The sequence below is a fragment of the Musa acuminata genome, chromosome BXJ1-4, assembly GCF_036884655.1.
Source record: "Musa acuminata AAA Group cultivar baxijiao chromosome BXJ1-4, Cavendish_Baxijiao_AAA, whole genome shotgun sequence".
NCBI classification, from domain to species: Eukaryota; Viridiplantae; Streptophyta; class Magnoliopsida; order Zingiberales; family Musaceae; genus Musa; species Musa acuminata.
This window is the reverse complement of record NC_088330.1, coordinates 34416666-34555000: the sequence shown is the minus strand read 5'-3', so window position 1 is coordinate 34555000 and position 138335 is coordinate 34416666. Positions and strand designations below refer to the sequence as shown.

General features: G+C 38.3%; 14 protein-coding genes and 3 long non-coding RNA genes across 26 annotated transcripts in view; 8 read left to right on the top strand and 9 right to left on the bottom strand.

Annotated features, from left to right (window-relative positions):
- Positions 1–9383, bottom strand: part of LOC108953444 (uncharacterized) — an 11323-nt gene extending 1940 nt beyond the window's left edge. Inside the window, exons 1-3 of one of the 2 annotated variants that reach the window (XR_001979179.2) lie at positions 8334–9383; positions 823–1261; positions 1–96 (exon numbers count right to left, since the gene is read on the bottom strand). The exon at positions 1–96 is cut by the window's left edge and continues 6 nt beyond it. This is a non-coding gene — a long non-coding RNA (uncharacterized LOC108953444). The remainder of the gene's footprint in view (positions 97–822; positions 1262–8333) is intronic. The other variant, XR_001979178.2, reaches the window with a different exon arrangement.
- A 926-nt stretch (positions 9384–10309) lies between these two features.
- LOC135657359 (sugar transporter ERD6-like 4) lies at positions 10310–16846 on the top strand. Its single transcript, XM_065175949.1, has 17 exons — positions 10310–10785; positions 10908–10997; positions 11094–11153; positions 11256–11321; positions 11411–11476; positions 11593–11668; positions 11858–11922; positions 12009–12101; positions 12269–12349; positions 12436–12520; positions 12912–12958; positions 13060–13122; positions 13211–13270; positions 13476–13541; positions 13624–13683; positions 16176–16290; positions 16389–16846. Exons 1-17 carry the CDS (start codon positions 10498–10500, stop codon positions 16499–16501), a joined length of 1494 nt encoding a protein of 497 aa, XP_065032021.1. The 5' UTR covers positions 10310–10497; the 3' UTR covers positions 16502–16846.
- A 1238-nt stretch (positions 16847–18084) lies between these two features.
- Positions 18085–23258, bottom strand: LOC135657345 (peptide deformylase 1B, chloroplastic-like). Its single transcript, XM_065175948.1, has 7 exons — positions 22999–23258; positions 22770–22908; positions 21378–21570; positions 20367–20477; positions 19249–19311; positions 18431–18552; positions 18085–18348 (listed from the first exon to the last, which is right to left on the bottom strand). The coding sequence occupies exons 1-6, from the start codon at positions 23219–23221 to the stop codon at positions 18442–18444; spliced, it is 840 nt and encodes a 279-aa protein (XP_065032020.1). The 5' UTR covers positions 23222–23258; the 3' UTR covers positions 18085–18348; positions 18431–18441.
- An 833-nt stretch (positions 23259–24091) lies between these two features.
- LOC135672548 (transcription factor bHLH168-like) lies at positions 24092–25943 on the bottom strand. Of its 2 annotated transcripts, none has more exons than XM_065181042.1 (3): positions 25742–25943; positions 25004–25309; positions 24092–24348 (listed from the first exon to the last, which is right to left on the bottom strand). In XM_065181042.1, exons 1-3 carry the CDS (start codon positions 25853–25855, stop codon positions 24271–24273), a joined length of 498 nt encoding a protein of 165 aa, XP_065037114.1. In that variant the 5' UTR covers positions 25856–25943; the 3' UTR covers positions 24092–24270. The 2 variants fall into 2 exon arrangements, with proteins under 2 accessions (XP_065037114.1, XP_065037113.1); XM_065181041.1 differs by having other exon boundaries at positions 25004–25312; positions 25742–25926.
- Positions 25944–42956: 17013 nt separating this feature from the next.
- LOC135657329 (3-ketoacyl-CoA synthase 20-like) lies at positions 42957–45810 on the bottom strand. Its single transcript, XM_065175947.1, has 2 exons — positions 44975–45810; positions 42957–43932 (listed from the first exon to the last, which is right to left on the bottom strand). Exons 1-2 carry the CDS (start codon positions 45716–45718, stop codon positions 43153–43155), a joined length of 1524 nt encoding a protein of 507 aa, XP_065032019.1. The 5' UTR covers positions 45719–45810; the 3' UTR covers positions 42957–43152.
- Positions 45811–50754: 4944 nt separating this feature from the next.
- LOC103975267 (histone H2A variant 1) lies at positions 50755–52028 on the top strand. 3 transcript variants are annotated; one of them, XM_009390194.3, is made up of 3 exons: positions 50755–50856; positions 51034–51150; positions 51541–52028. In XM_009390194.3, the coding sequence occupies exons 2-3, from the start codon at positions 51043–51045 to the stop codon at positions 51835–51837; spliced, it is 405 nt and encodes a 134-aa protein (XP_009388469.1). In that variant the 5' UTR covers positions 50755–50856; positions 51034–51042; the 3' UTR covers positions 51838–52028. The 3 variants fall into 3 exon arrangements, with proteins under 3 accessions (XP_009388469.1, XP_009388476.1, XP_009388461.1); XM_009390201.3 differs by having other exon boundaries at positions 50759–50856; positions 51031–51150; XM_009390186.3 differs by having other exon boundaries at positions 50806–50856; positions 50955–51150.
- Positions 52029–52676: 648 nt separating this feature from the next.
- On the top strand, positions 52677–56555 carry LOC135657303 (uncharacterized). Of its 2 annotated transcripts, none has more exons than XM_065175946.1 (3): positions 52677–52746; positions 52975–53206; positions 56049–56555. In XM_065175946.1, the coding sequence occupies exons 2-3, from the start codon at positions 53015–53017 to the stop codon at positions 56406–56408; spliced, it is 552 nt and encodes a 183-aa protein (XP_065032018.1). In that variant the 5' UTR covers positions 52677–52746; positions 52975–53014; the 3' UTR covers positions 56409–56555. The 2 variants fall into 2 exon arrangements, with proteins under 2 accessions (XP_065032018.1, XP_065032017.1); XM_065175945.1 differs by having other exon boundaries at positions 52677–52845.
- Positions 56556–58247: 1692 nt separating this feature from the next.
- On the top strand, positions 58248–61426 carry LOC135657287 (calmodulin-like protein 8). Its single transcript, XM_065175943.1, has 4 exons — positions 58248–58449; positions 60350–60507; positions 60600–60680; positions 61051–61426. The coding sequence occupies exons 1-4, from the start codon at positions 58377–58379 to the stop codon at positions 61183–61185; spliced, it is 447 nt and encodes a 148-aa protein (XP_065032015.1). The 5' UTR covers positions 58248–58376; the 3' UTR covers positions 61186–61426.
- A 1337-nt stretch (positions 61427–62763) lies between these two features.
- On the bottom strand, positions 62764–64296 carry LOC135657276 (uncharacterized). Its single transcript, XR_010504740.1, has 2 exons — positions 63831–64296; positions 62764–63124 (listed from the first exon to the last, which is right to left on the bottom strand). It is a non-coding gene; the product is annotated as an uncharacterized LOC135657276 (long non-coding RNA).
- A 3385-nt stretch (positions 64297–67681) lies between these two features.
- On the bottom strand, positions 67682–69271 carry LOC135586153 (uncharacterized). The gene is made up of 3 exons (XR_010513006.1): positions 69033–69271; positions 68541–68859; positions 67682–68174 (listed from the first exon to the last, which is right to left on the bottom strand). It is a non-coding gene; the product is annotated as an uncharacterized LOC135586153 (long non-coding RNA).
- A 2756-nt stretch (positions 69272–72027) lies between these two features.
- Positions 72028–76236, top strand: LOC135581870 (leucine-rich repeat extensin-like protein 5). The gene is made up of 2 exons (XM_065175940.1): positions 72028–72466; positions 75180–76236. The coding sequence occupies exons 1-2, from the start codon at positions 72124–72126 to the stop codon at positions 75821–75823; spliced, it is 987 nt and encodes a 328-aa protein (XP_065032012.1). The 5' UTR covers positions 72028–72123; the 3' UTR covers positions 75824–76236.
- A 1415-nt stretch (positions 76237–77651) lies between these two features.
- On the top strand, positions 77652–95544 carry LOC103975337 (protein ROOT HAIR DEFECTIVE 3 homolog 2-like). 3 transcript variants are annotated; one of them, XM_009390273.3, is made up of 22 exons: positions 77652–77936; positions 79063–79129; positions 79195–79297; positions 81215–81285; positions 81433–81496; positions 82276–82341; positions 82443–82490; positions 82591–82653; positions 82723–82779; positions 82910–83068; positions 83157–83225; positions 83307–83398; positions 83997–84075; positions 85723–85888; positions 92178–92302; positions 92415–92677; positions 92751–92847; positions 92975–93133; positions 93219–93323; positions 94464–94558; positions 94677–94773; positions 95189–95544. In XM_009390273.3, the coding sequence occupies exons 1-22, from the start codon at positions 77789–77791 to the stop codon at positions 95351–95353; spliced, it is 2358 nt and encodes a 785-aa protein (XP_009388548.3). In that variant the 5' UTR covers positions 77652–77788; the 3' UTR covers positions 95354–95544. The 3 variants fall into 3 exon arrangements, with proteins under 3 accessions (XP_009388548.3, XP_065032007.1, XP_065032008.1); XM_065175936.1 differs by lacking the exon at positions 77652–77936 and having other exon boundaries at positions 81215–81289; XM_065175935.1 differs by lacking the exons at positions 81215–81285; positions 81433–81496.
- A 552-nt stretch (positions 95545–96096) lies between these two features.
- On the bottom strand, positions 96097–104115 carry LOC135657212 (protein NETWORKED 1A-like). Of its 2 annotated transcripts, none has more exons than XM_065175933.1 (8): positions 103946–104115; positions 103722–103852; positions 102859–102923; positions 102529–102770; positions 100426–102314; positions 98219–100195; positions 96757–97875; positions 96097–96377 (listed from the first exon to the last, which is right to left on the bottom strand). In XM_065175933.1, exons 4-7 carry the CDS (start codon positions 102626–102628, stop codon positions 96763–96765), a joined length of 5079 nt encoding a protein of 1692 aa, XP_065032005.1. In that variant the 5' UTR covers positions 102629–102770; positions 102859–102923; positions 103722–103852; positions 103946–104115; the 3' UTR covers positions 96097–96377; positions 96757–96762. The 2 variants fall into 2 exon arrangements, with proteins under 2 accessions (XP_065032005.1, XP_065032004.1); XM_065175932.1 differs by having other exon boundaries at positions 103722–103847.
- A 4363-nt stretch (positions 104116–108478) lies between these two features.
- LOC135657196 (uncharacterized) lies at positions 108479–112453 on the bottom strand. Its single transcript, XM_065175931.1, has 3 exons — positions 112227–112453; positions 111336–111493; positions 108479–109089 (listed from the first exon to the last, which is right to left on the bottom strand). Exons 2-3 carry the CDS (start codon positions 111478–111480, stop codon positions 108686–108688), a joined length of 549 nt encoding a protein of 182 aa, XP_065032003.1. The 5' UTR covers positions 111481–111493; positions 112227–112453; the 3' UTR covers positions 108479–108685.
- Positions 112454–120944: 8491 nt separating this feature from the next.
- LOC103975382 (ABC transporter G family member 22-like) lies at positions 120945–125167 on the top strand. 2 transcript variants are annotated; one of them, XM_065175929.1, is made up of 11 exons: positions 120945–121112; positions 121696–122094; positions 122181–122251; positions 122334–122569; positions 122669–122824; positions 122888–123071; positions 123375–123683; positions 123767–124054; positions 124205–124489; positions 124590–124697; positions 124783–125167. In XM_065175929.1, exons 1-11 carry the CDS (start codon positions 121016–121018, stop codon positions 124996–124998), a joined length of 2349 nt encoding a protein of 782 aa, XP_065032001.1. In that variant the 5' UTR covers positions 120945–121015; the 3' UTR covers positions 124999–125167. The 2 variants fall into 2 exon arrangements, with proteins under 2 accessions (XP_065032001.1, XP_065032002.1); XM_065175930.1 differs by lacking the exon at positions 120945–121112 and adding an exon at positions 121227–121615.
- Positions 125168–125794: 627 nt separating this feature from the next.
- LOC135657155 (uncharacterized) lies at positions 125795–128659 on the top strand. Its single transcript, XM_065175928.1, has one exon. The coding sequence runs from the start codon at positions 125929–125931 to the stop codon at positions 128557–128559; it is 2631 nt and encodes an 876-aa protein (XP_065032000.1). The 5' UTR covers positions 125795–125928; the 3' UTR covers positions 128560–128659.
- A 2393-nt stretch (positions 128660–131052) lies between these two features.
- On the bottom strand, positions 131053–134657 carry LOC135581861 (subtilisin-like protease SBT3.18). The gene is made up of 10 exons (XM_065181039.1): positions 134446–134657; positions 134262–134353; positions 134060–134157; positions 133823–133978; positions 133082–133752; positions 132757–132824; positions 132405–132644; positions 132214–132328; positions 131877–132090; positions 131053–131807 (listed from the first exon to the last, which is right to left on the bottom strand). The coding sequence occupies exons 1-10, from the start codon at positions 134524–134526 to the stop codon at positions 131191–131193; spliced, it is 2352 nt and encodes a 783-aa protein (XP_065037111.1). The 5' UTR covers positions 134527–134657; the 3' UTR covers positions 131053–131190.
- Positions 134658–138335: the final 3678 nt, after the last annotated feature.

Here is a 138335-nt window from a genome sequence, read left to right as displayed (position 1 = left end):
TTTTATCTCTAATCCTTGTGCCCTATGTCATGGCTACCTTTTTGTACTGCTACACTTGAGATCATCACCATCAGCCAGGGTGGAGAATTTTATAATCTATAACATTAAAATTGTACTCTCTGTGGCCTTGAGTTGCTTCTAAATGGTAAAAGTGAATTTAACACAAATATAAGAAATGTAGAGAGTACCACAATCAATAAGGTGAAACCTGTAAAATATTACACAACCACTTGGTTTCAGGTGACAGAAAGAGGTTATGCTTATTGTTCTTATCATATGCAGAGCATGACTTGAGAATATGATTCTCTGCTAATGTATGGATAATTTTGTCACACAAAACTGCTGAAGGATACAGGGAGATATCTTCATGGGAGTCTATCATACTTTGTTTGACCACAGCAAGTTGAGATTTTGGCTATGCACAAGCAGCCTAGACAAGAATGCATATCCTTGATGATGTCCTAAAATATTGCTTTTTATGTTTCATATAGTAGCAGTGGGTAGTATTTGTACATAAAAAGTGTATAGATGATAGCAACTCGTTTCATTTGACATGATTGTTTCACATTCTTTTTCTAATTTCTTCCTAAAAATTCACACACAATTTCTTATATGGCACTTATTGAGAATGCTAGTTCACAATTAGATACCGAAAATAATAAAACCTTTATTCCATAATCCAACATGCATCAGAAAATTAATTGTGCAATTGTAACAGTGTAGTTAAATTACAAAAAAGATATGCCTCAAATCCATAACAACACTGGATTCACTAACACAACCTTGCAACATATAATTATCAAGAACAAGGTCTGTGAGTACCTGAAAAGGGATCAAATCTGTTTCTGGCCTCATCCATCGCAGGTTGATAATGTACCAATTTATGAATCTTATCTTAAGCTCATTACTGGCAGAGATTGCATAATTGAATAAAATTGTGGAGTTCCTGGAAACCAATACGACTTAACAATTGGAATCATTAGTGGAATCATCAATATCTCATGCTTATCTTTGGATGCTGAGTACTTGTAGCTTCATTTCCCACCTCTGGACAGACCTATCACTCAACTTTTAGATGGATCTATTTGCCTATAAACTAAATTAGAAAAAAAGGCAATCAAGAACTTGTAGCAATTGATTTAAACTTGAGTGTAGCCAGTATTTTCCACTCCATGCTGGCACATCATCATATGCTCTTGAAATGACTTTTGGATAGTGAAACAGCATGAAGAACTTGAACCAGCAAGTAAAGCCCACAAATCTGAAAAGACAATAAATAGCAGCCAAATGAATCAAAAGTTGATAATCAAATGAACTGTTCCATGTTTCTCTCATAGCATTACCCAGTTTGAATTTCCTTGCAAGTAAAATATGGGAGTGAAAAAAGAAAGAAGCCTAATGCAGAAAGGATCACCTCATTTTGCCAAGTTTTTACCATGGACATTTAGAATTGCAAAGCAGTCTGATTCAAGGAAATCTAGAAGAAGAAATAAAAAAGAAAACACACAATCTACATAGAGGCAATTACACCAATCTGAAACACCTAGGAACAAAGTAATCACAGGCAACCTCTGAATCCAATTTTATCCTAATTAGAGAAATTCTAATTGGGAGAATTCCCATGGAGTCAACAACAGGTAGAGAAGCACTGAGGTTGTCTAGATGTTCATGTGTAGACAGAATGGAACCAAATCCATTATATGTCCATCTGGAGATATATATAAGAAACTCACATGGGGTGTTTTGAAAGTCATTCTAGTTAAGCCAAAGCAAACATCAAGAAGCTAAAATGAAAAGAAAGGGAAGAAACACCCACTCTAATCCATTGCAGGCCACCCACTTAACATAGATTAGAAGTCTCATTAATCAAATTTGGGATGGATATCTTTAGAAATATATAATATAGGTACTTCAATTGGGGTTGAAATAAATTTAGTTACTTGGGTAATTAATCGGATTCATAAACAAATAGTCTACCTATTATCATTACTAGATGGCAACAAGTTAGGGTTTTTTAAGTATCTGAATCAGTCTGATCCACTTAAGTAATATTAGGATACTCATTAATCAGGCTGGGACTAGAAATAATACAAGCAGAAAAATAGATGCAAGTTAAGATTCTTGATGGATGGGTTTGAGAACGCATCAGGTGAAATCAACAGGAACTCTACTTGCTGCCATTTTGACAATTCTCCTTCCACATCCCACATTCTTGAGATCATTTGTTATGATCCAACTAAGCCTTACATGGCCTTAAATAAGCTCAAGAATTACATGGCCTTAAATAAGCTCAAAATAATAAGAGTAAACCCATCTAACCCTATAAACCAACTCAATTGTCCAATGTAGCAATAAATTAGGATGACAAAGATGAAATAAAACAGACATGGTATTGTTTGAAATGAAATAGATATATGGTACTGTCTATATTTTCTAAAAGTTACATATAAATACAAGCAGAATGCATGTTAGATATATGACTCCAGTGGATTCATGTCTTATCAAGTTAAGTAGAGTGTAGATAGTCCTTCCTACGTAGACCCTTTAATCAAAGATTTGCTTTGAAACTACTTTTCATGCTTGAGGCAACAAATCTATTTGTCTAATAATTTGAATAAAAAAAATTTTAACCTTCTAGCTCATAATTTTTAAAACCACGTTATCAATCTCATCTAATCACCATCACTTGACATAATTGTTAAGAGTTATTAGTCCAATTAGATAAGGAGTAGAAATCAAACTGTATAAGAGCAAGCCTAGCTTATTTTATATACCAATCCAATTTAGCATCATCTTCATATGTGAGACTAAAAAATTTAAGTCTGCAAATAAGTCAAATTATTCATAAGCAGTCCAATGTTTGGCTCACTAAAGGTTTACTGGACTAGTTTATTAATGATAATGAATCAAGTTTGAGTTTAGGTTAATTTTTTATTTTTCAAATGAGTCAAGCTTGAACATGATAAAACTTGACTCGTCAAAACGAGCTAACTCATTGATAATAAACTTGCATACAAGTTCATTTGTATAGTAGAAACTCGTTTACAAGTTCACAAATAATTGATATATCCATATAATTACTATTTAATTATTATAAATCAATGATAATACATGTATTTAGAAATGCATAATTATTAATTTAACCACAAATTTTCAAATGAATTATATTTTTTTCTTGCATAGATCAATTAAGGTTGAATTGGAGCTTTACTAATTTCATGTATGGGCTTGAATTCGAGCTCAACCTGCTCAGCAAGATAAACAAACTACTGAGTTATTGAGTTTGAATTAAGAATGAACTAGCAAAATACGAGATGAAACTAATGTCAAGTCAAGTTTGAACAATCTAAAATATATTAAGATCAGTATAAGCAGAGCCAAACTCAGCTTGACTCGGCCCATTTGCAACCTTAATAAGGCATCATATTTACTGCTCTACATACTAAGGTATCATTTGGATGTTGCATAAGCCAAATAATATACATAGACTTCAGACTTCGACAAAAAGTTGATACAGTAATGAATCATTCTGAATTATGGTATTTCAAGGATTTCAAACCTTGCAGTAATGCTTTGCACACATCAACATATCTTCAATTCAAGAAGAGGTGATTCTGAGAGGGCTAAGAGGAATATTTAGACTTTTCAAATGGTTGCACAGTACTGCTGCAAAGTGCCTTTAGTTCAGAAGTTTCCAACAAAAAATAAATAAATAAGATGATGCTGATGCTATTGCCAGTTGCTTTGGACCTGGAGATTCTTTTTGTCTTGCGAGTATCAGAATCTAGAATTGCCTAGGGACTTCATGCCATCTGAAACAGTAAAGCATCATATCTTGGCTAACTTTCTTTCCCTACTTTTGTCATGCATCTAGAGAATTGAAGGCTGATCTAAAGTATTCTTGTAGAAGTCTTGAAAGTCAATCACTTAAGTAAATAAGATACCAACTGATGAGAATATTATCTAGTGAATTCTCTGTGATTATGGACATTAGGTAAGATATAGATTCTTGCTATTAGCTGGAATCTGTATCTAAGAACCACATTGTTGCAGTACAGATTCTTAAAAATCTTGTCAGTCTTTTGGTCAGCAGAGAAGCAATTCTTAGCTGAGGCCAATCTCCTGAGGATCTTAACATTTCACATCTATCAGGAAAGTATCTTTCATTTTTGTCCACAATCCTGGTAAGATTCTGTTGGATCAGAGTTCTGTTCCAGTCACCTGGTGACAGTGGAAGCTGAAAATTGATATGCTTGACTGTTGCATTTCAAAGTCTCAGGACAAGAATCACAGCTTTCAAGTTTACAATATTGATAGAAAGTCCCATTTTTTATCCAAATTAGTCTTCTTCCTATACGGACTAAAGACTTCATGTTGTCTTTCAAAAGGAACTTCTCAATGATTTACCTCTGTGAAAGGTTATTTAATATGTTCTAATGAGAATTGAACTTTTGTTTTTTACATGCCTATCCACTTTCTTACAGAAAACACAGTACATTGCTGATCGAGTTCTATCTTTGAAGCCTCTTGATATGTACTTGGCATTCTAAAGGAGACTCTCATACTTGTGATATTGATATATTGTTTCTGTATTATGACAAATCCTCTGAGTCTGAAAGGAAGATAATTATGCAAAATTTTATGTGATAAGCCCAATGATGTATGTGATACACTTTAACAATGACACTTCAAATACTTGACTAACTGCCCCCTGATCATCCAGAACTATATCAATCACTAGGCAATGATCAAGAAAATATAAAGATCATTCTTTGCTAATCCTTTTGCTACAATCAAGTACTCGGGTTGATACAGCTGATCAAATAATGACTAAAAGTAATTTGGCTTGGAAGATCGGACAACATTACACTCAACCAACATTAAACTCTGTATCATATGATCTAATATCACAGTGACTGAAAGGTAACTTTCTAATTAAATACTTGATGATAACAAGTCAAAAGGAAAAAGAAAGAGCAGAGATAACTTCACTTCCAGTACAACCGGCATGCCAGATACCCGTGGGAACATCTTACACTTCCTGTCCTACTGGGTCTTTGACCTCTTGAACCATGGAAGAGCTGCTCTGTTCCATCTTAAGCAATTGCAAACATGCAACAGAACACCAACTTGCAGTGGTCAAGAATCAAAAACTTTCTATCTGTCAAATGTTGATGTCCCCCAATGGCAACTTACTGGAAAGAGGAATCTGGAAATGCAACATCTATCAAAAGATAATATTACATTTTGCAAAAATTTGCATTAATTATCTCAACCTCAAATTCATCTTTGAGCTCTTTTCTTACCAATTCTTTACTTGCCATTGTTTAGAGGAAAATATTGCAGCTAAATTAGCCATTCATTTGATTATATGCATCAACTTAGGAGGGGTGGATTATGTGCATGGTTCATTAAATGTTGGTGAATAATGAATGCACTCTCCTCATCTTTCCGGACCATATTTGGAGAGATAATAAAATAACTAAGAATTATGGTTTTACTGTTGTTGTTGTTGTTGAATAAAATAACTAAGAATTAATAGTAGAAGAGTATCACAGTAAAAGATTGCAAGTCATATTGCCCTATCCTTACATCAACTGAAGAGGCTTTTCCCATAAAAGGAACTGCTAACTAGGTATTATTCACTTCCTATGGTAGTGGAAAGTTCAATTTATCAGCAGAATCTTGTGATCCCATGAAAGTTCATAATCCAAATCCGTTTAAATTATTAGTTAACTAATCACCACACAGTTTGCCCCCTCCTAGTATGGGAAACAAACAAGAAGCAGGAGGTTATGACATCAACAAAACCAGAATGAATTTTCTGTTGCCATGATTGGTACCATGTATTAAGAAAAGATGTTAGTTGGTGTGTTGTTTATTATAATATTTTATTAGTTACATGTACTTGATATCACTTCTTTCTCTGCTTGCACATCCATGTAAACCTGGAGCTTGGCAGTATGAAGATGGTTCCATGTACAATACTGAAAGATATATTTGAACATGTCTATAGAGAGGGATAACATGATCTGCTACTCCTCCCCAACACAATCTTTGTATTCTATCCCACATTACAATAAATGCAGTGATCATACATCCTTATTCTTTTTCTTAATCATTTCGGGAGCATTATTCTCCAACTGACTCCACCACAAAACTCTTCTACCCTTACACCCTCCTTAGTTATAAATAGCACCCAGGAGCAACTTCCTTCCCACATCACCTGCACAAACTTGTGGTAGTGAGCTTAGAGCAAAACAAGACTCCTTTCCCTCCCAACACCAATTGAAGTTAATCATATTCTTCTTGTTTCAGTAGTCTATAGAGCACATATCCCAAGAAATGACAACCAGTTCAGTGAGCTCATCCTGGACTGCGAAGCAGAACAAGATGTTTGAGAATGCCCTTGCAGTGTATGATAAGGACACACCAGAACGCTGGCACAATGTTGCTCGTGCCGTGGGAGGAAAGACCGTTGAGGAAGTGAAGCGCCACTATGAGCTGCTCGTTGCGGACATCAGGCGCATTGAGAAGGGCCACATGCCTTATGCCAGCTACCTGTCATCTGGCCGCAGGGGTATCCTATCTCTCTTGCCTATCATTCATTGCTCCTCTCTGCATTATTGCCCTTCTCTTATGCTTACATACTTGATCTTGAACTGTCTTCCATTGCACCTAATTCGAGCTACTGGATTCCCAAGCTACAGGGTAATCTAGGCTTCAATAGAAAGGCCTTTTAAGATCTATTTTGCTGTTGAAACTTACGTAGTTCATGTAGTGCTGTTGTCGTGCTTCAAAAGCAATAGGAGTATTTTGTTATCTCTCTCTTCTTTTTCATATGCTTTGTTGATAGTGGATATGTTTGCATGAAATCATTAGATATAAAACCTGACAGTTCTGTGAACCTTCTTTTTTGTTTTGGCAGGTTGAAGTATCTGCAGCTTGAAGTCAATAAGGCATGCAAGAATGAACTCTCCTTTTGCAGATCCACCGAGAAGAAACCAATACTCTAAAGGCTCTAAGATAATCAGGCTATCACTGATCTTTAGCATCCTCAATTCTCTATATCTTCTTAGTCATCATGCCTTTCTCCTTTCATTGGATCATCAGCTGTAAGTAAATGTTTAAATAGAAGACTTGTTTGCAACTAGCTGCCTAGTCTTGTACCCGGTGTACTCATTCCCTAACATGCCTCCAGAGTTATGTTGTCTTCTTTTGAGAAAAGGAGCAAAAACTGTTATATGCATCCACCTATCAGGACTCGTCGCGAATATTAAAGCTCTTAATTTTGTGGCTTGTGCATCACTTTTACACATTATTTAGTTCACATACCAATGGCTAATCTTTTAGACAGATTAATGTCAAGATACCAAATTTTGTTATCACTGACATAAGGATATTGAGATGGATGTGTATGGTTACTAGAATAGATAGTATAAGAAACATTTACATCTCTAGGCATAGTTTTGGTGATTCAGTCAAAAGATAAAAATTGAGAAAATTGTTTATAATTTAATATGTATGCACAATAAAAATGTGATAAGTCAATTAGGATTAGCGGTGCAAGAAGACATAGAGGAAGAAGAGAGAGCAAGACTAGAAAATTTTGTTGGTGAAAATTAGAAGAAATCTGATTGCTCTTATTTTAGATAGTGATGTTGCCCTTAACAGAGCTTAATGGAGGGAAAAGATCTGCATAGGAACTCCAAAGAGTAAGGATATTATTGTTTCTTCCTCTTGATTTTGTTGTCTTAATATCACGATACACTTATGCCATAGATACTGAATAGCATCATGGGAGGATAAAAGGAAAATTTGTGTCAATTTATCTTGCTCAGAAAATATAGGAGGAATTGGATCTCGTCAAAAAATTTGTTTTTGATTTTCCACCACGTTATGACACCTCAGGTTGTAATGCAGATGAACATGTGATGATCCAATACATGTGGATATGATCAGAAATGATTTTGCAATGGATGTGCAATAATCCAAAGCTAAAGATGATCAAGTTTTCTATAGCTTGGGACTCATAGGATGATAGACAATAAACCAATAGCGTCACTGGATAAATTTTCTTCCACCAAGTGCCAACGAGTTTGAACATGAAAGTATGAAGTCCGATGGCAAAAGATCGAACAGCTTATAGGCTAATCTAGTACTCGCAAGAAATTCTCTAGATAATAAGCAGATACATTTGACATGAGATGAAACACAAATTCGATAGAAGGAAGAACAAAGCGCAGACAGCAGCTCAACTCATTCCATAGAAGAAAGAAGATTAAACAGCGATTTCAAATAAGCCAGCTTCAGAAAGAAGAGGAACGAAGTACCATTAGGCATCCTGCAGTTCATCCAAGTCCGGGAAGATGTGGCTACTGCAATGTGCCTATTCTCGAAGCAGGCACATTGGGTGGTCTTGCTGCTTGGGTGCCGGACGAAGCCGTGGTTGCTGTGCCCTTGTACTCGACAAGGCGCCACATAGACCAGCACCCAACGGATCGATAGGATCTCCAACGATCACCGGTCTGCTGCATCTGTGACGGCTACGGGACCACGACGTAAGACATCTGCGTTCCGGTCGCCGACGAGCAGCACCTCCGATGACATTGATGATGATGGTGATGTTATCATTTTGGAAAATGAGACCAATAAGGACCACAATAATAATAATAATAATAATAATAATAAAAAAGTGCGTGAATTCTCTTTCCCTTATTACTATTTAGAATCTTATTTTAAAAAATTATAATATTTCTAAATATTCTTTTAGGAATAGACGTAAATGTCCTCACATTACTTCCTTTTTTCTCTACTCTTAATCGCGAGCGGCGAGGGATTACTCTTCTTCTTCCTCTCGTTTCAACTTATAGATCGATCTACCAGTCAACTGTGAGCTCACTGCAAGTAACGTCTTTCCATAGACGCCGACCTCTTCCTCTTCTCTCTCTTCGCTTTCAACAAAAATAGAGTCCGTGCTTACACCGAAATATGGCATTGTCTTGTTGAACACAGTCAAGACTGGAATCCAACAAAACCGAGTCTTGTGTTCTTACTCCTAAAAATGGGATCTTTATTACTTCCAAAGCATAACTCGTCCACCAGCCTTCTCCTCTTTCTCTTGCTATTTCATTTCCTTTCCCTCTTCAACTCCTCGGACGCCCAACAGTTGGTCCCCTCCCAATCCAAGACGCTCCTCCCCCTCCTCGAGTATCCGTCGGCCCTAGTCCTGCACCACCGCTTTGTTCTCCCTGCCCCCTTCCCTCTCCCTCTCTATCGCTTGTCGCATCGTCGATCGCATCATCATCGGAGACCGCCCCGCCTCCCCTGGTGCTCGTCCGGCTTGTCCCCGGCCTTCTCCTCGGACTCCCTTTTTACCACCATTTCGCGACTTCTGAGCCTGACCGTCTCCCTCTTCACCCTCGGCCTCCATGGCCCGCACCCTGTGAAGGTGGATCACTTCCCCTCGCTCAGAACTCCCAAATAAATAAATAAATATTACATTTATAAAAAAAAATAATTTTATTTATAAAATGTTAAATATAATTTTTAAGAATAAAATATATAATTCATTTAAGAACATTAAAACATGTGTCAAAGAGATGGGAGATACTATAATTAAAAAATGTGACCTGTCGAAATTATAATTTAAAGATGTGAGATAATTATAATTAGTTATATGAGTTTAATAAAAATTATAAATAAAGATATATATTTTTTATGAATCTTTCTTACAATTATAAATATAAATAAATAATAAATAATTGTCGACACAAATTCAATCCTAATATCTAAAATTATAGGATAGAGTGGGTTTTATTTTTCTTGTCTGACTTTATTTTCTCTCCAAAATTATAGGAGACACCTCTCTGTAGTAAATTATATAGTAAATATAATTATAGTAAATTAGATACTATATAGTAAATGAAACTGCACATGCTTGTGCATTTAATTCCTTCAAATAAATAAATAAATAATAAATCTCATAAAAATATATATTTATAAAAAAAAATTAATTATAATTTTTAAAAGATAAAATATAAAATATATTTAAGAAAGTATAAACATGTGCAGATGGTAGATACTATGATTAAAGGATGTAACCAATGAATATTATAATTAAAGATAATATTATAATTATAATTAGTGATATGGGTTTAATAAAATTATAAATAAAGATATAATTTTTTTTATGAATCTTTCTTAATATTATAAATATAAATAATTAATAAATAATTACCGACCTAAATCCAATCCCAATATCTAAATTATAAGATACCGCAGGTTCGGTTTTTCTTGTCTGATTTCTCTTCTCTATCAAATCTGACACATCTCTTCTCCCACTTGTCCTTCCTCCCTTTTCTCTCTATCTCCAACTCTTCTCTGTCGTCCTCGCTCGCTCGCTTTCCGTTTGTCGGCCTCTTCTTCTCCCTCTTAGGCAGTCATAGGAAACCAGAGGGAGGAAGAGAGAGAGGACGAGAAGAAGAGGCTCGCAAGATGAGCTTTAGAGGGGAGGAGAGCGGGAGCGAGGATGGGCGAGGGGACCTCAGGAAGCCGTTCCTGCACACGGGGAGCTGGTACCGGATGGGCATGGGCATGGGCATGGGGTCGCGGCAATCCAGCCTCTTGGCCTCCTCCGCCTCCGTCATCCGCGACTCCTCTATCTCCGCCGTCCTCTGCACGCTCATCGTCGCCCTCGGCCCAATCCAATTCGGCTTCACCGGTGGATTCTCCTCCCCCACCCAAGACGACATCATAGCCGACCTCGGCCTTTCCCTGTCCGAGGTTCGATAAGCCCACGCCTCCTTGATCTAACCCCCATTCCTCCTACTTGTTCTTCGAGTTCTTCTTTGGTGCGACGATTGTTGGAACACTTGACGTGATGACGATTTGAGTTGGTGGCGCAGTTCTCGATCTTTGGCTCTCTGTCCAACGTCGGAGCCATGGTGGGCGCCATCGCCAGCGGCCAACTTGCGGAGTACATCGGGCGCAAAGGGGTGAGTCAGATCTGACCTTTTTGTTGTTCCCTTGTTGCTGATCGCATCAAGACTCGATCTTGATGTGTGTTTGGCCCTGATGCTTGGTCTTCACAGTCGCTGATGATCGCTTCCATTCCTAACATCATTGGCTGGCTGGCGATTTCCTTTGCCAAAGTGAGTTCTTTTGGGTTTCATCTCCAAGCTTTTCCTCCTATCCCGAGAATTTTCTTGTTGTTTTCCTCCCTAATTTTCCGTCTTTGGATTGTGTTCTTGAAGGACTCTTCATTCTTGTATATGGGTCGGTTGTTGGAAGGATTCGGCGTCGGAGTGATCTCCTATACAGTTTGTTACCATCCTTATGCAAGAATTTGATGCAATTCATTACAAGTTTATGTGCTTGGGCTCTTTCTATTAATTAGTGTCTTCATCAGGTGCCTGTCTATATAGCAGAGATAGCTCCACAGAACTTGAGGGGGGCACTTGGCTCTGTGAATCAGGTTAAATCGTGTTTCTGAGCTTCTCATCCTTCCTGGTTGCAGATCACACCCCTTGAAATAAGCTTCTTTTTGCGTCATATTAACGTCATCTGATTCTGGCTTCCTTGTTGGTGTAGCTTTCTGTGACTATCGGCATTTTGCTAGCTTATCTGTTGGGCATGTTTGTTCCGTGGAGACTTCTTGCAGTAATTGGTAACAGTCTTGAGTTTCTTGACCTGAAAATCTTGTTTTTCATGCTGTATTTTTTCTTTAATTTGTTGTTATTTGCTTCACATTTACCTTCTTTTCTGTAATGCAATGTCATCAAATGGCATATTCTATGAGTTCTACAGATCCTGGATTTTAGTGAAAAATCACTTTAATGTGCCATATTTTTTCTAGGAATCTTGCCATGCACAATCCTCATACCTGGTCTGTTCTTTATCCCGGAATCTCCGAGGTGGCTGGTAAGGTTCATAAGATACTTGGCCAATCAAACAATAAGCCAAACTTGTATATTGAGATTTGTTTTCCTTTTTTCCCTTTTATGCAGGCAAAAATGGGCATGATGGAAGATTTTGAAGCTTCCCTACAAGTTCTGAGAGGATTTGATGCTGACATCACTGTAGAAGTGAATGAAATCAAGGTATGGGCTTCTACAGCTCCCATCTTTTGCAGTGCAAAAAATTTGATAAATGCAAATATGTTGCTCTGTTTGATCTTTTTCTCAGAGTAAAAGTTTGAGATCATCTGAAATTGAAGAGGGTCTCTGTTTCATGTTGCCACACATGAAGTCTTCTTTGTCTTTTGCAGAGATCAGTGGCATCATCCACCAGAAGGACTGCAATCCGATTCTCACAACTGAGACAAAGAAGATACAAACTTCCTCTTATGGTGAAGTAGTATAAAGAAAGTTGGTCTTTCTTCTGTCAGAAAAGCAGCCACACTATTCTCATCTGAATTATATGTAATACCCACAGATAGGCATTGGTCTACTTGTACTACAGCAGCTAAGTGGAATCAATGGCATCCTTTTTTATGCCAGCAACATTTTCAAAACTGCTGGTAAATTTTTGAACAATTGAAATTTTGAAATGGTTTCATTCCTTATAACCGTGTTGTGATTTTGTGTTCTCCTTTTATCATGCTATGCTTGTTGATTTGCCTTCCACCACACTTTAGTTGTGATATATTGTTGAACAATTGTACTTTTCTATAACAGTAGATTTTCTACTTTTAACTTCCAAAATTCCAATTAGACCTACTGGTCTATTCAACTTTGGACCATAATTTGTCACATCTGTTTTGCAAGAGTTCTTAATGTGCATATATGGTTATTTATGAATGTAGATCGATACATGTTTATGTCATATGCACCTAACTGTACGCCTTAGCCACTGTCGAATATGATAAAGATGCTCAAATTTGATTTTTTTGTTTTTCCAATCTTAAACAGGGCTTACCAATGGTAACCTGGCCACTTGTGGTCTTGGAGCAATTCAGGTAGTCATCTTGATTCTTGTTTCAAAATGTTATTTTTGTCTTTCTAAAATTTCATTTGGTCAATCCTCTCCTTACACTAAATTTCATCAAATGTCATTCAGGTTGTTGCTACTGGAGTTACCACTTGGTTACTGGATAGAGCTGGTCGAAGAATTCTTCTTATAGTGAGCTTTAGCAATATTGTTTTCCTTCTTCACTCTGGTATTTCATAATAATTAGCAAATAAATTTAAAAAATGATCCTTGATTGCAGATCTCCGCTGCAGGAATGACTTTAAGTCTTCTGCTAGTTTCAGTTGCATTTTTTCTGGAGGTCAGTCTGGCAGTAGTCTGTTTCCTAGGCTTTTACAACATGATTACTATCCTATGACACACCTTATTACAGTTTGCACTGATGAAAAAAATTATCATCGTCCTTTTTAATATGATCACCAGTTCTTTATTGCCACTTATGAAGGCCTTTTCACTGCTCAAAATTGTTTAATGATTTGTACTATTTTGCAATTTACTGGAGACAGGGTGTCTTTCCTGAAGAATCTCATTCTTATTATATAATGAGCATACTCTCATTGGTTGGACTTGTGGTATGTAATGTCAATCATGAACTTGCAGTTCTGTAGGAGTATCCATTCTCTTCAAAGCATTAAGCTTTTTATGTTCCTTTAGGCTTTTGTCATTGCCTTCTCTTTTGGGTTGGGAGCAATTCCATGGATCATTATGTCCGAGGTACGTAAAAGTTTATTGTACTTATTTTAATTCAGCAAAAGATTGGTGCAAGTTTCAAATGTCCCTGATGAGTAGATAAGGGACAATTCTTCTTAGTGGTCTTATATGGAAGTGCATTTAGAAAAAGCCTATTAACATCATTCGTGATCATTCATCAATCATTGAAGAAAAGTGAAAAGAAGCAAATGGCAATCTAACATATTTGTAACTTTGGATATACAAGGATACTTTAGTGATGACCATTAGTTTACATCTTCATCCTATGATATCTTTTAGTAAGCAAAGCTAAGTTGTAAAAAGAACGCCGGTAGTTCTCGGGTTTTGAACACTGTTTTTCCAATGTAGTTGGCAAATCCTTCCTGTATATATGTGTATATTATTCATTGTTCTTATGTTCATGTTGGAGATCCATTTGGTTGAACGGTTATTAGTTTCGTGCAACTTGGTTATTTTAGCAAAAAAGGTTCCTGCTTCTGTAAAGGTAGATATCTTGTGAGTTCAGAGTTAGAATTTTGTTTGTGCAAGAGTCCCATGATTTTTTTCCTCTCAAAATTAGCCAATCATAAACAAAAGAATTTTAGTCCAGTAAGTCTAGCGCCAAATTAATGAAAAATTATTGCTTGTCTAAGCTCGGACTTCCCTTCTCATGAGATTTACAAATATCTTACTCTTGTAGAAGGCTAAGCTCGGATCAATGGATAAAAACAAGCAAAGTTTAGTCCAATTTAGTTACTTTTCTGCTACTGTATAGGATAACAGATAAGTGATTCTGAACAAACTGATGGCTAAGGAAATTTAGAGATTCCTCTTCCTTGAAACATGGAGAACAATAATGTGAAGTATTTGGTAGCAAGAAGACACATAATTTTGACTTGTGGATTTGATTAAAAAAAGAAAATTACAAATAATAAACTAAATTCAGCAATGATTTTATTTAATAATAACTGCACTATTCAGAATACTACATAAATGTAAGAATTGAAATATCAAACAAACATCTTGATTTGATTAAATAGCTATTCATCCCATTCACCAGCTGAATAAATAATTGAGAGGTGATAGAACCTAGAAGCAAACTTTTAGCTGGCATAATAAAAAATTAGGAACATGGAACCAATATGGATTACAATCACAAGAGGCATGTGATTGTTGTAATGAAGAGTAAAGATAAAAATAAAAGGAGTGAGGAAGATTATAAGTAGCGGATAATGCAGAAATAATTTAGCAGCCAATTCTTGCTCAAAGTCTTAGAAGTCCCTTATTCTCACAAAGTAATTTGTTGATATTGTTTCCCAAAACATGCGTTGCTTTTCCCTTTTTGTTGCTTTTTCTGGTTCAAGTTGGAAATGAATCTATAGAGAAACTCCAACAATAAGAATTAGAATTTTGTTTGTGCAAGAGGCCCATGATTTTTTTCCTCTCGAAATTAGGCAATCATAAACAAAAGAATTTTAGTCCAATAAGTATGGGACTAGCCTTATATTAAGCATCGATTAAGTTTTTTGATAGTGTCTTTACCAAAACACAGAATATGTTCTGATTTTCAGGGGTTTTGCCCTGTAGTGTTCAAGCTTAGGCCATGACAAATATGACATCAAAAGCAATAACTGACATTGTGTATGGGCCAATTAGGAGCTACTATGCATTATGACTAACCTTCGATCTAGCATAGATAGGCCTCATCAATGGTAGCAGCAATTTGGTGGGCGATGGCATCTCTAGGACCCCACATTACTAAGTGCTCAGAATTTTGTTGATCCAGTGACACTAGTGGGCCTGCTGAAGATTTCAAGTATTTGATGAAAATTTTGATACCCAAGAATAGTCCCATATTGAGCACAGGATAAGTTTCTTGATAGTATATAAATCATTACCAAGATCCAGAGCCTTTTTTAAAGGCTTGACCCATGTGGTTTTTGCGCTCAGGTCATAAAAATGGAAAATCAGTAAAAGCTAAAATAACAAGCTATAATAGAATTATTGTTCAGAGGCCTCTTGTGAAAATTGACATATTCTGTTGGTAATCCAATTGCCAGCCTTTGATGTGAACTGAGTAATATTTTACATTTTCAAGGAAGCTCAAACCAAACTACAGCCCTACTGAGTTTTGGCTGATTATAGTAAAAAAAAATAACAAATGGTATTGGTAATCTAATTGCCAGCCTTTCTTGAGAAAGATTTTATATTATATGTCTAATCAAGACCCTACTAGGTTGTCGGCAGAGTGATGAGTAAACCTGATACTGTTTTTGCCATTAACAAATCAACTTCTGATATCAATTCCATTTATGTGCAGTTTACTCTTTAATATCTATGAAAATATTATGTTCACTTTTTGGCTCTCACAACCCTCCACTGTTACATCTACTGAAAAATTTCATATCCTTGCTCCAAACTGTGCTATCTATATGGAATTGTTGGATTGGTGAGCCTAGTTGACATTTTTAAGTATTCATCTTCTTAAAGCTCATATATTTGATGATGTAATACAGATACTTCCCGTCAATATTAAGAGCCTTGCTGGTAGTGTAGCAACACTTGCCAACTGGTTGACGTCATTTGCAATAACAATGACCGCAAACTTACTTTTGAACTGGAGCACTGGAGGTTGAAATGTCTCTCAATATACTAATGTAGTCATCTATTATATTTTATGTATGTACCTATCCGTTGTTGCCTCTAATACAATTCTTTATCTTCACCAGGTACCTTTGCCATCTACACAGTAGTCAGTGTTTTAACACTTTTGTTTGTCATAACATGGGTGCCCGAGACCAAGGGAAGAACTCTTGAGGAAATACAGTGGTCTTTCCGATGAGGTCTCTAATATTTATCTTATGTGGCATACTATGGTAGAGAAAACAACATACTGTCCATTCATCAGCATTGCTGGGAAAAATTTTTAGCATGTTCAGCTGAGAGCAAGATCTGCTTGGAGAGATTCAAGCCCCCAGAAATTGGTTATTGAGGCATTTAGCAGTACAATTTTTCTCTGTAATGTTATACATATTATAAGCTGTTTGTTGTTCAGCAAGTTCACAAGTCAATTCAACAGTAATAGGACTTTTGTTTGCAATGTGACTGCATTGCACCAGAATTTAAATTATTCTTTTCCATATGGAAAGACATTATATTTGAATAATGAAAAGTCTGAACTTGATCATTTCCGGTTAGTAAAATCCAGTTTCAGTCAGCAGAACGACGAAAATATTATTTTGCTTGAGTGCAGATAGTAATTCGTCTGACGAAAAAATAGTGGAATGAAGAGATCACCAAGAAAAGGATTAATGGTTGAAATTTTTGTTTGTTTTTTATTATGTTGGTAGCTGATTCAAGTTGTGGTTGCCCTAAAATATGCCAAAAGGTTTATTGTTGCTGTATGACATCTATGTTCTGAGAATACTTCTGCCTTTTCTTCAAATGCATTTTGTCAACCATTAAATGACTCATGTCTATGAGCAGGACCTGCACACCTTGACTTATTCTGAGTTGCAGTATGTGACAGTTACTGCTGCCTAGTTGACATATTGCTGAAGATTTTGTACTCAAGTGAAGTAATTATGGCCTAATTTTCATTAGCAAATGATGTAGGATTGACATTAGGCAGTGTTTGTTGCCATGCACAGCCTCCAATGTTTCTATTAGGAGAGGTGATGGTGTCGAAACTGTTGGCAATTCCAGGTCACTTATATGATCATACACATTTTGAGTTGAATCAGATGGTAACATCACAACATTGGGTAGCCTCAACAAGTTACTCTTTTGCTTAAAAGATTTTCATGTCATTTTTCCTATTTAAGGGAATTTTGTACAGATATTGTTGTTCCCTGCAGTGGTGTTGTGCTCCACATTCTTGTATTGATGTGTGGATTACAGGCTGTGCTAAGGTAGGTTCCCTGTTAATGGATTATATACAGACCACTAGATCAAATTATGCACTGATTTAAATATTTGAAAGCATTCTTATGCTGGTAATCCACTTTGGCAGAAAAGCTGCATCAGTGAATATATTACATAGCTTGCATGAATTCATTATTAGACAATTTTCCTAATTTGATATAAAATTTAAGATTATTGCTAAAATTGAACAGTAGCAGTTTGACAAAAACTATCATGTCAATTTCAGGACATTAATCCACACAACAAAGTTGGAAACCATCAAGCTCAATATCTCATTTGGTCTCTTTCACATCCAATATCTCATTTCTCTTGTTTTAATTGTATCCTTCACTCATGAAGAGAAAGTTTTACCCAAGTATGAAAGCACCATGCTTGTCAATTCATATGCTAAAGCTAAATCTCAATAAATTGTTCATCATAAGCAGCATGCCAAGCTCAACCATTAAGTTTTGAAGCAACTTTTAGCTATTTGCTATCTTTAAGCATCCAGGAATGATAACATTGAAGTAACAACCAATTTACTTGCAAAATCTTTCAAATACAGGAAGAGGAGACAGAGACCATAAGTATCTCAAAAGAAAACAAATCTTGTGTAATCACAGCTATAATCAACAGACCTGATTATGTTAAAGCATCTGCCAAATGAAGTATATATTTCATATATGTGGCATCATACTGAAATCTCTTTGCACTGTTGAGTAGGCTACATACTAGAAGATATAAATACTCTTCGCCATGGCTATAGGCTCCAATCAGAAATAATTCCTGCACATAAATAAGTTGAGCTGTACTGGTATCACCAAGGTTAATAGGAGCAATTATGACAGGTACAAGCAGTAAAACGAACCATTTGGTTGGTCATCTTCCAGCGAAACCAGCAATCTCATTTCTTCTCTGAGTTCTCTCATACTTATCAATGCTTTCAGGACTTGGAAGCCCAGTTCTGCTTTCATACTTTTGTTCTAAAGCCTATTATGAATGCAATGAAGCTTGTAAACAACATTACAGAGATAAATCTCCCAAAACAAGAAAATGATTACCAAAACATGTCCATCATTTGCATCTAAAACTACATTTCATGTTCTGATCACATGCATCGATGCAAATGTGTACAGCGTATCTAGGAGTGATGATTTATAGTTAAAACAGTTACTTTTACTATAATTGCTAGTTTAAATATGGCCTCGTATATATATGAATATAAAATGAAGTGCATCAGAAACTAAATCATATACATAATATAGCTATCAGGTTTAATCCTTTTTATGTGATAATAGCCACCAAAGTTAAAGATTATTTTAAGTGCAACTCCAGTCTTTATGATGTTAATAAATTCCAAAAAGCCACTCTCTTGTCCTAAGACTAATCGCTATAAATCCAAAAAAAATCTGGAACAACGAAAATATATATAAATATTAATCTCCTGCAAGTCAAAATCAAACACCAAAATGCTACCAAATCAAAAATTTTGCAAAATTCCTTTTGAAGAAAAAACTATCTAAGAATCTATGAGGCTTTTGCAATGAGTCATGCCATTATAAAAATGTATGCTGTGATCAGAATAGGTGAAACATGACCAGTACCAGTGAATGAACCCAACTAGAGACCCATAATTATAACATTAACTGGTGCACATCATTTTCAAGATAAATATTCACCACTAACCTTCAACTCCGAACGGATACTTTCAAGAACATCTTCAGTCATCCGATCAAAGAAAAGAATTCCCTAAAAATATGAAAACCAGTATACATTATATAATCTAACAAAGAAGTAACAAACAAGCCAATGCAACAATTTGGATAAATGATCAAAATTACTGAAATTATTGTAGGTCGGAGACATTTGACCTTCTGATCATATTGATAGAGAGGAAAAAAAAAAACAAACAAATAACTAAATAAAATTTCTTCTGGTTGGTGAAAAAAAATCAGGCAGATGCTATGAAGCAGATATTTTTTGCCAAAGGTAGGAAAACAAAAAATTCCCATGTCCGCCAAAGATCATGCTAGACATTTCTGATGGTGCAATTCACAAAGGATTCAGGTATTCATTTTGATATTTTACGTAGCTAAAAGGCAACCATTGGAGGAAATCAGGAGATGCTCCATAGTGCTAAACCTAGTTGAAAATCAGAGGCGATAAGAAAAAAAGGTAACGTCAAGATATGGACTAGTTGTTGACAGAGTATAGTCGTTAGGAGGAAAGGTTAAAGAAATAGAACACTTGAAGCACAATATATGATTTAGTTGACAGCAAATTAATCATGGACAACAGATAGTAACTATAAAGTATAGACAATTTGATTTTACCATTTGAACCATCAGTAAGGATAAAAGCGATTATTGATACAATATCATTCATTATTTATTATTATTTTATTCAATGACACCAAACGAGACAGGTCAATATACCGCATGGTATATTGGTACCAAATCAGTTTATTCGTTACCAAAACTGGTACTGGACTGAGATTTAAATCCTTGAACTCTAGTGAAATTTTACAAATAAAACCTTGAGTAGTAGTGTATGGGGATTTTATTATTAGCAATATGTTTTGCTCTAAACTCTTGAAAATCAGGTTGTAGCTAACTATCCTTGACTCCATGGTAATATAACATTCTACATCCTTTAGTTAGTTTATGATAGATGAAAGTTTGTCTGAAGAAGCATCAATTCTAAATATTGATACTAATTGTATTCTTTCACTACATCATTCATCAGGAAACAGAATACAATAGCAGAGGTTTAATATGAGTAGGAATTTTGATCGAGTGAAAAACCTGCAAATGATCAAACTCATGCTGGAAAATTCGAGCAGGAAGTCCAGAAAGGGTAACTCTAAACCTTGCACCTGTTATATTTCGAGCATCAATCTTGATAGATGCTGGTCTCTGTAAGGACAAAAGAGTCAAAAGTTACCTTAAGCGGTAATACCCAGCTAATTAAAGGTACACTAAAATATAAGGCAACAAGTAATTCCATGAATATGCATATTAAGATGTACTGTTTAAATTGATAATGTCAGACAGGTTTCCAACACTGTCATTTGAGTTGCCACATTAGCGAGTAATGTGTCATAGGTGAACCACAAATACATACAGAATTAGTATTTAAACGCAATATAGGAAAGGAAAAACCTATTATGGTTATTTCTAAGTCCATCTCAGTATATCTCCAGCCACTTTTGAAAATAACCAAATTGTTACTCATTTATCTTGAAGTGCACAGTGACAATTTTGAGAACATATGACATGGTAAAATGTTGAATCATATCTCCCACTTCTTTCATTGTACCCTCAATTTTTCTAATTTTTCTTTGTGACCATTTAAGTCCTTTACAAATAAAAACCTTTTCAATTTCTAGTAGTCCTTGAAACAATTTCTAGTAGTTCCAAATGCAAGATTTTAGACACCTAAACACTTTGTAACTTTAAATTCATCAGCATTCTTCAACAAAACTATGATATTCTGCTCTTTGATGATATCCAGATAAGTGCCTACATAAAAATGTTAACTAGTTCATTTGATAGTAGTCAGAATTCCAAAAAGATTTGCAGAAGTATAAAATAAGTAACTACAATCTAATTATAATTTCTTTTAGTATTGTGATCTCAATGAAAGGAAAAGATCAATATAGCCAATCCCAAATAATTGGATAATTATGGCTGTTGTTGTTAATATTGTCGTTCTTGTTGTAACTATATTTCATTTGGCATTGTCATTCTACTGTTCTGGGCTCAACAAGCTAATTAAATGGTTTGTCAACCAACACTGGAGCTAAAATAAATTACCTCTACATCTGCATATATTCCTGGAAAGGATAAGCAGCCCTCATTGAAAAATAAAGTGCGTGTTGAGGCTTTATATATTTTTGGGTTCACAAGAACAATTTCCTCTCCTTCACCTCGTTCACCAGCAGGATTAAATACCATAAGTTGTACATTTACTCCAACTTGGGGTGCTGAGAGGCCAATGCCATCAGTTCTGCTCAGAAGTAGTAGAAATATTTCTCAAACTAAATCTCCAAAAGGCAATTGTGAACAGAGAATAAGCATATATTACAATGAGATCACCTGAAATTTCATACACGTTTATAGAATCCAGGATAGGATTATAAGGCACAACCTTATCTGAAGAATGTAAATAAGACACCAAGAGCAGACCGTGCTTGATCAAACTATCCAGCATCATGCACAAACTCTAAAGTACATTCTATAAAAAAAAATTTCTTATGTGTTAAAATGGTCTACCTATAGCAAGTAAGTGTACAGGCAAATTTAGAAAAAGAGGAACCTATATTCTGTCTTCCACTAGAAACACAAGTGACAGGATGATCAACTGTAAAGAATAACTAACAATCTGCTTGTGAGAGAAGCAAACAGATGTATAGCTTTACCAGTTTCTAATTTCTTAAAAAATATTAACGAGATCCGGCCCAAGACAGGATATACTTTGAAGTGAATTTAGTGTACCTCCACAAAAACAGGATATCATTGTTACCTAAATAAGTGAATGGTCAATGGGCACTCCATCCACAAGAGTAATCTATTCTACTTGGAATATAAAAGGTAGCAGTGTTAAAATAAAATAGTCTAACTTGAGTAGCCAAAAACAGTGTTTCCAATACATATCCACATAAATTGAACTTGAATTTACAAAGAATTGGTTAGGAAAGCATTCTCCATAGCTAAGACTTCAAGTTCCATCACCAAAATGTGTCTGTCTTAGATTGAAACTTTGAAACATGGATTACATGTTAATTTGCAAGAAAGTGTGGAATTGCCATGTTATGGCCAACTACCTTTAGGCATCCAGTATTTAAGAGCGTTCCACATAGATAGCTAAAGAGTCAAAGCACACTGGTGATATTGTTGATCAATCTACTAAGAAGAATATAATCTACACCACTAAGTATATGATGAATACGACACTCCTATGACCTATCAGAATTTTCATCAATTCAAAGAGGAAAAAGTCCTCCGAGAGAGACTAAGAGAGAAGAAAAAGAAAGAAAGCGCGACTAAATTCTCACTAAATTAGTTAAATAAAAAATAATGCCCCCAACCATGTTCAGAAAGCAATCCAAGCATCTATGTTTAAAGCGCGGGAGACAAGCTAAACTCATCATCCCAAAAAAAATGATCTTTCAAGCATTAAGCCAAACCATGAAAAGCCTGACGTACTTGTACATGACATCGAACATCTCCTTCGCCAATTTCTTTAAATTCTCATCGAACGTGCTGATGCGCTTATTCCTAGCCCTCAAAATCGGGTCAGGATACTCCACAATTTTCAACGGTGCCTCAAAGCACAAGTCATCGGCTACGAGACGAATCCCACTTCTCATCAAGCTCGTTAAGGGAACAGAAAAATGAAATACTTGACATCAAGAAAGAAGCAAGAAAAACTTACGGGAAGCGAAGTCGTCAACTTGAGAGGCGAACCCGCGCCGGGCTCGCGCGGAGACGTCCATGGCAGTGGCATCGCGAGCTACGGTTAGGGTTTTGGATGAGAAGCTGAGAAGGGATCGCCCGGAGAAGGGGAACGGGTACCGGACGGTGGCGGCGCGGCGTGACAGCAGAGGGATGAGGGCAGCGTAGGAGATGAGCGGCGAGGCCGAGAGCCGCGCTGCCATTTGGCTTCCCTAACGCTCCTTTGTTTCTATGGCTTTTATTATTATTACATTATATATATATAATGATATTACAATAACTAATATTAATATCATATAAATTGAATAATTCGAATTATTTTTATCGACAACCCTAATGAGTAGTGATTGACTTTTGCATGACGTCATTAAGATTGCAAGGGCAAATGTGAAAATTTGAAACTCCGAAAGAACAAACATGTAAAAATGCCTTCTCAATATCTCGTGCTGCCGGTCGAGTGCGGTTTGGTCCGAGTCGAACCGGGATTGGCCCTTCCGGTTCATCCTGGTGGTCTTTATTTATTTCTCCTTTTCTTTTGGTTTTTCATTTTATTCGACATAATTTCTTGTCCTTATAATTCCTTGATAGTCTCCCTTAGTAGATATTTACATTACAAGAAGATTGAATTATAGTAAGACGGAGTCAAAGTCCATAGTATTGTCATAGATCGGACTCCATTATTCTTTTCAATATTGTGTGATACATTTATAATTTATATCGGAATCTTCATCTTATATATTAGAATTGACCCTTTTTTTTATCTATTGGCATCATCACTGTAAATATTAGTGATATGATAATAATTGTTGTACAAAAAGGAAAAATAATTTTGAAGTTTCCCTTGTATTATTTCTATGAAACCTTTAGAAATATCAATTTTATATCTCTGGATTTAAGAGTTCTCAGAGTGTACTTTTTTTTCTCTTACCATATATATGAAATCTTAAAAAAAAAACACAATTAAAAGCATTCTTTTGAAACAAATATAAATTATATGTTCATCAAGCAAACTCAGCAACCATTTTTTCTGAACAATTATTAGCAATAGGAAATGTTCAGAAAATACAAGTAAATTCCAACAACATCATATAATATTGAATATAAAGGTGCATTACAAAGGACAGAAATCAAACATCACACTCTTAATATTTTTCTTTTTTCTTTTGTTTTTTTGGTTTCATGTGGAACTGAATTAAGTTACATTTGACTAAGATTCCAGTGTTTCATTTCCTGGAACAAATTTCCAATGGAATTAAGCTTCCTTCCTCACTAATTCTCTCAATCTGTGCTCCACCCTTGATGGATCTAAACCAATTCTTGGATAAATGGCCTGCAGATATAAAGTAAAAATATATCAGATGTTGTATAGAACTTTATCTAAGAAATTTATTGTTAGTAGGAATAAAAGGACAATTCCCTAAGTTTCTCCATTAAAATATTGTCTAATTAATGTTTAGTGAAGCAGGTGAATAAAATTTGATTTGAAATGAGTCGAAAATGAAAGAAAAATATAACGTCGAAAAAGTTAATGACCTAAGTTAAGTCAAATCAAATGAATAAACCATCCCATAGTATTCGAAATATGTAAACAAGTATGACAAGAACAAGAGAAAATATTTTGATGAAAAGAGCCCGACATATAATATATTTAACTTAAACTACTATAATGAAATTATAATATAAAATATTCAACACAACTGAAAAAGAAAGTGATATAAGTGAGGGAGCACACCATATAATCAATCACAGAGACAAAGAAGTTGAAAGAGGTCAATCAAAAAGGTAAATTAGATGGTGATGACGAACTCGAGTTGTAGGAAACTCGAATGGATTCAGCTAACTCCTTTAATTGATGGTATGCTCGCTAGAATTTACAGAGAAACATATGTATTGTGTGTGTGTGTGTGTGTGTGTGATGCTATGCTCGTGTCAAAAGACGTGAAGAGTTAGTGAAGAAAGTTGAGGAGCAAGAGATCGATGATTACTTGACAATGAACTGTGTGGAAGATCTTGTCGCCAACAATGTTGGAACTGGCACTGGTGACATCCGCACCTTCTTCCAGGAGGACGATGATGACCGGATGAAGCATGGACCTTGTTCTCAGCCCACACACCAAGTTCACCACCAGGTTAGACCCCAGGTGTGTCACAGTAACCAGGGGCTCCCCGAACCCTATCAGGACACCACTCGTCTTCTCTTTCTTCTGCTTCAATCGTTCCACTCTCTCCTTCAGCTCGTTCACGTAGTGGGTTGCTTGCTCCAGCAGATCTTGCTGAGTCATGGTGGCTCGCTGCTACATCAGAGATGGGAAGGGAGGAGTAAGTGGTAGGTCTTCATGAGCGTATGATGAACAAGGACAATGCTGCCACGGGGATGACAGTCGAAGCAAATTGCTGTACCAGTCGTGTTGATGACTCCTGGTGCAGTACCAACAGAGGGAGAGCCGAAAGCTTCCTCGTTGGCGGCGGCAATGGAGCATAGCCAAATCTTTAAGTGCAGGTTGTGAGTTTCATGTGCCAAACCTAATCCAGTGTAAGCTTTTGGGATTGGAGATAACACTATCAAATCGTTTGTGGTGGTATGTGGATCTCCGAGTTTGCACAGACCAAAGACAAGAATTAAAGCGTGAAACTGGTCCGGCCGAGTTCTTCCATCTTCCCCGGGCAGTTTTGGACAGGGCAGAGGAAGGTTTGAGTAGATTAGCAGCCGTTTTTATACGTACCTTGGACTTGGGGATGAGGGAAGTGAGCTGGACGCAGAGGTTCTTCATGTGGATTCTCCTGTTCTTCTCCACCGTCTTCCTCTCAAGCTTGTCAGCTCCACCACCACCCTTCATCTCTCTCTTTCTCTATGAAGCTGTTCAAAAGGAAGAAGAGGAGAGAGAGGCACAACCAGCCAGCAGTGAAGGGTTTCTAAGGATGGTGTGGTCCGTGGGACGATGAGCGTCCCCTCTATAAACGAGGAAGGGGAGGAGGCGGTGGACCCCTGTTGTCTCCAAGCTGACGCGTATCGTCTATAGTATTCTACCGTCCTAAGTGAACGAGGTAGCAGCATTAGCAATACGTCCATGGACCATGCACCAATCACGTCCTGCTCGGTCTCCTTCACAAAACACCAAACAGAATACCCTCACAGCGCGCGAGTGGAGCCCAGCGTGCCGAGTCACGCGTGGGGGGTCTTGAGCAGCGAAAAATCCTGAATCCCGCATCGGTTTAACATGGGATCCGAGGGCGCCGACCTGTTCCCATCATCAAAGAATCATATCGGTCGTTAGCACTACTCAATAATAGTGCTACTTGATGATGAGCCGTGGGCGAGATCTAACCCTACACGTCTCAATATCCCTATCCCTATCTATCCTCAGTGCCATGCACCACACAAGCTTACGATCGAATACCATCGACCACTGAGTGCACTCGATCTCCTCTTCTCCTTCCAAACTCATTTACATCATTATATAATTTGAAACTATCATTTGATGACTTAATCGAGTCGGTAACAAAGAGTTATCGAAGAATAAGCATTTATCGTATCGATCTTAATAATTCTCAACAATCACTTTCTAACAAAATATAATAAGAAAAATAATAAAAATAAAACAAAATATTTTGCACACAATAGGAGAACGATGCAATCAACAAATGGAAGAATAAGTGTTTGTCGTATCGATCGTAATAATTCTCAACGATCACTTTCTAACAAAATATAATAAGAAAATAATAAAAATAAAATAAAATGTTTTGCACACAATAGGAGGACGTAATCAAGAAGTCGTCAGCAAACACACATGAAGCGGGTGTTTTGACCGACTAGGTCACAACGAAACATCTAACATGTTGTGGATTGAACTTGATGTTACGTGATCAGCTTAAGATCTAAATTGTGATAGAGTTTTTTTTGCCATGGCACTCATCTTTGATTTCTTTGTACCGAGCGAGAGTCAGAAAGAAGGAAAAACTCCAATCCACCTACGATCCTTTCAATCTTGAAATGGTAACGTAAAAGGAAAACTGAAAAGAGGAGTCACATCCAAAGTCCAAAGTCCAAAGTCAAAGTAGGAAGTGATTGATGTCGATACATTAACCAAATCATAGTACATTAATTATTTATTTGAAGAAGGTTTTTAGGATTGCATAAATCTATAAATATTTTAAATATTTAAATGTAAGACATGATTGATTTATCGATATTGACATTTTATTGATAAAATATCACTACTATTGATTTTTTGTCGGATGTGAGAGCTTTTTTTTTTTCTTTCACATTCATGAAAATGACCTTAGAGTTTTTGTTAATTGACTTTGGGATCCAATCGAAATATGCCTAAACCAATTCTTTTGGGATAAATTGAGTAAATCTAGATTAACAAAATTTTACCTAATTAAGTTATTCCTCTCAAAATTAAAGTAGGTTATACTAGATCACATAAATATATTTAAAAAAAATCAATTTTTATAATTAATTATCATAATTTTAAAAACATAAAAAAATAACACTAATCATCTTAGAATTACCACATAATTATAGTATGGTTTATAAAAACATAAATTTTGATAATTAATTACCATAAATCTTAAAAAATAAAAATATTAATATTAATCATCTTAAAATCATGTCATAATTATTCTATGAAAGTTTGAGTTAGTTTACTGAAAGCAAAGATAGTTACACTCGAAATTAAACTAAGTTACACTCAAAATTCTAAAAAATTAAAAATTAGTATTAATCATATTATCGTCGTTACCAAGTAATTTTGGATTGATTTTGTTGAAGTTGGCCTAGTTATACTACATTAGTTCCTATCAAAAAAAAAATGTAAATTTAGATGATAATTAAATTACATAAAATCCTTAAAAATATAGAAAATATAGTACTAATCATCTTAATGTTATAGTCAGTTAGGTAATTTTATAGAAATTCGAGCTAAATTATACTCAAAATTGAACTAAGTTACACTCAATCATTGAACCTATAAAAAAAAAAAATCAAAGATAAATCAGTTTCTATGAAAGCTAAGGAGGGTTTGTCAATCTTCACTGCGAAAGCAACATCAAGGAGACATCAACGAGAAAGAACCTTCGTCGAGGAGACATCAACGAGAAAGAGCCTAATGATTCCACAAGTAAAACATTGCCATAAAGGAGATGACGTCTGCATCAAGGAAAGTTGACATGATATCATCACCCAACCTTCGTCACACTTATATTAGATTTATACTAAGTCGTAGTGTAACCCAAATTACTTAATGCGATAATTTTAATTAAATTAGTTTAAAATCGATTCAATTTCAAATGATTCAAATATCATTGGTTCAAAAATTCCTTTGCCATTTATAAAAAAAATAATAATCTCAGTGAACACGAAAAGCGGAGCATCATCATCCGATAAAAACCCAATAGCGAATGATTTTTTTTTGATAAAATGACCTTTGCTAATGCAAGAGTGGGTTGATCGTTTCTTCATCCAATCATTATCCTCCTATGAGTAGAACAAATATTCTAATAATTAGTCAAAAAAAAAAAAAAACAGGCATCGACGTGACCTCATCCATCACAACAGGAAGTGATATGTGGGGGTGTGTAAACTATGAATAAGATTGTATTTTTCGAAGACAAGAATTGAAAGTTGTGTTCCTCGGTATGACATATAAGGAGCATGACAAAGAAGCATCGCGAACCATATGATATTTCGATTGCTTGGTCAAATAATTCATATGTGGTTGGGGAGTGATATCCGATGCGTGGAGGAAACAAAGCCATTCACTTAAAGTCATGATCATTCCGATGAATTCGATTGATGCTGACAAAAGATACCATCGTCCTCCAACCTAAAGACTTGACGACCTGTCCGTGATTTGGAAGGTTTTGTGACCAAACCAAGTGAGAAAGGCATTTCGAACACCAATTTCTGTGAGCCAAAACAAAAACACATCATCATGGATTACTTTGGATTCAAGTTTTTGTTATTGGTATGGGATATGAGAATGTTAAAATGTTTCATCAAACTTTATGATACGGATAATTAGTTCTGTGTTTAGAGTTGAGAGGTCGAAAGATTCGAGTATTATATTATATGAGGTTTTTGTTGGGATATTAAAACTAACTAAAAATATAATAATATATTAAAAAATATATAGTTATGAATTTGTATATATTTTTTTTCTTTTATATTGTTCTCTATGAATTATCGAAGCTATTACATTATTGTTCATCATTGGAAGTTAGAAATGACTTAAGGAGATTGATAAGGAGTAGATAAGCTTATTTTAATTGGCCATGAATTTTGGACCATTAGTTTGGACTCCATTGGTATCTATCAATTGAGGTTAATTAATATATTTGGGCTCAAAAGATAAAAATAATAATAAAAAATGCATCTTAGTATTTTTATTCCTCCGTGAATCGAAAGAGACGCAAAGCAGAACTCTGACTGAGCTGCTGACTGCTCTCGCCATGCACTTAGTCATCAGCCACCGACGGACCAAGCGGGAGTCGCCGGCGGACTTGCTGTTCCGCGCGATTGAATGCATTGCGGCCTCGCTCTCGTCAAACTTTCTTTGGTCGCGTCTGCGAGATGATAAAGCGGCTGCGACCGCCTGCTTGGAATGGAGAAAAAACTGAGTCCAACACTGCTCCGACGTAAGGCGGAAGCCGCGGTCGGCACCTACGAGCCCTGCGTTCGGGTCAAACCAGCGTTCTACGGTCCTCGCCTCATGGCTCAATCCACGTGTTGGTCGCTTCCGTGGGCTCTTTGAGACCCGCGCGAACGTAGGTCGAGTATGCTGTCTGCTATCTGTCGTAAACAGATGATCCTGTTCTCATGTCCACTGTACTATATATATATATATATATATATATATATATATATATATATATATATATATATATATATATATATATATATATATATATATATATATATATATATATATATATATATATATATATATATATATATATATATATATATATATATATATATATATATATATATATATATATATATATTTATATTTATATTTATATTTATTCGAATCATATGTATATTTAACTATACATTTAAAAAAATAAAACAATTCTAACTCCTAGTATTCTTCAATATTATTTCAGTATTCACAACAACATACATTATTTTGATATTAACTATATTAGTGTAGGGTTAACTGTTATAATTTTTTAAATATAGCATATAGAATCATGACTCATAATAAATTATTAATATAATGACATATAAAATTTAAATTAAAAAAAAATCTATTTTAATCTCTATGGTTTTGGTTATGGACCATTTAAGTCTGGTTTTGTTTGCGTCTAAAATAACTCATATATTTTTAAAAACATTGTATACAATTCTATTCTGTCTGAGTTGACAAACGTTAGAATATGCTTACAATGACATGATGACTCATAATAAATTATTAATATAATAATATATATATAATTTAAGTTAAAAAATATCTATGTTATCGAGGAAGAGGATATGATGGAGGCTATAACGGTAGATGAAGACAAAGAGCCAGAGGTAAGAGAGATCGGAGGCGAAGATAGGGGAGAGCCGAACTACCACATTGTAGGCGCAATGGATGGATGTGCAAAAGAGGATAAAGTGAGAGGCGATGCGAACAAGATGCCCAAGAGGAGGAAGAGATACCAATAGACTATTGTATGCATGGCGTTGGACTGGTCTACACATATCCACTTGAAACAGGATTGGAAGCTCTTAAACTTGTCATCAATGTGGGAGAGACTGTATGTGTACAATGCCCTGCTAGGTAGTAATGACTCGGTATTACTGTTGGTGGTCGCTTCCACGACAATATCTCCTCTCGCTATTAATGGTGATCTAAATTTTTTAATTTAAATTACACCTAATATTATGCTAATGGTTTATTATGAGTCATCGTACTACGTAAACAAACTCTAACATTTGTTAACCCAAACTTGATAATAGAGGGTTATATGCTATGTTTTTAAAAATATAAAAGTTATTTTAGACACGAGTAAAACTACAATAGCTTAAATGATTCATGATCAAAACCACAATGACTAAAATGAATATTTAAAAAAAAACTTAAATTATATATATTATTATATTAATAATTTATTATGAGTCAGCATGCCACATAGGCATAGTCTAACGTCTATTAACTCAGACATGATGTGAGGAGCTTATATATTATGTTTTTGACTTTAACCACATACAAATTCTTAAGTTTTAAAGTAACAAATAAATAAATATTATGTATTTATTTTCAAAAATAAAAATAAAAAGATTTCTATATAAAATTATTAAAAATTTTATAAAACCTAGAGTAAGTGATAAAAGCATATGATGTTTAGGATGATGAAGGCTTCATAGGTGATATGAATATTTATAGCATACATCTTCGTAGAATATCTAATATTTACTTTTTTAAAAAAAATTGGGTATGTGCAAAAAAGAGCACTCTTCCTATTTAACTATTTGAAATATTTATCATTTATATCATCTTTTCTCTCACAAAACAATCGACTTATTAAACTCAGACGTCAAAGTTGAACATATTTGAACCCTACAATTATCTTTCGGACTCAATAAAGATGTCGACTCCTAAATGAATATCGTAAAAAATCTAAATTAACATGTAGGGTCATGACAAATGATATTAAAGTAATTTAAAGCATGTAAATAAAGACACCAAGAGCAGACCTTATAAGATTACAAGGCACCAACCTTATCTGAAATGAAATTTCATACACGTTTTTTTTTATATCTTATATCTCTTGATTTAAGAGGTCTCAAAGTGTACTTTTTTTTCTCTTACCATATATATGATATCTTAAAAAAAACAATTAAAAACTTTCTTTTGAAACGAATATATATTATATGTTCATCAACCAAACTCAACAACCTTTTTTTTTCTGAACAATTATTAGTAAGGAAATGTTCAGAAAATACAAATAAAATCCAACAACATCATATTATATTGAGTATAAAGGTGCATTACAAAGGACAGAAATCAAACATCCTACTCTTAACATTTTTCTTTCTTCTTTTGTTTTTTTGGTTTCATGTGGAGCTGAATTAAGTTACATTTGACTAAGATTCCAGTGTTTCATTTCATGGAACAAATTTCCCATGGAATTAAGCTTCCCTCCTCACTAATTCTTTCAATCTTGCTCCACTCTTGATGGATCTAAACCAATTCTTGGATAAATGGCCTGCAGATATAAAGTAAAAATATATGAGATGTTGTATAGAACTTTGTCTAAGAAATTTATGATAGAAATAATAGAAGATAAGAACAATAATTGAAGAAGCTTTATTGTAGAAATGAAATAGCTTTAGCTTAAATCTATTAAGCTGTTCCCTCTCCTATTTATAGGAATTAGGAGGAAGGATTTCCCTAACAGAATAGAGGATTTTCCTCAACAGAATGAGAAATTTCCTCATATAGTTAGGAAAATCTTATCTTCTAGCATGCCCCCGCACGATGGTGCTCCTGACAAGGATACCAATCTTGTATCGATGCAAAGAATTGTTTACAAGCGAGAGGCTTCATGAGTAAGATAAGTGTAGATCGCTGCTGCTGCTGCTGCGATTGCTGTTGCTGTGATGGCACAGGCGTTCCCTTCATTCTCCTTAAGTCTGCCGAATGTTGACAGATCAGCGAAGACTACCGTGGTGAGGAAGATGAGGATTGACCACGGAGCCTCTTAGGAATGCAACGGCGTTGGTCGCTGGCCGAAGGGTGAAGCTTCACTTTTCTCAGCGACGTTGGTCGCTGGCCGAAGGCAAGAGCGAAGCTTCGCTTTTCTCAACGACGTTGGTCGTGGTTGCGATTACGACGGCTGCGATGATAGAGAAGAAATCTACAACAATATTGCAGTGATGCTACTACAGCAAAGGAGGAAACTGCAACAAAGGAGGAAGCTATAGCAGAAGAGGAAGCTGTAGTAGAAGAGGAAGGAAAATAGCTACAACGAGGAAGAAAGGTGGGGCAGTGCTGATGAGCAGCACTAGAGATGCCGTAGCGGAAGGGAACGAACGTTGGCGCAAAGTGGCAACACCAATGATGAATTGGCAGCGAGAAGAGAGCTTGCTCTAGGCAAGCGGCTTTGATACCATGATAGAAATAATAGAAGATAAGAACGATAATTGAAGAAGCTTTATTGTAGAAATGAAATAGCTTTATTAAGCTGTTCCCTCTCCTATTTATAGGAATTAGGAGGAAGGATTTCCCTAACAGAATAGAGGATTTTCCTCAACAGAATGAGAAATTTCCTCATATAGTTAGGAAAATCTTATCTTCTATCAATTTATTATTGTTAGTAAGAATAAAAGGACAATTCCCTAAGTTTCTCCATTAAAATATTATCGAATTAATGTTTAGTGAAGGAGGTAAATATCTCCACATTATTTGGTCACACTTGATGAATAGAACTTACATGATCCAATTCATTGCAACACTTTATTGCTTGAGCCTTAACATATAATTACTTATATTATATTAAATGTATCAGAGAACAGCTGTTTGATGATTATATACAATAAGCTAAGGATGCAATGTAATATATATTAATTATGTAAAATTTGATGGAGATTTGGTATGAGAGTCAGATAATAAAATTTGATTTGAAACAAAATAAAAGAAAAATATTACGTCGAAAAAGCTAATGACCTAAGTTAAGTCAAATCAAATGAATAAATCATCCCATAGTAATCGAAAGATGTAAACAAGTTCGACAAAAATAAGAGAAAATATTTTGATGAAAAGAGCCTGGCATATAATATATTTGACTTAAACAACTATGATGAAATTCTAATATAAAAAATTCAACACAGCTGAAAAAGAAAGTGATACAAGTGAGGGAGCACATCATGTAATCAATCACAGATACAAAGAAGTAGAAAGAGGTCACTCAAAAAGGTCAATTAGATGGTGATGATGAACTCGAGTAGTAGGAAACTCAAATGGATTCAGCTGACCCCTTTAATTGATGGTATGCTTGCTAGAATTCACAGAGAAACATATGTATTGTGTGTGTGCGTGTGTGTGTGTGTGTGTATGTGATGGTATGCTCATATCAAAAGACTTAAAAGAGTTAGTGAAGAAAGTTGAAGAGCAAGAGATTGATGATTACTTGGCAATGAAATGTGTGGAAGATCTTGTCGCCAACAATGTTGGAACTGGCACTGGTGACATCCGCACCTTCTTCCAGGAGGACGATGATGACCGGATGAAGCATGGACCTTGTTCTCAGCCCACACACCAAGTTCACCACCAGGTTAGACCCCAGGTGTGTCACAGTAACCAGGGGCTCCCCGAACCCTATCAGGACACCACTCGTCTTCTCTTTCTTCTGCTTCAATCGTTCCACTCTCTCCTTCAGCTCGTTCACGTAGTGGGTTGCTTGCTCCAGCAGATCTTGCTGAGTCATGGTGGCTCGCTGCTACATCAGAGATGGGAAGGGAGGAGTAAGTGGTAGGTCTTCATGAGTGTATGATGAACAAGGACAATGCTGCCACGGGGATGACAGCCGAAGCAAATTGCTGTACCAGTTGTGTTGATTACTCCTGGTGCAGTACCAACAGAGGGAGAGCCGAAAGCTTCCTCGTTGGCGGTGGCAATGGAGCATAGCCAAATCTTTAAGTGCAGGTTGTGAGTTTCATGTGCCAAACCTAATCCAGTGTAAGCTTTTGGGATTGGAGATAACACTATCAAATTGTTTGTGGTGGTATGTGGATCTCCGAGTTTTCACAGATCAAAGACAAGAATTAAAGCGTGAAACTGGTCCGGCCGAGTTCTTCCATCTTCCCCGGGCAGTTTTGGACAGGGCAGCGGAAGGTTTGAGTAGATTAGCAGCCGTTTGTATACGTACCTTGGACTTGGGGATGAGGGAAGTGAGCTGGACGCAGAGGTTCTTCATGTGGATTCTCCTGTTCTTCTCCACCGTCTTCCTCTCAAGCTTGTCAGCTCCACCACCACCCTTCATCTCTCTCTTTCTCTATGAAGCTGTTCAAAGGGAAGAAGAGGAGAGAGAGAGGCACAACCAGCCAGCAGTGAAGGGTTTCTAAGGATGGTGTGGTCCGTGCGAAGATGAGCGTCTCCTCTATAAACGAGGAAGAGGAGGAGGCGGTGGACCCCTGTTATAGCGCGAAAGCGGAGCCCAGCGTGCCGAGTCACGCGTGGGTGGTCTTGAGCAGTGAAAAATCCTGAATCCCGCGTCGGTTTAACACGGGATCCGAGGGCGCCGACCTGTTCCCATCATCAAAGAATCATATCGGTCGTTAGCACTACTCAATAATAGTGCTACCTGATGATGAGCCGTGGGCGAGATCTAACCCTACACGCCTCAATATCCCTATCCCTATCTATCCTCAGTGCCATGCACCACACAAGCTTACGATCGAATACCATCGACCACTGAGTGCACTCGATCTCCTCTTCTCCTTCCAAACTCATTTACATCATGGTATAATTTGAAACTATCATTCGATTCGATGACTTAATCAAGTCGGTAACAAAGAGTCATCGAAGAATAAGCATTTATCGTATCGATCATAATAATTCTCAATGATCACTTTCTAACAAAATAAAACTAGAAAAATAAAAATAAAATGTTTTGCACATAATAAGAGGATGTAATAAGTCATCGGGAAACACGCATGAAGTGGGTGTTTTGACGAATTAGGTCACAACTGAATATTTAACATACGTGATCGACGGACACATAATTTAAGATTGAAATTGTGATAGAGTTTTTGTCATGGCACTCATCTTTGATTTCTTTGCGACGAACAAGAGGAGTCACATCCAATCCACCTATGTCCTTTCAATTTTGAAATGGTAACGTAAAGAAAAGACTGATAAGAGGAATCACAACCATAGTCCAAAGTCCAAAGATAAAGTAGGAAGTGATTGATGTTGATACATTTACCAAATCATAGTACGTTAATTATTTATTTGAATAAGATTTTTAGGATTGTATAAATCTATAAATACTTTAAAGATTTAAATGTAAGACATGATTGGTTTATCGATATGGATATTTTATCGATAAAATATTTTTACTATTGACTTTTAATCCGACTCGGAAGCTTTTTTTTTTTTTTTCTTTCACATCGATGAAAATGATCTTAGATTTTTTATTAAATGACTTTGGGATTCAATCGAAATGCATAAACTAATTCTTTTGGGATAAATTGATTCGATCTAGTTTAACAAAATTTTACCTAATTAAGTTACTCCTCTCAAAATTAAAGTAGGTTATACTGGATCACATAATATATTAAAAAACTTTAATTTGATATTTAATTATCATAATTAAAAGAATATATATATATATATATATATATATATATATATATATATATATATATATATATATATATATATATATATATATATATATATATATATATATATAAACTAATACTAATCATCTTAGAATTAAGACATAAATAAGTGAAAGTTTGGGTTGGTTTAATGAAAGTTGACCAAGTCACACTCGATTATAGTATGGTTTATAAAAACATAAATTTTGATAATTAATTATAATAAATCTTAAAAAATTAAAAAAATATTAATATTAATCATCTTAAAACCATGTTATAATTGTCATATGAAAGTTTGAGTTAGATTAATAAAAGCAAAGTTAGTTACACTCGAAATTAAACTAAGTTATATTCGAGCGTAATACCTATCCGAAAAAAATATATATTTTAATAATTAAATTTTATAAAATTCTCAAAAATTAAAAATTAGTATTAATCATATTATCGTCATTACCAAGTAATTTCATTAAATCCTTCAAAAATTAAAAAAATATAGTACTAATCATCTTAATGTTATGGTTAGTTAGGTAGTTTCATAAAAATTTTAGCTAAAATATACTCAAAATTGAACTAAGAGACACTCAATGATTGAACCTATAAAAAAAAAAAACAAAAAATCAAAGCTATACTGAGAAATCAAAGATAAATCAGTTTCTATGAAAGCTAAGGAGGGTTTGTCAATCTTCACTCCGAAAGCAAAGGAGACATCAACGAGAAAGAACCTTCATCGAGGAGACATCAACAAGAAAGAGCCTAATGATTCCCCAAGTAAAACATTGCCATAAAGGAGATGACGTCTGCATCAAGGAAATTTGACATGATATCGTCATCCAACCTTCGTCACACTTATATTAGATTTATACTATGTCGTAGTGTAACCTAAATTATTTAATGAGATAATTTTAATTAAATTAGTTTAAAATCAATTCAATTTCAAATGATTCAAATATCATTGGTTCATAAGTTTATTTGTCATTTATAAAAAAAATTAATAATCTCAGTGAACACGAAAAGCGGAGCATCATCATCCGATAAAAAACCAATAACGAATTATTATTTTTCGATAAAATAACCTTTGCTAATGCAAGAGTGGGTTGATCGTTTCTTCATCTAATCATTATCCTCCTATGAGTAGAACAAATATTCTAATAATTAGTCAAAAAAAAAAAAACAGGCATCGACGTGACCTCATCCATCACAACAGGAAGTGATATGCGGGGGTGTGTAAACTATGAATAAGATTGTATTTTTCGAAGACAAGAATTGAAAGTTGTGTTCCTCGGTATGACATATAAGGAGCATGACAAAGAAGCATCGTGAACTATATGATATCTCGATTGCTTGGTCAAATAATTCATATGGGGATGGGGATGGGGATGGGGAGTGATATCCGTGGGAGGAAACAAAGCCATTCACTTAAAGTCATGATCATTCCAAAGAATTCGATTGATGCTGACAAAAGATACCTTCGTCCTCCAACCTAAAGACTTGACGACGTGTCCGTGATTTGGAAGGTTTTGTGACCAAACCAAGTGACAAAGGCATTTCAAACACCAATTTCTGTGAGCCAAAAAAAAAAACACTTCAACATGGATTACTTTGGATTTTCATTTCGGGTTCAGGTCCACATCAATCATATCTCTCTCTCTCTCTCTCTCTTTTTATATATATATATATATATATATATATATATATATATATATATATATATATATATATATATATATATATTATCGTGTGTAATATGAAAATATTATGAGAAAAAAAAGAAGCTGAGAACTACAAATGAGTATTCAAGTTTTTGTTATTGGTATGGGATATGAGAATGTTAAAATGTTTCATCAAACTTTATGATACGGATAATTAGTTCTGTGTTTAGAGTTGAGAGGTCGAAAGATTCGAGTATTATATTATATGAGGTTTTTGTTGGGATATTAAAACTAACTAAAAATAGATTAATAATTAAAAAATATATATATAGTTTTGAATTTGTATATATATTTTTTCTTTTCTATTGTTCTCTATGAATTATTGAAGCTATGACATTATTGTTCATCATTGGAAGTTAGAAATATCTTAAGGAGATTGATAAGGCGTAGATAAGCTTATTATAATTGGCCATGAATTTTGAACCATTAGTTTGGACTCCATTGGTATCTATCAATTGAGGTTAATTAATATATTTGGGCTCAAAAGATAAAAATAATAATTAAAAATGCATCTTAGTATTTTTATTCCTCCGTGAATCGAAAGAGACGCAAAGCAGAACTCTGACTGAGTTGCTGACTGCTCTCGCCATGCACTTAGTCATCAGCCACCGACGGACCAAGCGGGAGTCGCCGGCGGACTTGCTGTTCCGCGCGATTGCATGCATTGCGGCCTCGCTCTCGTCAAACTTTCTTTGGTCGCGTCTTCGAGATGATAAAGCGGCTGCGACCGCCTGCTTGGAATGGAGAAGTTTAGTCCAACACTGCTCCGACGTAAGGCGGAAGCCGCGTTCGGCACCTACGAGCCCTGCGTTCGGGTCAAACCAGCGTTCTACGGTCCTCGCCTCATGGCTCAATCCACGTGTTGGTCGCTTCCGTGGGCTATTTGAGACCCGCGCGAACGTAGGTCGAGTATGCTGTCTGAATCTGTCGTAAATATTTTGATATTAAGTAGGGTTAACCCTTATATTTTTTTTAAATATAGCATATAAATTCATCCCATCAAATTTGAGTTAATAGACGTTGAAGTCGATTTCCGTAACATACTGACTCATAATAAACTATTAATATAATGATATATATCATTTAAGTTTAAAAAAAAAGTTTATTTTAACTTATATGATTTTGCTCATCAACCACTTAACCCTTATAGTTTTGTTTATATCTAAAATATCTCATATATTTTTTAAAACATTGTATACAAGCCCCTCATATCAAGTATGAGTTGATAGCCATTAGTGACACATTAACTCATAATAAATTATTAATATAATAATATATATAATTTAAATTAAAAATATATATATATGTTGTCGAAGAAGATGAAGCGACGGAGGCCATAACTATAGATAAAGACAGAGAGTCGGAGGTGGGAGAGATTGAAGGCGAGGGTAGGGGAGAGCTGGACCATCACATTGTAGGCGCAATGGGTGGGTGTGTAGGAGAGGACGAAGTGGGAGACAATGGGGACAAGCTGCCCAAGAGAAAGAAGAGAGACCAGGAGACCATTGTATGTCTAGCATCGTACTGGTCGACACACATCCACTTGAGGCAGTAGCGACTCGATGTTACTGTCAGTGGTCGCTTCTATTGAATCTCAGATTTTGATAATGAAACTAATTAATAAGTGTTTATGATTTAATCTACGTTTTGAGTGACGCAGGATGCTTCGATCAGGAAAAGACAATTAAAGCAGGAAGAATCATGTTGTGCCAGAGGAAAACATGTCAGAAGATTGGACGTCGAGCCGAAGGTTCGGTCGATGTATCGACAGAAGGCTTCGGGCCATGGATTCAGGTTTCGGACCAAGAAGAGCGGATATTGCACCGAGACTATCAGAGTTACGGAGTCAACTGGCCGATTGGGTAATAGGCTGCAAGAGAGGACGATGCGCTGAAGAATCAGACGAAGCGTCAAGGGACCAATGATATGTTGGACAATATGATTAATGCTTTGTATTAATTGTCTATATTGAAGTGTGTTTTACATATGCAGGATTAACTACGATAGCAAGGCATGAAGCAAAATGAAGTCCCAGAGTCAAAGACGCGATTTCGTTGGGAGTTCAAGATGTCGTCGGAAGTCCGGGCGTTCGTCGGAAGTTCTGTCAGAACCAACCGAGAAGTCTCGGAGCTTGCTAGAGAAGCTCGTCGGAACTCTACAAAAAGGTCGTCATGAAGTCCAGGAGCTTATCGGGAGTCCATCGGAATATTACCGAGAGATCGTCGGAAGTTTGCCGGAAGATCGCCGGAAGCTCGTCGGAAGAAACCGGAGTTATCTTACTTAGATTATGTCTTAGAAATCATAGTTAGTACATAATTAGAGTTATGATTCGGAGGTAATCCCATCAACTTTGTTAGGGTCCAACTGGGCCTAAAGTTGGACTAGTTTGGGCCGGATTCAAGGCCCAACCAGGGTGCTGAAACCCTGGCTGGTGGTGGTACCGCCCAGGCTGGGCGGTGGTACCGCCGGCAGCATTATCTTGCTTAGATTATGTCTTAGAAATCATAGTTAGCACATAATTAGAGTTATGATTGGGAGGTAATCTCATCAACTTTGTTAGGGGCCAACTAGGGCCAAAGTTGGACTAGTTTAGGTCGGATTCAAGGCCCAACCAAGGTGTTGAAACCCTGGCCAGTGGTGGTACCGCCCAGGCTGGGTGGTGGTACCACCGGCAACAGTGCTGCTAACGGTGGTAACGCCCCTGTTCGGCGATGGTACCACCTAGTATCGGATCTTGCGATGGTAGCACCGCCCAGGAACGACGATGGTACCGCCAATACCTAGGAAACCTGGGATGAGACCTTTTCAGGCTCCAAGTTTGAATCAACTTGAAGCCTATAAATACCTCTCTCATCCCTGGTTAATATACACAAGTATTGAGAGTAAAAAAGGATAGAAATACTGCTGCAATCTTGTGTGAGCTCCTCTCAAAGTTCTAAGTATTAGAATAGTTTAAGAGAGAAGTGAGTGCTTGTAAGGGTTCTCCTAAACCTGGGAAAAGGAGAAGAGGGGTGTAAAAGGTGGTTGGTCTTTGCCTATTGAAGGAAGACTGATAGTGGATGCCGGTGGCCTTGACGGAAGAGGAATCGGCGAAGTGGATGTAGACCATGACGACCGAACCACTCTAAAATCTTGTTTGCATTTCTTTGAGCAATTTACTTTAACTACAAAACTCCTTACTTGCTCTTTATATCCACTACTCTCTTAAGTATGCTTTCAAAGTATTACCTTTACGAAACAGTTTTACGTCGGAATCGGTTTTATCGAAACGAATCATTTTTTAAGATGTGATTTTACCGTTGCACTAATTCACCCCCCCTCTCAATGCCGACCCCGTTCCTAATAGCTTCCACGACGATGTCTCCTACTGTTATTAATGGTGGTCTTAATTTTTTTATTTAAATTATATATGTTATTATGCTAATGGTTTATTGTGAGTCATTGTACCACATAAGTAAACTCTAACGTTTATTAACTCAAACTTGATATGAGAGGCTTATATGTTATGTTTTTAAAAATATATTAGTTATTTTAGATACGAGCAAAACTATATAAGGGCTTAAGTAGTTCATAACCAAAACCATAATCATGAAAATGAATCATTTTTTAAAAAACTTAAATTACATATTATATTCTAACATCTATTTAACTCGGACTTGACGTAAGAGGTTTATATGTTATGTTTTTAAAAATATATTATTTTAGATATGAGTAAACCATAAAAATAGTGATTCATGATCAAAATCATATAAGCTAAAATTAACTTTAATCCTAGTGTAAATACAAATTCTTGAGTTTTAAAGTAAGAAATAAATATTATGTATTTATTTTTAAAAATAAAATAAAAAGATTTGTATATAAAATTGTTAAAAACTCTATAAAACGTAGCGTAAGTGATAAAAGCTTCTGATGTTTAGGCTGATGGAGGCTTTATAGGAGATATGAATATTTATAGCATACATCTTCTTCGTAGAATATCTAATATTTAGTTTTTTTAAAAATAAATATTTGGGTATGTGCAAAAAAATGTCATTCTTCCTATTTAACTATTTGAAATATTTATCATTTATTTCATCATATTTTCTCTCACAAAACAATCAACTACAATTATCTTTGGACCTCAATAAAGATGTCGACTCCTAAATGAATATCGCAAAAAACCTAAGTTAATATGTTGGGTCATGACAAATGATATTAAAGTAATTTTAATGCTAAGTATCACTAGAGGCCCAAAATGAAAACAAAATACACTAATCAATGTGGCTAGAAAGTACGTTAAGACAAAACCGATGGTTAGTGTAGATCTCATATATATCATATTATAATTTGATTCTAAGTTATGCTTAGCTCTCGATGAGCACGTAAGTCTAAAATAAAGAATCTTATAATATATGAGGAGGTTTAAGTTGACTTATAAAACTAGATTTACTATTAAATTGAGATTAAACATTAATATCCTAAGTTTGACTACACTCCAACAAGCGAGCAAACCGTCCATCACATGCTTTACTGTTCGTTGATTTGACTCGAGACTTGATCGAACTACCTCGAAGTCAAATTGGTCAAAATAACGGAGTTAAAGATCAACATCGTAAGGTTACAAGTGTCTAGTCAAGTCAAATAGATCGAGTCTAATATATGCTACATTGAAGTGATGTCAAGTCTAATAAATAGTGATGATTTATAATTGAGTCTTGTCTAGTAACATATGTTGGGAATTCTATAGATATAGTTCACATGTCCAATAGTGATTTCAACAACATAATTGTCATGGTGGTGCCACAGATGCTGGTAAAAACACGCTATTTCATGATAATAAGGGCAATTATGACGTTATTTTAATATAAATTAAGATTAATCGGAGGGTAAATGATCGGTGTATAACAGGATTCAGAATAATAATTACTCAGATTAATCATAATAATAATAATAATTGATTTTGATGATTAATGCTAATGCAACTTTCACCCATCTACTAAGCATAATTAAGTAAATGTGTGTAGCAGTTGTTGCATGCAGATGTAGATTAAGGTGTTGCGTCCGCAACAACATGGCAAACATGCTTCTTCTTCTTCTTCCGTGTCTCTTCGTCTGAGCAGCTGACCATCTAGGATAGGATAGGCGTGACCTTGGGGACGTGTACCGGGAACTTGTGGATCTCGTCCGTCCATGGGTTCTTGTGGACGTCAAGGACGGTGTTGAGAGCTCGCCAGACGGCGCTGTTGCACTTGAACCCCGACCCGAAGGCGATCTGCCACACCCGGTCGCCTCGCCGGATGCGGCCTTTGGCCTCGATGTAGGAGAGCTCGTACCAGAGGGAGCTGCTGGAGGTGTTGCCGAAGCGGTGGAGCGTCATGCGGGACGGCTCCATGTGCCAGGGCGTGAGCTCGAGGTGCTTCTCGAGCTCGTCCAGAACGGCGCGGCCGCCGGCGTGGATGCAGAAGTGCTCGAAGGCCAGCTTGAAGTCGGGGATGTAGCTCCGGATCTTGAGCTTGAGCACCTTGCGCAGGAGCATGGCGGCGAGGAAGAGGAGCTGCTCCGACATGGGGAGGACCAGCGGGCCCAGCGTGGAGATGTTGGCCTTGAGCGCGTTCCCCGCCACCACCATCAGCTCCTTCGACAGCGCCACCCCCACCTTCCCCTCCGCGTCCTCCTCCTGCATCACGCACGAGTGGCTGCAGTCCTCGGCGCCTCGGTGGGTGCGCATGGTGTGAACCAGCTGGTACTTGGACCGCCGCCTGTCGGACCGCCGGTTCGATAGCAGGACGGCTGCGCCGCCGAGGCGGAACAGGCTGTTGCTCACCAGCATCGACCGGTTGTTTCCCAAGTAGGCGTTCAGCGTCATGTTCTCGGTGCTCACCACCATCGCGTAGCTGTTCGGGTGCACCTGCCCATTTACTTCCCATGTAATTACCAATATTTACATCCGATTAAATTAATAATCTATCATCGTCGACAACATTTTACGCAAGCCGACAAAAGCTGCCACTCGAGCCGGGGAACACGTGGGCGTTCCCGGCGAGTCAGGCGCCGCAGCTACAGCGACTCCAATCGTACGAGGTGGAACCCTTACCCGCTCCGTACCCGTGGTCCCCGCCCCACTCCCGGATGATCACAACCGTCAAACCTGCCGTTCCCGTATCCATCTCATGATTCATGCTGGTAGTGTGTGTTATCGAGGGAACTCCGGGGTCCGGCATCAGACCGGAGACTGGCATCTCTGTAAACCCATTAACCACTGCCCATCATTCACTACCGCCCACCCACCTCCATTTACTGCCTCGTCGCCTGTTTACCCGCTGCTCTTGTGCTGGTCCATGGACGTATATTGATGCATTCGGATACACCAACTGATACGAGGATGGATGGAGAAAGTACAATAAATTTTGGTGGAAGTAATACGAGTGCGACGAGTATTGGGACCATATGACTCGATATATACTTCACGTTTATACGCATCCATTATGGCATGGTTAGAGAAGCATCATCAATGGATAGTCTAGGTTATACAGTAGAGTACGAGATCCGACAAAGGCGAAGCAAAAGGAGTTAGTGGAGGAGTTATGGTGCGTGCAGTTCCAGGACGAGCAGAAATCACATGCATGGCACTGATGATGATGATGATGAACAGTAGTAGTCAGTGAAGTGCTGATGATGGCAGGGCCATCTGCCGTGGTGGACGTGAGAAATGGGGTGGGGATATGTGTGCATTAACTTCTTGCTCTCGGCCATGGCCTAGGTTATCATGTGCAGATGCTACGGAGCTGAGGTGCTGCCCAGATAGCCATGGCCACCTAGTTTAACCATGTCCAAGGCTTCTCTCACGGTCAGGTTTTGCCGCTGAAAGCAACTGAGGTGGTCTGAACTCTTGGATCGGAAGTGATGGTAACGATAAGCAGAAAAGGGGGGAAGAAGAGGAAGTGGGATACCTGAAGGAGATTCTTGACTAGGTCTATGGAAATGAGGCCGGCGCTGCAGCCCATACCGCCGAGGTTGTAGCTCATGACATCCTTCCTTAGCTTGTACCGGTTCACGATCATGGAGGTGTAAGAGGGGGTGGGGTTGTAGAGGCTGCAGTTCACCACCAGGATGCTGATGTCGGCTGCCGCCACCCCTGTCTTCTGGAACAGCTCGTCGGTTGCCCCGAACATGACGGTCTCCGCCTCCTCACGGGCGGTTCGGTGGCTCATGTTGATGGGGGTGCACAGCAGCGACCTGGGGAAGTAGGACGAGTCCCCGATGCCGCACCGCTCCAGCATCTTGTGCTGGAAGGCCACGGTCTCGTCGGTGAACGTCCCGGCTTTCTTGAAATGCTCCATGATCTCACCGCGGGTGGCCATGTGAGCCTGGGTCGGCTTGTAGCAGGAGAAGTCCACCAAATAGACCGGGCGGGGGCGGCTCATGGCATACAAGGTGGCCACCGCCATGAGGAGGGTCGATGTGGTGACCACCGCCGACAGGTTAACCCATGGCTGGTTCGGAAGCTCACGCAGGTCGGCGAGGGTCAGCGTTGATAGGCGAGGGAAGAGTAGCACCAGCAGCGGGCCGAGGCAGAGATAAAGAGCGTTCGAGATGACATGGTGGTAGAGGAGCTTCATGTAGTTAGGCTTCAGTAGCTTCAGAAGGTAACTCGGAAGCCTGTTGTCAACCGAAGGTGCAACCTTCTCAGCCATGGCTGCCAAGAGATGAATGAACACTTCGAACTAGATAACTCAAAGAGACTAAATAGATTATATAAATATATATATTTAGAGAGAGAGAGAGAGAGAGAGAGAGAGAGAGAGAGAAAGAGAGAGAGAGATATCGGACTATGCACATGTTTGCAGGCCATGTATTTATAGGGGAGGAAGAGGGAGGAATTTGAACGCAGAAACACAGTGGTGCGAAACCACTCAAAGATTAATCTGCATGCATTTGATGCACAAGACAAGTCGCTAACGGACCATCGTCGCCGAGTTCACTTTCAAGCTTTATCCCATATTCTTAGCATTCAAATGTGGCTCGCAAGTCCATCCTCGGAGGACTGAGAGTACAGCGACATCCTGTTATTAGGTTTGGTGTTATGTCTGCGTAGTCGATTAGGAAAACCCAGTTAATGTGATCGACTCGTTTGCTAATGTAGAGATCTCTCGCTCCCGGCATCCTCGATCCTCGACCTTGCCATCGAGTATGTTATACAGATCCTGTGCTTGTTCCTAAATAGCAAAACGGACGACTTGTGCAGCTACTAAATCAAAGAGAAAAGACCGCAGAATCAATCTGTATACATGGTTTCATATCGCTCCAGTGAGTGGATGAAAGTAGATACTGCAGTAAACGAAATGTCTCGGATTTGGTATCTCGATGAGGAGGAGTTGAGGGGCCTCGGAGGAGTTAATAGAACGCGGCAAACATGTATCATGGAGCCTTGGCAAACACATCTAATGTCGTGAGTTATGCTCTCATTTACTCCATTGCGTGTTAGGTTCATGAAGTGTCACTAGCGGCCACTGAGAAGGGAGTTAATGGAGCAAGCCATCACTGTGGATCATTCCCAACATGCGCGTAGGGCAGCCGGGCCACCGAGGATGACAACGCTTGGCTTCGTCCGCCATCAGCGTCGGTTGGTTGAGACGATGAGGATGCTGGACCATTGAAGTAGAGGCGGTGCTTCACAATCCCTAGCAGTTCACACATGGAGAAGGACGATTTGGCCAAAGGAAAACCATGAAAGGCAAGAAGATTAAGGCCAAAGAATTCAGGATGCTTAGCAAAGACTTGCAATCAATTGGATTCAAGAGATCCTCAACAAACAGTTCTATTTCCATGTCAACCATTAATGATGGGTTGATCAAGTGGATCACGAGGACGACAATTAGTGCAAATCGCCACGCAAAGCTTTAATATACATGCTGTGATAACAGTGTACTATTCTCAGCATATATATGCATCCAATTAATTAACATGTATGGTGATGAAAGGGTTGTCTCAGTTTGGTTTCATGCTTTGATTACCCAAGAATGGAACTCGCCGTCATCAAATGTGAGAGTACAAGTTAGGCCAGCTAATTAAAGTAATTCCGATTTAATATATAGTGTATATATAAATATATATATATATATATATATATATATATATATATTTATTTATATATGTATGTATGTATGAGATGAACTGAGTTGATGAGTGAGCTTGGATTAGGTTGGAACAAATCTTGAGAAGATGGCAATCCTGATTACATGAATAATTATGATCAGATAAATAATGGAGAAGAGGAATGACATAAATGCTTCATATTTAGCTGGAATTGACCTGGCCTAATCTTGATTGCAGCTGTGGAGAAGAGAGATGGTATGTGTCCTCGAGAGGTGGGGGCGACATGTCCTTGCAAACCACAGTTAGAATCCAATGTTGGATGAATAATTCTATGGGCCCTTAAGGTTTTTTAACCCTATCTTGGGATGTTTATGTACAACACTATCTTTGTGAAGTACCAATATATAGATGCTACATTCTCATGTTTTTCGAGAATGTCAAAATATTTGGGCCACATTTCGATACAAGTATGTAGAGAAACAGCGGTGACATGATAGTAAGGTTTTCTTTGGCATATATAACTATGTTCAGGTTCATATACAGTAAGTACCCTATGTAAGGATGGATAAATATTTTTATGAGTTTTATTTGTGTTCAGATTATAATTAGAGGAATCCTAATTAGATTAAAGCTCCTTAGTGAATTAAGATTTATATGTACGAATATATTATGAGTTTCAAGATTTCGGTGGGTGAGAGAGGCATAGAGGAAGATACTTTGAGTGCTCGTAAAGATTTCTTTCTAGAGTTTTTAGAGAGAGTTAACAAAAGAGTCATTCAAGGTTTAGGTGAGAGGATGCGTAAAAAAATTTACTCGAGTAAGGATAACTCAAGTGCCTTGTAATTGATATCTGTAGATGTAGTGGGAGTTATGGAGCCACATTAAATCATGCGTCGACCTTGTCACGAATTATGTTTTATTAAATGGTATCGAAAAATTTATTCTCGATTTAATATTAGTCGGTGCAAAATATATTTGAGAATTAAAATATCATTGAAAATATATAGAATTTGATATTTATGTTTTTATTATGAATTATTTTTGTAATTTATTTGTTCATAAGCTAAGTTAACTTTATTTGAAGGAAAATAATGACATAGAAAGCAATCTTTAGTTAAGATATTAGCTATCTTAATTGATACTGATCTTCGTTACTTATCTTTTAAAAAAAAAAAGAAAAAAAGAAAAACTAAGAGTGTGAACTTATCTTTTCATAAGCTATTGTAATTATAGGTAATTATAGTTATTTCTCTATTTTATGCTCATTGTTTTTGGATTTTTTGAATTAATTTTTTTGGTATGAAGGTCTCTTTCCACCCCATAAAGAGAACAAATAACAATTTAGTACTAGTTTTGATGTGATCATTTCTTTGAGCCAATGATGCAGTGTTTAGGTTTGGCAGTGCAGCTCACCACTAAGCGCATAAGTCAATATTCGATGACATGGTGTGAATGGCGTCTGTGATCATTTAGGTTTTCAGCTACACCAATTGGTTGTGAGCTGAGTTTAGTTGAGCAGGCTTTAATGGTGGTGCTGCCGAGGGCACCTTTCTCTCCTTTTTACAGGTAGGACAAAGGCTCCAACTCCACCATCTTCAATTGCCTGTCTCCGGGTCAAATGGGGTAGGCATTCTCATCTCATGCTGGCCCTATGAAAGCAGGGATACCAGGTTAGAATGGACATTAAATGCCAAGCTGATGGGGTGGGTGGGAGGTGGTGATTGATGATGGATCTGCTTCTTCATTCTGATGCAAGCAATGTTGACTGCAGTGATGCTACTGCTCGAAGAGGGTCCGGTTCTTCTGATTGTGGCATCATGGCTTTGCAGATGGAGCCCATGCTGGGCTGCTTTAATGATCGTGGTTAGCATCCTCGACTCAGACGTGTATCTGTGTGGAGGATCAAACCAGATTTTTTGTTCCTCAAGCCGAAGCTTGTTGTGATCGATCATACTTGGCATCAGCAGGAAAAGAAAGAAGATATGTATCATATTTTTCTCTTTCTTTTCTTTTTTATTTTGAAGCTCAAACAAGATTTCTTCCTCGAGAGAAAAAAGGAACAAGAGATGTATCCCCAGACAAAACTTTCTTGGTTATAATCCGCGTGCATCAGCTCGAGAAGAAGAAGTCTCTTCTTCTTCCTTAAACAAAAAACCTTGTTGCCGACGAGGAACAAAGATTTCTTCGTAAGAAGAGAGGAAGGCACATGTGTTCCTCAAACAAAATCTTCCTCTCTGGAGCTGAAAATAAATATGTTAGCTCACATGTCAGTCGACAAATTGGTATCCTCACCTTCTGAATCATTAATGAGATACTGAATGAATACTCCTCTCACAAAGATATGGGTGTCATTCTGGGGATACAACATCACATGATATACGGAGCTCACGCCCTGAGGGTTCACATGCACAAGTAAATGTCCCTTGATGGGCATTCAAGGACACCCATGAATACCCATCCTCTCACCAACCTTAAGTGAGTGTAGGTGTGGAGGTGCACCCCATTCCATGCGTTGCATGCTTGAATGACAAGTTCACAAGGATACAAGGTCTGCGAAAGAGAGAGAGAGAGAGAGAGAGAGAGAGCATGATAGTTTGCTTGGAGACTTGCAGGTCTTGTTGTCTCCATCTTCCTCTTTGCTGGTGGCAGGATGCAGAGGGGGGACATGCAAGACAAATGCATGAGGAAGCTCACAGTGGATCGATTCATCACCATGGCAGCATAAGCTTCTTTGCTTCTCTTTCCGAAGCAAGCAATGTGCAGTTCCATCAATCATAGGACAGTAGCAGCTGAAGCATTCATCTCATCCGGGTGTATTGCCTCCATGTTGAGAGGAACATATCAATCATTCTGGCTTCGACCATGCATGTTGCTAATAAATTTTATGAGGTACATAACGTATTTGTCTCCCAGTAAATATAAGTTATTGTGTTTGGTGGAAACTATCGGCATGAATTTATGGCAGATCGAAATCATAGTAAACTCTTCCCCTTCCCAGATGATATATTTTTTTACTTATTTTTTCAAATTAAAAAAAAATTTACGTGAATTCGAACATGAGGCCTATTGCTTATACAAAAATACATTAATCGACTCGGATATCTCAATGGAGATTATTATTTTTAATATGTAACGAGTCAAATCATCCATTCTACAGTGAAAATTAATCACACAATATTTTTTATTTTAAATAAATAAATAACCGAGATGAAAAATACGAATCGGACGATAATATATGACAACCCGACGAAATATTCAAACCATGTATGGTTGAGTATATGAATCGTTTTTGGTAATTGAGCTTTATACAAGACAATATTTTGATCCTAAATTAAGGAAAAATAGTATATTTATGCATGAATTTTCATTTGCATTTTTGAATGGCCTAATGGAATCAAATAGACTTATGTGAATCGGCTTTAATGGGCTGGGCTTGTGGGAAGACTGACTATAGGCCCAATGGGCCGTTCAATCCTGGGGGCTAAAATAGGTAATTGTCAACCTATTGGGGTTAGATGTGTAACTTCAACGTTTTACACGTGAAGTCATTGAACAGATGATTGAGGGTAGTTTTGGAATAAAGCGAAACGTTTGAAATTTCCATTTCCGCCCGCCTTTGGAGCCAAACTGAACGCCCCCAAAATTTGCCGCCTATCCATTTATAGACATTTCGTCTCCGCTCCGCTCCCGCTCTCCTCGCCCTCCATCCGCCGAAACATCTCTTGAAGCCGAAGAGGTACTCCGTTTCTCCCTCTTCTATCTCGTCGTCTTCTGATTCTTCATTTCAAGTCACCTACTCGGCTTTGGTCTCATGTTCTTCCATGCTCGATTTAGGGTTTTCGCGGGGAAAAAAAGGCTTCTTTTTTTCGTCTAGGGATTTTCGGTTCCTCATCGAAGGCTTATTGTTTAGTAGGATCGAAGAATGGCAGGGAAAGGTGGGAAGGGGCTTCTGGCTGCGAAGACGACGGCGGCGAACAAAGACAAGGACAAGAAGAAGCCCGTTTCCCGGTCTTCCAGAGCTGGACTTCAGGTCGGCCCTGTTCTTCTTGTCTCCTTTTGACTTTGGAGAACCGAGGAAGTAATGGTTTTCTTGGGATCTCCATATTGGGTTTGATCAGGAATTCCTGTTTTATCAAGTTTACGTGCATCGATCATTCTTTATCTTTTGTCTGACCTAAATCCTTTTCCAAGTTTTGGTTTTTGGTGTTCTGTAGTAGTAGTGTTCAGGTCAACAGTGCAATGCTTCGAGTGTGTGATCTAGCATGGACTGTTGACTTCTATTTCAATATACATGGTGTAGAATCCAATGTTACATGTAACATTGTTCTTCACTTCTTCCAACACAAGGAAAACAAACATTTCTCTCTTTAAGTTTCTCATATTTTGTTGGTCGTGTGGTGGATATCATCTGTGCATGCAGTTTCCTGTTGGTCGGATCCACCGCCAGCTGAAAACAAGGATTTCTGCAAACGGGCGAGTTGGAGCCACCGCCGCAGTGTACTCCGCAGCCATACTGGAGTACCTGACAGCAGAGGTGCTGGAACTTGCCGGAAACGCAAGCAAGGATCTCAAGGTGAAGCGTATCACCCCCCGCCACCTTCAGCTGGCCATCCGAGGGGATGAGGAGCTCGACACCCTCATCAAGGGCACCATTGCTGGTGGTGGTGTCATCCCCCACATCCACAAGTCCCTTATTAACAAATCCACCAAAGAATGAACTTTCTGTGCTTTAATTTGACATAGGTCTTGATGTTGTAGTTAGTGATGATGTTGTAGTTCTCAGCTTGTATGTGACTCTCTCTCTCTCTCTCTTCTTGCATTTGGTGTTTGTAATGTTTGCTGCAGCATTTCTTGTTTTGTTGATGTAAGACTGGCACTAAGTTTGTGACATCTTTTAATCTAATCTAACTTTGCTAATGATTGTGGTTATAACATCAGTTGTAATTCTTCTCATAGCTCTTTATAATTCATTTATCCTTGCTTGAGATGAAACAGGAGTTTCTCATGATTCTTTTGTTTTTGTCAGTAATTACCATATTATTGGATGTTAATTCTTAATAGCCAAGTCTTGATATGAAATCCAATCTTCATCATTTATTTATTTTTGTTAAAAAATATTCAGATATCATAGTTGAATTTTTTTTTTTTGCTTTATAATTTTAGAGAACTATTTGAATTAGGGTTTTTTTAATCAAAATTTACTTCATATTTGATCAGATATGGATATGGATAGTATATACATATATATATATGTATATATATATGTATATATATCTTGAATAGTGTAGATTATATATAGCATACTAAACAGTCCCAACAAAATCGTACCCAAAAAAAACCCCAAAGCCGTCGCGCTTAAGCCAAATTGCCGTCTTGCCACGCTGGCTCAGACAATGTTTGCTTGCCGTTTGATAGGAGGAAGGACAGGGGCCCAGAACACCCGCTTGTGGGTCCCAAACGTCTCCAATCACACGGCGGGTACTCGGGTAGAATTCTTGGTGGTTATGATGTTTGAGTGTGCATATATGTATGGATCATGATAACTCGTATCCGTTTTTGGGCACACTTCCAAGAATTGGAGATTCCTCTGGTCTTCCCACCCTCTCGCCTCACGATTTCTAATCGAGTAGGATCGATAAGATGCGTTCCTCTCTTCTCACGATTCGGAGCTCCTCGTTCTGTTTCTTCGATTAATCGATTCCATTTTTCGGCGTTTGATTTATTGGTTTGTTCTTCGATCTCGATCTCACAATCTAGGGTTTCCAAGATCTCTCTTTTTTTTTTTTTCCTTCTTGATGAATGCTTATTCGTTTTTGGGGTCGTAGTTTGATGCTGGATTTGTTTTGTTCGATAGATTGGAGAGGTGGGGAGATACTTGGACCGCGGAAGAGGAGATGGGGGCGCTGTTGTCGAGGTTCTGGTTCATGTTGTTCCCTGCGAGTGAGTACAAGATCGTGGTCGTCGGGTTGGACAATGCCGGCAAGACGACGACGCTGTACAAGTTGCATCTGGGGGAGGTCGTGAACACGAGTCCTACCATCGGGAGCAACGTGGAGGAGGTCGTCTATAAGAACATACGGTTTGAGGTCAGCGACAATTATGTCCTTTTTGATTCCTCATTTCCAATTGCTTGTTGATTATATTCTATCAAGCATTCCATTGCCATTCGACGATCATCATCTTATTTAATTTCTAATTTCTCAAGAACTTTAATTGTAACTAGCGGTTGGTTTTGGCTGTCTGGAGAACGGTCGGAGATAATGTTAAAAGACGATAAATTTCATGTGGAAACACTCCTTTAACCTTTGAGCTGGATAACCTTTCATTCACATACAACTGGTCTTGTTATTTTTTCTATTATATGACATACGGTTGGTGATGTAAATTTGTCTGAGGTCAAAATTTATATATGTTCGATAACCTTTATTTTCTGTAGTTCTAAAGCGAAAATTTGATGGTTGATTCTTGTACCATCGGCTTTATAATTGGAGAAACCTACAACATGCGGAGTCGAAGTTAATGTGGATAATGTGGACAATGTTATGAACCAGTGAGCTCCACAACGGGTGCTAATAAATTAGGGTTTGTGGATGTGTTGATGATCATGTGATTTTAAGATTGGTCTGTTTATTAGTAATGATAACAGAACAAGAGTAATATGGGTGTGGGATGAATAGGAGAGGAAACGATTACTTTTTATAACAAAGAGAAGCTGATAGCCGAACACATGCGGTGGTAAAAAATTGGAGTTAACCTAGATGGAAGTAATCTCCTTTGGTTGATGCTTTTATAGTCAGATTGAGATACATAGTAGAAAAGTTAGTTGATTATAATGCAGTGTAGGAATATAAATCTTCTTGCAACTTGTTGGCTTCCTATGGAAAATGAAACTATAGTTCATGAATTTATGATCTTCAACTTACCAAAAAAAAAAATTTATGATCTTCAAGAATTTGGTTTATAGTTGAAAAAAGTGCTCTCTTTGGATTTAGAGTAAGTCATGTAGGTAAGATTCTGATGTAAATGAAGGTGATTTGTCAAACAGTTTTAGTGATCTCAGTAAATGTACAAGTGTAGTTCAAATTGAAATATGGATCTATGTTTCCGATTCTACTCATCCCATATCTGGTGCTTGATCTCCTTTTCTTTTTGCTTCACACTTTCTTCCATTGTTTAAGATTTTGATGTTTGTTTCCCCTATAGACTTTGTAGTAAGTAAGAGTTCTTGTGATGATCTATTGGCATTGCCTCCAAAAAGGAGCACTTGAAATCACTTGAAGTAATTACTGATATACAATCCATGTTTTACTTTAGAAATATCACATTTTGTCCATTTCAGTCCCCAGCAGTCCATGGAATGCTGGTCCATGTTTTTTTACAATTAGTCCCTAAATATGTGGCTTGTTGCCTCCAAGAAGTAAAGTTGTTTTGGGATGTCGGTGATAGCATACTATCAACTTTATAACTTGTATCGTATGTATAACCAATTTGAAATATAATACTTTTTCTTAATTGCATTTATCATGCTGTATTTGCTGAACATTGTTTGAAAAGTGAAGCTTTAAATTTGAAGCTTTTATTTTCTTTGCAAAGTTAGGTTAAATGTACCATCATTGGATTTTTTTTTTGTGAATTGAAAATTGATATGAGGTAAGTTATAGAGAGCCAGTGTGATGTACCTGTAATAGCCAGAAAAATACTTACCAATTGGTGATCCTGTATCAAGGTTTTTAAGTTCGTTCTGTAAAAGGCGAATGAAGTTAATTCTGTGAGGTAGCTGTGGATACAATTCGTATGCAGGATTGTTCTGTCACATATTAAGAAACATAAAAAATCAAAGCATTAACTTGCAAAGTTTTTTCTTAACTAGTGGAATTAATGCGCTTAAAGCAATAGCTTTAATTATTCAAAATGGTAACAAGTCCCATATGAATGAAGAGCTTTTGTCTTTCTTTTCTTCTTCTGAAGGGTTTTCTTACTTCTATTTTAAAAGGCTATAGCTAGATACATGAGATGAATCTACGTATTCATCTGGTAAGAAGTGTGGAGAAATCTTTTTTCTTGGCTGGTGGAATGATAGGACATGAACTTATACTGCAGGTAGTTCATTTATATTTATTTCTAGCAACCTTAGAAATGTCCATAAAGAAATGTTCAGCATTTCAGTGGCTATTTAGTCACATTATATGATTAATCATGTGAACTTATACATGCACTATTAGGATTACAGCTTCTTGTTTAAGACTAAGCTTGAAGGTGATAACTGTGTACAATCAAATGTTCTGTAACTGATTATGGTAACTACTTGGCATCGAGACGGTGCTTTGTTTATTGTACTCGAAGTGTCTTGGCAATAATATGATATTACACTTTGCATCTGTTTGCAGACAACTTGGTGACTTAAAAAGAGATGCATTTATGCTTTGAGAAACAAATAGAAGGCTCCTGAAATGTAACTTAAAAGTATATATGCTGGATTCACCAAAAGTGACATTTTAGTTGACTTTTCCTAGATTCTGTGTTCACAAAACCTTGTCCAGTAGGTCTCTGTTTTCTGGTTATAACTTATCATCTTTTCGGCAAATGGAAAAACTAAATAACTATTAAAAGTCCTTCTACTTGAGTTCATATATCTGAATAGGATGGAGAGAACATATATGCCCATATTCTTTTTATATTCTTGTTGTTCCACAAAATTGAACAGTATTTTATCCATGTCTCAATAAATTTCACTATTTTTATTAGAATATTGATGTCTACTAAGCTTATTGGCCTAAGTTATGCATTTTCCCTATGTTCGTTTAGTGAGCAATGTCTATGACTGGATTTCCTTCATTTTGTGGTGCAAGAACTGGTCATAGATCCTTGGCTTATTGGGCTAGCTTAAAACTGCATTCCATGTCTAATACTGTCATTCCTAGTAAGCAGGTGTGGGATCTAGGGGGACAAGAAAGGCTGAGAACCTCATGGGCAACATATTATCGAGGGAGTCATGCTCTTATTGCTGTAATCGACAGTACTGACCGAGCTCGGATCAACATTATGAAGGATGAGCTTTTTCGACTTCTTCAGCATGGGGACCTCGAGCATACCGTGGTACTCGTATTTGCCAATAAGCAGGATCTCAAGGATGCCATGTCCCCGGCCGAGATAACTGATGCTCTCTCCCTCCACAGCATCAAGAATCATGACTGGCACATCCAGGCTTGCTGTGCCATTACCGGTGAAGGATTGTATGATGGCTTGGGGTGGATAGCCGAGCGAGTTGCAGGCAAGCCAATGACCTGAAACAGACTGTGGTTGTGCGTCGTCTTTGTGTTCCCGTCACACGGCCGACTTGTCATTTAAGGTTTTGGAAATATGTTTATTTGTGTGTACTTCATGGATGCATCATTTATATTCCAAGCAATATGGATTCTTTTCTTTTTTCCCGCAGCACTATTTATTCTGCAGATTGAAGTTGCAACTGTTTAGAATTTAATGCCAATGTAAACATTCCTCATTACATCTCAAAATTAGGCATGCATCCATGAATTTTTCTATTTCATCATTTTATGTGGATGGCAGATGACATGAACTGCCATTGTTGTACGTAGTATTTAAAACATCTGTGGGCACAGGGAGACTCCTTTAACATCAATTTAAATGGAGAGAGATGAAGGGATTCCTAATTAGGACACAGAGAAATTAGCTGATGAAAAATGCAGTTAGTAGGAAGCTTATTTGTGATATTCTGATTCTAGGTTGGAATTTTTGGATCTAATTAATAGTAGTATCATTAGAATATCCGGATAGATGGTTGACTACCATAATTAAAAATATTTGATATTTTTCGCTCAAATTAATTAATGATTAGACTCTTTATTAGTGGCTAAATTATGTTTTTCCTTTTGGTGGTCAAGAGAGAGATATGTGGAGGATAAAGGGATATTTATGCCATAAATATAACAATAATAAAGAAAATACAAAGACCAAAAAAATTATTATTATTATTTTGCATGAAAAGTGGGGAAAATTGATAGAAAGATAAAAAAAAGTATTTTCCTACGCGCACTTTGGGATCAAACAACGGAGAGTAAGGCACGCGTCGCGACTCGGGCGGTCGTGCCGAGTCACAATACGCGTTTCCCGCGCCGGTCAAACAACCGCGTGAGGTGGAAAAAGAAACGCCGAACCGCGTCGCACGTGCCACGGCGTCGGCAGTCGCCGTTTCTCTAATGCCATCGTGACATCGGATCATTTGGTCCCGCATGTCGCCGTCCAATCCCAGCACAGGTAATCTTCGAGAGGTGATTAGATGAGAGGAAACTGACCCGTACGTGGCGGTCAACGTCTTCGCGTGCAGGCTAAGCAAAAGCCGTGGAGGCTGCGGTGGACTTCCGTCCAAACAAAACGAAATACAAATAATATTAATAATTTAAAGTAAAAAATATATATTTATTTGTTCTATGATCGCATAATGTGTGGGATCAGTGGATTACTGCACGCACGCACGCACGCACGCACATGAGAGCAGCAGCAGCAGAGTTGTCCATGAGCTTCTCTCATTCGAGTCTGAGGGCCGCCGCCACCATCGACACCACCACCACCACCCCAACCCCATGGGGCTGCACCACCTGATCCCACCTCTCCAGCTGTCCATAGCTGGAAGAGAACAATAAGAAATGGGAGATTGAGTACTCGATGATCCTGCCCGACTCTGCTGACTTTGGTGCACTCATTTTGATTACAAAGATCTCATCTTTCCGCAGTTACAATCCATAGGTGGACATCCTGCAACTGTGGATTTGCTATGAAGCACTAGAGGAAGAGGATGAAGAAGATAATCTTTGGGTAATTAGAATGGCCAATCGAGCATACTTAATCAGTAGCCAAAATTTGTACATACATCCCTCCAAAACCATGGCTTTTGTATTTCTTTCAGCAAATTTCCAGAACTCATAAAAATGAGATTGGAACACTAAGAAATAATGCTTAAGATTAAGGGTGAATATGCCAGTTTAACTGCTTTTTTGGGCTTTGGATTGCTACAATATAGTACTGTCAAATGTGCATTTGACCAGCCTTTTTGGCCGGTCAAAGCTATTATTATTATTATTATGCAGGCAAAGGATTCATGCCTACAAGAGGCTTTGGGCATGCCTTCCAGCTTCAGAATACCACACAGGATCTTCCTTCCTTCCTTGCTTCCCCACTCCTTGTCCCTCTTTCCTTGCTCCTTCCCTCCTGTTTGCTTCTTAAGGCTGTGAAGCTATCATGAACCGGTTGTCAGCTGATCAGATATCTGAGTTCCAAGAGGCCTTCTGCCTCTTCGACAAGGATGGAGATGGTTTGTTCTTCTTCTGCCAGCCTCTCTTTGCCCGCCCTTCTTTTTTTCCTGCTTATGCTTCTGTGTCGTTGGTTTTATGAGCTTCTTCTGTATGGTTTGTGAGTCCATGTGAGTTGGTTCTGATATGGGATTGGGATTTTTTTCTCGAGTGGGCATATGGTTGCCTTTGCTTCACCTTTTTTTTCTTCCTCTCTGTTGGTTTATCAGATTTTTATCTAGTTTTGAGCCTCATAGTCTGTGATGTTTGGCCAAAGAAATTGGTCTTTCTTTGTCCTCAGAACCAGTGAAAGTTCTAATTGGCTTGATCTTTTTTGCTAATGAATTAATAGGAATAGTTTCTCTCTTAGGAAAGTTGGTCTTTTGCGATTCTGGTCTTTCATCTTTTCTTCAGGGAAAGGTAAATATTGTCTCATATTCATGTCCATATCTCTGTAAATGTTTGGATATTGAAGTCTTAATGTTATCATGTCACAAACATCTGTTGACTGGATTCAAACTACTGTTTCTACTGCAATTTACTTCCTTGTAACTTCCATATCAGATTTGATGATTTTCTTTGTTAAGTAAGATAAAGCTGACTCCCTCCCCCCACTCCCCCTCCCCACCCACCCACCCCTTCTCTTTTCTAGAGTTCTTTGTAAGGGATTTGTGATGATTTTGACTTTTCCTCCTCTGAAATACTCACATTTACCTATTTCAAATGTTTGATGTTCTATGAGTAGGATACATGAGTTGGTCATGGGCAATTCAAGGCAACTTACAGTAGAATAAATTGTTCTGGTCCTCTATATGAGTTTTGTTCTTAGAAGAGTCCTTTCTTCTAAACAGAATAAGGTTGATAACTTGCTTGCAGACCATGTTAAGCAGTACATCAAAATTTTGGAAGCTTGACAGATCATTTTAATGCCAAAGCAATCCTCTTTCGAATGGCTTGCTTATTGAGGTCAAATTTTTATTTCACAACGTCAAATGCTTGGTTATTAATCAAGTTCATATCCTGTTCTTTGCCAGAAACTCATTTAGTAATTGAACACGTTGCTTAAGCTCAGTCGGATTCCTACAACCCAAATCGAATTTATAACCACTTATACCTAATATATATTGTGATAGATCATAAGAGGGGCGAAAATTTACATCTTTATAAAGTATTTAGATAATGGAACTTTTGTTGTGTGGATCATACAGAATGACATCTCAGAAGCTCAAGAGAAAAGGGGAAGGAGCACATGCACCTTTAATGGATGGCAAATATTTACCGCAATTGCGTGAACTAATTTTGCATCCCTCTGTGTACACACATATATACACATGTTATGTAAAGATGTGTTACACATTCTTGATAAACATATTTCTTTCCAATTGAAAAGATTCGAGCAAATGTAACCCAGGTTTCAGGACTTGGTAACACTCTGCATACCTATTTTTGTTCCACATACAAGAATGAACCACACTTCAGGTAACATAGCACATGAGCCTTTAGTTTTGACCATATTTTCTCTCGACCATTGTTACTATCATTTTTTCGTAGGTAAACACATGTATTATGAAAGATTATATGCTTTACGAAAATTCTGTGTTCGTACACAATTTCATTTAGGATTAATTGTAGATAAAGCTAAACACAATAATCTAAGCATGGATCACCAAATTTAGATATTTATCTGAGTCTTGTAAGTATAAGAGTTTCATCAAGTCATTGAGTTGACTGCCTCTGTAGAATTTTTAAGTCAAGTTATTGAGTTTTCAGCAATGCAATCTATTAGTTTTTCTAAAGTCAGCTTATTGTTGTTTTAGTCTCCACCTATGGGATGATTCTCTGCAGTTCTCTATTGCCTTTCGGAATTGCTTAACAATTTAACTCGCCTCTCAGATTCCTCTTGCTAACATGCTGTTATGATAGGCTGCATTACACTGGAGGAACTGGCCACTGTCATCCGATCGTTGGGTCAGTACCCGACTGAAGAAGAGCTGAAAGATATGATCAGGGAGGTCGATATCAATGGCAATGGCACCATAGAGTTTACAGAGTTTTTGAATCTAATGGCTAGAAAGATGAAGGTAGACAAGTATCCAATTCAGCAAAATAAGCTCCAAAACACTTGTCATAAAAAATATTCACCAACAACATTTGATTTTTCCTGATGTCATAGGAGAGTGATGCTGAGGAGGAACTAAGAGAAGCCTTCAAAGTTTTTGACAAAGACCAAAATGGGTACATCTCAGCCACTGAGGTAACTGCTCGATTGTGCTAATTCCCTTTTAGTCAGAGAAATATTTTCTTTGAATTGGTAGTTTACTTATCTAAGGAAGTCATCGAAAATTTATTACTTGGATGTCAACAACCTGCCAACGCGGCCCAATATTGCTTCGATTTAGATTAGATCATCGATCCAGATCCACGAAATTTTGGTTCTTATTTCTATTGTAACCCGCTACATTGAACTCGACAAACTTTTAGATTCTACTACTATCCCTGGATCAAATTTCAGAGGTTGTGACAATCTCCGGATTCTCTTGCACTTAGTTTATCAAGCATTCTCATTCTAGAATTCCGAAAAAACAACTTCACTGGATCATTAACTATAACTTTCTTGCATGTAGCTGAGGAATGTGATGATCAATCTTGGGGAGAAAATGACAGATGAAGAGGTTCTTCAAATGATCAAGGAAGCCGACACTGATGGTGATGGACAAGTGAACTTTGAGGAGTTCTCCCGGATGATGATGGCTGTCTGAACCTAAGATGCATAGAAACATCAAAGCTTTGTGCCACAGGACTCTGCAAATTGTCAATACATCTATGTACCATAATTATTTGTTCATTACTTTTAACACTGTTGCCAATTTTTTGTTGGTTAAACATCAAAATATTTTCTTTGAATGCTACATCAGTATATATCAAGCATGTAAGTTAATTCCTCTTCTGTCTCCATGTCAGAGATGACATGCAACCTAGAAAGAATAAGCTCAATGTTAAGCCGAGTTTTTGCTTGGTCTTTATTATTTTTTTGATGATGAGTCTTTGGATCAATGATATGCTTCCATGCTTATGCTTTTAGTCAACATCTAGTTAGAAAAATATGTCCTTGCAAATTTGGTGATAATATACTATATATATATATATATATATATATATATATATATATATATATATATATATATAATTTTTTCACTAAAATAATGCCTTTTCTCCTTCACTTTTTTTTGAAGCCAGAATTTGAATGATAGATTGATTTTTTTTTTCCTCTTCTAAAATTCATCATCTTTTGTGAAAATAATGTCTCACATCTATTGCTCTTGTTCAATTGAGATGGTGAAATAAAAATCTTCAATGGAAACTTCATCTTTCTAAGACCATGAGATCTCTTGCTTTCCTAAAAGAGAACAAACTCTTATTGATCATAATTATAAGTTAACATGACTAGGAAGAGGAAGATGATGATGGTGATGAAAGAGAACAACAATATCAACAAAATCAACAGGAAAAAAAAGAAGATGCAATTGAACTAAGAACAAAGACAAGAATCAAGAAACAAAAAAAAAAAAGAAGCAACTTAAATGCATCAAGAAGACCTCCAGAATTCAAGATCCTTAAATGAGAAAAAGGGGACATTCATCAGCAATCACTTGGCAGTATTGTTTTGATGAGATTTTGCATGCCATATTAACATGTCCTAACCATAATCAATTTCAATTCAGGTCTTCTCTAGAACTTTCATCAGCAGTCCTTCCCCATGTTTCATACATCCAGATAAATTCTCTGGGTATATATCTACACTCCAAATTATTTCTCCAATTGACCAAGCTGACACTGAACCATATTGCAGAAGATGCAAATCTGTTTTGGTCAGAGTGTCAAATATAAATTGATAAAAAGATATTAACTCCTAAGATCCTGCATAAATTTGTTGATAGAGAAAAGAACCCTAAAGTTGAAGCTGCATGGAAAGACCAAAATGAAGTAGTGAGGACAAGATGAGAAAATATGTAGTACAAGTTGGGAGCTAAAAGAAACCGAGATTACAAACTCAAATCAATTAAGGGGTTGTATTTGTCACCTAATGCTCACATTGAGAAGCACCTTCAACAGGCGCAGCTGCAACAAGACCAAGACACAATGTGTGACATGTGTATCAAGATACATATGCTGGAGAAAACAACATACACCCAGCTTTGAGAAAGATGTTCTTGTTAAATATATCCAGTTTGGACAACCATCATCACCTATGTGCATAATATTATTAGATGGTGTGCAAAAACCATAGAAGAATCATGTAAGCAATCAATGGCTTGGAAATAAATATCTACTGGTCATGGCACAAAAATCCAAATTCTAATCTGAATTGCATATGTTACAATAAGATGCAACCTCATCTTCCATATGAATAAAAGAACATGGAAGACATCATCATACATACATCTACTAATTCTTCTGTTTCTAATGATGCTAGAATATATGTGTCATCACAAAGACAACTTGCATCAACAGTCTCCACCATCATTAGGACATGTCTCACTTATTTTACATCAATTGTTATTCCTTCTCTTGCTTGGGAAGTTTATCATCAGGCCTATCAACTCTTCTTTGCAAACTACACACTACCTTTGAGAGAAGACTTGCAGTTCTACTGTCAAGATCATGCAGCAGTGTGACAGTCTTGGGAACAAACCTAAACTGCAATATAAAACAAAGTGCTGAGAGAGACATAGTAGTTTGACTAAAGGGTCGTGGTTGAGTACCAAACAAATCTCTGAAGATACTGAGATTCCAAGAAGATATGTGTGATGAGATAGAGACTTTATTGGTCTGTGGTTTGCAGAGGATGAAAGCTCTCAGATGAGGTTCCCCAGCAATGAGGCTTTGTGTTTGTATGTGTGTGTGTGTGTCTGAGAGAGAGAGAGAGAGAGAGAGAGAGAGAGAGGGGTGAATTACATATATACATTCATGTGAAACGGGAAAACTAGGTCAAGTGATGCTACAGAACCGAACAAAACAAAGTGGACATGCAGGATAGGGTTGGGCCAGAGTCTGAAGAACCCATGGAAGATAACCCCAGATGATTTCTCAAAGCCGATGTAGAAAGCAGAGACAGTCACTTCTCCATCATGTTGCAAAACAAGGTAGATAGTCATCGTTTCTACTTCCCAAACATGGATGATCAGAAAACTAAGGTAAAAGGCACACATAAAGCGTTCTCATAAGAACAGCTTTGTCATGCAATGTGGTCTCTTCGTCCGTGGTGTAAGCATCCATGCGAAACAGAACCAGAAGAGAAAGAGAGGAAGATCAAATATCATGTGAAGTCTCGATCTATAACTTCAGGCATACAAATGCAAGAAAGATGTCGAATCCAAGAAGATGGATTGAAACAGCAACTCACAGCGAGGGATATATATGTTGTCAAGATTGATCACCTCCATGTCCAGATTTTGCGATCCACTCCGATACCTAATAAACTCTCTCGCTCTCTCTCCCCTCTCCTCTCCTCTCCTGTCCTCTCTCATATCACAAGCAGCAACATCAGCAGTAACAACAGAAGAGTCAAAGGGACTAGGAAAACCAAACCTGATCGATGTATAGCTAAGCTCCTGCGTTTCACGTGCTCCCATCAGCAGATGAAACTGCCAGATGATCTGATTGGCTTCTTATGAGGGGAAAGATCAGATCATGCTGGCAGCTTTATCTCCTTACGGTGCACCATCTGATCTATCCACACAGAGTGAGCGGATGAAGGGATAGAAGGAGGGTATGAGAGAGGCTTGGGATGGTGAGAGGACTGACAGATAGCAAGAAGGGGAGGAGGAAAGAAGAAGGCTGGAGTGCATTTCCTGGCCTTTGGTATTTTTGGGGTTACCATAGGTTCCAAGGAAGTCTACAATATAAAGGGAGGGGGGTGGTGGTCCCTAAGAAAGGGATATTGAAGAAGGTCATGCAGAGGCCACCACCCACCACCACAAAGAATAAAGGCTCCTATATTTTTAGTGTGAGCTTATAATAGCTTTTGGACTGACCTTTCTCATGCATCTCCACGTTTCGTTAGGAGAGAGAGGGAGTTGAGGGACCAATCTGCATGCAGAGTTCCCTTTGTCTCTCCTCAGCATCACCATGAGAGGAGAAGTCTGTGTGTGTGTGTGTGTGTGTGTGTGTGTGTGTGTGAAGCATTCCAATGTAACAAGGCCATGTTACTAAATGACCGTTAGCTTAGATCTCTCTAATAAACAACAATAATAATAATTTCATATCATCAAGACAATGACAACAATATGGGCATTATATGATTTTTTTTTTTCTTTGTATTTTTCTGATCAAAGATTTTTGTTGGACTGTCAGCTTGTCTTACTGTTATCTTTGAAGGACTGGTTCACATGATCTTGACTCCATTAATTATGAAATGATAGCTTCCATCTTCTGTCACTGCAATCACTTTACTTTCTCATTCTTCAGTGTTTGACATAGAAAGATATCAATTGCCTTTTTCTTTGGCAAATTAGCTGTTAACTACTTACGTATCTCATATCAAATTAAACTGATTAATAGTTGGCTTTGTTGCTGCTTATTTGGAGGCTTGTCTTCATGGCACTGGCCAAGCTTTCACCACACCCAATTCAGAAACTACAAAGCAGAAGGCTGTTTACCAGTGACAAACCTAAAGCAAATAAACTCTAAGAAAACTTTGGTTGAGCTATCTAATGTTCACATCAGTCCTTGCTTAATCAGTAGACTAACAGTGATTTTTCTGTGGATCCAAGTGGTAGTTGTACTGGCCAAACAGTGGTTGCATAAATATTTCAATGCCATATGAGGGGTGTGTGTGTGTATGCCTTCCATGAAAACATCTGGACTTGATTATTGATGGTCTAAAAGTATTTGTCCTACAGCTTGTAGGCTGATAGGTTGTGGTTCATGTGAGTCTTCCTTGAGGACCACTGTTTGGATACTCTTGCAAGTCCACTGCTCTGCACTATTAGTTCATTGACAGCAATTGATTTGGCACTCAAAAGTTGCAAAAGGAGACACAAGAAAGTATACATATCCAGTTTTCTTTTTTTTTGGTGCATGTTAAATCATTGCATTCAATGGACTTGGCCTGATTCAGAAGGGTCTGCAACAGGTGACAGTGTAACCACATCAATTAAACATGCCAACATTTTCTGCATGGTGTCTTCTGCTCTCTTCATGAGACCAAATGCAGGTTGAAGGAAAGTTTAGCAAGGAGCAGCTCCAATCAGTTGGATGTGACTTCTTTTAATTAATTTGTTGGTAATTGCACCTATATATTAACCTCTAATTATCTTGTACTTTTAGTACAAGAGGTTTAAGAACATACAAAAATAAATACTGTTAAAACATATGATTCAACAGGAAAATCACAAGAGGCTGTCTCCTTTTAAGTTTTGACATTGATGTCAGACTTGTTAAGTTGGGTGTCTCATAGATTTGTTCTTCATAATAAGTTGAGGGTTGCAATCGAAACTATTCTTCACAATCTAGGGAATAATTTATTTTATTTGAAGGAATACAAGGAATACTGTAAGATGCTATGGTGACAAAGCAAGATAGGATATAAATGTATAATGCCTTTGGATTAAATATCACAATCCTTATGAACACATGGCAGGATAAGTTTACTGGTTGTGTCAAGGATGACACTGATCATAGAATTGACTCAATCTGATCCAACCATCACTCACATCCTCTCTAACATCACCCCAAAGGAAAGAAGAGGAGTTTAATGCATTTTTATCTATGCTAGCACCAGTAAGTGTCCATAATGATACAGGAAATGCTCTTAAAAAAGACTCAACCAGGAATAACATGATGGTGGAAACATTTCACAGTATAAAAAAGATCTTGATCCAGAGAGAAGAAAGAAGATCTTGGTGAACCATTAGCAACTTTGGAAGTTTCTGGAGTTGCTTGGACTTTCTTCTCTGTTTGCTTTGGAAAGCCACAAGTAGTTCCCAAGAGCCAAAACAATCATCCTAAAATGTAGCCACACTAACTGCTAATTAGTTCCTATCAGCATTTGTTGTTGTCTTACAACTAAAGTAAGGGATTTTTCTTCATCTCTCTTGGTGTAACTAACACCTATTTAGGTCTTGAGGTTTGCTTGACAAAGCAACCTTGAGGAACTTCAATATCTTGACAGAGGAATCACAAAGACTTCAAGGAAAAGTGCCTAAGCTTGACATTCCTGGAAGCCAATAAAAAATTCCAACACAGGAAGATTAGACATATGAGGCCATTTGTACAGTTTGAGGGAGTGTAGGGTTTTGCATCTACAAGGTTAATTAATCAACTCTATGTGAATACACTTTCATGTATCTTTCTGTTCTAATGACCTTTTTCCTTCAAAATTATCACACAAATTTTGCTAGTTATCACAGATAAGTGGACTCCAATAGAAGTATAATTGTGATAGTGAAAACTTTTCACTTGACTAAAATCTTTTTTACTTAATTGTGGATTATTTTCATTGACATATACAATCAACAGAAGTATAATTTCAAGGGACAAGGATAAATCTGGAGCAAACATCAATTTCTTGTAACAGTGATGGAATGTTCCAGGTGAAGCTTTACTGATGTGCTGGCACCTGTTGAAGGTCAGGAATTTGTCATAGTTGAGACCCTAAATTGAGTCAGATAAGCCTACAGAAAGCCATATGTTGATAGGTCAATGAGTTCAAAGCATACATGACTGACATGGAAGCCAATAAAAATGGCTTCCATCATCTTAGTTGTCAAAGCCATATACAAAAGCAATCATATTGCAGTGTGAGTGCAAAAATGATTCATGGCCTGTCACATTGGATCCTTGTTTGGCATCAAACACTCACTTTAAACATACTATAAGAGAAAAAAAAAATCATTCACTTTAGGCATCTACTCTGGTGATATGCACCAAGACTATTCTGAATGTCATATCATGATGATGTCCAAAAGGCTCATAGAGTATACATATTGTTCAACTAAGACCAATATATATGGATGAAACTATTTTGTTGTAGAGGCAGACAGGATTATGAGCTGGTTATACATATCTGCAGGTACAAACTATTTCATGGATTGAGACAACCATTAAGGGATTCTGAGAGTGACAAGCAGCAACACATTTGGAATGTTGCATCATTCAGTTAATTGAAGCTTCATTTTGACCACACACATTGTTTGTTCTTAATTGACACCACAGTCTTTTTTTTTTCTTCTTATTTTCCCACTTGTATCTTAAATATCAAACTAGGTTTAGTGACAAAATCATGAATGTTGTGCAATAGATCACTACATTTTTCACTTTCAATTGTGCAAATGAGTATATAGGTGATAAATGCTTATAGATGTGAGTTTATTTCATCAAGATTCTGAATGCCTCTTGTGGACTTCAAGGCTGGATTCAAGTCATGCAAATCTAAAGACTGATCCTCTATGTTCCCGCTCTTGCAAAACAACATGAATAGAATGTACATATTGTTTTACATGGATGCTCTTTAACATCAATCAATCCACAGCAAAGGCAAGTGCTTGAGCCAGATTAGGCCAAAGTCCTGAAGTAGCTGAGACTGCAACCTTTTTATCATGCTGATGATGACCCGATCATAGCAGACCAATTGCAAGCACTTGAGATGTGTCACCTCAATGCACAATGGAAGCAGACATACTGGACCTGGAGGATGTTGATTTGAAGTGCACGTGATACATGATTCACCTCCATCTTCTGTAAGCTACTGTAAATTCAACATGGAGGAGGTGAAGCTTCACTGATATCAGATCATGTAACTTTTTTAACTTGCACACACAAGTGTACAAGGAAAGATAGGAATAAAGAATCCATGGAGATATAGCTGGATTACTGTCCTACTGTCATGGATTTGATATAAACAGCACAAACATTTGAGCCCACACTCACATACCGGGGTACTTTGTTCCCCAATAGCACCCTTCAGCAGACAAAGATAAAACTAGAATCAAAGGCAAGTAAAGTGGATCCTGCTGGCCATGGGGTAGTACTGTACCAACTGATAAGAGAATTCATGGATGCAATGGACAAGAAGCATGACCATGTCAATCAGCATAAGAAAAGGCATACTTACACTGCTATTCTCCTTTCTCGTCTTCCCTGTCATGGTGGTGGTGGTGCATCTATTGCGCCCAGCAAGGGAAGAAATGAAGCTGCCAGAGCATGACCTAGCCAGGATTAATGTCCTTTAATCATGTTTTCATTCTTTGGCATCTCCAGGATTCATGTTTATGGCCAAGTTCCTTCAAAGCTACAAGAGGGTTTATGATCAAAATCTAGCTTTTATCCTTGAGCTAGATCATGCTGGCAGCTTCACTCATTCCCTTGGGCACTTCTTCCGGCAACTTCCATCGGAGGATATAGAGAGAGGAAGATCTGAGAGGTGAACCGGTCTGAAAGAGATTAGTACGTGAAGTCAATAGTTTGAATCAGTTTAGATTCGATTTGCAAGAGAAAGGAAAAGAAAAAAAAATCCAAGATCTATAGGAGAACCCATAAAGTTCTCGACGTAAAATCCATGCATATGTGATGCATAATAGAAGAAGCAGATAAAAAAGAATCTTACACATGAAGAGAAAAAGGGGGAAGAGATCAGAAGAAGAAGGACGACACAGGTGATGAGTGAACACTAGAGAAAAGGTTTGTGGGGAGTATGACACAGATCCCTGATTTGTAGAGAAAGGAGATGGGAAGAGAACAAGCATCCGTAAGATGGATTCTGACTGTAAAGACTGAGGATTGGATTTCAGACAGATAGGAGTATGGGAGGAGAAGGCGAAGGAAGGATTTGACTGCCTCACCTTTCCATATGTGAGCGGATGCACACCAGTAGGGTTTCGAGGCTTTATACTACCGAGGCAAAAGAAACAAATCGTTGAGGAATCTAAGTAACATGCAGTGAACCCTTTGTAACTTAGTTTACACACTCCTTCCAATGTAAACAAAGTCTGCAACAGTTGACGAAAGATTCATGCAATTAAGCTTCACCATTCTCCTCCCTATAATCATACTTGTGTTCGGTGCATTTGGTATCCTCAACTTGGCTGTTGAATGACAGCGTTTAAGATGGGGTTAGAATCCAAAGGAAAGGGCTCTTCCCTTGTCTTCCTTTGCAGAGAACCACATGCTGAATCCGACCACACTGATTCCCTTTGTTTGCATGCATGTTAGCCCTACTCTTAGACTGCAGTACAAGTAAACCTAGCATCTTGTACTAATAAGCATCCCACCTTGAGATGACCGGTGAAACACTTGCCAGCCCATGCCACCACCGTGATCATATATCGTTTCGAGTTAGCTGGAAGAAGCACAGACCTTCTGGGTATCGACAAGGCCATCATACTGTTTTGCAGGTCGCGTTGCGTCCATGGGTTGCTGCTGACAAGAAAATGTAAAGAAACCCTAGATTCAGACAACTGAGGTGCGTGGTCCTCACCTCCCTCGCCTCAATGAGGAGTGTGGTTGCAGTACTCCATTGAATATAATCCAATGAAGGGAAGAGGGAGATGATCGATCCTATAGTTTACAGTACTCGATTGCGTTGGAGAGCTCATGTCGCCTTTGATCGCGCTCTGGAGGAGCTCATTGTCGCGCATGCAAGCGTCATTCCGGAAACACACGGAATATTTTCGCTTGCATGTGTTGCACTTGCTCGGCACGGTCACAGGGAGGCACATGGTGTGTGCCATTTCTTCGCATCTCAGCAAGCAAAGATGGCTCTGCTCACTGGTTTTAGGTTTCTTCTTAGATCTGAATCCAAACATGTCTGCATCAGTAATTGTATGCATCCATTTATCTTCACTACAGTGAATTTGCCTCCCAAGTCTGGTTTGTTTACATGCTTTTGTTCTTTTCTGCATCATTTACGTTTTCCCTTGGCAGTTCAATACTGAATCATTCCTTAGTCCTGTTCTTGATGGTTAAGGGTTTTCTAAGAGACGCTATGCTACCTACAACTCAAAGAACTTTCAAGGGATGATCGACCATTGGTGCTGTTCTTGGAAGCAGATATGTTCTCTCATTTGAAGCTGCAGCTCGTGAACAGATAGACAAATGCAAACTCAAATCATGTACTTTGTGATAGCTTTCTGACACCCTAAGAAACAGAGAGTCTGATTCCAGACAAGTTTCACCTACAGAAGAACAAAGACACTGCTCATGGTGTTCATTACAGGTGATATACACATGTCTAATTCCAACTTTGATGTGTAGTAACATATCAAGAAACCAGGAAAATGTATGCCTAATTGACCTTCATATGGTATATGTTAAAAGCAACAGATTATTTTCAAGGGGAAAAAGATGATAACCTCATTGTTGTGAGTCCTAATAAAATAAAGATTTTTGAGAAAACACAGGACCTACACTTGGAATTCTAACCTGTTGTGAGTTACTTGAAGTCATTGTTAAGTCAACCCTCTTAAATGATCTTAGCCAAGAAAATTAGAAGCTTCATACATGTAAAAGATGATTTACTAACTGAGGCTTTATTGTTCAGAGATACATATCACTGGAAACTCTTAAGGTAGCATATGGGAGCTTAATTACAGAGGCTTGAGTGCATTCAAGTCTGACAGTCTCTGGTAAAGTAATTGAAAGCATTTATATTGACTCCACATCCAATTGCCTGTCCTATTTATATATACTTGGTTAAGTAAGGTTTCTAATATTAAAAGTACTTTACATGTCTGATTTGATATTAAAACATCATAATTAAATAATTCTTTGGTGCATAGAATCAGTATAATTTTGTTACTCCGAAAGATATTCCCCAATATCTAGTTCAATTGGGGATTTTTAAGAATATAAGACATTATAAAATGATAAATTTCTAAAAAAACCCTTAGTTCTGAAAATTTTAGACTGAGCACTCTTGTTTCTATCATGGTGTTTTTTTTTTTTAAATTTAACCCTTATCTCTATTGGATCCATTGTTGTCTTTATTCATAGCCTTGCTTGTATCTTTGCCTTACCATCTCCTTTTCGGTGTGTTTCCATACTAGTCGATGGTCCCCGTAAGCTAAGGATGGTGAGGGTGAGAAATTACTCATTGCTTATGCCTTAGTGTGCAACTACCTATGTCGTCATCATTGGCTCTTGTATCGCGAGCAAAGATGATAAAAGTAAGGCACATGATGATCAGTTAATGAAAGTTACGATCGTTGACCAACGAGGATCACGGTCTTTGACTAATAAGCAAGCATGTGAAGACGAAGATAATCAAGGGCGAAAAGTGTTGGTTGGGTCAAAGACAAAATCGATAATGAGTGATGTTAAGGTAGAGATTATATATATATATATATATATATATATATATATATATATATATATATATATATATATATATATATATATATATATATATAGTTTTTTTTTGAAATAGGGGCGGATTGCGAGAATTTTTTCTGTGGAAATTTACCCTAAAAGATCAAGAAAAAGGAACAAGACCACAACCCTAGAATGAGGCGGGATTCGTTGCAATAATTGCATATGATCCGACTATACTCGGATGATAACGCTAATATCAAAATCCATTCAACGGTTGTGATGGTGTCCTTGAATCCGGAATCAAAGAGGTCTCTTGGCCCTCTGCTGTTTGCACGCGCTCGCGAGCTTTAGGGATTCCTCGCCCGTTTCGGATCCGCGTCGTGGTTTCCATGGAGGATTCGGCGAAGAGGAGGGAGAGGCTTCAAGCCATGCGCACGGAGGCCTCACGGGCCGCCGCTTCCCCCTATTCCTCTCCAGCCTCGGCGCCGGTGCCCCTGCCGCTGCCGCTGCCGCTTCTCTCAGAACCTCCGGTTCCGCTGCCAGGGGGCCTCGAGAGCCCCCCGCCGCCCGCCCCCAGGTTCGAGTTCTATTCCGATCCGATGTCGACCTTCTCGGCCGCTAAGAGGATGAGAGGCGTGGGCACCGGCGCCGCCGGATTTAGTCCCTCTTCCCCCTACCTCCCTCATCCTCCTACTCCTCCGCCGCCGCCGCCGCAATCAACCTTCCCTAGTGGTAATTCCGAATTTCTTTTATTTCTTGTCTTTTCCTTCCTATTGATTTGATTTAGGTGAATATTTTTTGATTCTGATTGTAAATAGCTGAAAGAATTGATGCATGCTTTTGGTTTTTAATGCGAGGGAAATTTCCTTGCAAGTAACTCAGGTTAATCATCCATGCAAGTTGCCGTCTGATGGGCATAATACTCCCTCCTTAGAGCTAGGTTTTAGCCTCATCTTTGTCATTCTTGAGTCCGCAACTTAAGAGTAATGATACCATTTAGATTTATTGGAGTTCTATAATTCTAGCAATTCCTTGTTTCTCGGTTGGAAGAAGGCAAGCCATGGTGTGGTAGTAAAGTTGCTCCTCGGTCTAGGTGTCCAGGGTTTAAGTTACAAAAATGACATCTTTGCTTGCAAGGGGAAGATAAGTTACAAAAATGACATCTTTGCTTGCAAGGGGAAGTTTGTGTACATTGACCCTCCTAAAATCGCATATTGGCAGGAGTCTTGTGCACAGCTTCCCTTTAAGTCCTTGCTCGCTTAGAGGAATTGGATATCAATTCCCTTATAGTCATATGGAGATCTAGTCAACATAACTATCCAAATGCACTTCAAAGCGCCCCTAATATCTCTTCTTTTTGCAAACCAAATCTTGAAATCCATTTCAACTGGTTTCCTCTATGATCTTCACTTGAATAACTTTTTAGTCCAATTTGTTTATAAGGTAGAAAAAGATGACTACCTCCATCCAAGTGTTGGGTTTAAATTATTGTCTTTCTGCTTTTTGTTATTATTTTAACTTGTTTGTTCTTTGGTTAAGGACTGGAATTTGGATTGTCTTTCAGGGTCTTGATGATTTTCAACCTGATGTGAGTCTATGTTTTGTTAGAAAAGGAAATTTTTAGCGATTAGCTTTTCTAGAACACCATAGTGTGGTGTACTTTTAGTTTGGCACATTATGGAATCACTTGTAAAGTGATTTCCAAGGTTTTGCAATCTGCATATCACTGGACTGAATATGTTAGACTCGTATAAGATCATTGAATTTTTTTCCTTTTTTTTTATTTCTTGAACTAAGACTTGGAGGTGTTTCTCTTTTCCTTCCTCCAACTGATTGAGAACCTTATTATTTATAAAAGCTTTTCTATTTCATTGATGGGTTAAACATCCATGCTTAAAACAGTAAATCAAGAACTGGAGTTAGAATCAACTCCCCTCCGGTGGTAGGACATTGTGAAAGTCAATTATTTCATCAGAACTTCTACTGCCTCTTAACTTATGTTTTATCTCAATCACATTAAATAGTGGGATCAGGCAATGAGCCATATGATAAGATTTAGTAATGCAATTAACTTCGTCAGATCTTTCTCTTGTTACCCTCTCCAACTTGTTTAACACTGGCACCTATTCAGTTCTCATCAAAAAATCTTTAAATGAAAGGGTTTTAAACAATTCAACTCCCTTTTATAAACTTTTGTTTTCTGCTGTGAAACAAATTATATGAAGTCAGATGACACGTCATGTGATAGGATTCTTATTGATCTTACGAAGTGCCATGAACTCTACCAATCTCTCATTTAACCCACCCAACTTTTCTTCATATTTTGTCTGTTCAGTGTTCATGAAATAGCTTTCAGACTGTAAAATTCATATGCTTGGAATTGCTTGGTATTTATCATTAAAATATATGCTGATTGTATGTCTTGGTGCATGCTAGATTCTACTTTGTGTTATATATTTTTTAACAGTTTGTAAAAAAGAGCAGATAGTTTTTGGTACTGTGCTGATTTTTCGTTGATGGTTCTTGGAAGAACTTTGTTTCTCTTGAATGATGCATCGAACACCTGATTATGGTTATGAAAATTAAAGTAATAATTTATTTATCATAAGTTCTTCATATGCATTTTTATTCTACAAAAGCATGGTTTCTTTCATGATGAATAGATTAAGGCTTTAATGCCATATTCTAACAATGTATATATATCTCAGTCTTTGTCATATTTAAATATTAGGATTTTGCATATGTATTCTTGAGAACTTTAGTATAGCTTATATATCCCTACAATTATTAAGATCCTCCACATTTCCAGTGTTGTTAAAATATATATAACCCCAAATTAAGAACTCTAGCCGTTGTTAACACTAGTCGATATGAGTTAAAGAATCTTTAAATAATATAAAGTACCTGAAATATCCCTAATGTTTTTAGCTTCATTATGTTTTTAAAGGTGTTAATGCAAGTTAGAGTTTAAGCTAACAGTTAATTTATAGTGTCTAATAGAGATGAATTACTAAAATGTGTCAGTTTAGCTTCATTATGTTTTTAAAGGTGTTAATGTGTAAGTTTATAGTGTTTTTATGCATGGATCTAAAATTACAATGGTCTTTAGTGTTAAAATAAATTACAATGGGTTTTAGATCCTTGCTTCCAATTGTAAATTTTTAGTTTTATTTTATTTTCGAGAATATTGGATGGGATGGGAACCTTCTACAAAATTGTATGGGTCAAATACATAAGCATCACTTCTGCAAGGATTGAAACACAGACTTGTTCAAGACAGAGGAGAACTGGCCAATAGGTCAGGCCTCAATTGGTTTAGTGATTTCTTTGTTATTTTGTATTTCTTTCCTTTTGGTATTGAAAATGAATCGCTACTAATATTTTCCTGAAAGCAAAGTATATGAAGTTGAGCATTATCTTTTGGTATGTTTTCTTGTTCTAGCAGGAATAAGGAACACATACATGGATAGCAGTTATGCTTCGGTTCAGCAGTTTCATATGTCCCAGCCTCCAGATTCTAGCTCATATGGAACACCATCACATGTACCTTACAATAGTCCATGGAGAAGCCCTGTTCGGTCGCCAACTCCCTTCTCAGGGTACCGAGGATCCCCTGCTTGTGGCCCAGGTTCCTGGAACAGATCCAGTGGAAGTGGCTTTCCCACATACTCTTCCAACAGTGTTCCTAGGAGCCCTCATTTTGGACCAGTAGAAAGTCCTAGAAGCATTGCCTTTAGTAATAGTCCACAATCTATTACTGGAAGAGGCAGGGGTCGACAATTTTGTGGTGGCCCAAGTCCTAGGCCAAGTGGTGGTAGAGGTCGAAGTTTTAGTGGTAAAGCCTCAGCTCGAGAAGATATTGAGCGTTACTACTTGAAGTCTATGATTGAGAACCCTTGGCATGACTTAGAACCAGTAGTTGGAAATATACTGGAGCCAATGGCTGGCCAAGGATATTGGCTTCCAGAATCAATATCCGGGAAGAAAAGCGAAGTATCTGAAACCGAGAAGAGAAACCAGTTCAGTTCCAAGTCAAGCCTCGCTGAATTCCTTGCAGCGTCCTTGGAAGAGGCCGTCAATGATGATTAGATTCCACCTCTAATTCCATTAGAAAGGTTCGCAAGTGATTTATACAAACATAACACTTTGGAATGCAAAGATCTTATCGTCAGCATCATGGACCTCTCCATTGGTAAGACTAAATCAGCAGCTAGATGATCTGAAAAAAGTTCCCTGGAGCAGTGTGCCATAAAGAAAAGGCAATTGGATGCAAGAACATATGCGGCAACGGTAGAATGTTCTTTGACAGTTGTAACAATGTTACACTTAAGAAATGTAAGCCAGAAAAGTTGAGGCAACGGTAGAACGTTCATCGACATTTGTAACTAAGAAAAGGTGCTGTGCAGCCTTGGTTTTTAATTTCCAGCCTGAAAGAAACTGACGTTCGATTTTGAATTCTGATGCAAATGCAATATTGCAGTAGTGTAACTCTTTAACATTCAGACTTGGTTTGCGGCTGACCAATCTACTAGCCATGGGGAAATCATTTTTGCGGTGATGCTGTTCCAGTTTAGCTGCATATCTGTTAACTTGATTAAATTGCTTTCAATAACAGCAATTTTGCTTAGGAAAAGCCCATATCGAATGATGTTCTCAGATTTAAAATAGAATTTCAAACTGCCCCTTCATCAAGTCACAGTTGATGCCTCGGTGCAGCTGGACTTTTCTCTAGTGTGGTAATGAAGTTCGAATTATTAGTTTTAAACTTTTCATTTTTTAATTTTTGTTCTTATTTTCTAATGAGCTCTGTTTGAGATAGTCAATGCACATTGAGTCAAAATCGATCCGATTTTTCTAAAAAGGGACTCATTTTTGTCATAATAGGATGTTATTAGGCGGATCCGATCCAAATCCAACTTAATATTATGACCAACATATATTTTTCCATAAAGTATTATAATATCGTTTGATAAATTTCCGATTGAGAAACCAATGCAACATTTCTTGGCATTACAGACAGAAATTTTAGAACACAGGAATTGCTTGCAACTTAAGAATTCCTTGTCGGTTAAGATCCATTTCTTCCTGCATGCTGCAAAAAGAAATTCTAGAAAGGCAAAAGGGAAGGAATCTTGGAATTTCAATCAGAGAGTAAGTTATCTCTGATTGATTCATCCCCAATATTTGCTTATCTTCAATGTCAATATTCCACATAATACATTACATTGGGCAAAATGAGCATATATATATATATATATATATATATATATATATATATATATATATATATATATATATATAATGTTCTTAAAAAGCTAATTGTTTGCTTACTATGAAAATTAAAGAAGTAAATAAAAAAATAATTTAAAAGTATCAACTAGTTTAGCTGGTAAATTTTTTTACAATTTATCATAAACTCCTGAGCTCAAATTTTATTAAAAATAATTTTTAAAAATTATCTCATATCTCTTAATTATAACGTTTTTCATATCATTCTAAATATATATTTATATTTTTTAATAACTTCGTATATCTACTTCAATATCTTCATCATAATAATATAATTTTTTATACAAAATCAACATATATATATATATATATTTTTTTTTTTTCTTTTCTAATAACAAAAGGTGAGGAGCTCAAATGCAAAAACATCCGCTATAGCCTTTTATTTTATTTTTGATTTTTTATTTTTTTAGCTATAGTCTTTTATAATAACAGGTTGTGTCAGTTAGTGCAGAAGACTTCAACGTCAAATTATTATTATTATTATTATTACTATTATTATATTCCTACAATACGTTCTTTCTTCACGAATTGCGCTACAAAGCGCGCTCATGCTACTGCGATATGAGCCGTTCCTTCCTCTTCCCGTCACCTCTGCAGCCCTCCGGCCCCTGCCCCCGACCCACCCCGGACCCTGCCCCCCTTAACACGCGATCCTCCTCCCCTCACCCTTTTATCCCTCTTTCTCTCCCCTCCATGTTCTCGCAGCCCAAACCCCAGCGCCGGGTCGTTCGATTGAGGCGGAGGTGGCGGCAGTAGGTCGTCGAGATGGGGGAAGACTGCGCCGCCACGCAGCTCATCGACGTGAACCGCGCCTTCAATGTCGACGGTCTCGACCGGTTCCTCAAGGCCGTGAAACTCGCCAACTATGGCCTCTCCTACGCCGTCGTCTCCATCATAGGCCCTCAGAGCAGCGGTGAGTCCGGCCGCCTCCCCCGTTCCCGTTTCGTTTCGAGATGCACCGAGTTCTTGTGATTCTTTTTCTGATGGTGGATTCTTGAGGGTGTGGTCAAGCAAGGGTTTTAAAACTCGTTTCTTGGTTTTGACCTTTGCCGGTCAAATTCAACTCTCTACACTTTTTGGGATTTTTAATGGTGGATTCCTGAGGGCATAGCCTTTTTTTGCGTTGTTTTCGGGTTTGGGAGTCCGTCATAACCACGCCAATTTCGGTTTCTTTTTTTCTAATGGTGGAACCTTTTGGGTGTCGTCAAGAAAGAGTTTCTTGGTTTCACCATTGCCGCACTGTAGCAAAGATTCCCCCCTCTGTGTTGAGCCTTGTTGGCGTGTCATCTCTTGGGTTTCTTGGTTTCACCATTGCCGCCCTCTTGCAAAGAATCGTCCTTTGTTGGCGTGTCATCTCTTGGGTTTCTTGAAGAAGAAAGGGTTTCATGGTTTTGTTTGTAACCGCTCTCTCGCTAATAATCGTCAACCGCTACTAATTATCCTTTTTCGTAGAGTGCTTTGAGATGCATTACGGATTTGGATACGGAAGCGGGAGCGGTGCATCATAATGGTGGATTCTTGGCGTGTTGTCAAGAAAGGGTTTCTTGGATTTGAATTTGCTTTGTCAATTTCACCAACGATAATTTTTTGTTATTATGTCCATAGCCTAGCAAGGCTGCCTTGAGACACTAACCATCAAAGACTAAGTCATCACATTCTTTCACCGTTCGAAATCTACAAGTGCTAAATCTGACATTGCTTTGTTAATGAAGTAATATCGTCTTGGTTTCATTCTAGCGCAAAACGTTGTGTATTGTATGAGATTCTGTTGGCACGAATCTTGAATGCTTAGTGGTTCTAGTAGGAAGAGGGTACAAACCAAGTGGTACGTCATGGCATAGAGTCTCCCTCTGTTGCATTTTCCAACCGATACACGCCTATTAGAGATGAGATGGGAAGATTGCAATTACTTGATTATTTTAACATCACAAGTTGTGGATAAGTGATGAGTTGTTGCTTTCCTGTATTATTCAATCTCTGAGTTTTTTTCTTATGGAGATTTTGGAGCTAGTTAAATGCTTCTATTTTACATGGTTCAGGGAAAAGCACCCTTTTGAATCATCTCTTTGGCACCAACTTCAGGGAGATGGATGCCTTTAAAGGAAGGTATAACTACTACTTTGTTCTGCCTTGTTTAGAGTATGTTGATAGATTGTTTTCTTTTTCTGCAGGAGTCAAACTACTAAAGGCATTTGGATAGCGAAAGGTGTTGGCATTGAGCCTTGCACGATTATCTTGGACTTGGAGGGAACAGATGCGAGAGAAAGAGGAGAGGTGACTATAATAACTCCAGAAAATTTCTTCCTTCTGTCACTTACCATCATATATAAAGTTTGCAAACAACTCCTGGGATATAAGGTGGCAGAAAGTTCAACCAGAAAAAAAGATTACTTTCTTGGGAGGAAATTTTGTAACTAGATTGGCTGCTGAGCATTTTCTATAGTTGAAATTTTGGAAACTCCTAGTCTAGAGTTCCAGTAGCATGCCAGATTTGCAACGTTTATTCCTTGCACCTGAATGTGTCTGAACTAGGCCCTGAAGTCACTTCTACTCTCTTCCCTCTACAAGTCTAGAGGAATTCATTCACTCTCTCCTACTTTCACTTTTTGTTTACAGAAGTTCAATCCAGGAAAAGTGTAGCCTAGCCTAAGGAAGCCTATTCTCTAACATCCCGTTCAGTCCCACAACGGAAGTGCGCAAGATTAAGATTGACTTATAAGGGTTTGACGAATGTATTACTATCAACCTTAACTTAAGTATTTTGGTTAATGGTTTGGACCAAATGAAGTTGATAGGTCAATTAACTTATTAGGCCTGAGTTGTTACATTTGGGATCAAAACCAACTTATTGGTCCAGTACCAGTATAGTGGGGCATATGGTGTGTTGGAATGTGCCCATACCTATTGGTACAAATCATGATGTGGCAATAGTGACCAAACTGGGAGGAGTTATCTTCTCCTCAGCTTTTTCTTCATCGCGTTCTTTGCCGAAGGCCGGAGGCATCTACGGCCTTCGACGCCCTCATCGAACGCCGCATATGAGGAGAAGATCGATCTTCTCCTCGTCGCGTCATCGAGGTAAAGTACACCTCTTTTCTCTTTATATATATATATATATATATATATATATATATATATATATATATATATATATATATATATATATATATATATATATATTTATATGTATGCCTGTACCGAACCGTACCGAGCAAAGCTCGAAACACTAGTACGATACGAAATTACGAACCTTGATTCTATCCTCATTGTTGTAGTTGTTTGCAAAGTTTTAAATTTCGAATGATATCACCCGTACTGGGTGGTATGTACTGGTTCGCTAGTAGACAGGTATGCGAACCGCCCGCTATCGGGCGAAACAGTTGATATAGCCTCGTATCGAACGATACAGGGCTGTATCGGGCGATATCAGCCTGGTGCGATGAGGGAAGAAGAAGCGCCTAGAGAGAAGGAAGAAGAAAGAGAGAGTGTTCGAAGAAGAGGGAGAATTGGGAGAACCTCGACGTGCCCCAATCTGGCGTCGCCCTCCCTCGACGATCCTGATCCAGGAGGTAACGACCAGGCGGCGGCTAGAGCAGCGGAAGAGGCGGTCTCCTTCGTCACCTCGTCTGCAATTTTGCAGCATCTTCTTCGCCGCGTTCTTCGCCAAAGGTCGGAGATGTTTGCGGCCTTCACCATCTTCACCGCCTTCTTTGCCGAACGCCGCATATAAGGAGATGAAGGAGACTGCGTTCTTTTCTTTGTCTGAGGCGACGAGGAGAAGAGGAGGCGACGTCGCCGAGGTAGCATATGCCTCCTTTTTAGATTTTTCTATTTTATATATATATATATATATATATATATATATATATATATATACCATTCGGTATGCCCTGGCGTACCGCTCGGTACTCCCATATCGTATTATCGTAACGTACCGAGCAAAACTCGATATACCGGTACAGTACGAAATTTCAATATTTGATTATTTGTGCTACAGTTGGATGCATATATAATTTAACTTTATTTTGTTTGCATATATTTCAAATATTCCATTTGGTCACTAATGACCATTAATACCAGCATTGTTATTTGTATAAAATTTGACTTTATTTGTCATGCATAATGTTTATGGCATTATTAATACTTTTGCTTCTGTACTGTCTCATGCCTATAATACCTTATCAATTTCAGGATGATACTGCCTTTGAGAAACAAAGTGCCCTATTTGCTTTGGCTATTTCTGATATTGTACTCATCAATATGTGAGTAGGTGTCAACCTTTTTCGTATGTGATGTATATTTTCTTTATTCCATACTCTTTTCAAGGTCTACTGCATTGAGCTGAGAGTTGTTTATTTAGCTAGTGTTTCCCATTACTCATTGATGATATGTGCATTTAAATCATACAGGTGGTGCCATGATATTGGTCGGGAGCATGCTGCTAATAGGCCTCTTTTAAAGATGGTGTTTCAGGTGGTTACATACCTTCCCGTGAAAATCACATCTCTCCTCTTATTTTTGATGACATGATATATATATATATATATATATATATATATATATATATTTTTTTTCAAGTAGTCTTCATCAAGGATTTTAATTTCGAATGATACCGCCTGTACTGGGCGGTACGTTCTGGTCCACCAGTAGACTGGTACACGGATCGCCCACTACCAGGCGGTACCGTCAATTGGGGCTATTTCCGCGCCGTTACCGCCCAAAATCAGTCGGTAACGATCGATTTTGATTGTTGTCGCCCGCTACCGGGTGGTATTAGCCGAGGGAGAAGGAAGAAGAGGGAGAAGAAAAGGGAGAACCTGGAGATTCGATGTCGCTCTTTCTCGATGATCCTGATCCATCGCCGCCCTCCCTCACCGGTCGTCGTAGATGAGATGTCGCCTCCTCATCTAAGGCGACGAGGCCTTGCCGTCGTCGTTGAGTTCTCCTCATCCGCGTGGGGAGAAGAAAACGAGGTTCTTCTCCCCACGTGGGGAGAAGAAACGAGGCGATGTCGCCCTTTTTTTATTTTTTAACATTATTATATATATATATATATATATATATATATATATATATATATATATATATATATATATATATATATATACACTGAGCGGTATGTTCGTACCGTACCGAGCTGAACTCGATACGTCGGTATGGTACGAAATTGCGAACCTTAGTCTTCATTGCTTTCGGTGAAAATGACATCTCTCCCTTCTTATTAATTATGATAAATTTGTGTACCTTTTCAGGCTATGATGCGGTTATTCAGTCCTCGCAAGACAACCTTGTTGTTTGTTATCCGTGACAAAACGAAGGTTGGCATTCTTGGACAGTCACTTGCGTGTTTTCATTGCTTTCAACTTGCTACCGTCACATATGATTCAGAAAATAATTTCTTGCATTTTCTTTTTCGTAGACTCCATTGGAACATTTAGAACAAGTACTAAGGGAAGACATCCAGAAGGTATGATTCTGTGCTTAAGACTCAATTGGTTGTATAATTTTGTTATATGCATTTATTTATTTTTAATTGACAATGTTTTGGTGGTTATTATTCTTTTTAGATTTGGGATACTGTTTATAGGCCTCAGGCACACAAGGAAACACTACTGAGTGAATTTTTCAATGTGAGTGCATTGATATGCCATGTAAAACTTTGACCTATTTATTTTGATACATAACTGTCTGTGATGAAGGTGGAGGTTACAGCATTGGCCAGTTATGAAGAGAAGGAAGAACTATTTAAAGAACAGGTATACAGCGAGTACTACATCAAAAATATTTATTATCTGTATGACATTAGTTAGTGTTTGCAATTTACTTTGCTGTGTCAAATTATCTATTGCTGGTCTGATAGCTTTTCTCTATTGTTGTCTCATGCAGGTTGCACAACTAAGGCAGCGCTTTTTCCATTCTATTGCCCCAGGGGGTCTTGCAGGTGATAGACGAGGTGTTGTTCCTGCTTCAGGATTTTCCATTAGCGTACAGCAGATTTGGAAAGTTATACGAGAAAATAAGGACCTTGACCTTCCTGCTCATAAGGTGTCTACCATTGTTGTGACATGCTAAGTAGTCAGAAAAGTTCTTTTTTCTACTTCTGCCCACTTATTCTCTTTGATGTACTTGTTAGATAATGGTTGCAACAGTTAGGTGCGAAGAGATTGCAAATGAAAAACTCAGATGTTTGACTTCGGATAAGGTTGTTACTTGTTGTGAGTGGTTCTTTATTGTTTTGAAAAAGCTGCTCAATATTTAGATGACATTTTAAATGTAATGTTAGGGTTGGTTGGCGTTGGAGGCATCCGTTCAAGCTGGCTCAGTATCAGGCTTTGGGAGGAAGCTTGATTCCATCCTTGATGCATACCTATCTGAGTTAGTCTCTTGCAAAGTCGACTATATCTATGTTCCTTTATAATTAGTTTATTTTTAGAGACTAGCAAATTTGTGCCTTTTCCTCTTAACAAGAAATAGACTACTATTTCAGGAAGCATCCAAGTAAGTGAAAATGCATTGCTCATCATTAGATAGGATAAATCTGTTCTATGGCTGAAATTTGGCAAGCTATTTGTGTCATTTCTAATATAAAGGATACTATTCCAATCTGATTGACTTATGATTTTGCTGATCATACAACTTCCGTTTGTGTGACTGAGGTGATTTTTTGTTCATTTATTTGGGTTTATAGTTTCTCTGTCGATGACTTATTCCAAAAACTCCCATGTTTTCATTATTCTTTTTGGTATAATGGTCCTCTGTCAATGACTTTGTCTTGGATACTTCATTAATTTGAGACTCAACTTTTGCAGTTTGGTTATTTTGATTGGTAGAGTATTGTAGCTTTACTCTTTTCATTATGTCATAGTATTAAAATGTTACTATCTTCCCAGTTCACATCAACCACATCAATTCTGTAGTTTTGTTTATTTGGTTCTAATCTTTACTCATAACTTATCTACTTGTATTTTTGTAGATATGACATGGAAACTTTCTACTTTGATGATGGTGTTAGAACCGCAAAACGACAACAATTAGAGTCCAAAGCACTGCACGTAAGATGATGTCTGATTCAAATTCTTCTAAAACTTCCTTTCTAAATTGTTGTTTGAGTGGATCTTTTTTGGCACAAACAGAGACTAGGCTGTTTCTATTTTGTTATTTTGGTTGCTAGGATAGTGGTGTTAATTATTTATATGTACTGTTAGCAAAATGAGATATGGCCTTGTCAATTTGTGATGATAAGTTGCTGGTGTTGTCAAGTTTCATGTTGTTAGGAAATTGCTCATTTCCTTGCAAATCTTGGAAGCAGAAACTTTGACATAATTGGCTGTTTGGTTTTGAACATTTTGGCTAGATAAATTTGTACAATGAAGAAAAACGGTCTGTTGAGATAAAGCAATTTTATTGCTCAGGCACTTGTATCCCATACTGGGTCCAATTAGAGTGTTATGTATCATGGACATATACTGGCACATGTGGCATAGATATGATGGATCTGCCAGTTTGCAGGATGCTAAAGCCAGTCTTGGGCTGACTTTGTTTCTATAACATGTCATGTGAGTTGACAGGTGAGACATAATCTAGTATGTTCCGGTGCAGATACAGGGAGGGTTGGTGTTGTATATGTTGCAGACATGGGCTGATGCTAATTACCGCAATGCAAAGATGCTGGGAAAAGAAAACAGATACATCGGAGAGGATAAGAAGAGATGAATATTACTTGTTCTGATTCCAGTGGAATATTACTTGATATTATTCTTCAGTCATGCTTTAGTCCAAGGGAGATGCCTGCCATGAGGGATGAACCACTTTTTCAAACCAAAGAGAAAAGAAAAAAAGAAACACTATAATGTGGGTTTTTTAGACAGTCTTACAGTTAAATTTTTTCGTATTGATATTGGTTCAATTTTCCAATCTAAATTTGCTAAAGCATGCAGTAATACAAGAGGAAAAAACTGAATTTTACGTGTTCTTCCAGTGCATCTGGATACTGAAAGTTTCAGTATTGCTCCATGATTGGAATGAAACATGCAGCACAATACTTGTTGGTATACTGACACTGAAAGCCTCTATCTAAGGTAGATACTCATCATGATTGTGTCATGCTGGGCTGGAGCTCTAGTAAAAGATTATGCAAGGTTTGTTCTGGATTTAGAGGATGATTCTAGGAATATGATATAAGCTGATGGCATCATAAACCTTACCAATTTGCCAACTCTTGTTTATTATCAGATTGTTTGGTATGCAATATATTTATGCTGGGAGAAACAACGGTTGTGGTAAATTTATGATTCCATAGTTTCTGTGATGTGTCTTAGAAAGCTTGAATTCTTGGTAGCCTTCTGATTAGTATAGTTTCTACTGTAGGTTTGAGTGTTTCTTTTTTCTTTTTGATTCTGCAATCATTGTGTGGCTCTAATTCATATTACAAGTGATGTAACCTAAGCTTCATATTTTACATTCATAATTTCTATTTTAAATTTAAAAATTTTAAAATTCTGAATTTGCTAAGGTCTCAGATTTGACATTATGAGTGATGCATAGCATTATTATTCTAGATCTTGCACAAATAAAGTTAAGATGGTCTATGCTGGATTGAACAATGGGTAATTGGGATCTGCTTTAACTGATACCTATGAGAACATTTCTTAGTTGTTTAGAAACAATATTTTCATATGTTCTTTTTCTCCCTTTTGTAGCTTGTGCATCCTGCTTTTCAAGCAATGTTAGGACATCTGCGTTCTAAAGCACTTGATAAATTCAAAAATGATCTTGAACGATCGTTGGAGAGCAGGAAAGGATTTGCAATGTCAGTTCGTACTTGTGCCGAAGCCTCCTTGCTTGAGTTTGATACTGAATTTACAGGTGATGCCTTTCGTAAAGTAAATATTTACGAAGAATGTTAATTTAGCACACACAAAACAATAGAAAAGAATGACAAATGGTGGCAAAATTACTATTCATTCTGTAAGCAAATTCATCTTAAACCACTGCACTTGTGTGATGTATTGATGTCCTTGGAGCAGCATAATATCTCTGCACTTTTTCATCTTTGCATGTTTATGGTATGGCAGAATTCCAGTTAAGGTAGTGATCCAAGTCATGCCCCTAGTGACCCATTACTTGTAGCTTTTGTTGATGTTCTTCATCCTTTCCTTTCAAAATCATATGCATGTTCAACATTTTTCTTAATCATATCCATTACTTGTGTTGTTTGCCTGGTTGCACAATCTGGATTGCCATTTGCAAATCTTGATCCTCTTTTGATTGATTTCTGGGCCTTATTGCTAGAACACCATTATAACTGTTAAGAATCAACTGAGAATGGATGGAATCAGCTGATCCTGATTGATGGGCAGCAGAAGTTAGTAAGGAAGCTAAAAGAATTATTTTTTTGTCACTATAATTGCTACTGTCAGATACTGCTGCTTTCTTGATGCCAATGAACACCATGGTTAGCAAGGTTGGTATTGAGATCGCCTAGAGATGGGATGATATGTCTGGGATTGACAGAATTGATTATATCAGTTTAGTGGAATAGAAATAGAATAATAGATAGAAAAAAATCAATTATAATAATACAAATATTAAATCTATATGTATTGATATTAAGAAAAAAATGTAACAGAATTTTTTATCTCCACATTTCATAAATTATTTAATATTCTAGAAAGAGAAATTCAAAATGTGAGATAAAAATTGTATAAGATGTAATATGAAAATAATGTATAGTTATTAATTTTATATTTTTATATTCAATAAAAATAAATGTTAATCATATTGTACAAAGTTATTAACATAATAAATAACTTATATGTATTTGTCATGGAAAAGATTCAATTTGTTCACTTGTAGTCTTCATGATGATAGGCCTTAGATGTAGCTTTGAAGCTTCTCTAATTATCACATCAGTGAAGTACAAGATAATGAAAAACTAATAAGTGCATATCAAGTTTGAGATAACCTAGATGGTTAAGGACAATTTCCTGTCACATCCTTTTCTCTCCTAATATCCTTTTCACCCTGTTTTAGTCACAGTGGGTGATGAACATTGCAACAGTGGTGGCAAATTACTACTACGACAAGAGTTGCAACAGATATCAAACACAATTACACAACGCAATTGTATCTTGGTTATACCAAACTGGTCATATTGGTCTTACCTCATGGTATCACACCAAGGACTGGTATTGGTACCAAACCGTGATTTGAAATGTTGATGTGGACTACATGGATCATACAGAACTATATTAATACAAATACATTAAATATATTTTTTTATTTTTTTCTCAGCATTATATCACATTATATACTATTCTTTCTGGTGTTCTATACATTAAACCATTTTATGGTATGAATAATTATTTGAATCTTTATCTTGAATCAACTATATCAACTATGATTTGTAAATAAACTATCATTATGATTGTAAAACTTCATAATAAAATCATTGTTGTCTCTCTATTGAATCTATGTAAGTTATTATCGTCTTGTCACGGACAAAGCTGTAAACAGAGTGTTCGATGTAATGCTCGTGTATGTTCGTGTCTTTTGGTTTTGTTCATACATTGCACAACATGTAGAGGGCATACAGTAGGCTTGACAACCTCATTTTAGTTGGCTTCTGTAGTTGTTTCTGGCTTGTAAACGTAGGTTATGTGCAGTTGTCAACAAAACTGCCCAGAAATAAGCCATCCAAGCAGTCATTTTGGGGGTTTTCTAGCTCCATAGAGTGGTGCGGAGTGTCAGCTAGCACAACACCTAGGAGCTACTCAGGTGGCACAAGGTTGGATGGGCCTTTAGGCTAGTGTCAACGTTTGGTTTGCTGTTTTGTTCCGTAGCAATGTCATGTGAGCACTTGTGGGGATTTTTGGTTGCTTTGGACCACCTTGGACCCTTTGTCACGTGATCATTCGGAGCTTACAAAGTGTATGCTTATAATTTACATTACATATCAAGTGTTTGCTGAAATGACTGCATGTGGATCTCGAGTTAAACGCTTTCTCTAATCTGTCTCTTCTTTTGTAGGTCTTTAAGAGACCATAAGAGGTTTCGATGAGGCTAACCCTTTGTGGATGGATATGTAAGGGTGTCGTATGACTTAGGCAAAACCAGTTAAGTCCATGACATATGGTATCAGAGCGGGACAAGCATACTAAAAAACACTTGGCATGTAAACGTGGGGGACCTAGCTGCCTGCGTTGAGGGCAATCAGCACGTGTGTCCATTTGGGGGAAACATATGTTGAGATATAGGGAAAAGAGTCGTTCAGAGGAGCGGGCATCCGAGATTGACATTTAGAGGAATGTCAATCCTTCATACGAGAAGCACCACGAAGACAAGCGAGCTGAGAAGAACGTGTAGTGCACAAAGGTTGGAGTTCAAGTTACGGCTCGACATTGGCAACCAAACTTTGACGGTGCTCAAGGCAAGCAAGACGCTTGGCAAAGGATGAGATCGTGCAAGGAGGGATGGGTTGCATGACGATCGAAAGAGTTATGCAAAGCTTGTCGAGGTGAGGGGAATTATTAACTCAAAGAATTCATTACTCATACAAGGGCTTGTATGCTGACGATAGATTGTCCGTGGCCATCCCAAGGCGATCGAAGCTCGACACCATGGAGTATTGAAACTTTCTCTTCAGCATGAGAAGGATATGTTCGTAGGAGGCTGAAGTGTGCAACAAGTTTAGTGTGTTGCTAGGCCTTGAGGGGCGTAGCGGGGGTTGTATTGGTGAACAGTCATAATCTAGCAAGTGCATTCGCGAGGGCAAAACAATGCATAGTTTGTTCAGTAAGGCGGATTAGTCTAAGGGGATGGTGGTATCCGAAACATTTCTAGAGGGAAGGATGCGAAGAGAAAAGTTACTCCAACGAAGCAAATATCCAAGAGGAATAAGTCCCGATTCTCTAAAGGGAGAATCATGTGCAACGGATCACATATATCAAGGAGGGGTGTCTCAAGACAACAACTCTATAAAGCTCAACGGGCCGAGCAAGCGACGAGGAGTTGTCGCATGATCTCGCATGAGGTAATGAGTTGGATACATTACGAGATCAAGTGAGGGAGCAATTTAAGACAACACCAAACGAAGGCACACTTAGAGTCGATGTGGAGTTCGAACTCAACGGAGGGTTGACTTGTCAAATGGTGGTGTGAGGGCCACTATTAACTCAATGCAAATCGAGGAGCAGAACAACTTGGGTGGAACTTGGTGAAGAGCCCAAGCCGCATGAAGGGAGTCGACATAAAAGACGGAACATGGAGCAGAGACACGAAGCTTTCCTTGGACGGAGTTCAAGAACATGAACTCTTGTAGAGGCAAGAGCGGGATTATGTCGTTCCATAGGCCCCTCATTTTGATGGAGCAGACTCAACTTGCATGGTGCCAAAGTCGAAGGGAGCTTCAAGGCAACGAAAAAGAAGATAATCGACATAAGCCCTATAACATGATGTCAGAGGCCATGCATGATCTCGCATGAGGTAATGAGTTAGATACATTACGAGATCAAGTGGGGGAGCGAATTAAGGCAAACACCAAACGAAGGCACATTTAGAGTCGATGTGGAGTTCGAACTCAACGGAGGTTTGACCCGTCAAATGGTGACGTGAGGGCCACTATTAACTCAATGCAAATCGAGGAGTGGAGCAACTTGGGTGGAACTTGGTGAAGTGCCCAAGCCGCATGAAGGGAGTCGACATAAAAGACGGAACATGGAGCAGAGACACGAAGCTTTCCTTGGATGGAGGTCAAGGACATGAACTCTTGTAGAGGCAAGAGCGGGATTATGTCGTTCCATGGATCCCTTATTTTGATGGAGCAGACTCAACTTGCATGGTGCCAAAGTCGAAGAGAGCTTCGAGGCAGCGAAGAAGAAGATAATCGACATGAGCCCTATAACATGATGTTAGAGGTCATGTATGAGAGTTGCAGTTTGTCTTTCCATTGACCAAGGGGAACTGTTTGGAGATCACAAAGGTGTTAAAGCAGGTGGTCGAAAGGGGCGAGGAAGCGACAACGAGTTCAAAGAGACTTAGCTACCTAAAACCAAAAGTTGGTTAGAATGGAGGTAGACTCGGAGGAGTGCCACAGTGCCTCAGAGGCGGATCTATTGATCGTGAAGAAAGGGATGCCGATGCGAGGCGATGGATAGTAGGGCCATGAGCATGGCAACGTCATAGTACCACAGAAGCGGGACTTTTATGGATTCATCGATCCCTTTCTCTTATGGATGGAGAGCGTTTGGTCATGAAAGGGGCCGAGGAGGTGGAGAATGCAGAGACAAACTCATCAAAATAGGCAAAAGTGGCGGACTTCGAGTCGATGCAGGAGTGCTCGACTAAGGAACGAAGTAGGCAGTATGTGGTGCTATACTTTTTCTACTCAGAGGAGTAGGCGATAGAAATGGTGGTGAAGACGGTACAATCTTAGAGGTGACCAAAACTATTAGAGACTTGCTCCAAGTCGGGGTGAACTTTTGCTCTTTTTGGGCAAAACTTCTTGTATTCCAGAAGTGTGATGGTAATGAGAAGGCGAATCATAGTAGCTAACTCAACGCAATGAGTGTAAATACTTCGGGTGCTTTAGAAGTGTGAGTAACGAGTAGGTAAAGGCTAGTAACTAGCTCGATGCATGGAGTACAACTCTCGAGGAAGCAGGGAAGTCAAGTAACCTTGCCTTCTCAACCCTCAAGAGAATGAGCGAAATCGAGTATTCTAGTTCTCTTATTTATCCAGCAGAGGAGCTCTACACATGTTTAAAGACCCTCTAAAGAAAGTAGAAGACAACAATTGTCAAATTTTCATCAATGATGATCGATTCTATCGAGAGTATATTGCCCGCTTCATTTCCCAACAGAATGCTAATCGAAAGCGGAAGTGATACAAACCTACTTGGAGGTGACAACTAAGTTGAAGAGGAATCGATAGACTAATTTTGGGGAGAAAAGACTTGAAAAACTTCAAAGTCTATAAGGCGATGCTTGTTAAAGCTCCAACAGGTATCCATCCAGTTCAGGCAGCAAGAGACGTTTGAGGGACTAGTGCATAACAAGGAAGGTATTTTCCTTCATATGAAGGATTTGTAGAAACCAACAAGGATTATCACAACTTGATCGACCCCACATTAGACTCAGAGTCATTGGCGAGTTGAAGCAGCATGACGGATCAAAGGTCGACTACTCAACAATAGCGACGGATTGCAGTTGGTAGCTTGCAAAGGCTTCGACGAGGACGTCGAAGGAATAAGTGGGGGAGAATGTTACGGACAAAGCTGTAAACAGGGTGTTCGATGTAATGCTCGTGTATGTCCATGTCTTTCGGTTTTGTTCATGCTTTGCACAACATATATGGGGCTTGTAGTAAGCTTGACAACCCCATTTTGGTTGGCTTTTATAGCCGTTTCAAAATGGTAAATGCAGGTTGTGCAATTGTCGCATAGAGGCAAAATTGCTTAGAAACAAGTCATCCATGCAGTCATTTTGGGGGTTTTCTAGCTCCTTAGAGTGGTGCGAAGTGTCAACCGGCACAACACCCAGGAACTACTCAGGTGGCATAAGGCTGCATGGGCCTTTAGGGTAGTGTCTAGGGCTGGTTCGTTGCTTTGTTCCGCAGCAGTATCGTGTGAGTACTTGTCGAAACTTTTGTTTACAGCGGACCACCTTGGACCCTTTGTCGCGTTACCGTTCAGAGCTTTGCAAAGTCTATGTTTAAAATTTGCGTTGCCTATCAAGTGTTTGCTGAAATGATTGCTTGTGGATCCCATGTTAAACACTTTCTCTGACCCGTCTTCTCTTTTGTTGGTTCTTAAGGGACCATAAGAGATTTCGAGAAGGCTGACTCTTTGCGGATGGACGCACAAGAGTGTCGCACGATTTAGGCAAAATCAGCTAAGTCCGTGATAGTCTCCAACTCACTTTAAATGTATTCATAATTTATTAAAAGTACTTCAATAGTAAAAGTTGTCCAACATAATTACCCTAGTTTAGTGTATAACTCCTAAATTTTGAATCTTGCCCAATCAACATATGATGATTGTATGTAGTGATGAAAAGTATTAGTTTGTCATTGACCTCCCATCTCTGTATATCTTTCCTGGCCATATGGACACCTTGATGTTGTCTGTCATCTAATGTTGATCTTTCCTCTCTTCCAGATGTGGCAATCCAGCATGCTGATTGGAATGCTTCCAAAATAAGGGAGAAGCTCTGTCATGACATTGAAGCTCATGCAGCTTCTGTTCGTGGTGTTAAATTATCTGAACTTAAAGCTTCTTACGAGGTTTAATGAGTTATTTGAGTTATCTTGTTCATTCAATATATTTTCTATATTCATTTTTCTTCTTTGGGAAAATTTTTAAGATATAGGCTAATTGAGTATGTCATCCTTACAGAAGAAAATCACTGAAGCCCTTGTTCAACCTGTGGAATCACTGTTTGATTCTGCTGCTCAAGACATTTGGGCATCTATACGAGAACTTTACAGGCATGAGACTGAGAATGCTATATCAGGGTATTCATCTTCGCTTGCTGGTTTTGAACTGGACCAGTCTACCTTTGATAAGATGATGGCAGATCTAAAGAATTATGCAAGAGGTGTAGTGGTAAGAAAAATAAGAGAGGAAGCAGGCAAGGTTCTGATTCATATGAAGGATAGGTATCCTTCCGTTCTGCAGTTTCTTCTTCAGTGCCCAATATTTCTCCTAAATTTATGGTTCCAATGCTTCCAGGTTTTCAACAGTATTTAGCCATGACAAGGATTCCATGCCTAGGGTCTGGACTGGGAAGGAGGATGTTAGGAAGATCACAGAGGAGGCACGTGCTGTGGTACTGATAATTTTATTTGTTTTCTATATAATATTTGCCAAATTTTTGTGCTTGTGTTTGTTTGGTAATCCTTATGGTTATCCATTTTCTTACAAGCATAAATTCTTTAGAAATATCCTATGTGCAGGCTCTGAAACTTTTAGCTGCAATGGCAGCCATCCGGCTGGATGACCAGCCAGATAAGATCGAGAATATTCTTAGTTCTTCTCTTATGGATGGTCCTGTTATAAAAAATAGAACCATAGAGGCTTCTAGAGATCCTCTTGCCTCAAGCACATGGGAGGGGGTATGTTATGTGATCAATTAATGATTTTCAACGCAACTTAAAATTGTAAAAGTAATAAAGCACTGACAAATGCAAAATTAACCAGGTGCCTCCAGAAAATACGGTGATTACACCAGTGCAGTGTAAATCAATTTGGAAGCAATTCAAAGTTGAAACAGAGTATACTGTCAGCCAAGCAATTTCTTCACAGGTAATTGTTGTTTTCATTAGCATCATCTATCTCAATGAAAAACAAAATTAACTGCCTTCATAATTTTCTTTCCTTTATTCGGTCTTTGTTTGATTATATAGGTAGTTTTATGTTCTGTTGAGTTTATTTGCTGCATAATGGGTCATCTAGGGAAAATATTGGATCATCTATGACGTTGGTACTAGATCTTTGACATGTTTATTGTTTTACTTAATAGAACCAAGTATGTTTTCTTCAAGAAGTATGACATTGAAGAACTTGAGCTGAATGCAATGGATGCTGACATTTTAATTTATGGTATGAACATAGATTGGAAGTTTAATGAAACCATTCATGTTTCTTACGAGGTATATGATGTGGGAAAATGCTTTTTGCAAAATGCTTATGTTTTAAAAGAAGTCTTTGCTTGTTACTTTCTTTAAGAAGTCAATTCAAATGTAGTAACTTATATGCCCAAAACTGTTTCCTAGCTGATCTTGTGTATAAAATTGTAGTAGTAAAGTAAAGAATCTAATAATTAGTTAACTATAACTGAGGTGAAATGGCTTGTTTGATGTTCCTTTTTTTTTTAAATGAAGACTTGGCATATCTGTTCCGTTGCAAAAAGTCTTTATTCATTCCCTATTCAACTTCTATTATATGTCTGAATGCAAAGCTTACGTATTTGTTCCCTATTCAAAAGTGTCTGAGTTTTACTCGAAATATTTTCAACTATCAAATATAGTCACTTTAAAGGAAGCAAAATAATTTCATATAAGGGATGAAAAACAAATTCAATGATTCTAGAGGATGTCACATTCCTTTTCAACGCGCTCCTAGTTGAGTTAGGAAAGGAAAGGGCTAACCAAGCTATCTCACTAAGTCATAATAAAGAATCATATCTCCATAGTTCTAAATGTCTCTTTCAGTGGGTTTTTGGAAGTAACAAGATCAACCAAAAAGGAAAGTTTCTCTCAGGTTCATGGTTTCAACCTAACAGCATGTCTAAAGCATAGATCACTAATGCAATGCATTTTTGTAATTGTTGTGACCATCTTATTCAGGTAGTAATGTATGTATTTTTTTATTTATGAACATTTTATGAAGTCAGCTGGTGAAATAGTTAAAATCTCATATGTTATTTTTTTCTCTCCATCTCAGGAAGCTTTCAAACACAATAACAGTTGGTTGCCTCCTTCATGGGCAATTGTTACAATTGCGATCCTAGGTTTCAATGAATTTATGATGCTTCTTCGGTAATTATTACTATTATAACTTTGTTGCATAATTTGAGTTAACTAAATCTCGATTGCTTCTTTGTTTGTCTAAATTTTGTCCCTCGAGTGATACAAATTTTCCCTTGCTGATGAACAGGAATCCTTTGTATCTTGCCATACTATTTATACTTTTCATTCTGTCGCGAGTAGTATGGTATGAACTCAATATTGCTGGAGAATTTCAAAATGGCACGGTAAGAGGATTCAGATCTTGTTGTGAGTTCTTTCCTGTATCTTGTTGACTGTGACAACAATTTGTCATTCATGCTATTGACAGTATTCTATATTCCTTTTTAAAATAATTATTTTCTTGTTAGCACATTGTTCTTTAGATCATGGTCCGGAAAAATGTTCCATCGACAGTGAAACTGTAGTTGGATTTAGACAAGTTTTGGACCAACTTATTCAGCAAGAGTGAAAGATCATCTGTTCATGAAGAGCTCACAATGGCATCAAAGTATTTTGTAGCATTTCTAGGTTTATGTGGCTCATTTGTTCATAGAACGAATCGTTCAAAACAAATAATTTTCTTGCTTCTCTTATGAGGTTGCCTGAATCTATACTCCACCTACAATTAAATGCCATCTCACACACACTTTATATTTTCAGCTTTCTGGACTTCTTGCAATATCAACAAGATTTTTACCATCAGTTATGAACATTCTAAAAAGAGTTGCTGGTGAAGGTAACAGACATCATCAAGCTGCACAATCTTCGCAACAATCCCTGCCCTCCACTGCACAGACTCCTAGGAATCTGGAACCGGAAATGTGATCGTGCATCTGATAATATCGTTGCAAAGAAATTGTAAAGTAATCAAATGTATATGTACAGATGTGTATTTATATATAAATTAAAGGTTGTTTAATTAAGAATAAGAATTGGGATAGAATTTGTACCAACAGTTTGTGAATGCACAACTGTAAATGTGTGTATGCCTTCTTCCAAATCTGAGTTCTTCCCAGAAGCTGGTAGTCTCGATCAAGAGTCTTATGTTTTGATTTGTGCGTGAGAAAGGATGCAAGTTGTCAAGACTTTGCTATACAATGTTGCTTCGGCTAAATAAATCGTTGTCACTATACAATATCCAGCTTGCCTGATGCCTCTTCTGCATCATTTTTGGTGCACCTCCCCGGCTGCTGTGACAGGCCGACACTTTAACCAAGCAAAGATGATCCATGTGGGATTCGGGTTTGATGATATATCGATTCGATATCACTTCTTAGAGGCGGCAAAGATATATTTGTCAAAATAAATGTGCTTAAACTATCTTCAACGGTATATTTGTCGTTTTGGCCTTTTGTTTTGGTGTTTAAAATCTTGTCTGTAGCTGCTGAAACTTTTGTTTTTTTGGAGGATTTTGGATAAATCAAGAACAGATATATTTATATTGTTCTTGTGGCAATAACAAAAAAAAAAAAAAAAATCAAGGCTTCATCTTGATCACACACTGACATTCAGGCTTCTACTTGCTAAGAACATGATTTAAGGTGAGTGCAACAATTCTCTCAACCACATTCACATAAAAACTGTGTAGCCTCAGCAGTATTAATTAAATAAAATACAACCTTTTACATGTTTATCAAAGCTCTCGAGTCTCTGATCTTGCCATTCATTTTGCCTATGTATACATTTGAAGTTTGCAACTCCATTTGAGAGGTTCAAGCAAAAGTTATCAGACCATGCTGACAATTTTATTGAAGGAAAATGGCCTCATCAGCCTTATCAAAAAGAAAATTGCTGATCAAGCTTTTCGGGAAATGCTGGGAGGTCGAAGTAGTTCCGAGGAGTCTGATATCTACAAAGTCGAAATAATACATCAAAGTGAGAAATGATATAACACTCTAGAGACTGCTTCTACACAATTGTAACCACCGAGTATGGCAGTGTCATTGATGCAGACATTATTTTGTTATATATGAAAAAGAATGAAAACAACCGGCAAGAACGGAAAAGTTAAAAGCAGGAGAAGACTTGTCTATATTCTAAATGTACAGATTTTCTTAATCAACACGACAACATGATCAACAAAATTGTTATTGCCCTTGAAACTGTGTTGTCCATGTTGTGGCTGTTGTATGGCAGTGCAGAATAGTATTATTTTCCATAGAACAGTAGATGAGAAAAGAATAGCATATCCTAAAGTTATATAAACTCATTTTGTTTAAGATGATTACCAGATATCAGTGGTCACCCTTGGTTTTAGGTTTCATACAGCCACAAAAGGGATTTCTCTTTATCTGTCCGTGATTGTCTCTCCACCCGTAAAGGTAGTCCCTTAAAGCTACTCTATTTCTTCTCGTACTCCTATCCTGCCTATTCTGAAGCTCTTCTTCAAGTTTCATCAAGACATACTGAATCTTCTGCAATCTGAGCTCCAACGTCGCAACCTTCTCTGATCCCTGCTTTGCCTGTTGTGAGATTTGCCTTCTCTCCATGCTGCCTCCATCTTCGGGCTTAATAGTTCTACCGTCGAAGGAAGTGCAATCTTCGGCCAACCTTTTCAATCTACTATTGTTACCTATCAGCTCCAACATGGCTTCTTCTGTCTCCTTTAATTGTTCTTTGATGGAATCATACCCATAACTCGCAGGAAGCTTTTCCCTTTGAGAGCTTATGCTCTTTTTCAGCTCTCCTATGCTTGTTCTAAGGTCAGAGAGTCTCTGAGCATCAGAATCAAGACTTCTGAGGATCCTCTTGTTCCATTCTTGTGATTCCATAGGTCTTTTGTGTAAATCTGACTTATCAATGCTCAACTCACTGGCAAGCATTTTCGGCGGATGGTGATATATTGTTTCTTCCTCCAGAGACTCCATGTTGTTTTCTGTGGAAATTGGTGATGTTTTGCGTGTCTGATTGCTTCTGTGTTTTTCAGCCCTCACCCATGATTGCTCATCTAATTCTGCATTTTCAATACTCAGTCTGTACAAGTCAAATTCCCTCGAAGGCAAAGAGCTTGAGGCCTGATCGAGTTGAATGTCTTTGATCATTTCTCCATACTTCCCTTTGGAATACTCAGCATCATCTTTACTATCATAGACATCAAGTTGTTTAGTGTCACCACCAACTGATTTGGACTTTAACATTTCAACTTCTTGCATTGCTGCCTCCAATGTGGCACTGGAATCAAGTCTTTCCTGCTCCAAGTGTATGACGGCATCCATGATCACCTTTTGAAGAGCTTTGAATTTATCGATCGACTTCTCCAGCAGCAAAATTCCTGCTGCTTTTGTTCCTATATGACTTTCACCAGGTTGGTTGCTATTGTGATGCTGGTGAGACATCAAGGATATATCCTGAAAAATGATATGTATATTATGTTAAAACTTGCAAAATTACAGGTCTAGTTAGCTTGTATGGAACTAAGATCAAAATATTCATCTCGCCAAGGACAGATAAAAAATTTATGCAAAATTGACTGGTGTAGGTTATGGATTAAGATTCTCTTTCATGCAACCTAAAGTTCCAGCATGTATATTACATGGTCCGTCACTCCTGCAGTTGATATTGAGACGTTAACTATAACAATTTTGTCCTTAAAATTGCTTCGTTTATTAAAAATACAATTTGATAATGTTAAGATAAGTTAACTAACATTTTCATTTGCAGATGCATCAGATTTGACCAAGAAATGTTTACCTCTTCCGCATGATTGTTCAACGGTTTAAGCATTGAAATTGACATGATTTGCTCTTCCATAGAGACAACACCATCCCACAAAGATTTTAGCATGAGCAGGTAAACGTCTAAGTCAGCCTTCAGTCCTCTATTTTCTCCCTCCAGGAAATGAAGCTTATTCTTGAGTTCTTCCACATGTTCCTTGCATAAATATAGTTCAGCAACTAGCACCTCCTTTTGCACTAAAGTACTAATCTCGCCTTCTACTATCAGATCTTGAAACTTCTCATCCTGAAATGCTGCATTGACTAATAAAATCTGGAAGTCGGTCAACATTGCTGCTATTTCCTCTTCACACTGCATAATCTCACTTGTTTCTTTCTGAAGTTCTAAGATCAGAAGTTTCTCCCTGCATACAAGATCTTCAACTCTTTTATGCATTTCATCAATGTCCCTCTTCATCATTGTATTTTCTTCATGAAGACCTCTAATCTCCTCATTCCTATCAGTAACAATTTCTGACAAAGTCAAAACTTTCTTCTCCATCTCTTCTTTCACGAACTTAGTCTCAACATTATCAAGCCGAAGAGTCTCAAGGACTTCATTTAATAACATGTTATTCTCTTGGGTGGATTTGACATTTTGATTTGCTTCTGATAGCTGTGTTTCCCTCTCCATCAATTTGAACTTTACAGCTTCTGCTTGAAGATCTAGTTCGTCAAACAAGCTAGTCACAATGTTCAAATCAAACTCTAAAATCAATAGACGATTTCTCAGTTCTTCTTCCAGATATGTAACAGTGTCAGAAAAGTGCATCTTTTCCCCTTCAAGCACACTGACTTTCTCAATTAGCCTGCCAATCTCACTGGCAAGATTATTTTTAATCACATCAAGAGATTGCAGATCATAACAGAGAGATTTCAAATCCGTGAGTCTCTCATCATTAAGACTCTTGAAGAACAAATGAAGATGATCAAGTCTCATTGCTTCTACAAGAATTTCAACATGCTCCTCTTCCAAAATATTGTACTGCTCCCTTAAGTTGCAGATTTCTTGTGATAGACTCTTCTTCTCTTCAATTTGATTGGTAATCTCACACTGTACTGTCTGGAGAGCTCCTTGCAGATCACTTGAGTGTGTGTGGAGGACCTTAATTTCCATTTTCAGGACTTTTTCCCTTTGGTTGCTTGCTTCCAGTTCTTCCATCAACCGTTCATTGCTTCCTAGAAGTTCATTGTTTTCGTGTCCCAAGGCAAATAGTTCCTCATTTTTAATTTCAAGCTCCCTTTCAAGAGAATTATTCTGCAATCTCAGGTTGACCACATCAATTCCTAAATGCCTCAAAAGAGTGATAAAAACTAATATCTCAAGATGCAATTGTTGATTGTCATCCTTTGCTTCCGAGATAGAATTCAGTAGTTTTTTAATTTCACCGAGGATTATATCTAAGAGAATTTCATCCTGGATTTTCTCCAGAGACATAAACTCATTGTCTTCATTAAGTGCTCTCCATAGAAGACGAATCCCATCGCTTAATTTCTCATTATGCCTTGTTAAGGACATTATGTTTCTCATTTGGATAAGTTTTTCCTGCTCAAGTTTTGAAACTAGTGTTTCTGCACTTCTACATGCCTCTAAACTCTTCCGACCATCAAGGAAAAGAACTGAATTCATTTCTTTCAAATCAGAGAGACTCCTTTGCAGGATGAAATTTTCTACCAAAGATGTAATGAGATTATGCTGTTCAGTTTGAAGCTCCTTATCTTTATGTTGGTTTTCCTCTTGCAGGAGAGAAATTTGGTTCTCTGAAGTGCCTTTCAGATTCTTGTATGTTTGGGCAAGAGTTTCGTGCTGCTGCGTTTCTAATTTCAGGATATCTTCAAGGTCCTTGACCTGATTGATCATCAGATCCCTTTCTCTTGATAAGTTCAAGTGATTGTCCATAACTTCTGCATACCTGCTCTCAAAATTTTCCAGATTCATGGTAATGGCTTCCACCTGATAAGAACACATCAAAATCAGGATTGTTCGGTAGAAGAAAAGATTGATCAATAGTTAGTAGATAAAGGTAGGGAAGTAATTATACTTCCAATAAAGATTAGAATAAACAAATTACAGACTAGACAAATTACTAATCAGAGCAATGCAAATTGTGTGCTTGTTCATCTGTGTTTGTTGTGTATGACAAAAACACATGCAGTTCAAACACGCCATGTGAGATATTTTACCTGAGATTCAAGAGCATGCTTTTCAGCAAGAAGACCCGAGTTCTGATCATTGAGATAGTGGCAGGATTCTTCAAAGTCCTTTAATTTTGATCTCAAACTCTCAACTTCCATGGTTGCATCAGATAAAGAGTTCTCCAACACAGTATTTTTAGCTGAGAGCTTCTCCACATCTTCCGAAAGAATCTTTACTTCTGAGGCAAGTGAATCCCTCTCACCCATACAATTGGAAATTTCACTTTTTAGAGATTCATGTGTATTTTCTAGTGCTGAAAACTTTTCTCTTAAAACTTCTATCTCAAAGTTTGCATCTGAGAGAATCCTTTCTAAGATGATATTCTTCTCTGAGATTTTGTCCATATCTTTCAGCTTCTCCACAAGAAGCTCATTTTCAGCCTCATGCTTCTTACAAATTTCTTTCAGCTCATTATTTCCATTTTGCAACTCCTTATTGGCTGCCTGAAGGGACTCCACACAATTGCTGACAGCCTGCATTTCCTCCTTGAGATCTTGATACCTTTGTTTTAGATCAGTGTTCTCTTCTTTCACCCGGCAAAGCTCTTGACGAAGAACTTCCTTTTCTCCTAGGAGGAACCCAATTTCATCTTCAAGTTTCCTTTTCTTCTCTTTCAAAAGTATTATTTCGTCTTGGAGACCTTTTGCCATCAGTGTAGACTGAAGATTCTGTTCATTTAAGCCATTATTTTCCCCCTTAAGTCTACATATTTCTTCCTCTAGACCCATATTACAGAGTTCCACATTCCTCGACTTCTCCATCCCTTCTTGAATCTCTAGAGCTAAAACTTTTGCCTCTTCCTGAGATTGGATATACTTCTTTTCGCTTTCGACAATGGCCATTTCAGCTTCCAAGCATCTCTGGTACTTGTCTTGTAACATAATTTGGAGCTTCTCCAACTCTTCTTGCTTCTGATTTATTTCAAGTTCTTGTGTCATTGCTTTCTTTTCTAGTGTGTCTAAATCCAGTTGTAGTGATTGATTAAGCTCTTCAGTATTTTTCAGCTTCCTAACTTCCTTTAGCATGTCATCACTGAGATTTTTCAAGTCAGTTTGTGCATCTGAAAGTAAAAGTTCCAGACTTGATATTCTTTCCACAGATATCTGGTGTTGAAGAAAAGATGTATCTCTCTCAGAGTTCAATTTAGCGAGGGATCCCTTTAAACTTTGAACTTCATTTTCAGCATTATTAGCACGCTTAGATTCTTCCATTATCTGATCTTTCAGAACATGGATCTCAGATGACAACTGGGAAATATCTGGTTGTAGTATTTTTATCACATTGCTTGCATCCCGTTTCACTGTACCCTCTTGGTCATGATTATCTGCTTCATTCTCAAAGTTTTTATACTCATGCTCCATATTGTTTGAACCTTTTCTTACCTTTCCTTCATGTGACTTTCCACGTGCTGCCCCCTCACTAGTTCCAAGAATCTCATTGTATTGCCTGGGACTTGTTTTCCTAGACAATGCATCACTTTCTTCAGCATGCAGCCAATTTCTTTTTTTGACATGAAAATCTGATACTGATCTGGGGGCATCCTTCTTCAAGTCATCAGAGTCAAATAGTCTACGAACTGGCGAAGGCATTTCAGGAGTTTGTGGCTCTACCTCATTGCCAGATAAACCATAGTGTGACTCATCTGACAATGATGGAATTTGATTTGGAAATGCCTCTATCATTGTTTGATGAGCATGGCGGAGCACTCTTGTTGACTGTTCATATCTTTCTGCTAAAGCTCGATATCCTCGATAGAACTCCTCCACCAGTTTCTTAAGCTCGGGGCGCTTCTTATAGTACATCTCTGCTCTCCTTGCAAAGGAATCAGCATCTTCTTCTAAGAGCTTGATCATTGCCTTGACCTTCATGTCCATGTCTGTTAAGTGCAACCTTCTTAGTTAAAATTTTAGAACAATCAACAAGATCAATACAAGTCAAAGTTTAAATGTTCCTTGCAAACACATTTCACACATAAATACCAACGGGAAAAAGCAGTCATAATTAAAGAAAATGTTCATGAGAGAGTGCACCCTTTTTGTTCGATTTTCATAACAGTAACAAGAGCTACGTTGTAGAGGAAAGTTACAGACCTTTAAGATTATCCTGAATCCATTTCGAATTTTTTGGGCTGATATGATTGCCCCACCATGAGTACAGGTGTCCTGGTTCGGTGTGCACAAAGGTAGCCATCGAAAACAGCAGGCAAAACAGAACTTATTCTGGCCTTGAAAAGGAAAAGAATCTTGATCCAAGCTAGAAGAAGAGAGCTAAACAAAACCAAGGAGCCTCAATTCAAACGGACTCCTGGTTTGTATTCTGTATAGCGGTCTACCTAGCAAGTCGTATTGACATGAGCATTAGAATGTTGTTCCAGAAAATAATATATTTGATCTCAATTTGAGAAAGAGTATAAACAGTACCTTATGTACAAATTGGACTATGGAACCAGATTCTAATGTCTTTGCTTGGACAGGAGAACTATTACCTGTTGTACATCAGATACAACCAAAATCATCATACCGAAGCAGGTGAAAACCCCACTGGAGAACATAAGAGCAGGTAACAACAAAATAATTAACACTACTTCAAGAAGAAACCCATCAATAACCTCAGTGTCCTACCCACAAAATTCATTTAATTTTCCTTGATGAAGTATTACATCAACAAGAGTATCACGCTAGCCCTAAATACAGCATCTTTGAACACACATAAAGATGGGTTTTGAGAGCATCAACATATTACGAGGAAATGGATATCACAGAGACGAGAAAAGACGAACACCCTTAAGAAAAGAATAGAACAGGTGCGGATTTACATAGATATGTCAAGAATTCCACAAGGTGGAACAAACAAATCCAAAAAGGTGTTCCTTTTGCGAAATAGGGATTGCAAATCAGATGACACCACAAAGGGGAAAAGTTTTGACGGTCAATCTGAGAAAACCTTACCTATTGAAAGAAGAAGAAAACTAGAAGATCTAATTATCCACCTAAAACTCCGCCGAACACACACCACCACCAAGAAAGGCAAAAGAACCGACTCTCATAATCAAATCAAAACAAACCCTACAGAGTGAAACTTAACGAAGCAAACGTTGGTAAAGACCTTAGTGCGCAAGAACACAAGACTCCACAAGGAAAGAACCCATCACCACAGAAACGACCGGAAGATCACGAGAACGTGAAGAAGATCCAAATTTTATTGGTTCCACCTTTTTCCTTCACAAAAAGGGATACAAACCCACTTTTTAGGCCCAAAAAACAGTTTAAGAAAGGGAAAATACCGAATCAGCGAAGGAAAACGGATTTGACTCCCCAGAAGCAGCTGTGATGAACAATCCCAGCTGCTCTTCTCGCCCACCCTCAACCCATCTTCGCCTCCCACTCCACGCACCATATACCAGCGTTTTCTGCGCTGCCCACAGAGGAAAGGCTGAATCAGAGGGCAAGAAGAGGGGAAAAAGAAACAGGAACCGTGTTGGAAGAAAGAAATAGGTGGTCTTCCCACCTCACTGATTCAGTGGTTTCCTATGCGATTTAGGTTTACCATGGGAGAGCAGAAAGGATCGGGAAAGGTGGGGTTTTTATTCCCCAGGTTACAGAGGGTTGCATTGGGTGCAGGCAATAGGAGGAGGTCATTCACACTTTCCATGCTTGATTCTTGTTCCTCTTTTGAGTGTTTGGCTTTGCTTCTTTGTCTTGGGACAAAGGTCAAATGTCTGCCCTTTTGAATTCCTTTTTTTCCCTCTTTTTAGGGTTTTGACATATCTATTCTTTCAGAAATTGGTAACAAAAATATTTATTGCATTACTTTTTATATTTATATCCCTCCAAATATTAAAATATCCTCCTCAATATATATTCCTTCCATTATTCATCCAAAAAATTCAGGTTAACATTAATTAGTTTGTATTTTTAAATATATTATAATATGTTATCAAAGTATGATGATGCTATTTAAAATTCCATTAAGTTTATATACATATATATATATATATAATATTATCAAAGAATGATATTATTTCAAAGTCTTAACTAATATAATTTCTCCTAGGAGGTCACAATCAAAGGCTTCTTGTTTACTATGCACCTTCCAAATATTTCCTTTTGTTTTGATATAGTCTAAGATGAATATTTTAATAGGCTTTGTATCTAATTTTTCATATTTATGTCCCTAATGAAAAAAGAAACTCAAGATTTTTTTTTTCCCAAAATTTTGTTAGATTTTGTTAATTATGTAAAAATGGAGTCAGAGATGTGAACTTCTTTTATAAAATTTTTTGTTTGAAGACTATATTTTGTGAATATAGAAAATTTTCTCTTGCAAAGAGAAATTGAAAAAAGAATGTTTGATATCACAAGTTTAAGATAATCTATGATATGGGTTGATCTTAGATAAAAATTTCTTCTACTATATCCTATGGATCTAATACATGAATTGTTGTACAAAAATATTTTAATGCCTGAAAACAATTAAATGAAAACTGAAATGAGGTTTGATAGTCAGTTTTTAATGGTGATGTGATATATCACAAATTAAAAGTCAATTTCAAGGAAAAACACTAATCCACAGCAATGGCTTGTCTATTCTCTTTGAGACTCACTGGACTTTTAATGGGATGTCTTCATCAACTTACTTTTGAGTAGATTGGACCACTTGAGTAATTAATGACAAATCAATGTATCCATCTGTGGACTTTTACCTAATTGATAATTCATTCATAGGAAGAACAAGAAGTAATCTAATAGAAAACAATGGTAGATATCTATCTAATTTGCTCAACTGAATGTTAGGGACAAGGTTCTTGATCTTAGAGCTAGACTAAGAAGATAACAAGTGGAATGGAGGTGGAAGAGACTGTACCTAATATGTGATTCACTTTTCAGGAAGAACCATAAAGAAATCTAGAATATAGGATGGAGGTGCAGGAAATTGTTCTTATGTGTAACAAGATCTTGATCACACTTTTCAGGAAGAACCATAAGAAATCTTCTAGACTGACTGTCAGATGCATGCTATAATTCTTAGAGCTGGATTAAGAAAATACAGCAGTAGGATGGAATTGCAAGAAACTGTACTTGTTATTGGATTCAAAGACCTTGATCACTGGACTTCACTTTTCAGGAAGAATTCTAAGAAATCTAACAAATATCAGTAGCAGAAATGGATCTACTCTTCAAAGCTGAATGTTACATGCATCTCAGATCTAGAACAAGAACATACAGCAGGTAGGATGGAGTTGCAGGAAGTTGTACTTGTTTTGTGATGCTATCTTGATCATTGGCTTTCACTTCTCAATTTTCAAGGTGAGATTCATTCTCCCATAGGGAGGGAAACAAAAAGAATGTAATTCAACCTTTTAATCTCTTCAACATGGAACTTTTTGTCCTTTAGGCTTTGGAGGTGGGACACCAAGACATGGCTGCCAGCCGCCCAAACACACAGCACTACTCATCATGTTTCAGAGCATCTGTCAAAGAAAAGACATTGGCATAAAGAAAAGAAGGATGTTGATGTTCACCACTGCAAAGTTTGGCCTTATTTGGCTGAAGATTGCCATGAAATGTCAAGATAAGAGAAAAGAGTAACTCTGACATATTGTTGCCTTGTGACACCTAAGGAGATAAATCTGTCAAACATCAGCATTCACAAGTTCAACAAAAAATAGATGAAGTTGTTGATGATGATATTGTTGGTTCATAGAATTGCAGTAAGAAGATAATGTGGCCATTTCCAAAAGTTTGACAAAGATGGTTAAGGCACCAATGCAATTAATATTATACAAATGAAAAGCAAAGCATCAAAACCTTGGTATATGTTCTGCTATGATCCAAACTTTTAGCTGTTATTTTTTGGAGCATTTCTTGGAGGGAGGGCTGACACTTTCATTATAAGTATCCTTACAGTTAGGTAGAGGGTTCCTTCTACCAAACAGGTATGGAGTGCTGATCTACCATAGTCTGCAGTCCACTTGAATTTTGTAGCTTTGTGCTGATTGAGCCTTTCTTAGTCCACAAACACTTGAATTTTAAACACAAAAATAGATTTATTTGATGAATGAAAAGTTTCAGATCCAATTCTGTGGTTGTTTATGTTGGATGGAGTTACTTCAACTTGAAACCTATTCTGGATCAAGGCACATGTATTCCACTAGCACACATATCACAAGGTTTCGTCACTTGTAGAGAGTGTGAGAATATGGGGATAGAAAATAATGCACATGAGGTCTTAGTGAGCCCACAACCTAATCATTCTCTCATTTTTATAAGAGGCAGGAAGCACTGCCTGTGTCAGCAAATGCTGGATGAGCATTCCCAAGAAGGTTGTTGGATCTACAGAAAGAACAGCTAAGCCACCACAGGAAAAGCCATCCTTTTTGCTCAAGGGACACAAGTTGTGGCAATGGCCTCACATGTGCAGCTACACCACAGTTCCACATGGATTTTGATCTCACCATGTCATCAAGAGTCAATTTCACCATATCAATTTTGATTTCAGCTCAGACCATTTTTAACTCAGTAAATCAAGGTGCTCATGTAGCTGAACAAGGAAATATTTTCTCCCTAGTCTTACAGAAGAAATCATAATACTAAATATATATAAAGTAGGGAAAAAAGAAAGCTCCAGAAAATGAAGAGCTAATTATTTGCTCATTCCAAGGAAGATCTTATTAGGTGAAAAAAACACAAATAAACATAATAAAAATTGTTTTTAGAGCCAATTTTGAAACCAAGTCCCAACAGTGGCTTATTTCCACAGTCCACCACTGCACATTAAACTATACCTTTACCTTTCAAAAGAAAGCTCTAAGCTGACACAAGTAGATGCATGCATCTTTAACAATGACTGACTTCCTTCAGGTCATCAAGAGCATGAAGAGCTCTGGTGTTTGATATGGCTCAAAGATTAGTCTTCACAAGAACAGATCAGGAAGGACAAAAAGATGACATAGTTCCTATCAATCCTACTCAGTATTACACAACTGACAAAGATGGTGGGGCTGGTGGAGGCATTCTTGACAACAACTTACATCACATGCAGCAACTGATGTTGAAAGATGTGAAAACCCAATGATGTTATGGCAATAAGATGATATCAAACATAAGAACAGAAAAGCTAAGAGCTAAGAGAAGTTTTGAGCTCACCAACTATGTCAAGAAATAGCCCCTTATCATGATGAAGCAGGTGTCTAAGCAAGTAGCCATTTGAATAAAAGATCTATGTGATACAGGAAGAATTGAACTTAAAATATTCCATTTATCTAAACCTTTTGAGTTCATGTGACTATAAATTTTTTGGTCATTCATAGCTGAGAGCAGACAAGGATATGATGAGCATACAGATCTGTTTCTAATTGTTATTCACATAGAAGTAATAAATAAAACAGTAGCATCCTCTCAACCAGCTGGAACATGAAGGAATCTTGCATATAGCAGAACACTATATTTCAGTAGCATTGGATTTTGAGACATTTTAGGGGAAATAGGGAACATGAAGCCAACCAGTCACATCTCACAAGCAAATAGGCAATTCCATTATTTCAGTGTTGTAGGGTACAAATGACCCAATTGTTGCATCACAGAAATGCAACAAGTAACAAATTATCAACAAGGAAGGCAATAGAGTTCATAACTTAATTTGTCTATTAGATGGCTTGTGACCAGATCTTGACTGTTCAATCAAAATCTAACAGCCAGCCAGAGATCTTACATCCATTACATCTGGTCTCATGTTTCTAGATTCTTTTGGCGAGACCTTACAATGTTGAACATGATTAAATAAAGCCATGCATGACCTTCAAATCAGAGCCCCAATTCCAGACCACAGATGGTTAAGTAGACACTAAGACATTATACTTGAATGTCTCACTGTGATTTTGACATAGCAAGTCCACATCAGAAATAAGCTGAAGACTAAATCTTAGGCTATAACTCAATCTCATTCAAAATTGTTGGTCAGGCTGTTCCACACAATTCATTCATCAAAGGATGAGCACTGAGTTGTGCATTCAACCTTCCAGTTGAATCATTCTGATTCGGGTATATGAATGAGATTTCCATTACATGATTCATGCACAAGGTAACAGGTAAATCTTATGTGCTTAACCAAGAGATATCCAGATATGTCTAGGCAAAAGCACAACTGGTCAACTAACATAGGGGAACAGATGCATAATTACAAGAAACATGTCCCAGAGCTTGTCTTGTGAGAATGCTGGGATTTTGCAGAAAGGAAGATGTCTCGTAATCATGAATCAAAACCCGAATAGATGCCACTCTCACGCAATAGCCTCTTCTCCTCTTCAACATAGTTCTTCCCCCTGCTGGCCTGACCAAGATCCCTCTTGCGCTTCTCTTTCTGTGAGAAGGATAAGTTTTTTTCCTTCCTGCTTGCCTCTAGGTTGTTCCTCACACTCGAGAGCTTCTCACCTTGAGCCACAGCATCTCTAGTGCGCTCACGCTCTTCAAATGACTCCTCTGTGATGTTTTTAGATGCATTAGCCCCTTTGCCAGTTGACCAGGACCAGTCTTGCTCTTTGTCCTCGACCCTTGGAGGAGGCACCTTCAGAACAGAGGGTCCACCATGGTACCCATGCTTGCTTAGAGCGTCAAAGTTCATCCCACCATGCTTCTTCTTTTTGGAGTCAAGTGCTGTTCATGGAGTCAACCCATGTCAAGCAGCAATACCTTTTCGTTTATCAAATAGAATATACATACTAAAAGAACAAAGTCCTTTCAAGCATATTTTGTCAACGAAACAAAAAGTATGCAGAGTAAAGAAACAACAATGAAGATCAGATTAAACCTTCTACATTAAAGATGGAACTACTAAGATCCTCGAAAGATGGATGTGATAATTATGGTGAGATAGGATCAATGTAAATATGATACATGGGATCAGATGCCCAAAGCTTAGCTAAATACTTATGTGAAGTGGTAAGCCTGTGGACTTCTTCTGTGACCCAGATAAGGGCCTCAGCTTTGGAAGGATGAATGATGGTATCCAAGGGCCGGTACTCATCGTCATGCCCAACCCTGGACTGGTCCCATTGTTTCAGAAGTATGTTTGTAAGGTAGTGTAGTGGTTGTTCATATAATAGTTTCACTGATTTGGCCAACCCCTGCCATGATGTGAATGGAATAATAGAACCCCGATGAGCAGGAATGGGTATTTGTCCCATATATTCCTGATACATCTCCGCCCTTCTGATAAGTGCACCTGCAGTATCAAGGATGTGTTAAGGAGGGACATCCATATTTTGGCCAGATTATGCCGGATATATTATGAGAAAAGACAAATCAATGAGCAAGATAATTATCACCCTAAGCGTTGGTGCTAGCTAAATAGGTGTCTCATGAATTGCAAAGCCAAACGATGACCACCAAGAATAGGTGCAAAATCTGATAGAGGCCTCTAAAATTCAGTATGGCTTTGACATATTGATTAAACACCAAGGGTCTAGCCAGCTTTTGCCTGTAGGAGTTTTGTCGGCTACCTACATTTCTTTAGGCAGCTTGTTGTGCCCCTTTGCAGATGGGTCTGACACTACTTTCGCAATCCCTTTCAAAGGTATATCAGAAGGATAAAGTGGAAGTTTAGACCATGTGAAGTCGCCCGACTGCATGGTGCAGGACAAGGTTTTAAGAGTGTTCTCAATTGTCAAGTCATTGAACAGTGGTGCCTTGAGAGCACACATGATCGTGACAATAAAAAGGGTTACAGTTGTTTGTATTCGGAAATGGGTCGGCCTAGCCACTTTATAAGACATAAAATTGGTCAATTGGCTATATGTAATGGTCTTTTGGATATTTGGGTTTAAGGTAAATCCAGTGACTGGGGTACCAACATTTTCAAGCATATATGTGTACTTTATTATTAGACAACTAGATGTATCACTTGCTTTCTGTAGTGTGTAGTATAATAAAAGAGCTATTAAGGGAAAGGATCTTGAGTGTTTGTTTTCCATTCATCAAAATTGACCTAAGGGGCACTTTGTGCTTACAAAGATTGTATATGGAACAAGGTTGAGTCACCACCTACATGAGGAAAAAGAGAAGAGATCATCAAGAAGAGGAGGTCTAAAATAAGGACATGGCAGTGACGTTTATCTTTGATTAAGTTCTATGCTCTTCTCTTGTGAGACAATTTCCACTAGTAATATTTTACATCATAAGTGGTCTCACTTTGTATCATAATGCCGCATAGATTATTTGGTTTTCATTTTATTTTGATGTGTGAATTTTAACAATCTTCAACACTTATGTGTTATTCAGTAAAAGTTGCTGCAGAACTAGGAAAGTGAAGATAAAAGAAAATGAAAAAGGCCCATTTTTTTAGTTCTCGGAGAGCTGCAGTAGTCGACTTCTAGAAAAGTAGAAAGCAGGAAAACCAAGCAGGTGGTCTACATTCAAATTTTGATATTTAAATGACAATCTTGGAACAAACTAAGCGATAAATGCCCTTAAATCAGGTATAGATGGAAGATATAAATTGGAATAGGTTTTAAAAAATTGTAATGATGTGCACCTGCAGGTCCAGAAGTCCTAACTGTTGAAAATAGCAATGACAGTAAGATGATAGAAAGACTAATATCTGGGACCTAAAAATACGAAATATAATAAAATGGTTGAACACAGAACTTTGCACTGTTGGATGCAATCCTTGTGAGGAACTGAACATATCAATACAACAAGGTAAGAGAATCCAGAACAGATTTCAGTAACTTGAAGTTATATGATGCACATAGTTCCATTTGGGCAAACACTGATATCAGGATATTCAATAATTAGACAAGCTTAATTCAGGCAAAGTTAAAAAATCATCCAACCACAAACCCCTTTAAACATAAAAGACTATTAATCATCTTTAGTAAAAAAGAAAGAGCCATGGAGCAAACCTTCCGATGTGTGATCTTTGGATGATTGAGGACCTACATTTTTTCTAGACATTTTTGTAGCCAGTCCATCATCTTCAGAATCCGAGTCTGACGAATCATCAGAAGATATAACCAAGGATTTTTCCCATGGGGCGGTTCTCTTCATTTTCACAATGGTCCTAAGGAGCACAGGGAGAACATTGGAAGTTATAGCACTCAGCAACAAATCAAAATCCATTGCAAAAATAATTGTAAAAGAACTTCATAGTAAAAAACAAACAATCCTGCTGAGATTCCCATAACCCGGTATCCATGTAAAGATTAACAACATAAATGAGATCTAATAAGCTAGCATGAAGGTACTTGCAACAAATTTACAGACAGAATAAACAGAATAGATATAAAAGTCAGTATCAACAACTTCGAATGAGCTGAAAAGATCTGCAGGCCTAAAAATTTGGCATGACTAAAATAATAACAACATTAATCTCTAATAACTAGACTAAAGCAACTTAAAATAATAGTCCAAAGTCCCTCCATTATCATGTTATCCCAGCCTGTAAATGGAAATATGCAAAATTGAAGTCGGGAATCAAATCCAATAGTTCACGTTTCCCTGGCCGATACAACAGAAAACATGCATGAATCCAAAAATGGCATCAGGGAACAAGATGATGTTACTTGAGATCCTTAATAAATGAATTCTTATCACTACAACAAAAAGTATACCTCCCAGTAGACCTGCGTCAAAGATAGCATTACACGTTTTAGGGCATCTCAAAACAGATATCAGATGCCCTTCCTAGCCTATCTGTTCTGCAGAATTAAATGTGTACAGGAAGATTCATAGAGAAACAGTAAGCTCATAGTCCAACTCTTAGGAGAGGCCGGGGTAGGGAGCAAAGAGGAGACCTTCGTTCGAGTTGTCGGCGACAAGAGCGAGGTGGAGGATGACGGTGTATATGGCGACTGGCGGAGGCAGAAGCGGCTCCTGCTTCTCCGACTCGAGGGCGGTGGTAGGCCGGCGGCCGGCTCCACGAAATCGACGGCGGCAGACAGCGTCGAGTGGAGGCTCGATTAGGGCGCACAACGACTCGCTTTTAGGGATTTGTTTTCGCTTTGCTTAACGTCAACAGAACACAACGAACCCATGTCAAGGGACATCGGAGAGTCCATAGGGTCCCACAAAAGTTGGCTTTTTGTTTCCAATCGGTAGACGGGTACGTTTCGATGGCATATTAAGACCACAAAGATATGGTTTGCATAAGTTTGGTTTCCAAGTAATCGGATTCTTTTCAGGTTATCGGATCTTCAAATCATATGGGGAAAATATATACCCAATGAGGAGTTGAGTTCTTCGAATCGATCCGAGTTGGGTTGGGTGAAGTGGGCCTCTTGCCATGTCTCCAGTCGAAACGATGGGGTACGGAGTCCAGAGAGTGCGAGAGTGGGTCGAGGGACTCTTCACACCGGCACTCGAGAGGGTTGGTGTCACAGCGGAGCTTGAAACAGTCCGAAATGATATCATCGGATGGATGTTTCATGAAGTCTTTCCCCACAGGTCCATTGTGTTCCTTTGGTGTGAGACTTGTCATCAATCACCTTGAGTTCGACACCAGAAGAGTCAATGACACTCATGGAGGAGGAGGAGGGGAGGAGACCCACCTTCTTCACCTTTCACCTCTGGCTGACCGTTTTTACCAGCCTTTCATGCTCCAAGCTCATCACAGACTTATGAAACCTAAGGCAAAGTCAAACCCTTACTAGCTACCACGAACATGCCCCAAGGAAGAAGTCTGAGAACCTATGTTCTACTCTTGTGGTTTCCTTCTCTCTTTTCCTTCTTCTTATGATGAAACTCATCTGGAAGTCGACAGTTTCCCTCGAGGAAAGAAGTGATCAATGTCTTAGGATGTAAAAGATACAAGCTGTCTAAGGACAAAATTTTCTGAGATCAGAAATAGATTTAGCAAGTTGGTTGTTTGTCTATGATCTATAGCAAGATATTGGCTTCCTATAATTATGCTTCTATAGAATTGGTCAAAGTTCTTGCAATTAGTTTCGCATTATGACCCTTAAGAACTATGAAGATGACTGTGAACTTGTGATTCAGTCAGGTGGTTTGAACATTCAGAATCCAAAATGAACATTAGTTGAAGATGAAGTCATATTTCCTTGGATTCACAAGACTCTTCCTCGACTCCTTTCAGAGACTTCACCTTGATTGCCAGAAAACTACCAACTCTTCCTTTTACTGCCTACTTTTACCACTGTTTCTGTGTCAATTTTGTGTTGTTTCAGATGAATCCATCATGAAAAGCTATGAAACAAATATGGCCCATACTCGGTATATTACACTGCTTTTTGTTCATGAACTTCAAATTGGTCCAACAAGAAGGTTGCTCCTATTCACATTCATAGCATGTCTGTGCAAGTCTCCAACTCTTGTCACAAGATTCTACCTCAGCACTCAATCTGATTCAAACTTTGTTTGCTTCAAGGGCAGGAGCTGCTATAGAAAGGGTGAGGCAGGATTTTTGTTTGATCTTTGTAAGATCTTTATTTCTTGAATCCATTCACAGTTAGAAAGATGAGTGTGCTGTCTTGACATTTCCTGGGTATAATTTCTTTGGTTACGAAAGGTTGACCTGCTTTTCTTTCTTACTTTTGTCTTCCATGTAGTTAGTTCTTTGTTCATTGAGTCAGGTTCTTTGATCCCTCTCATTCCTATACTTCCTTGAAAAGAACAGTGTAGCATATGGTTCTCTGTAGAAAGAAGAAGGAGCATTTAATTGTTCTATCTCCTAATTTAGTTCAGGTCGATGAGTGCTCAAGGCACTTGGATTACAAGTCAAGGCAACTTCTATTGAACTGCTAAAGATGTGGCATTTTTTATGCAATAAGAGCTAGTTGTAAGCTGAGAACAAACAGTTCATCTTCTTTGCTTCCATAAGATCAAGCCTTTGATATCTTCATTTGGATTTTAATGTCATCAGCATCATGATATGTACATCAGTGGATTGGAAAACTACAATGGTAGGATGATCAATCAATACCACCTCTCAGACACAAAGATCATATCTAGCAGGACAAAAAGTAAGCAATCATCTTTACTGCATTAAATTTCTTTAAACTGTTATACTCCCAAAATTCTTGGAGAATGTCAATATACTTGTAGACTAAGCAACAAGAATCCACTGCTTTGTTGTTTCTCAAGCATAAAGAAATCTTGTGGAAATATTTTTTTTCTTCTTTCAATTTCTGGAATAAAGAAAAGCAAATTTCAACTCTAGCAAAACCTGAATCTGGTGAAATTGACCTGTAAGGTTGTGTGTCAAAGGACAAACTAGTATGAACTGAGTTCAGTAATGTTATGTGCAGATCTCGATTAGCTTTGCTTTCCGTTCGACTGAAGTAGTAAATTCTTGGAACTCATTCACAGAAGAACATTCTTGAAATTTACGACAAAGTTGGTAGAACAAACTGCAACAGCAGACTTATTGCAGTAACAGCAGCAAAGTCGAAGATCTGATAAATTTTATGCGACTCTGCTTGATGATTAGCTGTCTTATAACACTGATCAAGTTGGCAAGAACTTGGAGATGGAAGATAGCAGAGCTAGTGTCATGGCAGCTAAGGCTGTGAGAAGATCTGATTAGTAATACAATTATCTGAGTACCAGCTTAATATAGTTCAGGGTTTTACATAGCTATCTTTTCATAGAATATTTGCCTCACCAAATTTTAATATTTCATATGCATTTTTTCAAAAAATTATATTTACATATATCGCTCCAAATATTTAATCTTCTATATATGTCATTCCTAGTAACAGCCATCCAGTAAATTCAGGTTAACTATTAAAAATCATGATTATTAATAAATATATGAAAACTTATCAAAATTTTACATACCAAAAATGATCTTTATTACTTTTACTTCCATCATGTCTAAGATCAATTTAACATAATGTTATGTATGCATGTTTTTTATCTTAGTGATCATCCCTTTTTGACCTTTCTACTTTTATTTTTGCCCTACAGAATCCTCATTCCTCTCATCCATCATCAGAAAACCAAAACTTGAACAGATCAAAGTTATAGGACAAGATCAAACACATCCCTTGTTCACTGATTCACATTCACACAACAGGTACACACTTAAATTGTTCTTTCTTCAATCAAGCATATGCTTTTAAGAATTAACTAGCATAGATTCGAAGGATGAAGTGGCTGAGCTTAGTTCTGAGCAAATTCTGATTGACATTTCAAACTTACAACTCTAGTGAAAGGAAAAGAACATCATGCATAGCATTGAAGAAGAGAAATGAACTGCATTATGGTATATCTGCAACTCAACTAGTAGGAAAGCAACATAGCTTGGGCTATGTCTATGAATTTACAGATGCTTAAGCATTCTTATGCAAGTACATGTTGCACATTCTACTAGATCATAAGATTGATATTTCGTTATTAGATAGCATTATTCTTATGCTCTTAACTTTGCCCTGCTAGTAAATGACTAGGTGACTACATCATAAGGTCTTGTGTTGCTTTGTAAGGTGATGCTCTTCTCCATGGTTGATTTCCCTCTTCTTGTAGTATGTGCATAGAAAGAACTATTACCAGCTATCTGCATCAAGATAGTTATGCAACAAACGGAATTAAAAGTGAAGAGCTTCAAATCTTTCCAAGCCTAATATACAGACAGACCTTGAAGTTTTGCTTGAGTCCTGCTTATAGTATATCTGCATGGATAATGTAGTCTTCAGTGCTTGGATTCCTTCTGCTATATAATAATGTGATATATGACACAAGCTGCAAGTTATCTAAGATGTTATCTTGGATAACCGAAAATTTCTCATCATAAGCACTGCTCGATTGCTCTATTGTGGAAATGGCAGTCATGGGAGATCATAAGCAGGATTTTTAGATATGATGATGGACTGCACACGAGTTCACAATTATAATGTATCAGATAATTAGAGCAGATGATTAGACAAAAAGAGAGGGGAAGTAGGCCTCTTTCCCTTGTAATCAACCTTGCCTGCTATATTGGTATGGACTTCATGCTGAATCCAAGAGGGGGTAGATAGATTACTCTGAGTTGTAGTTGTGGAGCTCAATGATCTTGAGAGAAAGAACTAGGTCAGTGCAACTCGGAAAGGGAAGGAAGGAAATCATGATGCAGACATGGTGCATGTCAGAGGAAATTGTAGCTTTACAAGGCTTGCAGTTGAAGCAGTCTACACGATGCTGAACTCCATGGAATGATAAATTATGGACTTTCCCTATTATATAATGCACAGACTTGCAACTGCAGATCTGTGAGAGGCAATTGTAAACATAAAAATCTATAATATATTGTATTAAAATACGAAAATAATCTTTACATCAGGATTGAAATCAAATACTTAGATCTAGTTTAACGATGCGTAACTTTTGATACCATCTGTTTAGAGATTTATTTTTGATCTGTAAGACACCGTCTTTAATCTAAGATCGTTGTCAATCTGTAAGGAGGAACTAGATCATTTTTCCTCTCTTCTTATCCTTTCACAAGACCAATGGTTTGAGGATTGAGGAGAGAAAACTGTAATGTCAGACGGAGACGTGTATGAGCGTGTCCTCAGTTTCTAGAGGTGAGCAGAGGGTCTATAATAAGATATTAGAAGATTTTCTCCCATCAAGATTATCTCCTAAGGAATAGTATCGTAAGCGAACTTCTATTCTATTAATTAAAATATTTCAACGAAACCTAATTAATAATATTATATATCTTATTGAATTATAAAGGGTCATAAAAACCTCCTCTCGGGCCTCTTCCTCTGTCATCGGCTTTATTGCAGTCACTGTTTGCCCACAGGCCATTCAACCTTATATCCCAATAGAGCCCCAGTCTTCTCTGTTCCCCACCAAATAATGCCAACATATAATGTGGTCTTTTTGTTCCTGTGTTGCAGGTGCACATAGTCTACCTGGGCCACAGCCATGGCCATGATCCTCGCCTCACCACCAAGGTCCATGTCAAGTGTCTTCTCCAGGTAGTCAATCAAGTCCCACCTCTTCTATCTTACCTTTTCTTGCCTCCACTGAGCGTTCAACATAATTACAGCTGCTGTCTTTGTTCTTCTGGCAATTTGATCTCAGGCAAGAAGAAGCAGAGGAAGCCATGGTGTACAGCTACAGGCATGGCTTCTCTGGTTTTGCAGCGATGCTCAACTCAACACAAGCCTCCACCTTGGCGAGTGAGCACATCACCATTCCCATCCATTCTCTGAATCATCATCCTCCATTGCTCAATGCACTAATGGGAGGGGTGATATCTGTGTTCAGGAACATAGTTTCAAAGTAATTTAAGAGGCAAAAATATCATGTTAGGAATTAAAAACTTCTCTCTAACCTTTCTAAAAATCTGATAAATCACAACACTCAAAGTGCCTTAGCTCTTCCTCTTACTAAAATCAATGTATATTTATAAGAATAACTCTTAATTCACTAATAAATTTTAATCTAATTAAGATTTCATCAACTAATTTGAATATGATTATGACTCTTAAAAACACTCACCAATTCAACATGGTGACTTCTACCACTATCTACTTCCTCTTCCTTTTGTTTGGTTCATGGTTTCCTCACCTTCATGCCATCAAATCCCCAAGAACTGTCTCCTCATTGCAAAGAAGACCAAGCATGGATCAAAAGGTTTGATGGTAAGTTGGTGTTGCTGTATGTGACCAGCAACATCCACCATTAAGCTTGAGATCTTTTCCTAATCTTTCAGTTTAAGAACTCAAAGTAGGAACCTACAAAGTGATTAACCAGTTCAGCTAATTCTCATGACCATAATCATTTCTTTTTCTTTTCAAAGATGGATCAAAATTGATTACTAATCATAGTGTAATGACAATGTCATGTGTGTATGATACTATTTTTAGTATTAATTTGTACAATATGGGATCTAACAAATTATCAATTATTTTCGATGAATTATCGATTAATTTTACACCCAATCACATTAAGAATAATTAAATTATAAAAATATACTCGATCCAATTATATTAAAATATTATAAACGTATATGATGTTTACATGTCGATTTGAATATGAGACATATTAATCATATAATAATACATTAATCGATTCGAATATCTCAACAGAGAGAACGAAAGATAATGGTTTAACTTAATTGTTTATAATATAATTGATCAAATAATTAGATAAAAATATGCATTTAATCCAACCAAATTGGGTTGGGTTTCTGTCATATCCAACCCCTTGACGTGTCCCCTCTATGGTGCCATAATTTGTGGGTGAGAGTTTGACCTTAGCGAAGCTTTGTTGATGTGTTGTTCTCGTGCCTCTGCAAAATGGACATGTCATTTGCATCGAAGACTAATAATGCTTTGAATGATTGAGGGGGTTGACAATAAGACGAAGTTGTGAGATATTGGTTCCACCTCCCATCATCACATAAAAAGATAGATATATGAGTGCTATATATACAACATAAAAATTATACCAATCAGGCATATATAAAGCTCAATTGAAAGGGATGATGATAAAAGGGATTTAATGTCCGGGCTTTTGTGGGCATGCCAAATGGTTGATGTGATGCTCATGATTGCTACCTTGATGATCCATGCACTTGACAACATACATTGTTACGAATGTACATTAGCTAGTGCTTCTTCACATCCATTGATGTCAATGTCTTCGGCCTGATTGCCTTCTCGACTACTCTAAAGGTTACATAAGAGGATGTGACCATTGCCATATACAAACAAGTGTATGGAAGAAAGATTAATTTTGTATTGACATAATTATTAGAAGTAGATTCATGAATTCATGAGCCATCCACACGTGGAAATTGATAGTGATGACAGCATCTTGGATTTAAGTGAGATAAAAATTGATTCGGGATGAATACATACATACATACATATATACATGCATACATATATACATATATATATATATATATATGTGTATTAATATTTACATGATCTATTTAAATTTGATTAGTGTACTCGTTAATTGAGGTATATATATGGGTTCAAAAGTGATAACACTTTTATCAAGTATAAAAGGAGTATTGATTCACATAAATATTTATATTTATATTTTATTATATATACATATTTTTTTCATTAATATTTCTTTATATTGTTGTTGTTATTACTCTCAGTGTTCTTATTCTTCAATTTTAGAAAACATTTGATGTGTTCCACCAAAAGTCTTTTGTTTTTTTACTTGTAAAGTAACTATCTAAATCACTTCTCTAACTAAAAGAAAATACAGAGACAACCATGGAAGGACTACAAGGATTGAACACAAGACTTCTTCTTTCGGAGACATTTGAGCTGCATCCTCTAAAGAACTTTCACATGCACAAAAGGTGGATTTCTGACTGAGTTTGGAGGTAAAATGACATTAAGATCGAGTAGTACGTTTGTGGATGAGGTTAGAGGTACATCACAACTAAAACAGATGTTGGATTTCTGAGTTGGGTATGAACCTTAAGGAAGATTAATGGCAGCTGAGATACATCCTGTGGAGGCAGGCAGATCATGTGTCACATCCGAAGATTGAATCATGGGAGGAAGGAAAAGACTCAGAGGTTGACCTGCTTCTGAGTGCCCCACCCATGGAAGCTCGATGTGGGGTTCCCGTTTTCCACACATCTGGGCGACGCACATCTCAAGGGAGACTTTAGACTCCACAGCCACTGTGAACCTGAACATGTCTTGTACCAAAGTAACCTTGAGTTCCAACTTCTAAATGCAAAAGCTCTCTCTCTCTCTCTCTCTCTCTCTCTCTCTCTATCTCTCTCTCTCTCTCTCTCTTGTTTCTGTTTTGGAATAGAAGCTGAAATGAGGAACAACTGTAGTTGTCTTGGATACTGCCAAATTTCATTTAAAGAAACCCAACCAAACTTATAATGGTTTTAGTGTGTCTTGAGGATGTTGGTTTGCTCCCTTGAGATGGTTTCTCTGAGTTCTCTTCTGCTCTAATTTGTGTTCTTGTTCTCTTCTTCCATTTTCTTGGAACTGCTTCTTGTTTGTTTCCAATTTACTTGTCCAAATGGGTTGGAAACTCTGCCACACTTTTCATTCAAGAAAAAGGGAAAAAATGTGAAGATTTGGGTTAGACAATTCATACAATTTTGGAGGTGAATGAAATCATGAGTGAGACAAATTGGCAGCAAGTAGTGGTGGTGTTTATGCCACATTTTGTAGATGGAATTTTAGAGCTCCTCAGTAGCATTTGTCCATGTCAAACACACAGCAATCATGGTTTATTTTCTGCATATGTCTCTTCCCTTTTTTTCCTTCATGCAACAGCTGGAGGAAGAAGCCACTCCACCTAATTACTACACCACAAAACATGTCCATCATGAGCAGTATTTCTGCATTATTTGTTCTTTCTTCTTTGCAATCACTGTTGCAGCTCCAATCATTTTCCACTCAGTGAGAAACACTTCTTTGTACTTTTCTTGCATACTTTTCCTTTGAGCAAAGATCTTCTTTTTCCTATATATATATATCTGTGTGTGTGTATATATATACACACACACACACATATGAGGTCCCCAGTGTATTGCTTGGTGGACAGGTTCATGAAGTAGTACTGCAACAAGATTAGGGGCATTTCTGTGAGCTACTGTTCAATTCCCTCCATCATACGACATTGTGAGGTTTGGATGAGAGGTGGCAGCTGCATAAAAGGAGGAGGAGAAGTAAACCTGGTGGCATCAAGCTGGCCTTCCATTGCTCTTCCTCACCCACACTCCTTTTCAGGTACCTAATATCTCTGCTACAACTCCTCTTTCCCATCTCCTTCTTCACCTTCTTCTCCCCCCCCCCCCCCCTTCCCCCCATCTCTCTCTTTTTTTCCCTGAATGATATATTTCAGCACTTGATTTCATGTGTTCTGTGTTGCTCTCATTTCTTGTTTGCGTGTAAGCGGTTGCAATGTTAGAAATGATTTATAGATCCTATTTCTTGTTGATGTTTGGGGTGATGATTCGAGTCCAATGGAGTTATTATCTTGTAAATAGTTGAAAAGGATGTGATTTAGGATATATCATTCATTAACAATGTTCAGTAAAAGAGGTAAGGAATCAGAAGAGGAAATATTCCACTGAGGAAACACAAGGAATCTTCTTCAGTCTCCTGTCAAAACTTGGTTGGCATGCATTTCAAACCCCAATTCAATGGACGAGATAGATTGAGGACTTTGTCTCTTGACAAATCAATTCTGATAATGAAAGGAGCATTAATCATCACTGTTGCATTAAAACGTAAAATTTATGTTCTTCTGGCAATTTTGTTTCGGTGAAGCTTAAATGTTGCAATCCCTCTCATCATATCCTATGAACAGAAGAATTGAGGTGTGTCGAGATGGATTCAGCAGCAGGTGGGATCGCCAGGACCAAGTCAGACCAACTGGAGATGGCACCACCACGGCCACCGACTCTGAGCCCCACTCCATCAGCTGAATCCATGCCGGTCGCAGACGCTAATGGCGGTCCGAGCTTGTCGAGGAAGTCGAGCCTGGGGAAGAAGCTGGTGGGATCTTCGCCAGCCACGAAAGCAGGACACCACCTGAGAAGCACGCGAAGTGGACACATGAAGGTGGACTGCGAAGACGGTGGCAGTGGTGGAAGCTTGAGCCGAGCCTCCAGTGCGAGTCTGGGCTTCTCCTTCTCCTTCACTGGCTTCACTGCTCTCCCTGAAGACATTGTTTCTGACATCACTGCTCTCACTGGCGGTGACAAAGGTAACAACAACATCTGCTCCTCGCAAAAAAGTTAGTAGATGCCAGTGTAAGGCAGATGTCGATGCTCGTGATATGCTTGCCCGCAGGAATTGATCTCGAGCCTGGAAGATCTCGAAAAAGGCTGATGTCAGAGACAACGTATCCCATATATGTGAAGGTAGCACTTGGATTTCCTGCTGTCCTGAAGAGAAACAGTTCTTCTTCATCTAATCCCGCAGTTCATGCTGTGAATTCTGCAGTTTACAGAGGTCAGATACAAGGTAATCCTCAGAGGAATTACGAGAACCAACGAGAAAGATATCCTCCAAGGCATCACAGGTTCAGCCAAACCTGGAGAACTCTTGGCCTTGATGGGTCCTTCCGGCAGTGGGAAGACCACGCTCCTCAGCCTCCTCTCCGGAAGAACAGCCGACAACGTCGTTCAAGGATCCATCACTTACAACGATGAGCCGTACGCCAAGTCGCTAAAGAGCAGGTACAGAATGAACCGAGCTCACCATTGCATGCTCTCCTATCAGTTACATCAGTGGCTAAATGAAGATGATAAGATTATAGGAGTGAAGTCAATTTTCAGGATCGGGTTCGTGACTCAGGATGATGTTCTATTCGCTCATCTCACCGTAAGAGAAACGTTGACGTATGCGGCTCTCCTTCGACTTCCGAGGACAATGACCAGAAGGCAGAAGGAAGAGAGGGCCATGAATGTGATCTACGAGCTCGGGCTCGAGAGGTAAAACATAGATTCTTGCCTGACATCGACTGATGTCTCCTCTGATTCGGTAACAATGTGCAGGTGCCAAGATACCATCATTGGAGGATCCTTCGTAAGAGGAGTTTCAGGTGGAGAGAGGAAGAGGGTGTGCATCGGAAATGAGATCATAATGAATCCATCTTTGCTGTTTCTTGATGAACCTACATCTGGTCTGGATTCGACAACAGCCCTAAGAACAATCCAAGTGTTGAATGACATAGCTGAGGTGATCATTCTGCTTATGATCTTTGTTATGCTCACAAGGAGTAGAGAGATCTCCAAACCTATGTCGTGAGGAGTTAATGAACCAGACAAGTTGAGAGTGTAGCCGATCGAATCTGTTCCCCTTTTTGGTTTCATGCAGAAAACAAATACCATTTCTAACAACAGGATATTTATTAATAATTCAGAGAGGAGAAGATAAACATAAATGATTCACTGTGAGTTTTAGCTTTTAGCCTTGTGGAATGCAAGAACACATGGTTTGTGCTGCAAAAGGCCTAACAAGTCTTGCTTGCATCTGTTGCAGTCTGGCAAAACAGTGGTGACTACAATTCATCAACCATCAAGCAGACTCTTCCATAGATTTGACAAGCTGATTCTACTTGGAAGGGGAAGTTTGCTGTTCTTCGGAAGAGCATCCAAAGCCATGGCTTACTTTGCATCTATCGGATGTGTTCCCCTCATTGCAATGAACCCAGCAGAGTTCCTGCTAGATCTTGCAAACGGCAACATAAATGATGTCACTCTGCCATCAGAATTGGAGGAGAAAGTGCAGTCAAGAAATTTGGGAGGCAGCACAAGAAATGCCAAGCCATCGCCGGAAGATGTGCATGAGGTAAAAGCTCGTCTACTTCTAGTTTTTCTTGGCAGAAAACAGATGGTATAAGCTTATAGCTCCCGCAACAATCAATGAAACAGTACCTGGTGGAGACTTACGAGACTCGAGTTGCAGACAAGCAGAAGAAGAAGCTTCTTGCGCCGCTTCCTATAAGCGAAGATATGAAGATTACATTGTCATCAACAAAAAGAGATTGGGGAGCAAGCTGGTGGCAGCAGTACTCCATTCTTTTCTGGAGAGGACTGAAAGAAAGAAGGCATGATTACTTGAGCTGGATGAGGATCACTCAAGTTCTTGCAATTGCAGTGATCCTTGGTTTGCTCTGGTGGCACTCAAACATTGCGACTCAAATAGGTCAAGAAGATCAGGTAACAACACTTTCTACATTACATGCAATTCTTGAGAACACTATCATCAACACAATTCATGAGAACAACAACAGTAAAACGATCATCGAGTAGTTCATCTGAAGAGTATGAGCTATCTAAGAATCTACAATTGGAGATGAAACACTGCAGGCTGGTTTGCTGTTCTTCATTTCTGTCTTCTGGGGATTCTTCCCGGTCTTCACAGCGATCTTCACATTCCCTCAAGAAAGAGCAATGCTGAACAAGGAAAGAGCAGTCGACATGTACAGGCTCAGCGCATACTTCATCGCCAGGACGACAAGCGATCTGCCATTAGACCTCCTCCTACCCATCATATTTCTGCTAATTGTCTATTTCATGGCAGGCCTGAGGCTCAGTATCGAACACTTCTTTCTCAGTATGCTTGTTGTCTTCCTCAGCATTGTTGCTGCTCAGGTATGTTGTATGTTACAGGATCACAATCTGCATACTTCCTGACACAGCATTTCTACATCAATTCTTGGCCTTTTGACCGGATGTTTGGCAAATCTGGCAGGGGCTGGGGTTAGCTATCGGCGCCTCATTCATGAACATCAAGCAGGCAACCACTCTAGCTTCAGTGACAGTGATGACCTTCATGCTGGCTGGAGGATTCTTTGTGAAGGTAAGCACCCAGTGATGCAGAAATCTTGCCACAACTACTCTGTAACCTCATGGCTTACATGCATCTGCTACTGACAAATCTGCAGAGAGTTCCTGCATTCATTTCATGGCTTCGCTTCATCTCCTTCAACTACCACTCTTACAGACTCCTCCTGAAGGTGCAGTATGACCATGTCCCCCCGCATCTGAATGTCAACCATCTCGACAATGGAGTCATGGAAGTCGCTGCCATGATCGCCATGGTGTTTGCTTACCGATTCTTAGCATATGTTTCCTTGAGGCGAATGAAGCTGTCGAGTTGAACTCAAGCTAATCTCGACTGTACTAATCCAACCCTTAGAAGATTACTAGAAACCACTCAGTCCCATGAGAAAGATATATATATATATATATAGACTGAGTTTAGGGTTAATGTTAGACATGAAGTGGGCATTAATTCCTTAATGGAGTCAAGCTAGTTTGAGCAGCTCATTGTGTGTGTTTTTCTTCCAAAAGAAGAACTATATGAAGAGAACATTTCAATTAAATTAGAAAATATTTCACTTTTGGCAACAAAATTTCTACCATATTTGCTTCTATCTTCCAAGCTTGTTCTTCTGGAAAAGATAATTAGAGCTTGAGACCACCTGAAAGAAAAAAGAATGGAGATGGTTGCATTGATCTTATGGCAAAGATATAAAATTAGCTTCAAATTGGATGTAAAAGGAGACTTGAAGGGCTCTTCATATTTATTTATATTCTTAATCCTCTTTGTTATACTATGATACATATGAAGGATGTCAATATGGTGCCAAATTGGATTGGATTGGATTGGGCTTAGCTCAGACTTGACCAGATCGATTTCGGATTCGGGTTGGACCCGAACCCGCATTCATCAGCTCCGATATCTGCCGCCGCCTTCTTCCTCCTTCGGAATGGGCGGTCATATTCCGCTTGGCAGCAGGCTTAGGGATCAGGCTGTGAACAGGGCCGGCGGCCAATGCGGCCGCTCTCCTCCCCATGTTTGCCTTCGCTGCTTCCATCCCTCCTTTTTGATCTACAAAATAGGAAGGTTTCCCCCAAACACCTCCAAAATCTTCACTATATCTCTTTTTGGATTACCTTCCTTCCTTGTTCACGTCCCTGCAAATTAATCCCCCAAATCCCTAATTTGCTTCTCTCTCTCTCTATGTACATATACTAGATTACATTTATATGCAACTTTTGCTGCCATAAACCGCTTAGCATCTCTCATGGCGTCTTCTTGCCCCTCTTCCGCCTTCGATTCGGCCACCCACTCATCGCCCTCGCCACCCAAACCCGTCGTCGCCATCGCCTCCGACAGCACCTCCTCCAATCGTAGCCCGCTAAACTCGTACTCTCCTTTTCCGAGGGTGAAGAGTTGCGATGTCTATCTTGGTTTCTGCGGCCGCCGGGCCCCCCTACTCCGCTTCGTGAAGTGGCTGCGAGCTGAGCTCGAGATGCAGGGCTTGCGCTGCTTCGCCGTCGACCGGCGCAGGTGCCGCGATGCCCACGCGCACAGCGTGGCCAAAGTGGCGATGGACGCTGCGGCCGTCGGCGTGGTCCTCGTCACGAGGAAGTCGTTCTCCAACCCTTATGTCGTGGAGGAGATGCGGTGGTTCCTCGAGCGGAAGAACCTGGTTCCCGTCTTCTTCGGGCTGTCGCAGGGGGATTGCACCGCGAGGGACGTAATTGAGAGGAAAGGAGAATTGTGGGAGAGATTCGGAGGTCGGCTCTGGAATGCGTACGGTGGCATCGAGGAAGATTGGAAGCAGGTGGTGGATGGAGTCTCGCGCTCCGCCGTGATGCTGGAAGTGAATCCTGGCAACTTTAGGGACAGAATCTTCGATGCGGTATTACTCTTGGGGACGCAATTAGGCCGGAGGAGCATGGTGGAGAAGGTGCAGAGGTGGAGGGAGATGGCAGTGGAGGAACTCCCATTTCCACGAAACATTAATTTTGTTGGAAGGAAGAGCGAGCTTGCCAAGCTCGAAATGATGCTATTTGGAGACTTCGAAGGAAATCCAGAGGAATATATCGAGATCAGAACTCGTGATACACATAGAAGAGACACTGTTATGGCCAAAAATAGCACGAGCAGCAGCGGAACACAGAAAGGAAGAATAGCAAAGAAGAATGTGGAGATAAAGGCTAAGGGTAAGGAACCTGTTGTTTGGAAAGAATCAGAGGAAGAGATAGAGATGCAGGGCACTTGGAGCAGTGAATTGCCTGTGAGGCACAGAAGGACAAGAAATGCAATGAGTATGTCGTATCGAAGAGGTGTTGCCTGCATCTGTGGTGACTCGGGCATTGGCAAAACAGAGCTGTTGCTCGAGTTTGCATACAAGTTCTCTCAGAGCTACAAAAGGGTATTATGGGTTGGTGGAGAGTCAAGATATCTCCGCCAAAACTACTTAAAGTTGTTGCCTTTGCTGGGCGTTGATGTTGCCATTGGGACCGAGATGTTCTCACGAAGAAATGGGCCAAGAAGCTTCAAGGAGCTGGAGGCAGATGCTATTGGAAAGGTGCGAAGGGAGCTCATGCGAGACATCCCTTTCCTTCTAGTGATTGATAACTTGGAAAGTGAGAAGGATTGGTGGGATGGGAGTAGCATAATGGAACTTTTGCCTCGTTTTGGTGGAGAGACACACATTATTATCTCATCTCGTCTTCCTCGAGTTCTGAATATCATGCCCTTGAGGCTTTCGTACTTGTCTGCTGCAGAGGCAATGATCCTGATGAAGGGGAGGGTAACGGAACTCCCAACAGAAGATGCCAATGCTCTGAGGATCATCGAAGAGAAACTAGGTAGGTTACCTCTGGGTCTAGCACTTGTAAGAGCAATTGTATCTGAGCTGCCGATAGGTCCACTCAAACTATTGGACATGATAAATCAAGTGCCATATAGAGAACTGAAATTTAGTAGGAAAGAAGATCTCGTTATGAAACAGAACCCTGCTCTTGTTCAGCTTCTAGATGTGTGCTTTTCTATATTGGATAATGCACAGAAGCCTAGCAAGTTGGCCACAAAGATGGTGGGCGTTAGCAATTGGTTTGCACCATCAGCGATCCCAATCTCCATGCTGGCAATTGCTGCATCTGCAAAGCATTGTCGCACAAGGTTTTTCAAAAGGTGCTTTCATTTTCTTTCCTGCACAGCCAGAGAATTGAATGTTAATATTTCGGAAGCTGAAGCCTCATCCACGCTAGTAAGGTTTTCGGTAGCAAGAGAAAGCACTAGAATGGGACATATTTCTTTTCACAGTATCATTAAGATCTATGCCCGTGAAAGAGATGATAACAATAGTGCAATTTCAATTATAAAGGCAATTGAGAAGGAAGGGAATTTACAGGAACATGCTGATCATATATGGTCAGCTTGCTTCTTGCTGTTTAAATTTGGCATAGATCCTGGGGTTATCGATCTTCCAGAACGAGATCTGTTGTCCTTCATCAGAAGATTTGCCCTGCCCCTAGCTTCACTCACTTTTACAAATTTTTCCCTCTGCAATGCTGCCCTAGAGCTTCTACGTGTATCAACTGAAGCATTGGAAGCCTTGGAGGAATCTTTTCTGTCCAAAGCCACCACTGCTCAACATAAAACTAAGTGCCCGAAGAATCCCAGGTCTCGATCATCTATAGAGTCTGATCCACTTATTTATCTTGATCTTGCAAGTCTGAGAGCAATTCTTTTAGAAACAAGAGCAAAGTTGATGCTACAAGGGGGACAATATGACATCGGGGAGCAGCTTTGTAGGACTGCTGTTGGCATCAAGGAGGTTATATATGGCTGTGAACATCCTCAAACACAGGCTACTCGTGAAACCATGGAGAGACTTGTATGGTTTCAGTCGAAATTTTAAATTGTCGGGCTAGTCTTTTTTTGTTTTTTTGACAGTATGCAATTGTACAGCTCATATACATTCAACATAATCAATACTCATGGCTTTTCAGTTGCTGACAGATCTTGCTTATTATTCTCTTCCTTTCATGGTTATCTTCCTTTTCAGTATGATCTAGTAATGATTATGGGTGATGATATTATGCTGGCGAATTGTGGTAAATCATTGATGACTTGTGGATCTTAAATGATTTCTAACATTTCAATGGATATATATTCACAATAATAGAATTTCTTTGTGAAATAGAAAGCTTGCCTATAGTCAGCTTATTGCTTAAGTGTTAATCAACTCAATCCCTTTAGATGTTATGGCATTTGGATACTTGGCATATGTTCCCTAGCTGCTAGTCTATCATGTGTTCTTGAAAGGGTGAACCAGCAATTCTCGACTTCCAAGAGGATTATTCATGTGGAAAATGGCCTTTGATTAGAGCATGCTATTAGCAACATTAGATTCGTCTCATCCTCCTCTGTAGCTGCGAGTTTAGTAGATAATTATGCTTGAATTGGCATGACTGTGTAGGCCTCAATAAAAATAATATCCAAAGAATGAGAACAATATGATATACACACACAGATAAATCCTTTTAACTATGATCTTCTGTTTCCCTTGGCATTTTTCAAATGTGAGTGCAAAAATTATGCTGATATCTATTTCGCTTGATGCACTTTGCCAAGAGTGTTTTAGGTGCAGACTTCTATTGTTTCCTTCATAATGTACTTTTACATTAATATTCTTCAGGGGTTACAAGAGCTTTTTCAGGCGAGCTGCTCTTGAAACATTGGATTACCCTAAGGAAGATTGCTTAAATATTAAATGTACTGTCATTGTGGTGGTGTCTATAATGGACTCAACCAGACTCCAATCTATACAAGTTCCATATTCAGACACTGGAATACACTTCAATGCACTTTTGGATAATCAGGAAGGCTATGATGTGATCTTTCATGTCTCTGGCAAACACTTTCATGCTTATAGATTGGATCCTCAGTATTTCAAGCTCAGTTTTAAGATAAGAATATCCGGAATTGTGTTTGGCTGTGCCTGATGCCTGGTAGCTGATCCCAGTATACTCTTGTAATTTGTTTCACCACCCCTAACTTGCATCTTATCTTCAGAGACTTTCATTGAGGATGACATGTTGACCACAGTGAGATCCCCTGGATCTTGCATCTGACAAGTCGGCTGGAAAGTTGCTGAATTTTCATGTTAATTTTTCATTTCCTTTTTTACAGGTAACAAATTTAAATTTTTGAGGTGGAAACTCAGTTTCTACAGTGGTGTTACAAGGAAGTCCTGATGGTATACTGGATGATCTTAAGAGAGCTGTTGACGATGGTGTGAATACATATAAGGTGAGTCTTCTTACAAATGATGAAAATAAACTCTCCGATGTGTCGTCCAATGGTTGGTCACTTGACAATTTTAGGATGGTTAATATAGAAATCACCATGATTAACCACACCATCTATAACATGCTTTTTCTCATTATTGATCAAGCTATGTGCAGAGATAGTCACATTCTTCCTGGTGCAGCTTCTACTGAAGTAGAGTTGGCAAGAAAATTGAAGGTGTTTGCATTAAAGCAAATTGGGTATCTTTTCATGTTGAATGTGCTGAGAGACATTATAATGAAATGCTTGAATCTGATGAAGTATGGATAATGGCAGTGTATTGTTCAATCATACAAGTTTTTACTAGTTTGCTGCCAGTAAGAGTTGCTGTAGTTCCTCCTCACCACTAAATTGTTTTACTTGTGTCGTGATTATGTATGAATCAGATAGTATCTATAATCTTATGACCATGATTACCGATATGAGACATTGGATTGTTGTTGCTTGTTCATCCTTATCTACAAACATAAACATGCTTTAAAGTTTATACTTTGGAGTACTTTGGCCATTTTGATCTTGCAATTAGACTTAAGATAGTTGTATGGGTTGAGACTCTTTTAGTCATATCATTGTTATCTTGACCTCTAGTAGGTAAGTCCTTTGGCAGTTACACTAGATTTGGTTAGATATGATTCCTAATATCTCGTAATGATAACCTAACACATTCCATACATGGATGGCATAGTTAGATAGTTAGTTCCATATGGATATTTGACGTCGACCTAATTTAGACTAAAAATCAATATCGGATGAGATTCCTAATATAGTAGGTCATCAGACCTCGATAATTATGCTCCAGGTTGCCTTATATAGTCGGTCCCCTTTGGTTTCTAATATAGCCAAAGAGAATATTCTACGTAATAGGAAAATATTCTCCGAATGAGATGCTAATAATACTTACTATAGAAGATAAATATTTCTCGTATCAGTATTATTTCTTTACTTTTGAAAAATCCTACACTATATTTTCCCCTCTTTTTACTCTCATTACTCCTTCATTAGTGAATGAAATCTAAATAAGCTGGATTTGAAAAAGAAAGCTAGCAAATTTATTGGGATAAGAAAAGCTCCTCTGAGCTCCTTCATCACAACTAAGAACTACTCCAACAAGCTAGCAGTCAAAGTTCCTGGAAATCCTACCACAATCTCAAGATGATAGCAAGAAGAAGATAAAAAGCTGCTGCTGCTGCTGCTCCAGTCATGCAACTTGGAGACCTCCCAATGAGGAGCTGCTGCTGCTGCTGCTCCCTCCATCCTTCGTAGTATTGACATGCACAATCAATGGAGTCCTCACGCGATGATGGCCGTCACACCACACAATCTCCCCGAAGTCATATCGCCCCTGCGACCTCTTCAAAGGGATCATCGTCACGTAGTACGTAATCCTCTCCTTCCTCCTCGAGAACAGCAGGAGCCTCGGCCACACCACGGCATGCACTCCCTGAGGACTCCTGACGCTCGCGAAGTAGACTGCGTTCTTAATCCTACCCACGTTGCGAAGCGTTCGACGTATCGTCGTGGAGCAGCTGAGATCCGACACCGTGATGGCCGGGTAGTTCAGGTCGAGATCCGACTCGTCGCCGCCGCAGCTGGTGTCGACGCCGGGCGACGGGAGGAGCATGGATTTTATCTGCGCCTGCGTGTACCCTAAGCTGCAGAGGAAGACGACGTAGTCTCGAGCTCCCATGTCGTACACCAGCCCTGGATCCAATGCCCTCAGGGGATCTACGTGCCCCGCGCCCATGTCGAAGGCATCCGTCGGCTTCAGAGTTCCTCCTGCTAATATACTATCTGAGCTCGTATCCCTCGCATAAGCTGCATGGCAGATCAAAAGCATGATTAGGTTCCTCCTTCTTGCGTCCGGAGATCAATCGATGCATCCACCTGTGGTCATCAAAGCGGACTTGATCATTGCAGGGGACCAGGTGGGGTGAACCGACTTGATGAGGGCTGCAATGCCTGAGACGTGGGGGCACGACATGGAAGTCCCGGAGTTGAAGTTCCACTTCACAGATCGCTCATCGAATGGCAGCAGAGTGGGTGAAGATTTCGGAGACCACGCCGCTAGTACATTCACCCCAGGAGCAGTGATGTCAGGCTGCAGCATCAAGTCACAGAGAGAAGAAGCTTAGCATGCATGGCACTCATCAAGGAGTGACATCCAATGCCTGTGGTTTAGGGTTCTACACGCATGTTGAACTGAGGATAATCGAAATCTTACCTTGAGGATGTTTGGAGTGGCAGAATTTGGTCCTCTCGATGAGAAGTATGCAACAGAAGGAGCCGGTGAGCAGCCGATACTTGTTCTGCTGGGAAGAACACGTACTGTGGGATCCCTGCAGTGTAGATTCACACAATATGTCAAGTCGCAAAGGAGCAATCTATCTAATATGTGCATGAAGATGAACTTACTTGGATGACTGTATGTAGTAGAGGATTTGAGTAGCTTGACTGAGATCAACTTGAACAGATGGAAGGTAGTCATCTGTAGCTGCTTGCTCCGTTGTGGTCTGGGCAAAGATGATGCCAGATCCATTGGCTGTCAAGACCGATAGGGCTGCGGTTGTGCTGGACACCTGCCCTATTGAGGAGAAGCAAAGAACAATCTTCCCTGTGGCAAGCTTGTGGTTCCATTTGTCAAAGGAACATGATCTTACAGCATAAAGAAGAGCGATATATGTTAGCTTAATTAGCTTGGTTGTGTGTGTGTGTGTGTGTGTGTGTGTGAGAGAGAGAGAGAGAGAGAGAGAGAGAGAGAGATCACCCTTCATCAAAGAATTTGATACTGTCGACTAACTTCATCTTCATTTCCTTTCTGACAAAGCCTTCACCCTGTTCAAAGAAACAGGAAATTAGCAAGAACAGAACTAAATTTCAGAAACATATTACGACTAATTACAGATAGCATGAAGTATATTATAATCCGAGATCATCAGAAAAATATCATGTAATCATATTCAACATTGTTTAGGAAACATATGGCAGATGAAATTTATGCATTGTAACGCAACCTCATCCTGCAGCAGCAAGGCAGGTTGATTGATGTTACTAGAACACACATGCATCAAACATGAAGCTAATTAAGTTACCATGAAGGAGAGGTTGTTCCCCAGAAGGATCTGTGTTGGAAACGTTCGATCCATGGTTCCAGCGGCGACGCAGATGCTCCATGGCGACACATTCTGCACGAGTGATGGCTCCGGGCCATCGTTCCCGGCGGAGAAGACCACCGTGACTCCCACCTGCGCTGCGTGGAACGACCCGATGTCTGTGCTCGTCCGAAAGAATCGCATCAATGGCGGCGAAGAACCCAGCGATGCTGAGATCACACTAACTCCGTCGCACAGAGCGTCGTCGAAGGCTGCCAACACGTCCGCCTCGGTGCACTTGCCGTCAAAGTCCTTGAACCAGCACACCTTGTACACTGCAAGCCGTGCCCGGGGTGCGCCGCCCCGTGCAGCGCCGAGGCCCAGGCCGAAGTAGCTGGCGTTCGCGGCAGTGGAGCCGGCAGCGGTGGACGCCGTGTGCGTCCCGTGCCCGATACGGTCTCGCGGAGACCGGTACTCGCCGTCCCCACTTGTGTCCAGCGGCCCGAACTCACGCTCGAAGCCATTGAGGTAGTATCTGGCACCGACAAGCTTACGATTGCATGCCTTCTTCGGTTCAAATTTGTCGCCCTTTACGCAGGTGCCGCGCCATGACTGCGGCACCGGCGGCATTCCGGGCTCCTCCTTGAAGGATTCGGATTCAGGCCATATGCCTCAACATGAAGAAGAAAGGTTAGGACACTACAGATCAGAGAGTGTGGATAAGATGCAAGCACGAGATACCAGTATCGAAGATGCCAACTACGATGTCATCGCCGTAATCCAACTGCCATGGAATCCTTTGCTGAATGTTCAAGCTGAGACCCATGAAATCCCAGCTCCTCGTCGTGTGCAGCTGCAGCAACTTGCTCCTGAACACAGATATCACCCCTTGGAAACCTGCAAGTGCTGTTCCCGTTAGTGCATTGAGCAATGGAGGATGATGATTCAGAGTTTGGATGGGATTGTTGATGTGCTCACTCGCCAAGGTGGAGGCTTGTGTTGAGTTGAGCATCGCTGCAAAACCAGAGAAGCCATGCCTGTAGCTGTACACCATGGCTTCCTCTGCTTCTTCTTGCCTGAAATCAAATTGCCAGAAGAACAAAGACAGCAGCTGTAATTATGTTGAACACAGTGGAGGCAAGAAAAGGTAAGATAGAAGAGGTGGGATTTGATTGATTGCCTGGAGAAGACACTGGAGAGAAGTTTGACATGGAGCTTGGTGGTGAGGAGAGGATCTTGGCCATGGCTGTGGCCCAGGTAGACTATGTGCACCTGCAACACAGGAACAAAAAGACCACCTTATATGTTAGCATTATTTGGTGGGGAACGGAGAAGACTGGGGCTCTATTGGGAGATAAGGTTACATGGCCTGTGGGCAAGCAGTGACTGCAATAAAGCCAATGACAGAGGAAGAGGCCCCATAGGAGGTGAAAAGAAGTAGTCATTGCCTCTCACAGATCTGCCAGTTGCAAGTCTGTGCATTATATAGTAGGGAAAGGCCATAATTTATCATTCCATGGAGTTCAGCATGGTGTAGACTGCTTCAACTGCAAGCCTTGTAAAGCTACAATGTCCTCTGACATGCACCATGTCTGCATCATGACTTCCTTCCTTCCCTTTCCAAGTTGCACTGACCTAGTTCTTTCTCTCAAGATCATTGAGCTCCACAACTACAACTCAGAGTAATCTATCTACCCTCTCTTGGATTCAGCATGAAGTCTATACCAATATAGCAGGCAAGGTTGATTACAAGGGAAAGAGGCCTACTTCCCCTCTCTTTTTGTCTAATCATCTGCTCTAATTATCTGATACACTATAATTATGAACTCGTGTGCAGTTCATCATCATATCTAAAAATCCTGCTTATGATCTCCCATGACTGCCATTGCCACAATAGAGCAATTGAGTAGTGCTTATGATGAGAAATTTTCGGTTATCCAAGATAACATCTTAGATAACTTGCAGCATGTGTGTCATATATTCCCCTATCACATTCTTATGTAGCAGAAAGAATCCAAGCACCGAAGACTACATTATCCATGCAGATATACTCTAAGCAGGACTCAAGCAAAACTTCAAGGTCTGTATATTAGGCTTCGAAAGACTTGAAGCTCTACACTTTTAATTCAGTTTGTTGCATAACTATATCTGGTAATAGTTCTTTGTATGCACATACTACATGAAGAGGGAAATCAACCATGGAGAAGAGCATCACCCTACAAAGCAACACAAGACCTTATGATGTAGTCACCTAGTCATTTCCTAACAGGGCAAAGTTAAGAGCATAGGAATAATGCTATCTAATAACGAAATATCGATCCTATCATCTAGTAGCATGTGCAGCATGTACTTGCATAAGAATGCTTAAGAATCTGTAAATTCATAGACATGGTCCAAGCTATGTTGCTTTCCTGCTAATGGAGTTGCAGAGGTCATTTGTTAGCAGATATACCATAATGCAGTTCATTTCTCTTCTCCAATGCCATGCATGAATTTCTTTTCCTTTCACTAGGGTTGTAACTATGAGATGTCAATCAGAATTGGCTCAAAACTAAGGTCATCCACTTCATCCTTCAAATCCATGCTAGTTAGTTCTTAAAAGTATATGCAACATTGAAGATAGAACAATTAAGTCTGTAATTGTTGTGTGAATGTGAATCAGTGAGCAAGGAATGTGTGACTTTCCAAACACTCTTCCCTTACTGCCATGAATTCACATCATCATGCTTCTTTTACCACAGGATAGCTATTAGCAGCACGCTTACCGACATTCATCCAATCTTCCTTAAAGCTATCTATTATTAGATGCATACATACATCATAATGTGTTATGTCTTGTGGCATGTCAAGTAGCTTTGATCTTGCTCATTGGAATGACTTTCCTCCTCCTTTTCATTATGCATTCAACCAACCAAATCATAGCAGCCATTTCTTAGTTTGAAATCCATCCATGCTGCTAGATCCATATTTTGCACAAGAATAAATTTGCATGTTTGTGTCTACAAGAATTTGTCTGTATGAGATAATGTGAGATCCTCAATTCTGTATTATGATGATTATGAAAGTATATCAAAATAAAAATTGCCTTTGTTATGCCAAGATCTTACAGTGATGTAGTAGTTTCAATCTACTAGAATAGTAGAGGATAATAACCATCTCACAAAAGGTTTTCCCGATCAAAAGAAATCTATTTCAGTTTCAAAATGAATGTTCAGAACAACTGCAGCACATTGTACCAAAGCAAATATTTTCATATTGTGAATATGTGACTTTTACCTTGGAAAAAATAATCAGGAAAAGTCTCAGTAAAGGTATTCATGATCATATAATATACTGCTGACAAGATGAATCTCACATGTACCATTGCAGAAATAAGCAGGGGTGTTCAACCTCTGTTGCTATGGCTAACAAAAGAATGGTCTTAAGTGGCCACACCACCCAATTAGCCAAATGAAATAGAAAGAAATATTGAACATTCACACACCTCATTCTTTGATTTGGAATTATTTATGCCGATACCAGATATCAAACTATCAACTAAAGGCCATCAGGATTACAGCCACAAGAACATAGTGAGCACATCTTCTGCCAGAAAGAATAAACAAGGACAGTCTGTCATAGATGAATGTTTTTTCTACCATTAATCCATATCTTGCGTTACTACCCAAAATTTCCATGAATTGAGTTGCCTATTGATCTAGTAAAGCTTAAAATGTAGCAGCGAGCTGATAAGTCTATTCATTCTCAATTTTCCCCCATTTTGTAACTTTTGGAGAAACACAAGCTTTCTTAGCTAATTTTCCTAATGCATCATCATGTCAACACAAAATCCATATCATGAAAGTCCAATTCACTTCTGGGCTATGATGTTAAATCAATATAAAATTTATTGTCTTGGTGTTACATAGGGCATAAAGCTGCCCAAAATGCTTAGGCTCAGTATTGTGCTTTGTCACTAAGGATGAAGCTTGTTGGCAGACCTTCATTTTAATGTTAAAGATGGCTTTTAGTCTCTAAGAAAAAAAATGTATTGCTTCACTTAGGCAACAATGTAAAAACATAATTGAATCCATTTAATATTACTATCACCTTTGAAGAAGCCATTCATAATTGAAGAATATCATCTTCGATATAATTCCAAAGTTCCTCAAGAGGACATTTGATACAGTGCTTTATCATTAAGGATGGCAGACACTATCATATGAATCCAAAGCTGAAATGATTCCTCTGTAAGTTGCTGAGATCACATGTTACCTTTGGACAAAGTTCCTCATAATTAAATCTAGAATTAAGTCACTTCCTTGAATTACCAAATGATGAATAAACATATTGTAATCATCTCTCCATTTAAGCGACTTCAACAATACAATGACTAAACAATCTTAGTTATTTCTAACACTAAATTGTATCAAATGGTCACTTAATTGATTAGCAGCATTCGTTGGATTCATATTAATCTAAATCAAGCTCAATTTCCTATACCTAATCATCATAATAGGACAACTTGAGACTCTAATCCTTCAAGTGGACCTTAAATTGACCCATTTTCCTTTTTTTTCTCATATTTTGTTTAGAATAGTGACCAATTATGACCAAGAATTTTGCAAGCTAACCTAATCTATCTAATCTATTAGAATTGGTTAATGGTTTTATTTCTTGATTAGATTTTTTTTCCTAATTTTCTCATATTTGTCGTATTTTCATGTGAATTTTGGTAGATCCTTGATGAAATCTAGTTCTTGCAAAATATCTTGTCCCCAAATGTTTGAATTTGTAAATGCAACTCAACTTTCAAGTTTCATTATGATTTTAGCAATTTCTGATTCTAATCTCAACTTGACACCGGAAACTAGACCTTGTTCCATTCATGACCATGTTTGATCTTGTCTTAGAACTTTGTTCTGTTCAAGTTTTGGTTTTCTGATGATGGATGAGAAGAATTGAGGCTTCTGTAGGACAAAAATAAAAGTAGAAAGGTCAAAAAGGGATGATCACAAAGATAAAAAGACTTACATATATAACAATATATTAAATTGATATTAGTCTGTCCACCAGAAATGATGGAAGTAAAAGTAATAAAGATCATTTTAGGTATGTAAAATTTTGATAAATTTTCATATATTTGTTGACAATCATGATTTTTAATAGTTAACATGAATTTACTGGATGGCTGTTGATAGGAATAACATATATGGAAGACATAAAGATTTGGCGGCATATATATGTAAATATAATTTTTTTGAAAAAATGCATA

Excerpts from the sequence above, each read along its gene's own strand:
- LOC135657345 (XM_065175948.1), bottom strand. The coding sequence starts at position 23,221 with ATGGCAGCGCGGCTCTCGGCCTCGCCGCTCATCTCCTACGCTGCCCTC. Across the intron at positions 20,478-21,377 it reads GAATATATGCAGATGTAGAG|AGACCAGCATCTATCAAGAT; the intron begins GTAATTTATTTT and ends TTGTCCTTACAG. Across the intron at positions 18,553-19,248 it reads GTATCCGTTCGGAGTTGAAG|GCTTTAGAACAAAAGTATGA; the intron begins GTTAGTGGTGAA and ends CATTCATAATAG.
- LOC103975267 (XM_009390194.3), top strand. The coding sequence starts at position 51,043 with ATGGCAGGGAAAGGTGGGAAGGGGCTTCTGGCTGCGAAGACGACGGCG. Across the intron at positions 51,151-51,540 it reads CTTCCAGAGCTGGACTTCAG|TTTCCTGTTGGTCGGATCCA; the intron begins GTCGGCCCTGTT and ends CTGTGCATGCAG.
- LOC135657212 (XM_065175933.1), bottom strand. The coding sequence starts at position 102,628 with ATGGCTACCTTTGTGCACACCGAACCAGGACACCTGTACTCATGGTGG. Across the intron at positions 100,196-100,425 it reads AGCATGCTCTTGAATCTCAG|GTGGAAGCCATTACCATGAA; the intron begins GTAAAATATCTC and ends TGTTCTTATCAG. Across the intron at positions 97,876-98,218 it reads TGAACAATCATGCGGAAGAG|GATATATCCTTGATGTCTCA; the intron begins GTAAACATTTCT and ends ATCATTTTTCAG.
- LOC135657303 (XM_065175946.1), top strand. The coding sequence starts at position 53,015 with ATGGGGGCGCTGTTGTCGAGGTTCTGGTTCATGTTGTTCCCTGCGAGT. Across the intron at positions 53,207-56,048 it reads ATAAGAACATACGGTTTGAG|GTGTGGGATCTAGGGGGACA; the intron begins GTCAGCGACAAT and ends CCTAGTAAGCAG.
- LOC135657287 (XM_065175943.1), top strand. The coding sequence starts at position 58,377 with ATGAACCGGTTGTCAGCTGATCAGATATCTGAGTTCCAAGAGGCCTTC. Across the intron at positions 60,508-60,599 it reads TAATGGCTAGAAAGATGAAG|GAGAGTGATGCTGAGGAGGA; the intron begins GTAGACAAGTAT and ends CTGATGTCATAG. Across the intron at positions 60,681-61,050 it reads GGTACATCTCAGCCACTGAG|CTGAGGAATGTGATGATCAA; the intron begins GTAACTGCTCGA and ends TCTTGCATGTAG.
- LOC135657359 (XM_065175949.1), top strand. The coding sequence starts at position 10,498 with ATGAGCTTTAGAGGGGAGGAGAGCGGGAGCGAGGATGGGCGAGGGGAC. Across the intron at positions 11,154-11,255 it reads TGGCGATTTCCTTTGCCAAA|GACTCTTCATTCTTGTATAT; the intron begins GTGAGTTCTTTT and ends GTGTTCTTGAAG. Across the intron at positions 11,322-11,410 it reads TCGGAGTGATCTCCTATACA|GTGCCTGTCTATATAGCAGA; the intron begins GTTTGTTACCAT and ends TGTCTTCATCAG.
- LOC103975337 (XM_009390273.3), top strand. The coding sequence starts at position 77,789 with ATGGGGGAAGACTGCGCCGCCACGCAGCTCATCGACGTGAACCGCGCC. Across the intron at positions 81,497-82,275 it reads TTTTAAAGATGGTGTTTCAG|GCTATGATGCGGTTATTCAG; the intron begins GTGGTTACATAC and ends GTACCTTTTCAG. Across the intron at positions 82,654-82,722 it reads TACTGAGTGAATTTTTCAAT|GTGGAGGTTACAGCATTGGC; the intron begins GTGAGTGCATTG and ends TCTGTGATGAAG.
- LOC135672548 (XM_065181041.1), bottom strand. The coding sequence starts at position 25,855 with ATGAAGGGTGGTGGTGGAGCTGACAAGCTTGAGAGGAAGACGGTGGAG. Across the intron at positions 25,313-25,741 it reads CCCTCATCCCCAAGTCCAAG|CAGCGAGCCACCATGACTCA; the intron begins GTACGTATAAAA and ends TCTCTGATGTAG. Across the intron at positions 24,349-25,003 it reads TCCACACAGTTCATTGTCAA|GCCATTTATCCAAGAATTGG; the intron begins GTAATCATCGAT and ends TTATATCTGCAG.
- LOC135581870 (XM_065175940.1), top strand. The coding sequence starts at position 72,124 with ATGGAGGATTCGGCGAAGAGGAGGGAGAGGCTTCAAGCCATGCGCACG. Across the intron at positions 72,467-75,179 it reads GCAATCAACCTTCCCTAGTG|GAATAAGGAACACATACATG; the intron begins GTAATTCCGAAT and ends TTGTTCTAGCAG.
- LOC135657196 (XM_065175931.1), bottom strand. The coding sequence starts at position 111,480 with ATGAAGAGAACCGCCCCATGGGAAAAATCCTTGGTTATATCTTCTGAT. Across the intron at positions 109,090-111,335 it reads CAAAGATCACACATCGGAAG|CACTTGACTCCAAAAAGAAG; the intron begins GTTTGCTCCATG and ends CTCCATGAACAG.
- LOC135657155 (XM_065175928.1), top strand. The coding sequence starts at position 125,929 with ATGGCGTCTTCTTGCCCCTCTTCCGCCTTCGATTCGGCCACCCACTCA.
- LOC135657329 (XM_065175947.1), bottom strand. The coding sequence starts at position 45,718 with ATGGCTGAGAAGGTTGCACCTTCGGTTGACAACAGGCTTCCGAGTTAC. Across the intron at positions 43,933-44,974 it reads TAGTCAAGAATCTCCTTCAG|GTGCACCCGAACAGCTACGC; the intron begins GTATCCCACTTC and ends GTAAATGGGCAG.
- LOC103975382 (XM_065175930.1), top strand. The coding sequence starts at position 121,507 with ATGCATTTCAAACCCCAATTCAATGGACGAGATAGATTGAGGACTTTG. Across the intron at positions 122,825-122,887 it reads TACGAGCTCGGGCTCGAGAG|GTGCCAAGATACCATCATTG; the intron begins GTAAAACATAGA and ends AACAATGTGCAG. Across the intron at positions 123,684-123,766 it reads CGCCGGAAGATGTGCATGAG|TACCTGGTGGAGACTTACGA; the intron begins GTAAAAGCTCGT and ends TCAATGAAACAG.
- LOC135581861 (XM_065181039.1), bottom strand. The coding sequence starts at position 134,526 with ATGACTACTTCTTTTCACCTCCTATGGGGCCTCTTCCTCTGTCATTGG. Across the intron at positions 133,753-133,822 it reads AGTTGGCATCTTCGATACTG|GCATATGGCCTGAATCCGAA; the intron begins GTATCTCGTGCT and ends CTTCATGTTGAG. Across the intron at positions 132,645-132,756 it reads ATCAAATTCTTTGATGAAGG|ATCATGTTCCTTTGACAAAT; the intron begins GTGATCTCTCTC and ends TTATGCTGTAAG.